This window comes from Lepidochelys kempii, chromosome 7 (genome assembly GCF_965140265.1).
Source record: "Lepidochelys kempii isolate rLepKem1 chromosome 7, rLepKem1.hap2, whole genome shotgun sequence".
Lineage (NCBI taxonomy): Eukaryota > Metazoa > Chordata > Testudines > Cheloniidae > Lepidochelys > Lepidochelys kempii.
Window position 1 is genome coordinate 35823740 of NC_133262.1, and position 144179 is coordinate 35967918.

Here is a 144179-nt window from a genome sequence, read left to right on the forward strand (position 1 = left end):
ACCTATTCTCTTTTCTCAGGGTTGTGTCTCTGACTCCCAGGTACTTTGTTTGCATTCCCACACAAGTCATAGCATAGACATGAGTGAGACAAAACCAAGAAGGTGGTGTAAATATGAGGGTCGTAACAGACACAAAAATGAAGGGGTTGAAGTGATAATTGCTCAGCACAGGAGTTTGGGGATCCGGCAGCAGTTACTGCAACCTTGTTGTGATGAAAACCATAATTTCCCCCCGCCACAGTGAAGTGCTTTCTGACCCAGGCTGGGGTTTAGTTTCTGGACTCAAAGAGAGAAATATAATAAATATTATGATATACCCCCACAAAAACAAAAACAAAAACACGCTGATAAAAGGCCAATTTCACTTCTGATAGAGCTAAAAGGAGAAATGGAACATTGTTAGATTTCTATTGTAGTTGGCATGACCACAATTACTTGAAAATTAATCCACTACAGTTTCTGTGGGCATTTAAAATAAACGTAACTTTGAAATGAGTCATGAAAAACGTCTCCCTTGCTAAAAAGACAGCTATATTGTTGTGTAATGAAGAGCAGATGGCAAAGTGTATTTCAAAAGACTTTTTTTAAAGATAGCAAAATAGCATACATGCCACACTCCATAACTTTGTCTGAGTTGCCATAGTATCAGTTACAAACACTTCCTGCTACATGTGTTGGCACTTTGGGTTAAGTTAAGCGCAAGGCCCTAGGAGTTAAGGCCTGTACAACATACGTATAAACTTACCTCTTTTGTATCGTGTGCACGTCAGGAAGGGTTAGACTTTTCAGAATCTTAGGGAATTCCTTTTCGTGCCCCTAACAATATAAAGCATGGCCTTCTTGAGAGGAAATTAAAAGTCAGCTGTGATGTGAATCTTGTCTTTAGAAAGATAAACAGAAAGGGTGAAACTTGCAGCCCAGGGTGGTGGTGGGGAAAGGCAGCTTTAAGGTACCTGTCCACCCTCTCTATCTTGAGCCCTTCTGGAGATAGGTACTGCTCAGGCAGTCTCCTGGGGAGCCCTGTCAGGCACAGCATTGCCTGGAATGTCCTACAGGACTGTGCTGTGACCAGGGGTGAAAGTAACTTAAAGGATTTACCAGTACTCCAGAGTCCTTGGGAGGGGGAGGGGCCTCAACCAGAAGAGGCGTGGCCTCTACTGGAAGAGGCAGGACCTTTACAGCCCTGGGCCCTTTAAATCAAGGTTTAAAGGGCCCCGGGATGGGACTGTGGTAGCAGCAGCTGGGAGCCCTGGACCCTTTAAATCACCCCGGAGCTACCAGCTGCAGAGGCGGCTGGGAGCCCCAGGGCTCGGGGGTTATTTAAAGGGTCCGGGCCTCCAACTGCCACTACGGCAGCTGAGCCCCAGGCCCTTTAAATCACCATCGGAGCCCCAGGGGCTCCTGGCTGCCACTGCTACCCCGGGGTCTCGGGCTCTGGTGGAGCTTTAAAGGGCCTGGGGCTCCGCTGCAGTAGCAGCAGCCAGGAGCCCCCTGGCCATTTAAATCGCCACCGGAGCCCCTCTGCCGCTACCCCAGGGCTCCAGCAGCAGGGCTCGCGTGGTGATTTAAAGGGCTCCGGAGGGGAGCAGCAGTGGGAGCCCCGGGCCCTTTAAATCGCCACCCGAGCCCCGCTGCTGGAGCCCCGGGGTAGCAGTGGCAGCTGGGGGCTCCAGCAGTGATTTAAAGGGCCCTGGGCTCCCAGCCGCCACTACCCCCGGGGCTGGAGCCCTGGGCCCTTTAAATTGCCGCCGCTACCCCAGGGCTCCAGCAGCAGGGCTCAGGCGGCGATTTAAAGGGTCTGGGGCTCCGGTTGCCGCTACCACCGCGGGTCCTTTAAATTATCCCCGGAGCCTGCTGGAGCCCTGGGGTAGTGGTGGAGGGGCTCTGGTGGCTATTTAAAGGGCCTAGGGTGGTAATGGTGGCTGGAGCCCCGGGCCCTTTAAATCATCCCCAGAGCCCTGCTGCCAGAGCCCTGCGGAGGCAGTGGTGGGGCTCGAGGGGTGATTTAAAGGACCCGGGGCTCAGGCCATGGTTACTGCCCCGGGCCCTTTAAATAGCCGCCAGAGCCCCGCCGCTGCTACCCCTGGCCTCTGGCAGGCTTTGGGGACAATGCGAAGGACCCGGGGCAGTAGCGGCTACCGGAGCCCCGGACTCTTTAAATCATCCCGGGAGCCCTGCTGCCGCTCCGGCGGCTATTTAAAGGGCCTGGGTCGGTAGCTGCGGCAGGAGACCAGGGCCCTTTAAATCGCCGTCTGAGCCCCCCGCTGCTTCCCCAGGGCTCTGGCAGCAATTTAAAGGGCCCAGGGCACTGCTGGGAGCCCCAGGCCCTTTAAATTGCCACCTGGGGAAGCTGATCCACCCCGGTATGGCACATGGGCTCTTGCCGGTACGCTGTACCGGGGCGTACTGGCTTACTTTCACCTCTGGCTGTGACTCCACCCCATGTGTCCCTCCAGCCTCACCCCTGGCAGTCTCCCTATGGCAGGGCTTGGGAAGGGAACCTCAGAAGGCAGCCTTATGGCTTCCTTCCATAGTTCCTGGCTGGGGAGAATCCTGTCCCAGTCAGAACAAAGGGTAGGTCCTTTTATGTCGTGTAAAAGGACCAGAGTGGGGGGTAAAGCTCTTGCCACTAATGCTCCTTAAGAAAACAATGCCATGTCCTGAGCTGATATAAATCAATGTTGCTCCATTGACTTTATCAACGGAGTGCTGCCAGTTTTCTGTAGCTCAACGTAGTTTAAATACACATTTCACTGCAAAATTAAATTCACATTTCACATAAAACTTTTACTAGAGGCCAGAAGTATGGTCAACGTTTTGTCTGGAGTCTGGCAGGAGAGCTGATAACGATTTGGCTCAACTGTTATGATCTGTCATTAATAAACATAACTTAACATAGTCTCTCAAAAGATAGATCATCACTTCTGGCTCTCTTGTTGGAATTCTCAGCAGAAGCCAAGGACTTAGTATGTATGGCGAGGAGGCTTAGCCCTCCTCTTATCGTGACATGTTTACCTCCAGGTCAGGCCTGAGGCAAAAGCATACATAAATCCAAAAAACACTCAGGGCTCCATGATAACATTGCCGGGATTTTTCAATATGAGGTAGTGTATTTAAAATAAAAGGGTGTGAGCTAACTATCCAACCACTTACCATCCACCATAACATCAACTATCTACAACAGCATCAACCTAGAGAAAAACTAGTAGCTCTAATATATAAGCTTGTATCCAGTTAGTCACAGGCCCCAGTTCTGCATAGATGTATGCAACTGATTAACTTTACACACTGTAAATTGCTGCATTGTAGCCAAAGGAGACAAGTCACAGTTCATAAAGTTAGGTCTGTGCCTAAGTCTTTGCAGGACTGGGAGTCATAGACATTAGAGATTGATCTACTAGATATTTTCTCTTTATCTATTCCCTGCCAGTGCAGGATTATTCCTTACAGCGTATATTCTTATTCTAGTGCCTTTTCAAGTTGAGTGTAAGATTTTTGGAGCAGGGATTGGCTTTTTGTTAGACATTTGTACAGTGCCTAACGCAGTGGGGCCACGGTCCCTGACTAAGGCTCCTTGGAGCTACTATAATACAAATAATAAATGTCAAACACTGTGGGGAAAACACATGTAAGATGACAAAAATCTGACTCCTGTATCCTGAAAAGACATTGCCTGCTATTCATGAACTTTGAAGATGGGGAGAAATAATCCAAGCCAGTGGCTTTCAACCTTTCTGGACTACTGTACCCCTTTCAGGAGTCTGATTTGTCTTGCCTACCCCCAAATTTCACTTCACTTGAAAACAACTTGCTTACAAAATCAGATATAAAAATACAAATGGTGTTACAACACACTATTGCTGAAAAATTGCTTATTTTCACATTTTACCATATAATTATAAAATAAATCCATTGGAATATAAATATTGTACTTACATTTCAGTGTATAGTATATAGAGCAGTATAAATAAGCCAATGTCTGTATGGAATTTTAGTTTGTACTGATTTTGCTAGTGCTTTTTATGTAGCCTGTTGTAAAACTAGGCAAATATCTAGATGAGCTGTACCCCCTGGAAGACCTCTGCATACCCCCAGGGGTACATATACCCCTGGTTGAGAACCACTGAGCCAAGGAAACCAAAAACTTTGACTTTATTCAGTGACTGTCTTGTATAAACCCAATCAAATGTAAAGCAGAGGTACATGCTACAGTGTCTTTAATACATTCAAATTAACACTTTTCAGTAAAAAAGGCATGTAAATCTGATATTATAAGATTTTTGTATGTTTTATTTAAGGTTATATAATGTGCATATTCCTTATAGGTTTAATTTTATTAAAAAATCCATCACAACCTCCAAAAGATTAAATGAATATTTTTCTTGAATGTCCTTGATGAGTGAGCTCCAGATACAGGATAATTTCAAATAAATTATTGTCAGTGCCAAAATCTTCATCCAAAGAAAAATTCCAAGAACAGTTAGGAAGATCTTAATAGCAAATGCCAACTTCTTCTGTATTTAAAGTATTCCAAGCTTAAAAAAAAATCCACATGTATATTGATAAATCACTCAAAAGTTCATGTCAGGCATACTAATAGGGCATGCCTAAAAAAAGCCTTAGTTTTAAAACTACCCAATAGATAACTGTGGGATTGCTTTTCTTCAGTGTCTGATACAACATGACTGTGATTTAGAACTAGATCCCTACCTTTTACTCACTTTATTAGTGTACTATTTAATACTCAGTTTGTAATGCCTGTAGAAGTTTTTGCTGCACATATGCATATGAGTCAAAGTAAGGATGTCTGCTATGCAGATAGATATTAAAATGATGGAAAATTTCAGTGAGTTGAGGTCGAATTTAGCAGCGTTAAATCGATTTAACCCTGCACCCGTCCACACGACAAAGCCTTTTTTTTTTTGACTTAAAGGGCTCTTAAAATCGATTTCCTTACTCCACCCCCGACGAGGGGATTAGCGCTGAAATCAGCCTTGCCGGGTCAACTTTGGGGTACTGTGGATGCAATTAGACGGTATTGGCCTCCAGGAGCTATCCCAGAGTGCTCCATTGTGACCGCTCTGGACAGCACTCTCAACTCAGATGCACTGGCCAGATAGACAGGAAAAGGCCCGCAAACTTTTGAATTTCATTTCCTGTTTGGCCAGCGTGGCAAGCTGCATGTGAGTGCAGAGCTCATCAGCAGAGGTGATCATGATGGAGTCCCAGAATCGCAAAAGAGCTCCAGCATGGACCAAACGGGAGGTACGGGATCTGATCGCTGTATGGGGAGAGGAATCCGTGCTATCAGAACTACATTCCAGTTTTCGAAATGCCAAAACATTTGTCAAAATCTCCCAGGGCATGAAGGACAGAGGCCATAACAGGGACCTGAAGCAGTGCTGTGTGAAACTTAAGGAGCTGAGGCAAGCCTACCAGAAAACCAGAGAGGCGAACAGCCGCTCTGGGTCAGAGCCCAAAACATGCTGCTTCTATGATGAGCTGCATGCCATTTTAGGGGGTTCAGCCACCACTACCCCAACCGTGTTTTTTGACTCCTTCAATGGAAGGCAACACGGAAGCAGGTTTTGGGGATGAGGAAGATGATAATGATGAAGTTGTAGCTAGCTCACAGCAAGCAAGAGGAGAAACTGGTTTTCCCAATAGCCAGGAACTGTTTCTCACCCTGGACCTGGAGCCAGTACCTCCCGAACCCACCCAAGGCTGCTTCCCGGACCCGCCATGCGGAGAAGGGACCTCTGGTGAGTATATCTTTTAAAATAGTATACATGGTTTAAAAGCAAGCATGTTTAATGATTAATTTGCTCTGGCATTTGCAGCTCTCCTGGATGTACTCCCAAAGCCTTTGCAAAAGGTTTCTGGGGAGGGCAGCCTTATTCCATCCACCCTGGTAGGACATTTTACCACTCCAGGCCAGTAGCATGTACTCAAGGATCATTGTAGAACAAAGCATTGCAGTGTATGTTTGCTGGCGTTCAAACAATGTCCGTTCTTTATCTCTCTGTGTTATCCTCAGGAGAGTGATATCATTCATGGTCACCTGGTTGAAATAGGGTGCTTTTCTTAAGGGGACACAACTCAGAGGTGCCCGTTCCTGCTGGGCTGTTTGCCCGCTGTTCCCCGCTGTTAGCCACAGGGAGGGGGGAGGGGGAGGGGCTAGCCACACGGTGCGGGGAGGCAAAATGCGACCTTGGAACGAAAGCACATGTGCTATGTATGTAATGTTAACAGCAAGGTTTACCATGAAAGAGTGTACCCATTGTTCTATAAAATGTGTCTTTTTAAGTACCACTGTCCCTTTTTTTTTCTCCACCAGCTGCATGTGTTTCAAGGATCACAGGATCTTCTCCTTCCCAGAGGCTAGTGAAGATTAGAAGGCAAAAAAACCACACTCACGATGAAATGTTCTCTGAGCTCATGCTGTCCTCCCACACTGACAGAGCACAGACGAATGTGTGGAGGCAGACAATGTCAGAGTGCAGGAAAGCACAAAATGACCAGGAGGGGAGGTGGCGGGCTGAGGAGAGTAAGTGGTGGGCTGAAGAGAGGGCTGAAGCTGAAAGGTGGCTGCAGCATGATGAGAGGAGGCAGGATTCAATGCCGAGGCTACTGGGGGATCAAACTAATACGCTCCAGTGTATGGTTTTGCTGCAGGAAAGGCAGCTGGAGCACAGACCACCGCTACAGCCCCTGTGTAACCAACCGCCCTCCTCCCCAAGTTCCATAGCCTCCTCACCCAGATGCCCAAGAACAGGGTGGGGGGCCTCCGGCCACCCAGCCACTCCACCCCAGAGGATTGCCCAAGCAACAGAAGGCTGGCATTCAATAAGTTTTAAAGTTTTAAACTTTTAAAGTGCTGTGTGGCCTTGTCCTTCCCTCCTCCACCACCCCTCCTGGTGCTTTTTCTCCTCCACCACCCCTCCCGGGCTACCTTGGCAGTTATCCCCCTATTTGTGTGATGAATTAATAAAGAATGCATGAATGTGAAGCTACAATGACTTTATTGCCTCTGCAAGCGGTGACTGAAGGGAGGAGGGGAGGGTGGTTAGCTTACAGGGAAGTAGAGTGAACCAAGGGGCGGGGAGTTTCATCAAAGAGAAACAAACAGAACTTTCACACCGTAGCCTGGCCAGTCATGAAACTGGTTTTCAAAGCTTCTCTGATGCGCACCGTGCCCTCCTGTGCTCTTTTAACCACCCTGGTGTCTGGTTGCGCATAACCAGCGGCCAGGCAATTTGCCTCAACCTCCCACCCCGCCCACCCCGCCATAAACTTCTCCCCCTTACTCTCACAGAGATTGTGGAGCGCACAGCAAGCAGTAATAACAGTGGGAATATTGATTTCGCTGAGGTCTAACCGAGTCAGTAAACTGTGCCAGTGCGCTTTTAAACATACAAATGTACATTCTACCACCATTCTGCACTTGCTCAGCCTGTATTTGAACAGCTCCTGACTACTGTCCAGGCTGCCTGTGTATGGCTTCATGAGCCATGGCATTAAAGGGTAGGCTGGGTCCCCAAGGATAACTAGAGGCATTTCAACATCCCCAATGGTTATTTTCTGGTCTGGGAATAAAGTCCCTTCCTGCAGCTTTTGAAACAGACCAGAGTTCCTGAAGATGCGAGCGTCATGTACCTTTCCTGGCCATCCCACGTTGATGTTGGTGAAACATCCCTTGTGATCCACCAGAGCTTGCAGTACTATTGAAAAGTACCCCTTGCGGTTTATGTACTCGCCGGCTTGGTGCTCCGGTGCCAAGATAGGGATATGGGTTCCATCTATGGCCCCACCACAGTCAGGGAATCCCATTGCAGCAAAGCCATCCATTATGACCTGCACATTTCCCAGGGTCACTACCCTTGATATCAGCAGATCTTTGATTGCGTTGGCTACTTGCATCACAGCAGCCCCCACACTAGATTTGCCCACTCCAAATTGATTCCCAACTGACCAGTACCTGTCTGGCGTTGCAAGCTTCCAGAGGGCTATTGCCACTTGCTTCTCAACTGTGAGGGCTGCTCTTATCTTGTGCCTCAGGGCAGGGGAAAGCAAGTCACAAAGTTCCATGAAAGTGCCCTTACGCATGCGAAAGTTTCGCAGCCACTGGGAATTGTCCCAGACCTGCAACACTATGCGGTCCAACCAGTCTGTGCTTGTTTCCTAGGCTCAGAATCGGTATTCCATCGCATGAACCTGCCTCATGAGCACCACATTGCCAAGGGCCGTGCTTTGAGAGAAGTCTGTGTCCATGTCCTCATCACTCTCGTCATCGCACTGACGTCACCTACTTGTCTGGTTTTGCTTTGCCAGGTTCTGGTGCTGCATATACTGCTGGATAATGTATGTGGTGTTTAATGTGCTCCTAATTACCAAAATGATCTGAGCAGGCTCCATGCTTGCCGTGGTATGGCGTCTGCACAGAAAAAAGGTGCAGAACGATTGTCTGCCATTGCTCTGACGGAGGGAGGGGTGACTGACGACATGGCTTATCGGGTTGGCTTACAGGGAATTAAAATCAACAAAGGGGATGGCTTTACATCAAGGAGAAACAAAAACAACTGTCACACAGAATGGCCCCCTCAAGGATTGAACTCAAAACCGTGGGTTTAGCAGGCCAATGCTCAACCCACTAAGCTATCCCTCCCTCTGCTATTTCAGGCAGGAAAATCTTTAATCTCCATTAAAGTTTTCAAGGTGCCCCTGACAGACTCCACCAAAACAATTGTCGGCCGTTGATTTCATGGAGGGAGGGAGAAAGGGAGGGGGGAGCAAATTAATACAAAACAAATCTGGTCTATTTCTTCTTTTGATCCACTCCATCTATCTTTTACATCTTTGGCTGGCAGCAGATGGTGCAGTAGGACTGCAAGCTATCCACATCTCCTGCCTACCCGGCAGAAGATAGTGCAATAGGACTGCTTGCCATCCTTGTCTCCTGCCTGCTCACCATAAGATGGTACAATAGGACTGCCTGCAGGACTAAAGAGAATGACCTGGTTGAGTCACTCCTAATTTAGTCCCTGCGCCCATGTCTGCCTATGCACTCCTGACCAACCTTACCGAGGCGGTCAGGAGCACCTCGGACATGATGACAATGGTTTTCAGGCCTATTACACCGTCTGCTGCCACAAGGCAATGGGTTGCTGCTGCTGTGTAGCAATGCAGTACTGCATCTGCCAGCACCCAGGAGACATACGGTGACAGTGAGCTGAGCGGGCTCCATGCTTGCCATGGTATGGCATCTGCACAGGTAACTCAGGAAAAAAGGTGCAAAATGATTGTCTGCTGTTGCTTTCACGGAGGGAGGGCCTGACGACATGTACCGAGAACCACCCACGACAATGTTTTTTGCCCCATCAGGCATTGGGATCTCAACCCAGAATTCCAATGGGCAGTGGAGACTGCGGGAACTGTGGGATAGCCACCCACAGTGCAACACTCCAGAAGTCAACGCTAGCCTCAGTACTGTGGAAGCACTTCGCCGAGTTAATGCACTTAGAGCATTTTGTGTGTGGACACACACACGCGAATATATAAAAATGATTTCTAAAAAACTGACTTCTATAAATTTGACCTAATTTTGTAGTGTAGACATACCCTGAGATATAAACTTGTATTACTGATGTAAACAGTGGAAACCATTAAGGGTACTTCAGAATCAATGAACTGTAAATGGCTCTGGTTAATTGCAAACCTTCCTGTGTACCTGTGAGCCAGCCCAGGAAGAATGGAGGCTGGGGTCACCTCATGTCACCTCATACTGGACTCCATCTTAATCCTTGTACTTTTCCATTCAGAAGGATGGGTGGGGGCCAAGCACAGACAAAGGACTCCCACCTTGTGCAAAAGCTATAAAAAGGGGCTGCCACTCATGAGAAAGCCCCTGCTTACCACCTAAGATTTCTGCTGGAACTAACAAGGACTGTACCAGGGGAAAGGATTGGGCCCAGACTAGGAAGGAGTCTAGTCTGAGGGTAAGATATTACCTGTAATCAGTTTCTTAATGTATTAGGCTTAGACTTCCATGTTTTTGCTTTATTTTGCTTGGTGACTTACTTTGTTCTGTCTGTTATTACTTGAAACCACTTAAATCCTACTTTTTATACTTAATACAACCACTTTTGTTTATTAATGAACCCAGAGTAAGTGATTAATACCTGGGGGAGCAAATAACTGTGCATATCTCTCTATCAGTGTCATAGAGGGCCAACAATTTATGAGTTTACCCTGTGTAAGCTTTATACAGAGTAAAATGGATTTATTTGGGATTTGGACCCCATTGGGAGCTGGGTGCTGAAGAGGTAACCAGCTGAGCTGTTTTTGGTTAAAGTCTGCAGCTTTGGGGGCATGGCCCAGACCCTGGGTCTGTGTTGCAGCAGGCTAGCGTGTGTGGCTCAACAAGGCAGGGTTCTGGAGTCCCAAGCTGGCAGGGAAAATGGGCTCAGAGGCAATTTCAGCACATCAGGTGACAGTCCCAAGGCGGTCTCTGTGACCGAACCAGTCACACTCTTAATGCAGGAGAATCTCTGGGTGTCATGGAGCGCATACAGTCTGTAGGATTTCCCCTCACAGTACCTACCATGGGGACATCTTGGGTGTGTAGCCTGGGTAAAAGGCAAGGCTGGAATATTCTTTGGTTTCCCTGACTGCATGAATGGTCCCTTATGGTCACTGCAGCCAGACAAGTTGAGGCAATGCATTGGCCTCCACGAGCCCCAAGATCCCACTAAAAGAGGACCAAGGAAGTGGTACACAGAAGATGATTCATATTATGTTTACACTATGTTTCAGGATCAAGGCTAAAGCAGCGCTGGAGTTTGGGTTCAGCTCCGAAGCCAACAGCAACACACTCCTGCTATTCTCATGACAGTTCTGGACAAAAAGGCCCAATGTCAGGATAGTACTCACCCCTGTAATCCCCAAGTACTGTAGGGTGGGAGTCCTGGTAGGTCAGCTGGCCTGAGAGCTTTTTGGTTCAAATCTGGAGACTTGAATCTGAAACCACCAATCCACCCCACTCTGAAACTGAAAGTGTTTGACCGGAGGTTCTGTTTTGTGATCATTTTACTGATAGCAAAACAGAACAAATATTTTCAAAAGGGTACAAACAAGCAGTAGGGAGGGAGTAGGGAGCAGTGGAATTTGGTGCATATTGCCTCTGAGCCTGCGTGGCCCAAGCTCTGTAAGAGCCTTGACAGGCCTGCACATTAGAAAGAATTACTAGGTCTGGTTTCAACACAAGCTTTAATTCAAGCATTTTCTCTCTCACAAACAGTGCTGGCAGCTGTTCTCCCTTCCTTGCAGCTCCTTGGGGTAAAGTGGCCAATTTTGGGTTTGCTGCTCACTTATTTCCCTTCCTAAATCGTCAAACCATTGTGGAGCAGCAACACAAACCTTAGTGTGTCATACTCTGATCCACTTCATGCCTATAATCCTGACCACAATCGTGCAAATTACCACACTCTCCACCACAAATACAGCATGCCTGCTGGTCAATGCTGCTTGTCCATGTCAGACATCATGTCGTAAACCAGTGGAGCAATGCTGATAGCACTGGAGCATAGCAAAGGGGCTTACAAAGTGATTTAAAATGTAGCAATAACGGATAAAATCTATGTGTATTTATTGTTTTAAAAACATAGCTGGGTGCTTGTGGTCTAGTTGTAAAAATTGCTCTGCCCTGAATACAGGGACTGCAATTAATAATAATCCCTAACTCGCATGTGGCAATTTCCTCAGTGCATCTCAAAGCTGTTTAGTATCATTACCACCATTATACAGATGGGGAAACAAAGGCAGAGAGGGGGAAATGACTTCCCCAGGAGCAGAGCTGGGAATAGAAATAATGTGTCCTGAGCCCCAGTCCAGAGCGCTCACCACTAGCCCATAGCGCATGCGTGGGAAGTAGAACATAGAATCATAGAATCATAGAATATCAGGGTTGGAAGGGACCTCAGGAGGTCATCTAGTCCAACCCCCTGCTCAAAGCAGGACCAATCCCCAATTAAATCATCCCAGCCAGGGCTTTGTCAAGCCTGACCTTAAAAACTTCTAAGGAAGGAGATTCTACCACCTCCCTAGGTAACGCATTCCAGTGTTTCACCACCCTCCTAGTGAAAAAGTTTTTCCTAATATCCAACCTAAACCTCCCCCACTGCAACTTGAGACCATTACTCCTTGTCCTGTCTTGTGTTTTGTTTTGTTTTATTTTGCTTGGTAACTTACTTTGTTCTCTCTGTTATTACTTGGAACCACCTAAATCCTACTTTTTACATTTAATAAAATAATGTTTTACTTATTAATTAACCCAGAGCAAGCAATTAACTCCTGGGGGAGCAAACAGCTGTGTATATCTCTGTATCAGTGTTATAGAGGGCAAACAATTTATGAGTTTATCCTGTATAAGCTTTATATAGAGTAAAACAGATTTATTTGGGGTTTGGATCCCATTGGGAACTAGGTATCTGGGTGTTGGAGACAGGAGTGCTTCTTAAGCTGTTTTCATCTAGTGTCTCACACAATGGGGCCTGATGTAGCTGGGGCCTCTAGGCAATATTGGAATATAATTAACAAAGGGTTTGAGGGAAAAGTTCCTCTTGCTCCATCTGCTTAAAAGTGTATGGACAAGTTGGCCGTTGGAATAGTGGCACATCACTTCCTAATACACAGTATTTCAGCACATGAGGTTTCAGTACTGGCTGCTTTGTCAATAAAATGGTGTTGACTCATCTAGGACTGACACTTGTCCAAATGGCAGGGCAGCAGGCAGAGGCTGAGAAGGTAGGGTACTGGCATTTTACCACTGGCGCACTCCAATTTGATTTGCCAGAGAAACGTTGCTGTTCTTGCGGAGTCCCATAGTCAATTGCATACACAAACCTTCATTTCTCTCTTATGCCTTCCACCCCATTCCTATACTCAATATGCTGCCACTTTGTTGTTGATGCAGTTCAGGAGAATGAACTCTAAGGAAATGGGTCAGAGTTAAGCAATGTCATAGTGTATAGCCTGTCAACAAAATTTAATGGGTCCAGAGGGAGATGAGAGGTAGTGAAGAACTAGAGCGAAGAAAATGTAACTGTAATCTCCAAGAAAAGGAGTCCATGAGGCACGTTCCTAAAATATTAATAGGAGATGAAATAAAACATCTGGAAAAACAGAAGTATATAAACACTTTGGGCCAGATTCTGATCTATTTGCACCAGTGTAAATCCAGAGTAACTCCAGTGAGTCAATGCCTCCTGTTAAGCCAGTTTTTCCATCTGTTAACAGAGATCAGCATCTGGCCCTTTGTTGGCTCAATCTGGGGGAAATAAATGAACATACAGAGGGGGTCAGTAGTGGATATTCAGATTTTTAAAAGGCATTTGACAGTACCATTGTAATGGAGTCCTCTGCCACATACCTCAAAGCCTCTCGTCTGGCTAGCACTCTCCCATATGACACAGCCTCAGACCTTAAAGGAAAGTCACGGTTATACCACTGCACTGAAAAAAAACCCCTTAGACTTGACTTGAACTTAATACAACAGGACAGGTGAGGCCCTGGGGGTGTAAGGGAAACATTCCTCTCATTGTCCTAGCTAGAACTACACAACTAGCGAGACAAAACTATTCCTGAACATTTCAGACACTAATATGTATACCCATTTGTACTAGCTTTTTTGGAAAAACTCACGAGGATACTTTTTGTTCAGAGGATGAAGAGCAGTGCTTAGGCATTAGCTTGGTGAATGGGCAAATAGTTTGCCCTTAGCTAAAATCTGTTTAATCAAGACATGCAGGGCCGGCTCTACCCTTTTTGCCACCCCAAGCAGCACGCCGAATTGCCGCCGCCGCGAGCGGCTGAAGAGATAGAAGCTGCCACCGATTTGCTGCCGCCGTGGAAACACCCTCATGGCACACGGACTGCTGCCCCTTGCAGATTGCCGCCCCAAGCACCTGCTTGGAATGCTTCTGCCTGGAGCCGGCCCTGAAGACATGGAATTCATTTCGAGTGGAAGCAAATGTTCATAAAGATTACACATGACATCTATTCAGGGAACAGGAAACAATACCATGTGATTGGTGTGACCAATAATGCTCAGATATCAAATTACAAAAATCTAGCACTTAGTGAACTAGTCACAACTGATCCAGAGCTTGAAATTTAGTTTGCACAAAACGTTCATTAAACAATTCTGAACAGTGAGTTCATTCAGAAAATTATTTGTAGGCAAAAAGGCCATTCATTTACTCAATAAATTATGAGCTGTTCACCCAACTCCGCTCCATAAATGAAGACCAAACCAATCTGCCTATAGTAGACATTTCTTTGGTAATGTGCCTTGGATAACCAGAAGAGCACTCCCAGTGCAGTCATAAAGAATTATTGATCTAACACTTATTCACACATTTTACAATGCCGAAGATTCAGAGGGAACATGAACATAATAACGTAAATTATACATACATTACTGCAAACAAGCAAAAATGTTTTGGCAGTGCAGGCAGGAAACATAGCTACAAAGGAAAAGATGTTTAATAAAACTTACAGCGTATTCTCTTCCATATCTCATCAGAACTGCATTGTCTCTAGAGAGGGTAGCAGCTGGGGGATGGAAGAAATGCAGGCAAGGTGCACTTACTGATGTTCCATATTTATAGCTAGTAGGCCCACTCCCCCTAGTTGGTGAGGTAATGGCTAGCTGTGCTTCCTTAATTTAGCCAGGGGAATAGTTGAGAGATGATATCCCTTATTAAATTTTCTACCTTAGAGGTTGCATTTCAGTGTCTTACAACTCATGAAATTGTGCTGATTTGGTAACTTGCCCATTAATGATTGTTTTTAGTCATTTTTTGTCAAGGTTCACAGAATTTATTGAGCATAAGGCAGTGTTAACTCACGTTCAAGTTATCTACACTCAAGTTAAATCCTCTTGAGTGAATTTAGTTTGAGAGCAGCTATGCTGCTAAATAACACTCAAACTTCACAATGTGATTGGATTAGCAGCTGATGACTTGTGCTAACTCCAGCTGTACCCTATACCCCCACTCTCCAACCCCACCAGGCCAGCCAACTTGAGTCAAAAGCACAATGAAGAGTGTTTGTGTATGGATGGGAATTTAGTTAACTCTGCAGTTAATATAAATCCAGCAAAAATTGTCACTATTGGGACTGGACACAGAAGAGAGTTTAACAAAATGTTACACTAAATTTTAAACATACAAATGTTCTTGTAAAAAAAAAGAACACTTAAACAATGTACATTTGTTACTACGTATGTAATGAGTTTCAGTCTCTAGTTGCATTAACATGATCATTTCATAAGTACTTGTTTTCATTTCTGAAAAATGATTGGCTAACTGGACTAATATCATGGTATCACTACTTTCTTTTGTTGCCTCATTCCTTTAAAAGAAATTCAGAGATAGTTAAACTCCATCAATCTGAAAAGTTTATGGACTAATAAATAATACTACAGAAAACCTGTAAAATGTCTTTACAAAACATGAAGAAAACTTTTCTGTTAAAATCTTCACCACACTTCTCTAGACATTGGCTGTGACTTTAAGAAAACACAGTCTTCATTAATCAGTCACTGAATCAGTATTTTTAAAAATAAGCCTTTGATCATGTCCCTTGACAGAACCTTGGTGGTTTTTCTCATATTAGAAATTCATTTTTTCCAAACAAGATTGTGTTTTTCTTCCATTGTTTTGACCTCAGATGCTTTAGGGCTGCAAATCTCAGGCATCTGTCTGTCAAAAATATGTTTCCCATCTGGATGCCTTTCAGTCAAATGAAAACCTCAAGAGGCTTTTGCACCAAAATGATTCTCAATCAACAGTAAAACTTCTTCAGTCGATGTAGGAACAGATTTGACTACTATTGCAGCAATGGAAATTGGTAAAATTAACATGTAGCTGTAATTGAAATGGTGTTACTTTCAGCATTAAGCAGAGGAAACATAGATGGAAGCTTTCTGAGGTATACATGAAGATGCTTCTAATAAAATGGAAAAAATGTACCTTCAAGACATAGTTCCTCTTCACCATTTTCCATAGAGATCATACCTCAGCACTATACATCCACTTCAGGATTATTTTATTATTTTTCCGTGTTCATTTAATCTCCATGAGGTTATTTGGCTGTATATTAATATAACAATACCAGATTTTCCATATAGAATGTTTTTTATTCAGACAGCATATATTTATGAAGAATAGGTATTCATAGAGGAAGCTGCTGCATATCAGCAATGTGAAGTGTGTTATAGATAAACACCAAAGTACACTAATTTATGCAATCTATTGGGTATCCAAATGTCACCACTGCATATGAACTGATTGCGCATTCTAACGTATCATATTTCCGAAGGGTTATCATATCACTTTATCAGGACTAGATTCAAGCGTAGACAGCTCTCAACAACTTATACGAACTGAACAAAGCCAGCTCTGTAACTCACGCCAGCAAATTCCCTCTTTCCAATCAACGAGGTATTTTGGTGCTCAGTATACAGGAGAATTTCCATAGCTTGGAGGAGATACATTTAACTGATTCACAAAGAAAGGCTTCCAAATGCTTCTGGAGTAAGCTCATGGCAGAATATAAATAAGTTTTAGGATTTAGCTGAAAACATTCAGTTGTTCAGGTGTGTCTGATATGTCAAGGTACATGTGATATTTACATGTTAACTCTGTTCCTGTTATTAACAATAGGGCAGACTGTAACTCTGTATAGCGTCATCAATAGGAGGGGCATCGGATGGCCATGAAGTTACCCTGACTCACCTCTGTATTCTTCTGTAGGGTTGACCACCCCAAGCAGGAAAGTGAGGGTCTGGCATACAAACCTGCAGATCTCAGGCTTCCCCCAAAGCATAGAACCATCCTTGTGGAAGCTTTGTGCCTCCACAGCAGCACTAACTATGTACCCATCATGGGGTGGTGGAGCACGGAAATGTGTACAGACGCTGCCAAAATACTGTCTTCTGTCTGCGTTATGTGTGTGGAGGCATCCCTGCTTGGAGCCAGGGGAAGAGAAAGATAAGGATCTTTCCCCAGCACCACTCCTGGCCTATCCACTGCCCCCTCAGCCCACCGACTGCCTCTCACACAATGGAACCCCGGGCCTATGAAGCGGGTACTAGTCCTGCTTTACGTTGCTGGATGACAGTCCCTCTGCCCCCTTTCTGGGCTTTCTGACCTCAAGTTTGATGTTTTTTTCCCCATGTCCTGCATCCGATAGACCTGTTGCTCAGCAACTTCCACCTCCATTCTCAGAAAAATAAAAGGAACAGCTCATTGTGTGCCTGTGGATGAATAAAAAATGGATCCATCTTCTCAGACACTTCTTTTTATGGATGCGTAAAAGCAAAGGGAAAAGCATATGCAGCCTGAGAACTTGTAACATTGTGTGAGTCCTATTGAGTGATTGCTCATAGATGAGCCTGACATCCAACCTAACTGCTGCACTTAATATTGCAGGCTGTTTTTAGTGCTGCTCTGTTTTCTTTAAAACATTGCACAATAAGATCTAGGACCTACTTTCATTTAAGAGAAACACAGCTCAGCTATCTTTCTTTAGGCATTTATAAAGCACTCATCTCCTTAGTAGACTCTAAACATATGACAGTATACGCTGGATATATACAGTGAGAAGTAAAAGCCAACTTATCTAAGAACAAATTAAATGAACAGAAAAGCCCACTTGATTTGGCAGGTCTAAATTAAGAGTGCTGGGTAGATCAACCCACCTCTAGTAAAATTATTATTTGTTTTCCAAAGAGTAATGAGGCAATATTCTCTACAAGCTAAAGTTTTGGATTGGGAGCTAGGAGCCCTGAGTGCTATTGTCAGCTCTGCAACTAACTTGCTGTCTGATCTTGGGCAAATCACTTAGCCCTAAATGTTAAAGTGTTTACTAATTTTGAGTGTCTCAGATTCTGGGTGCCTAACTTGCAACATCAAAGACCAGATATTTTTTCAGAGGTGTTGAGTCCCAACAGCTCCCCATCAACTTTAGAATCATAGAATCATAGAATATCAGGGTTGGAAGGGACCTCAGGAGGTCATCTAGTCCAACCCCCTGCTCAAAAGCAGGACCAATCCCCAATTAAATCATCCCAGCCAGGGCTTTGTCAAGTCTGACCTTAAAAACTTCTAAGGAAGGAGATTCTACCACCTCCCTAGGTAACACATTCCAGTGTTTCACCACCCTCCTAGTGAAAAAGTTTTTCCTAATATCCAACCTAAACCTCCCCCACTGCAACTTGAGACCATTACTCCTTGTCCTGTCCTCTTCTACCACTGAGAATAGTCTAGAACCATCCTCTCTGGAACCACCTCTCAGGTAGTTGAAAGCAGCTATCAAATCCCCCCTCATTCTTCTCTTCCGCAGACTAAACAATCCCAGTTCCCTCAGCCTCTCCTCATAAGTCATGTGTTCCAGACCCCGAATCATTTTTGTTGCCCTTCGCTGGACTCTTTCCAATTTATCCACATCCTTCTTGTAGTGTGGGGCCCAAAACTGGACACAGTACTCCAGATGAGGCCTCACCAATGTCGAATAGAGGGGGACGATCACGTCCCTCGATCTGCTCGCTATGCCCCTACTTATACATCCCATGGACGTACATTAGATGGACTTGTGGATGCACATCACATCTAGAAGGGCAGAATACAGGGGGACACACTGGAGGGGGCATAGCATTAATACTTCTGCAGGTCTGTGGGACCACACAGTGGAGTTGCTGGGGAGGGCCTCTGAGAAACACTGTGTCTCCTCTCATGGCAGCCCAAGATTTCCATCTTCATCCTCATCTACAAATCATGATCATGAAACTTCGCATAAACAAAAACAGGAGTCAGACCACCTGCTATAAAGATTAGGCAGGCCAATGTGAAGCTGCCATATGCTAGGATAAGGTGTCTGTGTCGCCCCCCATCCCATTTCTCTTGTATATCGTGAGGTCAGTATTCAACCCAGTGGAAATCTATGTCATCATATTTTGATACATATTTTTCAGGAGAATACATTAGACAGCAGAAGTTAAATTCTCTATCCAAATCCTGTTAGTTTTTCCAAGGAACAGCAAGTAGAACAGGAATAAATACCCGCAAAATAGTCTCAGAATAAAAAAAAAAAGCCAGTTCACAGGGTCTAGTTTCTAAATCATTGCTGTATCACTTCCATTATCCCAAGTTCCTGTGGAAAGGTTCGTCCATCTTTAGATCAGAGAACCTATCTCTAACAGGTGCACTCCAGAGCCTGCATTTGATTAAATGAAACGTCAATTTTTAAATATTTCCATCTGGAAAAATAACATTCATAACATAAAAAGACCAGCAAGAAAGAGTTCCTGTAAAGGTCAGATATACTGGAGGTGACATAAATCACAAAGCCCACAATTGTATCAGCTAGAAACCTCTGAGAAGCTAAAGGTTTCTATGCTCCTCTGTAAATGAAGTTTTTGTTTTGTATTGGGTCAGCTCTATAGCTCAAAGAAAAGTTTCCCTTTTTGGCCCAGATTTAAATGGCTGGATCCTTATTTGATTACACCAGTGTAATTCTGAAATCATCTATTCTAGTTAATGATGTTACACTAGATTTACTCTGGTTTAAGAAAATTCAGTACTTAATGTACAGTAAAAACATTAAAAAGACAAGGTGGGTGCGGTAATAACTTTTATTGGTCTGCCTCACCCACGTTGTGTCTTTAATATCCTGGAACCAATATGGCTACAACAACACTGCATAGAGTAAAATCACTGACATCCAATCTGTAAGAGGTTCACAGCCTATAACTAGAGAGGGTGATATACTTCTAAACAAATATCTCCACAAAAAGAATACCACATAGCGTATATAATAAATATCCTAGCTCATTGTAAAGTTGGTGGCCTTCCAAATTCTAACGATTGTGATGCACTGAGACATATTAATGGGGCACTTGATGAAATGCTACAGTCTAGAGAATTTTTTTTGACCTAGTGGGAGTGCTGGAATTTCTCATACCAAAGCACATTTCTCTCCATCTTTATTTCAGCCAAAATCAGCAGGCCAGCCTTCAACATGAAATGTTTCTCCAGAGCTCCTACAATGGAGACAGAAGGCCTAATCACATTTTAATTGAGCCAAATCAGACTTCCAAATTCAACACAGATTCAAGATATATTTCCTCTGGTTAAAATCTAAAAACATTGGGCCCTCCTCTGACAAGTGACTAATTCAGAAAGGACAGCCTTGAGGATTTAAGGATGACGGTGTGCCAGAATGAAAACATATCTTCTGACAGGGGTATCCTGAAAAGGAACAATGCAATATTTTATCTTTCTGACATCGTAGGTCCCCCACAAAAAAATACAAACCCATTTAAATTGGTTGGGTTCATCACTGGCTCATTGGGAAAGTTGGTCATTTTCCCCAGTCAACTGGTTTGTCAGGCTTTTCCTGTGGGGAAATGATTAGCTAAAAAATGGAGGTGAGATTGCAATGGGGCCATAGAGATGATTTACAGGAAGCAAGATGGGCTATGCAATTATGATCCATAATGAGGCCTATGCTGTGAAGGAGATTATGCTCATCCCAAGAATGTTTTCAGGTGATTGTAGCTTGTTAAACTCTACTCTTTTAGAAATTGCAGTGTACTTAGCTTGTTATAAATATAATAAAAGTGTAAATATACATTAAATAGTGAGTCGCTTGACTTTATCTGATACCTAACACAGCCTGGCTGAGCAATCTATTGTGAAATTATACTAACAAACTAACAAACCCACACAGGGCTCTGTCCTGTGACATGATGAGCATGCTGTCCCAGATCCAACAAAGCACTTGCTTAACTTTAAGCCCATGAGTAGTCCCACTGACTTCAGGATTGAGAGTATTTTTTTTTCCAGGAAGAATATTTTCATCTAGTTATTGGCTTCAACACCTTTATTTTTTAAATCCAAAGTGTCTTGGGATGATATGCCCAGGCAATTGAAAGTGGTACATTGGCTCCTAGTTGATGCAAGTAATTGAGCTTGGAATGCTTCTGTGCTCAGAATTAAAACAGGGCCAAATTTCTTCCTGACGTAAGGACATAGGAGCCATCTTACAACTGGCCAAATTCACCCCCTGCAGAATTACTCTAGGGATGGATTGAGAATTCACTGCCTTCCATTTAAAAGACACCAATATAACAGATGTTGCTACTGCCTGATATCCTACAACTCAAGAATCAGGGAAACAATTTAGCAGCTTACAAATATTTTCATCTTAGACAAATGTTCTAAAAGCATCTTGATTGTCTCTGATTTTAACACATTCAGAATTCTTCTGCCTGTATCTATAAATGAAGGCATGGTAGTGAATGAATCTATCATAGGAATCTACAGAGAAAAATCTCTCCAAGATTAGGTTTGAGCTAAAATTTCTTGTAGTCCTTTTATTTTTTGGGATTTATTTTAGAAGGTTGTGAAACCATAAGTTTATCCTTCAAGTGACACACCAAATAGGCTGTCATACTTTAAGGATGATAGTCCAGAATTCAGTTAGTCTTTGGACCCAATCTCACTCAGACCTCAGGTCTAAAGGTTAGGAATAGCAGTTTCATAAGGGCTCAGCATTGGCTTAAGTTAATGGGAAATCTTCCATTGACATCAGTGGGAGGAGAGCAAGACTGACATAGAGCACTTTTGAAAAGACAGCCTAAAATTTCTCTACATACATTAAGATTTCCATTTACAAATATTCATCACAAATATTTACTAAGCAAAAAAGGAAAGTGAGGCTACCTGTAATAAAAATTTGTAATTCTCCATTTTCTGGGCATGACCAGTAGAATACCAATCAAAGAACTATAAAGGTTAACCAACACTGATTGCTTACCACATGTTTACACTTATATATTATAAATCATTATCAGATCTAGTTCTTGTGGCTCTTAGTGCTTCCCAGTTATATACATAGGTCTTGTTCATATCCATATTTTAATCTATCAGAACAAACCACAGATACATTTTGCTAAAATAAAATTACCAGAATTTTCAGTATGATACAGAGATGGGGAAGCAACTGCTGTATAACAGGCTGGAGAGCATACACTTCAAAGACAATATGTTGTTAACGGGCAGCAAGACATTAGTCAAGCACTAAAGGCATTCTGCTTGCTAACTTCCTGTAAGTCTCAAAGTTGCAGGTGTATCTTTGCATAAGGATACAGAATGCTAACTGTTGATTCAATAGTATAGTGCAAATGTGTTTTCAAATTCTGTTAGACTTTCCTTTTTTTAAGGAATTTTTTTTTATCAAACAGTTAAGTCTCTAAAGAAGGAATAAAATAAAATCTGATCCTATGCCTAACTGAGCAGGTTATTTTAATACATTTGATTTTTCCCTCAACTGCTTCGCATCCTGGAGGAGTAAATCATATGACAAAGTTTAAAGGGAATTTATTATATGGGTCAAGCAAAGTATTGCTATTTCCTCTGTGCAAATGGAAACACTAAATCATACATTTTTCTCACAGACAATATTTTGAAAGGCTTGTGTTTTTTTACATTTCAGTTTCAACTCTTCCCACAACTAAAGTTTATTAAGAAGGAATTCATGTTCTTAGGGCATTACCCTTCCAAATAACCAATTATCCCAAGCACACCCCTGTTGAACAATGCAGATTTGTTCATCCAAAATAAATAACTGTCTTTTAATTAGAGATTTATTATCTTAACGTGCTTAGTTTCATTGCTGGCTTTGGCATAGATGTCCAGGTTTCACAATGAAGGACAGCGAAAACAGACAAACCTTAAACCCCAAGAGTTACAAAATCCTATTAGATGGCAGATGGGAAAGATAATTAGCCTACAACTCAACCATCTCATGCTTAATTAGGGATCCCTTCATATCACATACATAGAACTCTATTTCTCTGCTTCATAATGTGACTAACTCTTCATCTTAAGTATTGTAAACTGGCAGGAAACAATGTGGTCAGGGATTAAACGAGTGCTCTTGAAATCTAGAGATGATAATGGCCCATATTCTTCTCTATATTCCAGGTGCTTTGTTCCACGCCAACAACATAAAGCAGTCCTAAGAGTGGTGCAGCAGGCCATGGAAGGATAATTCCAGTATAGGAGAATGCTTTGATGGCAAAGAGCCAGCATAATGGCTCCTACACCAACCTCCTTCCTTGTAGCTGGCAAAAGGGCTTACATGGGAGAGAAAAAAAGGCCTGGCTAGGACTTACCTGCCCAAGTGTTCCCTGACTGCTACAGCAGCTAGCTGGGGCCATTGGCATCCGGTGTTACTTTAGAGTTTGTACATTTATGAATTCTACCTTCACATTGGGAACATGAGTCAAAGAACTATACTCAGCCAATAAGCAAATAAAAACATAAGAGGTGTCTTGTGTAGCCAATGAAAACAGCTCAAATGCCAAATACTATATGCCAAAGGCAAAATTGCCATTGATTTCAGTGCAAGAGTGGACCAGAAGCCTGTAGCCTGTGCTGGGTAGTAGGAAAAGCTATGTAAAAAACTTGTGCGCTATGGCCTATGGCTAAGATGGCATATTAATACAATTGTGATAAAAGATTCTTGCTCCTTTAAGATGGCGTAATGAGCTCAGATGGGGTACTTGAGAGGACATTCAGAAATGGTTTGCAGGTGGAATTTTTTAATAATAATTTTGAATAATTTTGTACATATTTATTTAAAAACAGAGCTTGCAGCAAACTCTGATTCCAGGGATACAAGTTACTACTACCCAAAGGGAAAATCCTTCCAGCCTTCATGTTCTGAAACCTCAGCTACTGCAGCTCCATATTTTGTTGTTGATATGCTTAGCTTCTAATAGTATTTCCACTGTATTTCCACATGGTTACTTCTTTAATAATTATATTTTTTAAAAGGAAAAGAGATTGTTTCAGAAGATTCCATGATGATGGGTGCAGTGTAGGAACCTAAACAGAGTAAAACAGAACACCATGTTGCTATCTTATGGCAGGAGGGAGCTTTTAACAAGCCATTTTAGATGCAATGCTCACTTATTAATCTGGCTACTAAGCAGAAATGATTTGACCTTCTGCAGGATCATGAGAAACATTAAGCATATTGTCTCCCAGCAAAGCAGTCTGAACAATGCCATGGACAAGTGCAGAAGAAAATCAAACTACTGTTGTGGGAGCATAGGAAGCAGTACTCAATTGATATCATGCAAAGTAGCAAATTTTGTTTTTGATTTTTTTTTGTCTAATGGATTTTTTCTAAGCAATGAGAGGAACAGAGCCAGCTCTTTGAATCTGCCAGTCTTTTCAGGCTCTCCCTCTAACCTCGGTCATCAGAAACATGAAAAAATCTTAAAAGTTATAATCAGCCAATAGAAGGCCACTCAAACAGCTGAATTGTTTCTCCCAAGCCTCACTAAAACCTTTGTTAGCCTTTATTCCCCACAAGTCAGTGGATTTTCTCTTTTCTTGTGCAGAAGACTGGCAGGTTCCTGGTCATATCTGTGGTAAAAGACAAACATTTGTTTTCCATCTATAGAAAGAACGGATTTACAGTTTCCAGGTCAAGGACTCAGAGGATTCTATCTCAGAATGATTTAGTCTGTCTATAATGCTATAATGACAGCATTCATCTCTCCAAGATGAACTGCAGAAGAAAATAAAAGTCTAAGTGGATATTACTCCAATTTCAAACTTAGAAATTTAGCTGCTATGAGAAGAATGACCCCATCTTCCCTCGTCTGTTGATTTAAAACATCACTGTCTGATTACTTGCACTAAAACAACATTGTGGAACTGCACGTTTCTGAAGGGAAGGTCTCCCAAACATTGACAATTTCCCTCTTACAGGGTGGTTGAAATGTATCCTGGATGCCTTATGAGACCTCGTTCTGGGTCTGAAACCCATGTAGATGAGCTTCCTAACACTGTGTGTTACAACATGAATAGAACTGTGTGGCAACGTACAATTTGGAGGGACAATCATATTTCCCAGGATCAGTGCCTCTTGAAGATAATTTGTTTACCGAAACGCATGCTGAAAGACTGCACTGCCTATAGTCAATAAATACCATGAATAAAAACTCCAAGAAGTGTAGCCATTGCCATATCTACTATTGTTTTGTCATGTCCATGGTATGGTAATTTTTATTTTTTACTAGAAATCTCTCAGTGGTGAAAATGAAATCAAATCCAACCTTCTGAACATCATCCTTGTGAGGGAAATATATAATAAATCAAGCCCAACACCGCTGACATCGTCCTTAGCACTACTTCATAGATTTATATTGTCCATACCTAGGCTGAAGTTTTCCCTGCCCTGATCTGAGAAAGAAAGGACTTTCATTTAAACTAAGCCTTCTGACAAAGCACCCCAGTGATAATGGATTATGATCTCTCAACCCTTTTTTTTAACTGAGCCGCACTGAATCAGCTAATGATTCAGATAGTGTAGAACAGAATCACATGTAGTCATATCTGCCTGTTTGCTCCCAGGTAGTGCAGGTATATCAAAATAGCATAAGACGATAGGGGCTACTAAAGATGCACTGCAAACACAAGCCTAACAAGATGTGAAAGATTCTTCTTTGTATTATCGTACATTAAATGGGCCTGAAGAGTAGTGAATGGTAATCCTTGGGGAAGGCCAAAGGGTTGGCATCTTGATTTTACCTGTAATCTGAAAAATTTCAGTAAAGAGTATGAGGAAATTAAGCCTAGAAAGGATACTGTATGCATAGCTCTCTATTTGTGAACAACCTGCAAATTGCTTCATTGAAACCTAAAAAACCTTGACTTTTCTTACATTACAGAATACAGCTTCTCAATTTTTAATTGATAAGAGTACAAGAAATGGAGGTGGTAATTATTTCAGGTGCTTTTTTCTGCACTCCTTATCCAGTGACTCAGCTTTGTTTTCCAAGCTAATCATTTTTTCAGACCAGTAGGCAAGGGCCTCGAGTATTTAAAAGTAAGACAGAGCTAATATAACCATATTTGTGAAGGGCTGACATCTATTGTGGCCTGATACCTGATTTAGACACTTACATAGTTTAATGGAGTCAGACTATGATGGTGAATTGTTTTTTTTTTAAATCACTTACTATCAGATTTGCCTGCAAATATTTCTATAATCCATCATCAGCGTAGCCATGCAATACTAATCCCTGTAATCAGAGCCTCTTGGCTCAGTAGGTTGTGTGTAAAATGCAACCTCTACCTTTGAACATGCTTATTTTGCGCATACCTTTTGCCTGTACAAACAACATTTGCGTGAGCAAACAAAGCAAACAAAAATGTGCACGTATAAAGTAATATGCACCCAAATTAGAGGCTTGGCAACCTTTTATTTCCCATTAGCTGTTCCCCTGTAAAGCAACAATTTCAGAAAAATTGGACATGTATATTATCTATTTGAAAATCCAGTAAAACCTTTTAATGAAAAACCTGAGCAGGTCACTTCATTTCTAAAAGCACAGTTATAGCAGTGTGTATGTGCAGCACCTTTCCCCCCAAATATTTCATAAGGATTTTTAAGACAGAGACCGATCTGTATTCCCTTTGTAACTTTTAGGTACAATGAGATTGCACCCTTTATTGAGTCTGTTCAGTAGCCCCAAGAGACAAGGACCCACAACATTTCAAAATGATAGTCGCAGCTCTCACACTGTTGTATGAGCAATTTTTCTTTGTCTACAAACCCCGTGAGAAATTAAATTAATAGGAAAACCCCCACATTTACGGTAAGTAATTACATAGTTGTGAGAAGCCAATACAAGCAAGGAGATTCATAGTTAAGGCTGACACTCCAACCTTAACTACTGTATTCAAACAGATATTACAAGCAGTCCAATACCATGCATAGTGTGACATGTGCAGTTCCAAGGCAGAACAGGATAAACTGAGGGCAGAAACTCAGCCTTCCTTTCGAATTAGCTTCCTTTTGCTACTGTAAGTCACAGTCCAAGCAGAGAACAACAAATATTTTTGTTAATAGGGCATAAATACTTGTAGGGTAAAATGGTCCAAAGTGCCTATGTGATTTAGGAGTCTAAATCCCACTGATTTTAATAGGGCTTAGGCACCTATATCACTTAGGTGCTTTGAAAATGTTACCCATGACTTATTACTGGCTTATGTTAGACACTTTTGGGAATGAGTTAAAAGAGCACAGGCTGATCAATGGGATTAGTCACATTCCTAAAGTTAGGTATGAGCTCAATTACCTTGTTGAATTTGTGCGTAATAATTTAGACCATCTTCACTTAAATCAATGGAGCTACATAAGTATTACTGAGAAGAACTGGGCCCTCCATATTGCCTTGGAAAGCTATAATAAAAGGCATCTTTCATAACACTAATTCAGTTACTATGAACTTCTAACAAACAGCAAATCTCTGCATGTATATGTACTTATTCCCAACACTTACAAACCAAAGTGCATATGTCAGAACACCATCAAATAAGAATAAAACCCTTAGATGGCACTAAATCACACTTTCCTAATTATTTCAACTTTGCCATTTAATGAATGATAAATTCAGAAAACCAGGAGACCTTTCTATGATAACCACTTATCTTGTTTGTACTTAACCAGTGATGGTCACACAGTTTTATTTCTTTTAAATAAATCAAGCAAGAAATGAGCAAAGCAACATGGGAAATCTATACAGAAAACAGTTGCTTCATGGATGTATATATAGATAAACACAAAGCATTACACGACAGCATATAAATCTGGTCAATTAAATGGTGTTTTGTGGTCATGGTCACAGTGATGATATGGTTAATCTGAAAAACTCTAATTCCAGTATCTAGATACAAGACCACGAGTTGATAATCACAATAAGCTACATGAAATCTTCTTGATGGACTGAGAAAACTGTGTAATATCTTCTCATAATGTTATCATTAATCAACTCCTATTTTAATATTCTGCTCCCTAAAGAGGAAGTGAATATAGGCCAGAAAAAATATAAAGAAGATTCTTGTCTTTTATCATATACATTGCACATTTTAGTATATTCTTTTTTTATCATAGAGTTTGTTACTAAATACTATTAATACCTGTTCCGGCTGTTAATTAAGATTGGTTTGAGTAGATTATATATCAGTTCTACAGACAAATAAACTAGACTAAATTAATTTCTGTTCAGGGTTACCAGCCCTCCAGGATTGTCCTGGAGTCTCCAGGAACTAAAGATTAATTTTTAATTAAAGATTATATCATGTGATGAAAACTCCAGGAATAAGTCCAACCAAAATTGGCAACCCTACTTCTGCTGTTTTCCATTTTGTCAATAAAGTGTCCTTAACAAGCAAGTTTTAATATTAAGAACTCTTCTAATTCTTGCAGCATCAATAACTTTCTAAGTAAAGAATTAAAAAATGTATCAATAGCAAGGAAATTTAAAATTACTCATAATAAAAGTCCAGTGGAGGAAATGCATTGCTTTATTTATCTTTTGCGTGTCTATCACCTTTACAACGCATAGGGAGAAATGTTTTTATTAGCTAATAATCTACTTGATGCACATATACATCAATAAATAAGTAGTTTTATGCAAAGGTTGTGCGGTAAGGAATTAATTGTGAACCAAACTTGTGGGATGTATAGCTACCTCTCCAATAATCAGAACAAGGCTGTGTTCTCCCTATGGCATCATAACTTGAAAACTGTAAGCCTCCAACTTAATGTTTAAATCTAGAAAAAAATAAAAAATAAGGGTCATAAGATTATTATAATCCAATATATTTATTTACAAGGTACAGAGAGCATGCATGGGACTGGGTAAGGGAAGTAGAATGAATGCCAAAAATTTGGTTTTTCTCCTTTTAGTATAAGAACAGCTAAAACTTGTTGCTTCGTTTACTTTTCTACCATTTTAAAACATTCTTTTGACTTTCAGTATTTATAGCTGTCAACGCCATTCAATAGATTTATATTTGCAGATTCTACGGTCAGAAGGGACCACTGGATCATCTAAGCTGGCCTTCAGTATAGCACAGGCCACTCCCCAAAATAATTCCTAGAACAGATCTTTTAGAAAATCATCCAATCTTAATTTAAAAAGGATTAGACATGAATTTTTTTTCTGGTTTTATGTACCTCAACATGATCTTCACGGCACTGATATAGTTCTTACAGCTGAGAATACCATCATGCACATTTGTTTGCAGGACTTCATCCTCTGCTCCCACCAGGTTATCTACAGTTTAAATTCCCTCTCCTTTCCCAAAGCATTTCTCCGTAATCTCTAAACTATATTTAGTATTGCTAAAACAAACAATCAACAGTTTAACACAACAAATCTATCTGATGAAAGAGGGACTCAGGAAATGATCAAAATTAAGAAAATAAACCTCGGAGAGAATGTCAGAGATGGTGTTCCCTGAAGCTAACATAATTTGTCCAAGAGAGGCTCAATTTCATCCACATTTCATTTAGCAACTTCCAATAGCACCTCCCCCAAATATTACATTAGGAACTTGTTACAGATAACATTTAAAGATAGGGATGATGACGGCTGATGTACATAGATGAAAATCAGGCTCTTGATGTCTTTTTCACCACAATAACTTTTCAGTTTTTCACCACAATAACTTCACTGACTTTATCATTGTTAACTCCTGATTTATACTGATGAGATCAGAATATCAGGTGCCTGAATCTCAGAGGAGCTGGCCACCTGCCTCTCCTATTGACTTCACTTGGAATTGTGGGTTCACAGCTCCTCTAAAGTCAGGACACATTCAATAAGACTACTCCCATGCTTCAACTTAAGCTAAGGCTTAAGTGTTTTGCTGCTTTGGGGCCTGAGTTAAGACTGCAGCTGACAGTCAGTTTAAGCACTATCTTGTAAACTTTATACTAGAAATCGTTGGAATCAGCAACTAATATTTGAAATACATTATCGCTCAAATCTCATGATGTTCAAATAATTAACTAACTATGGCTGCTTTGAAAAAAGACAACAATTCTAACTGATACTATCCAGTGTTTTAGAACCTATTATAGTATTTGCTTCTGAACCTTTCTCTTTCACTTATCCCCATGTAGAAGGGAGCAGCTCTGCATCTTTTTACATCATCATTTCTTAAAAGCAGCCAAAATGAAGCTAGAATATCACAGAAAAATAAGAACTATGGTAGTCATGTCACCTGTAGTAACACTTCGTTAAACCTGGTTTTTATTCGTCTGCACTTCCATGTTTACCACAGGATATGGTCTCAGCAAAGAGACTTGTAAAGTGACTCTGGCATAATTTATGGTAACAGTCTGAGACAAGTATAACATTTTCAAGCCAAGAACTGTCAAATATACTAGTTTCCAAAACACCCACAAAAATAGCTCTGTCTGCTTCAGATAATTTGTTGAAGTTGATTTTTATTTGAAAGGAACACCAACTTAAAATCTAAGCAGTTTAAAAACATGGTTATTGTTGCTAAACATTATATCAAAGCAGTGCCCAAAGGCCCCATCTGGATTGGGAACCCATGGTGCTGGGCCTTGTACAAACATAAAGAAGAGCCACCACGAGCGGCTGGGTGCTCTCAGGTAAAATCAGGCCAACTTTTTAAGCACCTTTTTAAGCACCAACTTTTTAAGTACTTTTTAAGTACGGATTGAAGATCCTGGCTTTAAGCCCCCATTCTTAAAAACCTTACCCATTAGCTGTATGCAGAAGGAGACAGGAAGTTAGAGAAGGGAAGAAGTTAAGGTCACAACCACAGAAAAGGAAAATTATTTTGGTGGCAATATCCTCTGATGGACTGTGGTGGTGAAAGGTGGGAAAGAGGGAGGCCAGGGAAGAATAGTCATCACATGAATTAACTAGGCTATGGACTCATGTCTTGGCAGCTGGGGGAGTGAGCATAGTGTGAATGCTATGGAGAGATCCTGCCTTATTTCTTTCCTGGGGGCAAAGAAAGGCTTCCTGCACCATCTGCACTCATCCCTGTGCACTACGGCAGTAGAGGGCAAGCCGCAGCCTTTTATTTGTAATGAGCTTTTCATCGCCCTCTATTTTAATGACCCAGCAATTACTTTTTCTTCAATTCAAATTGCTCTCTCTCCTCTGCCTGCGATGCAAATCAAGGCAAAGTCATGGAACAACTGGCAAATTTTTATCACTGAGGGTTTCACCTTTTGGTTATAGGTTTTGTTGCAAACTTCTTTAGATCTCAAAATAGACAGAAAATGGACAGATTCCTCAGCACTTACAGTGTACTGTATCTGCACATGATTTGATATATTTAATGCTTAATTATAAGACGTTAAAAAGAAGGCAGAAATTTCCACCATATGTTTTAAAAATGCCGTATTTGGTTTATGTCACAGAAAGACTTGTAAACTTGAAAAAATGACTATATATTCATTACTCACCTAAAACAGTCAAATCTCTTGAGGTTTCAGTAAAAAGAATTACATCAGAATTGGAAAGATATACAGAATTGATCCAAAGATTGGCTCTTATTGGTGGAAAAAATTAACTACCTTTATATCTTAGAATATGCAATTTAACAAATTATCTGTAACACTAGGATTCCGTGTGGAAGGAAAAAGTAACAGATGAAGAGTGTTGTGGTTCCACATACCATTGAGTTGGCAAAACGTAAGTGCTGTATTTGTAACGTGTTCAATATCTCCTCCAACGGGCTGTCTTTCCGCGACTGCTGTACCTAATTCAACTCCAGGCAAAATGATGGTCTCGGGTAAAACCAATGCAATGAGAATCGGAATTGGACCCATCATGCCCATTCAGATCCACAGCCCCACCACATTTATTTCCTATGCCTATTCAATTTTTCCCATGAAAGGAGCTTTGCCTTTTCCCACAATATTTTGAATTTGGTTTCAGAAAAAAATTACAGTATTATACTCAGCACACTCAGATTGTATATGTACAAAGTGCTGTATTAAAATAAGGGCTAAATTGTGGCTTTGCTACAAGCCCCATGCAAAGGGCAGCAGCATTGCTGCAGTGATCTGGGAGCAGGAAGGAATCAGATTGTCACTCAGCCCACCACTTGATTTCCAGTTTTGCCCCTTGCTCTGGTGTAAAGGGGCCTTAATGAGAACCAGGCCCAATATGCTCAGTTTCCAATAGAAACTAATACTTCATGTAGCTCTCCAAGATCATTAGCAGGCTCTGGAGGGAGCCTCCTCCATCCCTATGAGTAGAGAGTATGGTCTGAATAAAGAAAGGGGCGGGGGAGGAGGAGGGAAGTAGGGGTATGGAAGAGGAAATCCAGTAGGCCTTCAAAAAAACAACTTGCCCCCTCAAAGCCCCACAGGACTAGCAGCATGAGCTGAACTATGTCACATACATTGAAAGCACTGGACATTCTGGAGGGTGTGAGTCTGGGACGACACAGTTTGCAAGCTCTGGGCCTGATTGTGAGAGTTGCTGAGCACCTGCAACTCCCACTGAGTTCAATGCAAGTTACAAGTGTCCAGCACCTCTCAGGATCAGCCCCTCTGTTACTGCTTCTGATCTGCTGGGCCCTGCAGAGCCATCTAGTTGATGTTAAAGAAAATTATCATCCTTAGGAGAAAAATATCAAAAGAAGAAAGAATATGTTTGCAATTATACAACAATAACTGGCATAACACATCAGCAGCAAGCTCCTAAATCTTAGATCTATCTGAACTCAGCAAATGCCGTCAGTTCCTGGCAGCAGTACCAGACTGGTCAAAGATTGAATCCAGAATTATCATTTTATTAGTTTCTGGATCACAGCAAGAAGAGGAAAGTTATCCCCAAGGTAGCTGCTTCAAGAGAGGGCAACCAGAGTAAATTTCTCTCACTTGGCACATTGTACTGGGGTCATTTCACTGACTAGGGGAAGATGACCTAAGCTACAATGTGTGGGGCTAGTGATTAAAACAAGATAGAGTTGCATGTGAGAGAGAATAAATAGCTGGCTGTCTGTGTGTGTGAAAGAAAGAAAGAAAGAAAGAAAGAAAGAAAGAAAGAAAGAAAGAAAGAAAGAAAGAAAGAAAGAAAGAAAGAAAGAAAGAAAGAATAAATAGCTGGCCATGGCAAAAGATTCAAAAGTGACTTCAGAACTCCAAGATCCAGGAACCTGTGCGGGGAGTAGTAAAAAGAAGAGTCTTAAAATGAAGTACAATGTACAGGCTTCAGTCTGGATTTCATCTCCCAAAGAATGGAAGAAGACATGGCCCACACCACTTCTCTTGTAGCCTCTCTTTGCTAAGCAACATCTGACATATCTCAGGCAAACAAGTGTTGCAATTACATTTGGCAACTAAGGGGAAAAGGAGGTTGGGGAAAAGAGGCGGTGATAGAAGAGATAACTGGAATATGCTGGTTACTGGTATGTCACCTCCTGCACCACCTGCAAACTAAGCAATTGTGGGCGGGCGGGGAGGGGCAGGAAGGGAACCTATAACGTGAAAGCAGCAATGGAACAAAACTAAGTCTGACAAAGAGCTTCTTAAAAAGTGAACATTTGACCTGTTTGCCACTTTCATCCTTAGTCGATACAGATGTCTAAGTCAAGACACTCATAATGTTATGAGGCACTGGGCAGGCAAAGCACATTAGCTTTTTTCTAACACAAGCCCTGCTTCAGTTAACATGATTTCTAAATTAAGAACAGACAGGGCCTAAGAACTAAAACATCCTCATACCCAAGTGGGAAAAAATTATGTAGGCTGATAGGTTTGGCAAATGGGGAGGAATACCAAGGAAGACAGTGGACAGAACACTTTGTTCTGTGGAATGTGCCAGTTTGTTAGTTACTGCAATTATTTGCCTCTGTGCTAAAATAAAAGTTTGAGTAATTATGATTTTAGTAGTTTAACTAACTTAGTGACTTTACTACTAAGAAGTTTGTATTGGGGCAAGTCCCACAGCTGGCATCTAGCCAGTGTGTTGACTTGCCAACAGTCAAATTTATTGCTATTTCACTTTACTAGAATTCCTTTCACTGGACTCTTTGGAACGTTAAAACAACTAAAATGTCGGGACAATTTGGTGAAATAATGGCACACCTGGCATTATGGTGGAAGTTTACTGTGGGAAACTTCACGTTGAAAAACATTTTGGTCAAATGAATCCTTTTCTTTGCAAATATGTAAAATACAGCAAACTTCTAGTGTCCTTCCACCAACACTTTCAAAAATGTACAGGGAGGATTGTTGAACTATGTCCTGGTTGTCTGTAGTAATTTGCAGTAAATCAACAATCTGCCTTACAATGTATTTTCCTATAATCCAAAGCAATAAAGCATACCAGAGATCTGTCATATTATTTCCACAATATTTCTATCTAGTATCTTTTGTTCCTTTTATCTAAAAAAGAAAAGGAGTACTTGTGGCACCTTAGAGACTAACCAATTTATTTGAGCATGAGCTTTCGTGAGCTACAGCTCACTTTATCGGATGCATACCATGGAAACACGGTATGCATCCGATGAAGTGAGCTGTAGCTCACGAAAGCTCATGCTCAAATAAATTGGTTAGTCTCTAAGGTGCCACAAGTACTCCTTTTCTTTTTGCGAATACAGACTAACATGGCTGTTACTCTGAAACCTATCCTTTTATCTAGTATCTTGCTTCTATCTTGCATCTTTGGTATGGTGACACAAATTCTGATCGGACGTTACTTTAGCATAACTAAGATCAATATCTGGCTAATATCAGTATCTCAAGCCTCTGCACAATACTGTATTTTCATGTACTACATTTTTCCTTTCCACAAAGACGTACATATGCTCTTCCTTGCAAGCTCCTCCTGACAATTCACTTTGTTCAGTTAACTTTCCACCTTTAACCAGACTCTCTTGCCTACAATATAAAACATCATAAAAATTACAACGCAACCAAACTAATTCCTTCCCACTCTCCTGTAACTATAAAATGCGTGTCAAACATAAGCAATCCAAATCACATGAGCTTGTTGCATCTCCTGCCTCGCCACCTTCTGTCTGTACATTGTCTAACTTAGGACCTAACCACACATCCTTTACCCATTAAACTAGCCCCAGTGAAGACAATAAAGAGTCCCTAGAACCTGAGCCTGTAATCATTACCAGATATAGCGCTACACGGGGTAGTAAGCACTATGTCCATTAGTATTTCCACAATCAGGTCCTTGTATAATAAGTTCTTCAGAGGAGGGCCTTTGGGTCAGTCTGCTCTCATTTATGTCAGTGTGAATGCAATTCCACTGACTTCAAGGATGTTACTTTAATCAGATTTTATAATAGTGTAACAGATCAAAAATTGGTTCTTTGTCTTGCGTGTGTCTGTAAAGGTCCATATGTACCAATGATGCTATAAAATAGTTTCCAGAGCTGTGTTTGGATGGGGCTTGCAATAGGCTGCCACTCTCATATGATACTGACTATACAATCATATACTGACTGTACAATTATATACATGGCCTGTCTTCCCCATGCATATTCATCTTGCTATCAATTCCTTTGCTTAAGCTCCAGATTTTAATCAATTTTCAGATGGCAAAAATCCAGCTGTAGCAATTTTCAAATTTCTTTGTGGGGTGTTTCTTATAATCAGTTCTGCTATAAACCTGAGACTCTGCTTTGTGGATATCTTTTACGAGTTAAACCCTGAAGTTCAAAAATGGATTGTGTAAGAACTTGAAACCAGTGAAATTTGGCCAGTATGAGGGTATTTTCATGAACCACAGGCTTTAGATAATTCTTAGCTGAATTCATTTCCAGCTGTAGACTAGAAATGGAACAAACCTAATGGGTTACAACTGTTATACAATCCATAAAATATCAAAATATGAAATCTCCTATTGACATATAATTTGAAACATTGTGTGTGTAGATTGCTAGCAACAAACTTATGTTTGTGTTGTAGCTAACAAAGCCATCGAAGTATCCACATTCTTATACCCTATGAAAAATATGTTTTCAATAGAATACTCTCAGCCTATAAAATCAAACATCCTTTATTCTGAAATAAAAGTTCTATTAAATATTTTGTATTGCTCTTTTCTTCTGTTCTACCTTATGGGCCCAATCCTACAATGATATGCATAATGAGATAAGGAATTCTGTTACTAGTGCAATGCAAACCTTTCACAACAAAATCTGTAACCAGGTGGCATCCTGCTAGCTCTGTCTTCTAACATGGATCAGAATTCAGACGTATGTAGCTCTTTATGGATATGTCTAAACTGCAGTGTAAAATCACACTAACCCAGGACTTGTACCCAGGGTCCCACGGGGGTGCAGGGTCTGAGCCTGAGTCAAGCTGCGACCCAGGGTTCAAGCCCTATTGCTTTGCAGTGTAGATGCAGCCCCACTGAACTTGTGCTCTGGGAGTCCACCAAAAGTATCCCACAATCCTATGGGCGGACTTTCTTTGTCCTCTGGACAGTCAAGTTTGGTGGACTGTCAAGTTTTCCCACACTACACCACAAACAAACGACTAAAGTGGCCACATTTTTGGAGGGCGCTAGGAAGTCTGGGATATGGGTGGTTGGACTCCTGTCTGCATAATGCAGCATATATACCGGAACCCCAAGGTTCAACAATTCCTAACCTGGGATTACAAGTGAGGGTAGATAGTCAAGCCCTAGGTTAACAAACCCAGGGACTGGTAACTTGAGTTCTACTAATCCTAGGCTTACATTGCACTGTAGACATACCCTATGAGTCCCACAAACCTTTTGTCAAAGCAAAACTTTGTGATGCTTCTAGCTAGGTACAAGATTTTTTGAGATGCAGTTTTATGGCTTGGAAATTAAACTTCTAACCCTTGATCACAGAGTTGGGCCTTCTGGATAAGTGAAACTTCACAAATTATGAGCCCTATAATGCCAGGAGTTTAAACTCAATTTATCAGTTAATTTTGCATTTCACCTTTGCCATTCAAATGAGCCAAAACCAAAGCTAAACACAAGGGGTGCAAGACAATGCAAAAATAAAGGAACAAAAAAAGTTCAGTGAAACCCATGCTAATTTAAAACCAGCAAGTTTAGCAGCGGTTTAATTAATACTTACCAGCAATGACAGAGAACAAACCATCAACTTACATGTCTCTTACTGAGATCAGATGATCACATGAAACTACCAGAGATACTTGGCCTGATAGGTCAAAGGATTTCTTTGCATATGAAGGATGATGAAAATCAGCAGAAGTTTAGGAAAACTTTAGGTAGCCACCATTTTGATTCAGGTGGTTAGGCTTTATTTGAGGTGGGGAGAGGAGTTGTTTTTAAATGAGACTGGCTCAAATATTAATTTACATTAAAAATTCTGAACATTTTGAGCAGGAGTTGTTGTTTTCTACAAAACTGTTGTTTTATAGCGTTATTCCCAAATAGCTATTCCTGATTTACTTTGTGGTTGATCCACACATGGAGTTAATCAGGAATAGTTAATCTACTTTAAATTTGCACCCTACCTTTCATGTGTAAACAAGTCCGTATTTCAAAATTATGGTCAATATTGAATGTTCAATCCAAACTGAACGTAATTACAGTGAAATGAACTCTAAGGGAAATGATGAGAACTGGGAAAGGTAGGACAGGATTAATGCTTTTTTGTGTTTGTTGGCACAAAAAGGAGAACTTCTAGGTAGCCCATAGTCTGTTTCTGTAGTAAGAACAGTGAAACATCTGTCAGTCTTCCTGTGAATTGCAGGCTGGTTCAGGTTGTTCAGGATTTCCAGAAGGTTGTTTTTTTTAATCAGACAGCACCTTTTTGGATCCTACATACTTGCTTTATAGCATTATTTTAATATTTTTAAAGAGAACAAGAATATCCACAGATAATAGTAAAGATTAAGGCAGGGATTGGCAACCTTTGGCACACGACCCTCCAGGGTAAGCCCCCTGGTGGGCCAGGCTGGTTTGTTTATCTGCCGCGTCTGCAGGTTCGGCCGATCGCTGCTCCCACTGACTGCAGTTTGCCGCTCCAGGCCAAAGGGGGCTGTGGGAAGCGGTGCCGGGTGAGGGACGTGCTGGCCGCCGCTTCCCACAGCCCCCATTGGCCTGGAGCGATGAACCGCAGCCAGTGGAAGCTGTGATCGGCTGAACCTGCGGATGTTGCAGGTAAACAAACTGGCCCGGCCCGCCAGGGAGCTTACCCTGGTGGGCCATGTGCCAAAGGTTGCCGATTCCTGGATTAAGGCTTTATGTTATCATTAGAAACACTGGAGCTGAGCTGCTGCAGTGCTTCAGTGCAGATACTCACTACAATGATGGGAGGGGTTCTTCTGTTGCTGTACTTAATCCACCTCCCCAAGAGGTGGTAGCTAGGTCGATGGAAGAATTCTTCCATTGACCAAGCGCTGTGGAGACTGTGGGTTAGGTCACCTTAACTACATCGCTCAGGGGGTGTGGATTTTTCACACCTCAGCGTGACATAGCTGGGTCAACCTAACTTTAAACCTGGCCTAAAACCCCCCAAGAATTGGGAAAAAAGATGCTTTGGGACCTATGTGGAAGGTTTCCTGCTCTTTCCTCTGAAGTGTTATTTGCTAGGGAAACAGGAATCTGAGCTAGCTGGACCATTGGTCTGCTCCAGTGTGGTTGTTTCTATTACATAAATTTAACAGTGATCAAAATGAGGACATCATCCAAACTGGAGGAATAGTGAACACACAGGGGGAGAAAACCGAACTACAAAAAACTTAGAGCAGCAGGGACTGCTCATGGGGGCTGGAAGGTGGGATGGAATTTGCTACAAATAAATCTCTAAATTCCACACCTTTAGGAAGAGAAAATAAAAAGCAGAGATAAAACGTATGGGATGTAAAGAAGCAACAACAATTGCCACATTAAAGAAAATATATTCTCCTCGTCTTTCCTGAATACTGTCTTACTTTTACTTTTTCATGTAACCAGACATTATAATTGCCTCGGAGAGGGTATGGGAATGGGAGGTGATCCCCTTGCATCTTAACTTCAATGGTCCAGAATGTAGAATTATGGGAACTACCAAGGCAAAGTTTAAAAAATAATTAGGGCCAGATAGGCAACTGATCATTGGCGGTCATCACTGGAAAAATTAGGTGAGTACAAGAATATTGAGAAGATGCATCTACGCCAAACAATATTTTTGTCCCATCACATTAGTTTCATTTCCTTGTAATACATTCTTCATTATAAAAGGTATTTTGGCTTTTTTTTTAGTAATTACACGAGCAGCACTGGAAGGCAAGTATAAATTTAAGGGAGCAGCATGCGTGTACGGCACAAACTGCTCCCCATACATGGAGCCACTTTAGGGTACTACAGAAAGATCAATAGACCTTAATTCATCTTTTTAAATGAAAAATTGATTTTTGTTGATAATGAACCATTTTTCACACTTTGCAGGTGATGTCTCTGTGTGAATCACTGTTAAATTTCAAAACTTTAAACTTTTTTCTTTTCAGTAAAAGAACATTGGTACTTACTGTATGGGAAGAAACCAACCAACCAACCAAGAAAAATAGGACAGAAATGGCAATATTAATTGCTCCAGGTTGACTTTTTGGGCCAACCTCAAATCTAAGTTTGTCCCTGTGTACTTAGACAGATACACACTGTTGCATAAAAAAAGTCCTTTCATGCAGCATGAGAGGTACTTCAGAGGAAAGTTGCCTGTATGACCGCACACTGTTATTCTACACTATGGAAGTATTCTACATACTTCCTGCCACTGCTATCATCAGTTAAGCTTGAACTGGTGCAGCATGTAATGAAATTTACAAAGTTCAACACATAATGCAAAATTGACATCTACATACCAAACAGCAGCTTCCAGCTGCACAGCAGACACAAAAGACTAGCTAGTTCCATAGGAATGGATAAGAGAACAGGTCCTATATATGTTAACTGTTCTTGACATGGACACTTCTTGGATCTGAAAGGTTATATATAGTATTATGTCCTCATATGAGTACTAATCAATAATTTTGGGCAACTGACCAGAGATACATACTTTAATACACCAAGAAGAATTCTAGTCCTGGCCCCAGACTACAATTATTGGGTAGCATTGGGCTGTGACTGGGTAGTTGACAGAGTGAAATTCAATTATAACTAAATTTGAACCCCAGCATAAGACCAACTAAATTAAACCTCTAATGGCTTAGACAAGTGGGAAAGTGGCCTAAAGTCTTCCTGTCATACCTGGTTGTTAGTAGTTAGTACCACAAGAAACGGGTCTATTTTAATGAATACTTCAGATATTAATCAGGATAGAACTCATTGCTATATACATTATTGAGATTCGTATAATCTCCCAATACATCTGCAGGGAGAAAGTGAGGACTAAATTCCAATAAATACATGAACTTTGATTTTTCCAGTGCTTATGAAAAGTGCCAGCTTGACATCTCGTATGTAGGCCATAATTACCAGATGGGGGACTCTACCCTGGGAAGCAGTGACTTTGAAAAAGATTTGCAGGTGCAGGTGGATAATCAGCTGAACATGAGCTCCCAGTGCAATACTGTGGCCAAAAGAGCTAATGTGAGCCTTGGAAACATAAGCAGAAGACTCTCGAGTAGGCAAAGAGAAGTTATTATACCTATATATTTGGCACTGGTGTGACAACTGCTGGAATAGTGTGTCCAGTTCTGGTGTCCACAGGTCTAGAAGGATATTGATAAGTTGGAGAGGGTTCAGAGAAGAGCCACGAGAATGCTTAAATTATTAGAAAATAGGCCTCCTTATAGTGATAAACTAAATAGGTTGAGCTCGAATCTAACAAAGAGAAGGTTAAGAGGTACCTTGATTACAGTCTATAAGTATCTACATTGTGAATGAATATTTGATAATGGGTTCTTCAAGCTAGCGGAAAAAAGGTATAACATGATCCAATGGCTGGAAGTTGAAGCTAGACAAATTCAGACTGGAAATATGGCATACATCTTTGACAGTGAGGGTAATTAACTATTGGAACAACATACTAAGGGTTGTGATGAATTCTCCATCACTGGCCATTTTAAAATCAAAACTGGATATTGTTCTAAAAGATCTGCTCTAGGAATGATTTTGGGGAAGTTCTGTGACCTGGATCACACAGGTCAGACCAGATTATCACAGTGGTCCTGTCTGGCCCTGGAATCTCAATCTCTGAACAGTGAAGTCCTCTCTCTGCAAAGAAGGTACAGCATACAAACAATTCTAACTCCCCTGATGCAGCCCTGCCACTGAGCTTCAACCTTGATTTGGATAAAATACATTTAGGAGCAAAAAGAATAGCTCATTTTTCATGTCCATTCAAACCTTGGCTTCTCTGACTTCTCTTGAATGCTAATGAAGGTGCCAATGGCTGCCATTACGTAAAACTAAGAAAATTTTTCAGCCAAAATTTTTCATCAAAAAGTGCAGATTTGGTGATGATTAAATGTTTTGAGAATTCATGTCAGTTTCATCTAAATGTTAATGTAGGGAAAAAGGCAAAAAATGTGAAAAAAATTAAGGTTTGGTTTTGACATTTTCAAAACAAAAGTGTTTGCTTTTTGATTAAAAAAACTTGTAATTACAAAATTTCCTTCAATTTTATTAAAAATTAAAAACTGTTAAAATTTCTGACAATCTAAACAAAATGTTTCATTCAATTCTAAATGAATTCTTTAAAAACTTTTTTTGTGCCTGAAATATTGAAAAAAAAATTCATTTCAGATCTACCCCAAGCAACTTTTTATTCTGATTTTTCAGAACTGCCAGTTGAACCAAAAAGTTGGTTATTTGCACAGTTCTACAACTATGGTGGTGGTTTTGTGTGATGTGGAAACGCTCCTTGGAAGTGACCTGAGACCTGTACATTTGACACAGGCTGAACAGCCATTAAATGTTTCTTTTGGTTACTATCAAGGGGCTGATCCTGTAAGCACTCAGATCTGGGACATGGAGCATGGAATTATTGCAGAATTGGGCTTCCAGACTGGATCTGAATCATCATAGAAGTTAAATGTTTTTATATAACATTACCAATCCCTCTTATAGTAATAATCTACAGATTTCTGGTGATCAATATTCTGATTGGTGGGAAATATTTTAAGTTCTTATGGTGGGGAAGTTATAATTAAATATTATAAAGTTACAGCCAAAATTAAGTAGATTAATATTTGACTAATAAATTTCAGAGAATCACTGGAAGTTTTACAAGAAAGTAGCCCAGTAACTCATCACCTAAAGACAATAGTGGTACAATCTACAGGGAATATGAGTTGTAAAATACAAAAGAAAACACTAAAAACTGAATGTTAAATACTGAAACAAGTAGGGAGGATATTCAGGGGTGTATGTGTGTGTGGGGGAGTGTTCATATAAAATTAATGTTACAATTAATAAAGAAGACATAAAAAATGAAGACATTACTAACTAATCTAGCCTGGCACCAGAAAATCTGAATGGAATTTAAAACAAATATTGCTTATTATCTGTATCTATGTAACATGTCACAGAACTGGTGAATTTTCCACAAAAACTAAACTGGGAAAACCAAAGATAATAAAATGTGTAGAAAACTGTAAATAATGAAACTGAAAATAATTAAGAGGAAATACATGTCATGACAGATTGCTTAAAGTGGCAACTTGCCAGGGTTATATGTGTGCTCATATAAATTCTACAAGACAGATAGTCTTGGGAACATTTGGAGAATCATTTTGGCAAGTGTTGAGTTATCAGTTTGGAAGGATAATTCTAACAGAAAAGCTGTAATGGAGATCTCTGTAATTTGAGTAAAACATTGGTTTGCAATTAAATACCTATACTGCTATCACAGTTTAACACAGGAGTTATGGTATGAACTAAGAATATAATTTAGAAATTAGAAGAAAATTTGGGATCTCCATAAGATACAGACTTAAACAGGATTTGGAGATGGTTTATAATGCTAAAAAATTTGTTCCCTAATGTTTTAAACTAATATTTCCAGTAATGTTGGGCCAAATTTATACAGGGAATCAAGTTTCTTTATATTTGCAAAGTATGATAATGAGAAAATCCAGATTGCAAATTTACTTTAAGAGGCTGAGGTGATACCTCAATTAATTTGAGCTTGCAACAGAAGTCCAGTTAATAAACTTTTAAATGGTTTAAAGGTTAATTACTAATTTATATTTTAATATATTAATCACAGGATTTCATTTCACATAAATCTTTCTAAAACACACCAGTGACTAAGTAATCCAGGAGGCTACTGTCCTGCTGAATGTATTCTTTTGGCAATGAGTACATGAACCAGTCAGCTCATCTCTTACACCCAATTTATTTTATAAGTAATCTGTATTATCTGGAGATTCCTACAATAATAATACATGCAGCTGAGAATTCAAGAGTTATAGTTTAAATTCAGAATTCATCTATTTCTCTAAGGTTAATAATCTAAACCTAAGAGTGCACTTCTACAGTGCCTGCCAGGAGGGAATCTCCAAGTGCTTTATGTATGTTTAGAGTCCAGATCACCACCTCCTGCAGTAAAACCAATAGGGGAGGGAATCTCCATGATATCCTGCTTGTGAAGTTTTCTCCATATTATTCCACTGGGAGAGGCATGGGTTCCCCTGATCCTAATCATGTATGTTGCAGGGCCTCTCACAAACCCAGCAGATCCTCCAAAAGCCAGCAGCACCAACCTTACTGAGGCTCTGTATCTCTGGCTCTGCCCCCAGAGACCCACCCTTCTGGTCCCTGACAGCATGATGACTCTGTTGGAGCTGCAGAACCAGACTCCCCCAGGATGTAGTAGACCCCTGGGGGAAGGGGCACACGATAAAGGATAACAGAATCTTGGGCTGTATCATCTTTAATGACTCAACTCCAAAGTACCAAACAGAGGAATAGTTGTGTGACAATCCTCCAGCTTGCCCCGTTTTCTCCCCCTCCTACTGTGTGGCTGTTGGACCCATGAAGCTAACTTCAGTTCCCCATTTTGCACAAGCTGAGGGAGACCATCCTTCCAGCACAGATATAGAAAAGTTATGAGCCAGTTCTTTTACCCTCCCCGCACACCTTTGATGTAAATAAAATGTCCACTTTGTGGACAGGAAAACAGATACATAGGCTCAGATCCTCAAAAGATATTTAGATTCCTAACTACCACTGAAATCAATGGGAGTTATGTGCCTAAATACCTCTGGGTCATAACAATTAAGTTTGTTTAGGTCACACAGAAAGTCAGTGGTGGACTGTGCCCCAGAACCAACTAAATTTCATCCTGTGGCTTAGTCACAAGACCATTTAACATAATTTCCTTCCACATTAATGAAAAAATGCCTTTAAATCTTGACATCAGTCACAGCAGTTCGGTGGTTCTACCAAATACGTTCCATTGGGGGTTTTCTAAGACATGAGAGAGAAAACATACTGCTTTCATTTTTGAAAGCTAGTAGTAAAAATGCCAAAATGCCAATGAGTGCATGTACAGTGTTTGCTGTGGGCTAACTATGGGACCAATCCTGCAAACACTTGGGCAGAGTATAATGGGATGTGTCACTTATGTAAAGTGAAGCACAAGCGTTAGTGTTTGCAGGATCAGGTATATGATTCTCGGACTAGAATATTCTATTTCAGAAGTCAATATTTATGCATGTGAGAATGTTACGCTTGTCAGTAGTTCCACTGTGATCAAAGGGACTGCTTATGGGGAAAAAGGTTATTTGAAATGTTTGAAAAAGTTGTTTACATGAAAGGTAAGTACCCGAAGATTTGGATAGATTAAGAGTGTTCAATGTGTCTAAGATCTAAGTGATTTAGGTACACTGAATGGGACTTGTGATCCTACATCAAAATGGGTATGGATTCCCTGCAGGCTCACCTGTAACTGTTTTGAAAGTCTCACCCTAAACTATTTCATTTTCATTTTTAAAGCAACGTGATGAAATTAACTTCCAAACTTCCTTAAAGCTGATACTGAGTGTATTTTGCTGAGATTTCCGTTATATACTAAATGTGAAAAGGGGAAGGGAAAAGAAAGACGAATACAGGAGGAAAAGTCAGTCAACATTATCCAACATCATTTTAATTTCCACCAAGAGAGTAATATAAACATATTAAACACAAACAGAACACGTTTTTGAAAAGACCATATGGCACTATTACAGTGTTTTAGCTTGATACAAATGTAATTTTATAAAAATTATAAAAAAGTATAGGAACATTTTTAAGTAATATATCAGTAAAAACAACAAGGAGTCCGGTGGCACCTTTAAGGTTTTTGTTTTTGTGGATTCAGACTAACACGGCTACCCCCTGATACTTGACATCAGTAAAAATAAATCTCAACATTTTAATAGTACTTTGAATATTCTTACAGTAAGAATTTTAAAAGTGCTTTTTAATAACAGTGTTGTAACTCAGCATTAGTGCAGTGTGCCACATAGATTTTAAAGCAAATATTTATAGCGAGTTGTACAATTTTCTAAAACTAGTAGACTCAAGAGTCTGAGAAGTAGTGTTAATTGAGGTAAGTATTTCGATTACAACTAAACATTACTTAAGTACTTTACATGCTGATTCTATCACTAAGAGAAAAAAGTTGATATCCTTCATATGAAGACAGAAACCCTACTCATGTCATGAAACCAGCACTGTATAAAGAGAACATTAAGAAGGCAAAGAAAAATGGCTTCTCCAAAATATTTATACTACTTAGAAAACTATGATCCTATGCCACAGACAGTATTTAATACAAAAATCAAATTCTTTACATTTAATAGGTGCACCTAATTCTCCACTGAATAAATTATTTTGTTGACAATTCATGGCATTCCAAGAAAGCCTGATTTCAAGATTTTGTAGTTAATATATCTCAGTAATTAAGTAAGCCTTATTTAGATATTTCACAGTATATTTATGTCTGAATTAGTATGTGATTTTGTTTACTATCAGTGACAGCATCTTACTGCTATGTCTACTGCCAAATCTTTGAGCAAGTGAAAAGTGCAAAACTGTAATAGAACAAAAACCCACTGCCTGCTGTTACACTATACAATAATAATGGTAAGAGGGCCACTATACTTCTGAAAACCATGGTGTAACTTAGAGGTGCCTCAGAGGTTACCTTTTCAAATTACATCACTTTTTAAAATTAAAGTTCTTTATTGACTGTCTAAGGATGCAAAAATGTTGAATATTCACCACTCTATTGTTAAAGCCCTTATTTTTAAAGGGACAAGAAACTTAGTTTAAGAACCAATCCCTTGGCCCTCATTTGCATATTATAGGACCTGAACATTTCTTACCCAAATTTTTAGTTTGTTTAGAGAGGAAGATTTTAGTCAGTATGAGAAAAGGGAATAAAATATAAACTAATTCATTTACTCTGTAAGATGGTATGGTTTAAGAAGTGAAACAATTGACCATTTTTCTCAGTATTACACATAAGAACGTTTATACAAACATTAGCACTGAATTGATAACTAGAGGTGAATTGCACAACTATCTTCATTTTAAAAAGTAAAATATCATTCCTTTATTTCCAATAATTTGGAACATCCAGTAATGTTTCATCTAATTTGCATCTCTGTTTTTACAAATGCATTAGGAATGGTTTAATGGACATACGAATAGATATATTTTTGTTAACCACTTCCCAGTACCAAACTTAAACATGGGCTAGAAAATGATAAAATATAATGCAGAATTATTTTTATCTTTTCTTGACAGGAAAAGTTGACAGCAGTGTCCATAATAATTGCAAAGAATGTAGCTAAACAATTTATTAATAAAATTGGACTCTAATATCTACAGTTAGAGAGGAAACTCAATAGTTTATAATTAATTCAAATGATCACCCCTGGTTTTCAGATGATCACTCGGTAATTTTTATTTTTGGATAATAAATTCTTGATCACTAGTGTACTGAATTCTAAATTCACTTATTTTTTGGAAAGATTTCCAGTGCATGTAAATGTGAGAGGTTGTGATTCTTTAACATTTTGAATGATGTGCTGTTGTCGGATTAACCAGAGGTGCTGAATTTAGAGCAGAACATTTACCAAATAGTGATGCACAATCCTCATTATTATTACAGGAATAATAAATATACAGAGAATGGGGGAAGGATTTCCGACAATTGTTTGGATCAACATGGTTCTCTAATGTTACAATAAAATATGCCAAAGTGCACAATTAGTGGTACTAGAGTATTGTGGAAAATTCCGCCAAAACTACATGCACATTGTCACAACTGTCACATTACCCTTCACACCTCTCTTGTCTGTTCCTCTCTGTCTCTTGATTTCTCAACACCACTCCTTTTTCTGCTAGTCTTTATCTCATCTACTTATGTACATTTCCAAAATGTACTATCAAAATCAAGAAAATGTAGGTACAGCACAAAAACAATTCAATTTGCATTTTTATTGTCCTTGCAATTATTGAAAAGCCCTCTCATTCAAATGGTTCTGCTCAGGGCTTAAAATTTCCCTCCTCCCATCTACTGAAAGAACTGCACCATTACTAAGTGGCCTGGGACCATCTTCAGAGCCTACCCCTAGAATCCTTTCAAGAACACAGTAGACTTTCCATAAAAATAAGAGAAACAATTAAAGCTAGTTATACTATATATTACAAACAGAAATACACTGCCCTTGAGTATATCTCTAAATTAATTCTCAAAGATCTGCCGCCTTTCATACCATAGCTACTCCAGAGTGCATCAGAAGCAAGTTAGATACTTGCAATCATTCTGGGACTAGCTAGTATCTCTACTTTGTTAATGTTTTATAAGCAAATAAATCTCTCTCTCTCATGTTATATTATATTAACTCTGACAGAGCAGGGGAGACTTTTTGTTCCTATGTATAAACACTATACAATTAGTGAATTTTCTTTCTAAAACATAGTACTGTCTCACTGTAATGACAGGTTAGTTAAATCTAAAATGGATTCTCTAATCATCAGTTCTACCTTGGGGTTTTTAGCTTCACTGGTTGCTAGCTCCTTGTCAATAAGCCCCAGGTTGTGCAAATTAAGAATAGAATCAGCAATTATCCGTGCTGTCCTCTTCTGATAGCCTCCAGATGTCACCATCAAGATAGGAATTCTGTGGCTTCTGGCAGCCCTGAATACCGCTTCATCTCTTTTAACAATTCCCTGCATATTTACAAAAATGAAAAACAAAGTGAAATTATATGAATGTCACTTACTTTATATTTTTACTGGTATGGATTTGTAGCTTGTAGCTTATGCTTTTATGGCTTTATATACATGAGAAATTACCATTATGTGATCTACATGCTTGATTTTCTAAACAGGAATACAATGAAAATCTGTTAAACAATTATTTAAATTATTTAAATATCCCTCTAGTAGTGTATCAAACAGTATGCTTTGGCTTTCTATACATGAACTTTTCAAAGACTATTTATTATTTGTATTACAGTGGTGAGTAGAGGTCACAACAGATTGGGGCCCCATTGTGCTAGGTACTGTACAGACTCATAGTAAGATAGTTCTTGCACAGAAAACCTAGACACCACAGAAAAGGGGTGGGAAAATGAAGCATTATCCCCATTTTACAGATAGAGAACTATAAGACATCATAGCCCTGATTCAGAAAGGCATACAAGCACATACTTAACCACAGGAGGACTACTCGCATGCTTAGGATCAAGCGACTTGCCCATGATCATATAAGACATTCCTAGCAGAACCAGGAACTCAACCCGGATCTCCAGTCCAAGTCCTGTGTCTTAATCACAAGATCATCTTTCCTCACCCTTCAAAAAGGGTACAATATGACTACTATAAGAACCTATCTACGTACTGTACAGTTGAATGGGGTCCTTCATGATCCTGACAGTAGAGAATCCAACAAGAGCACCAATCCCAATCTATTTCTTACTAACAGAGGGGAACATTCTAAAACATGAGAATAATAGGACAGACTAGGGATCAAGAGCTTCTATACTGTCACTGAACTCATTCTTTACTGCATGCAACAGAGAAGCAAAGTTTACTAGGTTCAAGAAACCACCTTTGAGGAAAAGGGAAATTCAGAATTACTTAATGAGAAAACATATTAAAATCCACAAGTATGGACAAAGTAAGGATAATCCTAAAAGACGCATAATAAAAGGTGCAACCAACCTACTACAACTCCTCTCCAAGACAATAATAAAAGTAAGAAATGTTGCTTCACAATGGACTGTTCAGAAATCAAAAGGTTAAAAAATTACTATAAATAGAGAAGGGGGAAAGGAACTAAACAAGAATATTGAAAATCACAACTGTGGGGAAAGAAGCGGCCAAAACAGGTATAAAATGAGTCTGTGCTAGACAAAGGGCTTAAGAAAAATAAGATCATCCCTTATAAATGCATCAGGGAAAAATACTGGAACAAAATTAGAAAAATGAAAAAAGGGTGAAAATGAATATTTAAATTTGGCTATTTTAACTGTTTTTTAAAATCTATCTAAAGATTTTTTGTTTGTTTAAATGTACTGTACAAGGACAAAGGGTTTAACTAGGAATAGCAAGATGAAATTAAGATTAAAAATTTAGGCTGAACATCAGCAACAACTCCGGTGTAGCAGATTCTTAAGTGAAATATTAGAAGCTTCAGCAAATGGTACATTTTAGAACAGACTAGACTCAGATGTAGAAAAATATACTATAAGGAAAAATTCTGAACTTGCAGAAGGATAAGCTAGATAACCCAGTAGCTATGATTCTGTGATTCACAGAAATCTAAAAAGGGACAACAATCATTGCATGGCTAGAGCACTTTCTATCCAAGGATGTCAAAGTGCTTTACTAACATGAATGAATTAAACCTAATCGATTAGGGGTATGGAACGGCTGCCATATGAGGAGAGATTAATAAGACTGGACTTTTCAGCTTGGAAAAGAGACAACTAAGGGGGGATATGCTAGAGGTCTATAAAATCATGACTGGTGTGGAAAAAGTAAATAAGTGTTATTTTCTCCTTCTCAGAACACAAGAACTAGGGGCCACCAAATGAAATTAACAGACAGCAGATTTAAAACAAACAAAAGGAAGTATTTTTTCACACAATGCACAGTCAGTCTGTGGAACTCCTTGCCAGAGGATGTTGTGAAGGCCAAGAGTATAACAGGGTTCAAAAAAGAACTAGATAAATTCATGGAGGATAGGTCCATCAAGGGCTATTAGCCAGGATGGGCAGAGATGGTGTCCCTAGCCTCTGTTTGCCAGAAGTTGGGAATGGGCGACAGGGGATGGAGCACTTGATGATTACCTGTTCTGTTCATTCCCTCTGGGGCACCTGGCATTGGCCACTGTCGGAAGACAGGATACTGGGCTAGATAGACCTTTGGTCTGACCCAGTATGGCCATTCTTATGTTCTCACACAAAGGAATAATCCGTATCTTAAATACGGGGAAACTGAGGCACAGAAAGACAATTCAATAACTTGTCCAGTATCACACAATTTAGAGAGCCAAAAATATAACCTAGATCTCCAGATACTCATTTATGTGCTTTAAGCATAATATTATCTTTATTTTGTTTACAACTGGGAGTTTAATTCAAACATTCTGAGAGTAGAAAATATTTGTACGGGAGTCCAAACACTTTGAGCTAAAATAGTCCTTTGCTAATCTTGGTTCCCATTTCAAGAAGAATAGTTTTAAATGAAATATATATATTTCAGTACAGCACATAGTATATCCTGACAGAGCAGAAGTTGCATTCCAAGACCATTAAAAAAAATACCAACAGTGCAACTAATTTCTCAATAGGTTCTTTTCAGCCTGCTTAAATATTTACATCAGAGAATACTTAATAATAAGAACTATTCTGATGACTCTTTGCTTGCTTAACACTTTGCAATTTACAAATTCAGCATTAAATACTGAGCTTCTCTTCTATCATCAATGACAATGGAAAATGAGCATCATCACTCAGACACTAAACACCAATCCCATCGCATGCAATGTCATTATTAAAGCTTCTTCTGAAATGTCTGTATCCCAAAATATTTTAGCTGATTTCTCAGAGCTCAGGATCGGATTCATTAGAAAATTTCCTAAGACAAACATGTATATAAAGCAGTATTTGTTGCATGTTATCAGCAAGCATGTATTGAGAGCAGATCTACGGACACTTAGAACTGCCTCAGCCCACACAGGACAAAGCGTGGATCCCTGAATCCAAAGGGGAACTGTGCCAGAAGCTAAGCCACAGCATTGCTAGTAGCACTTAGTTGATTGCCCGGCCCCATCTTCTTCCACCAGCTTCTGCACGCTCTTTACTTGCCGACTGTGGCAGCCCTGGCAGAGAGGGATGAAGACTGCTATGGGCTGTTACAAAGTGGCCTGTGATCAACTGTTCTCCATGTCCCCTGAGGCTAGGACAAGTAGTAATTGGCTTAATTTGCAGCAAGGGAGGTTTAGGTTAAATATTAGGAAAAGCTTGCCAGTTCTAAAGGTAGTTAAGCTCTGGAATAGGCTTCCAAGGAAGGCTGAGGAATCCCCAGCATTGGAGGTTTTTATGAACAGGTTGGACAAACACCTGTCAGGGATGGCCTACGTTTGCTTAGTGCTGACTCAAAGTAGGGGGCTGAACTTGATGACTTCTCAAGGTCCCATCCAGCCCTACATTTCTATGAAATTTGAAAACATTCAGCAGGAAGGACTGATTCACATATCAACTTATTCTTTTTTCCTTCCCTGGTGCCTGCACTTAAGGTTTTGCAAGCTCTGGGCCAAGAACAAGGACAGCTAATGAATTAAATGCTAGAAAATGATAACTTACAAAACTGCAGTTGCTATGTCTGTCCTTTCCTGGGGACTAAGAGAGGAAAGACAAGACAAGAGGGAGGGGAAGCTCAAGATCTGGGAATAGGGTGATAAGTTTCAGCAGAAAAGAACCATCAACTGGAAGGATGCGACTAGATTCTGGGGAGGTTCCAAAGCTTCAGAGCTAAGGGGGCAAAGTTGTGGTGAATCCAGCCATTGATACCGGTATTCACTGGGGAAAACCGCCCCCAGTAAAGTCTGTAGATATTGTATTGTTATACAAACCTGAGGTGAAATAGCAAGACCTCCCAGTGGATCACCATCCAAGATATCAGTTCCAGCGTTATAAATGATGATGTCTGGCCTCAATTCATTTAATGCCCCTTCCACATGTGTTTGTACCTTCTGAAGATATTCTGTGTCCTCTGTACCCCAGTCCAATTCAACCTTCCGCTTTATGGCTCCTAAAAAAATATTGGTTTAATGATACTGAATCAAAGAAACAAAAGAACATGCTGTGAAGGAAAAAGCAAGATTCAGAGAGAAGCAAGATGAAAAGCATAAAGATTACAATTTATGAACATTTTGAAAATATACAGAATTTCATAAGATTTTAACTTAAAAACATTCTAGCAACCTTTCTCCCTCTCCCCTCCCCGCCCCCCAAAAAGCTGCAGCTAAATTAAACACTACAACCTGGGAACATTTTACATTTAAAAGAAAAAAAACAAGCATAATGAATAAAAGAAATCATAATACAGAGGGACTATTATTGAATAAAAGTAATCTCCATTTATATTTATCCCATAAATATTCAACAACTGGGAAGGAAATCAGTAAGAATATCATCAAACTGACAAAAGACACAAAGGCCTGAAAGTAGTAAAATAAAGATGTAAAGAAAATTTAATTGCAGTGCAGGACAAATGCTGGCATGAAAGGCTGGTAAAACAAAGACCATTAAGATAAATTATTAATATTCATTTATATTACAGCAGCACCCAGAGGCTACAATCAGAATCAAGAGTCCCTCTGTGCAAAGTGCTGTATGGATGCCCAAAACTGCTTACCATCAAATATCCTTATCAGGTGTGTTGGCAAACACTAATTCATGCTAATTGATTATTTTGATGTCAGCAGGGTTCTGTATGAATCTGCCCCCACAGAACTGATTGTGGAAGTGGGGCCTAATTTAAGTTAAATAACTACAAATGGGTGAAGAGAGACATCGGATGGTGGATAAGGGTAAGAGAAAGGACACACAAGATTCTATAGCCTAGCTATGTGCACAGAGAATTTTGAAAAACTTACAAATACATTAAAATACAAATTGACAAATCAAATCCATTTCAGACTTTCTTCAAGGTAGGGACTGTGGCTCATTATCCTGTAGGTGCTGTACAAAACAAACTGGTGCTCTAGATCCACTGAATATAAACAAAAATTATAATGATCAATAATAATTTGTCCTAATAATCTTTATGAGGCTCATTGTTGTATTCCAGTCCTCATCCAGCTTTGCAGTTGTTCTGTCCTTCCATCTTTCTTTTATTCCTTTCATACTCTGCTTCCTTTGTTTGATATTATTTTTCATGATTTCTGTGCTTGTTGTTACATGAATATTCATAAAATTATGCACAGCTGTACTCCTGCATACAACTGTGACAGTATCCCCCATAAGGCTTTTTGGAAATATGCTTATGAATGTGTGTGTATATATATATATGTCATAACTGGAATATGTTTTATGATACATATGCCATGTAACATATCTCTGTAGAGGTTATGATATACTGAATCTCTTAATCCTATTTGTATGCATGTATCATTTTTGTATTTGAAGTTATGAATATTGGCTGTATACTTGTCTGATTCTAAGTAGGTTTTAGTGAAGCAGTTGGTCAGCTTCCTGAGAAAAGACTATTCTCAGTAAGTGCCCAATCAAGAAGCCCTTAACCCAACAATGAACTTGGAGACGCCAATCCACATCTGAGCTTTCCCAGGGATGTGGCTTGGTTGGTAAGGAACTCAGTCATGCATGGACGTGTGACTTGCCCAGGTGACTCCAAAACTCCATTTTGTAGCTGGACTTTGCATAGGAGAGAGGAGGGGGTCTCCACCCATAAGAGAAAGTCTATTTAAACCCCAGGGAGACCTCTCCATTTTGTCTTCAGCTGGCTAAAGAGAGATCCTTTCCACCCCCAAAGACACCTGAAAGAAACTGGAACAAAGGACAGTAACTACAGGGGTGTGAGTGACTGCTGGACGCAGACTAGAAGGAAACTAGTCTGTAAAGGAAAGCTTACTGGAACTGGTGAGGTTTTATCTGTATCCAGTTTGATTAGACATAGACTTGTGTGTTTTATTTTATTTTGCTTGGTAATTCACTTTGTTCTGTCTGTTACTACTTGTGATTTTATTAAATACAGAAAGTAGGATTTAAGTGGTTCCAAGTTTTATTTATTAATAAATAATTTTTTTTATTTATTAATTAACCCAGAGTATGTATTAATACTTAGGGGGCAAACAGCTGTGCATATCTCTCTGTCAGTGTTATAGAGGGTGAACAATTTATGACTTTACCCTGTATAAGCTTTATACAGGGTAAAACAGATTTATTTAGGGTTTGGACCCCATTGGGAATTGGGCATCTGAGTGTTAAAGGCAGGAACACTTCTTAACTTGCTTTCAGTTAAATCTGCAGATTTGGGGTACGTGGTTCAGACCCCGGGTGCTGGCGTCCTAAGCTGGCAGGGAAAGCAGGGGTAGAAATAGTCTTGGCACATCAGGTGGCAGTTCCCAGGGGGTTTCTGTGATCCAACCCATCACAACAACTATGGACAATACTTAGCACGTTCAGGGGAAACAATGTGATAGCTGGATGGAGTTTAAAAAGAGGAGGGAAACAATTAGTAGAGAAAGAAAGGTAAGTGTTGTTCTGATTAAACCATTAAATGTCAGTTCTGACAATCATGGACCGATATCCCACAGCTCTCAGGTACCATGTCCTCATCTTCAGCAAACACAACCTAAGATTACAATGTTTAATTGCTTACTATGTATTGTTGCCAAGTTCAAAGTAGCTCAAGTGACATTTTTGGGAGTGTGAACACACAAGATTTTTCTGGTTCAGACTCTCTCTCTCTCTCTCTAAAAAGAAATTAATGCTAATACTTCTGTGGATATTAAGGAAGGCTGCTATCAATATTCCCATTTTACAAAAGGGAAATGGAGGCAAAAAGAGGTGGCATGTCTGTTTTGAAGTCACACATTGACTTAATACCAGAATTGAGAATGGAACCCAGTCAGGCGTGCTGGAACAATTTGTATAGTGGTAGTGCGGAGAGCCATTGAACCAAACTGTAAACTTTGTACATGATAGAAACCACTTCAAGCCAGGGAGAGCGGCAGCAACCCCCAGCATCCTTAGTTCCAGTGCCAATTAACCCAGTGGTCCTGACCTAGAGTCTTCTGCATCAGCATAAGACTATCTTTTCCTTATCTGTTCCTGAAGTGTTTCCTTTCCCTCTTTTCTCTCTCACACCTGCTTTCTCTCTCCCCTGTCCCTTCCTCACTGTCTCTCTCTGACTTTCCTCCCTCAATCTTTCACACTGGCCCTCTTCTCACAACAATCCAATTCCTCCCCACTCCTTTCCCTCAACACTTTCTCTCCCAAATTTGTTAGTAATTTCACTGATCCTGGTTTCCTCATATCATGGCTGCTCCCTTGGGATGTGTTGCTGCTTAGAGCAAAGTAGTAGCAGTTCTGACCTCCTATTCCTACCCACTTGACCACACCAGAATCACAGTGATGTTAGGGAGCTTGCAAAGAGATCAGTGAGTAAAAGAGGGAGGAGTCACCAGGACAAAGAAGGATGGTCAGGGCATGAGTCTAGGGCAGGGGTGAACAAACTTTTTGGCCCAAGGGACACAGCGGGGTGCAAAACTGTATGGAGGGCCAGGTAGGGAAGGCTGTGCCCCCCAAACAGCCTGGCCCCTGCCCCCTATCTGCCCCCTCTCACTTCCCACCCCCTGACTGTCCCCCTCAGAACCCCCAACCTATCCAACCCCCCCCTGCTTCTTGTCCCCTGACTGCCCCCTCCTAGGACCCCCTGCCCCAAACTGCCCCCCAGAACCCCACCCCCTATCCAAGCCCCCTTCTCCCTGTCCCCTGACTGCCCAAACGTATCCACACCCCCACCCCCTGACTGGCCCCCTGGGACTCCCACGCCCTATCCAATCCCCCCTGTTCCCCGACCCCTGACAGCCCCAGAACCTCTGCTCCATCCAACCGCCCCCTGCTCCCTGTCCCCTGACTGCCCACCAGGACCCCCTACCCAAACCCTCCACCACCCGCTTCCCATGCCACTCGGAGTGGCAGGAGCTTGCAGCCCCGCTGCCCGCACAGTGGCATAGCTGCATGGGGGGGCATGACAGCGGGGGAGGGGCCGGGGTGAGCCTCCCGGGCCAGGAGCTCAGGGGCTGGGCAGGACGGTCTTGAGGGCTCGATGTGGCCCACGGGCCGTAGTTTGCCCACCTCTGGTCTAGAGCTTGGAGGAGCCAGGTTCAAGTCCCTGTTCCTCCATAGGCTTCTTGTGTGACCTTGGGCAAATCACTTAGCATCTTGGTGACTTGGTTCCCCAACTGTACAACTGGGATAATAGCTCTTTCCAGCCTCACAGGGGTGTTGTGAAGATAAATACAATCAAGACTTTAAGGCACTCAGATACTACAATAACAGGAACCATACAAGTATGATATATTTCTGGGGGGATGCTGCATGACTGTGCGCCCACAGAAAATTCCCCCGCCCCGATTTCCTGCGTTTCCCTGCAGAAAACGGCAGGGAAGCCGCACAAGCATAGGGGGCAACCATGAGTAAAGTCTTTTGGCGGGGATTGCCCCCCTCCAAACAGAAGCAAGGCAGGGGGGCACATAGGGTTACATACCACTGCCCACCCCCATTCTGCCAGCACAGAGCTGCCCACTGATGGAGGCTGTGTCTCGGCTCTGCTGTTTCTGTAGCTGAATGCCTCCTCCTGGGTCCTAGTGCCACTCGTGCTCCCCCTCTGCGTGCTAGGAGCCTTCCTGTTTTCTGTGCAATACTGAGTGCCCATGATGAGGCTGGGTAAGGTGGAATGGGGGAAATGAGGGAAAGGGGGGTGAGGAGGTGGGGGTGAAGAGGCAGTGGGGAAGGGAAAGGGGAATGGGGGAGTTAGGGGAGGGGGATGGAGAAGAAAAGGGGATAGGGGAATCGTGAGGGGAAGCAGAAACCTGGCATGCGGCATCCCCTTGGCAGCAGCTGGGGCTCCCCCATTAAGCAAGCCCATCAAATCCTCACCCTGAGAAGCCCTACTCCCCTACACATGGACCCTGCCAACGAGCCCCCCACACCTGACCCCCACCCCACTGAGCCCCAACCAGCTGCACTGGGACCCTCACCCCATCAAGCCCCACTCCCCCAGCACCCAGGCCCCCCCAATGAACAGCCCACACCCAGACACCCTCCCCGCCAACGCCCATCTCCCCACACCCAGAGGCCCCCCACCCACGAGCCCCAACCACCTTTACCTAGATCTCCTGCAGAATCCCATTGCCCCTGCACCAAGAACCCCACAACGAGCCTTCGTGCACCCAGATCTCCCACTGAGCCTCCCGCACCCAGATTGTCCCACACAGAAACCTCTCACCCCACACCTGGATCCCCCCACATTAAGCCCCTCCACACTTGTATCCTGCTGGACTGAGCCTGCCCACCCACAACTGCTGCAGCTGTTGCAGAGGGGCAGGGCCCCGGGGTTTTTCTGGGGCAGGCCCAGCCCTTGCACTGTTATCAGGGTCAGGTGCAGCTTCACTGCCGAGTCTCTGTACCGGGGGAGGTCGGGGCTTCTGGGTGATCTCCTACCTCAATGCCGCCAGCGGCCTGTCCTCCCCACTGTCATGCTGGAGCCACAGTTATTTATTGACAAATAAAATTTGCAGAATTTTAAAATATCATGTGCATAATATTGTGGTGCAGAATTTTAATTTTTTTGGTACAAAATTCCCTCAGGAGTAATGATAGATAGAGGAGGAAAACTTAGCTGACTGCTCAGAAGCCCCAGGAGTAGTTTCTAGTAGTGAAGAAGAGGAGCTGAAGGGGAAACTTCGCTCATCTTGATTATGAGTCACATTTCAATTGGCATGAGTGAGAGTGCTACACGCAGGGGGAAAGCATCTGATTGGATATGTATGGCTGGTATGACTAGGAGTCTTTGTGTTTTCCATCTTAGCAAGAAAATACCAAGTCTGTTGGAAACAGAACTGTGACAACTTTAGCAATTGTCTTTATTTTCAGAGGCTTTGGGGTGAAACTCACCCCAGTGCAGAGAGAGCCTATGCCTTCCAAATGGTTTAAGGCATATATTCATGGCCTAAAAATAACTGAACTTGTATGTAGATGATTAAATGGACCATCTATACTAGGACGAATGTCACCTTTTAGGTACTGTACACACACTTATTTAATAAAAGTCTTACAATTAAGCAACATGCAAAATGTTAACAGGATACTAACATAAATTTGATATGCTTAGTTAATAAATTGAAGAGGCAGCATGAATTGAACAAAGGACCACACAGCAGGAAATGTAGAGTAGCAAACAACAATTCACACCATTTTTTCTAAATACAGCTACAGAAGAGTTGCCATTTAAAATCAACACACGTGCTCCATTTTTTTGGAAAAGTTATAAATGAATTACACTCCATATCTTAGAAAACATTGTTATTTGATAAATAAGTATAGGAATGCACTGACCAATTTTGTTTTAACTTCATCTGTTAGTAATTTTTCTGTTGGTAGACATGATGTACCCTTGACAAACATTTTTGATGTAATACTTTGAAATGAGTATGCTATTGTGTAAACACTGGAGTTAAGTATTTGAAAAATAAAGAAAGATGTACTGCATTGCATGTGTTCCTTGTCAATCATCCAAATTAAGCAAGTATGCTATTTATCAGAGTGACAGTTATATTAAAAAAAAGTAAGCAGAAAGAAAAAATTACACACTGCACTCTGACACTGTAAACAAATCAAGCCTGCCACAGACATTTGCATCTTATCAAACTGAATCAAAAGATCAATCCAAATTTAGGCTTTTTCCTTTTAATTTAAAAAGCCAATTAATTAATTATGAGAGGCCACTATACCTAAGGGATACACCATGGTGAAACACCAAATACCCAGAATTGTGAGAGTATTCTATTTCTTTTCACAATGCTTACAGGGTATTCAGAGGTTTCTCATTTTCTAAAGGTTATATAAATAACAATTCTGCAGGCAACATGATCCCTAGTTACACAGAGTTAGCTAATCCTGAATGAACCATTTGTTAAAAAATGTTTAGTCTAACAAAAACATACATAAAATTCTAAGTAGTGACAGTTGTCCTTAAATCAATAGCACGTCCAGCCTATTCTGATGTTTTGCATGGTCTCTTGAATGGCTTACTAACAAGACCAGCTAATGTTGGCACCTTACATTTCAGAGGTTCATCCACTACTGAGAATACCTAAAATACAGCTAAAGATTTTTTTCTTGATGATCAATGAACTCTTAATGAATTTTCAGGTACCATTAGAGGAAGGACTCTATTGCTTTTTGGTGAACTTGTCATTTTAAAAATCAACGTGTCAGTTAATTATAAATGTAGTGAAATTCTCAATAAAACCAAAACAAAACCACTGCTTTGCACAGCGAGTTATATACAGTTGAATTCCTCTAATAACATCTGGAAGAAACATTACTTCTCATTAGAGGTCATGATACGCTGTTCTTCATAGGAGTTTCAACTAGTGCTTCAACTGCCTCATCTGAATGGTTCTGTTATGGGGTATGCCTGACCCACACTGGGCCGGAAGGGGTTAACCCGACGCTATGGGCTGAGGAAGCCACGGCCCCTCACACCAGCTGGGCATGCTCCGACTGGAACCACAGTATAGCGGAAGCAGCTCAGGTCAGTCTGGGCTGACCTTTGATGAGAGCAGATGTGTGCTGCAGGATCCAGCTGGGAGAGTGCCGGAGCCACCAGAGGCCAGCCAGGACTGTGCCTCTACCGAACCTCAGGCCAACGGAGACAAGGCAGAGATTGCCGAGGGACTCCCTGCGTTGGAAGAAGGTGTAGGAAGTGAACCTGGGAATGGTACAGTAGTGACTGTTGACCAAGACTGAGCAGCTAGATGTCAGTTCCCTGGGGCCTTGGATCAGGACCTGGTGGGCCCCTACCCCATTCGACCCACCATGGACACTGCCAATATGTGGGGAGGTGAATTGGGCCACCGGAGGCCACTACATAGACTTTGGCCACTAGGCCTTACTGTCCTGAACTGCTGGACAGCCCTATTGACTCTAGCCATGGACCATACTGCCCTGGGAAGAAGGGCAGCTACCTTGACTTTGAACACTGGGCCTTAACAGTCCTGAATCATAGAATATCAGGGTTGGAAGGGACCCCAGAAGGTCATCTAGTCCAACCCCCTGCTCGAAGCAGGACCAATTCCCAGTTAAATCATCCCAGCCAGGGCTTTGTCAAGCCTGACCTTAAAAACCTCTAAGGAAGGAGATTCTACCACCTCCCTAGGTAACGCATTCCAGTGTTTCACCACCCTCTTAGTGAAAAAGTTTTTCCTAATATCCAATCTAAACCTCCCGCACTGCAATTTGAGACCATTACTCCTCGTTCTGTCATCTGCTACCATTGAGAACAGTCTAGAGCCATCCTCTTTGGAACCCCCTTTCAGGTAGTTGAAAGCAGCTATCAAATCCCCCCTCATTCTTCTCTTCTGCAGGCTAAACAATCCCAGCTCCCTCAGCCTCTCCTCATAACTCATGTGTTCCAGTCCCCTAATCATTTTTGTTGCCCTTCGCTGGACTCTCTCCAATTTATCCACATCCTTCTTGAAGTGTGGGGCCCAAAACTGGACACAGTACTCCAGATGAGGCCTCACCAATGTCGAATAGAGGGGAACGATCACGTCCCTCAATCTGCTCGCTATGCCCCTACTTATACATCCCAAAATGCCATTGGCCTTCTTGGCAACAAGGGCACACTGCTGACTCATATCCAGCTTCTCGTCCACTGTCACCCCTAGGTCCTTTTCCGCAGAACTGCTGCCTAGACATTCGGTCCCTAGTCTGTAGCTGTGCATTGGGTTCTTCCGTCCTAAGTGCAGGACCCTGCACTTATCCTTATTGAACCTCATCAGATTTCTTTTGGCCCAATCCTCCAATTTGTCTAGGTCCTTCTGTATCCTATCCCTCCCCTCCAGCGTATCTACCACTCCTCCCAGTTTAGTATCATCCGCAAATTTGTTGAGAGTGCAATCCACACCATCCTCCAGATCATTTATGAAGATATTGAACAAAACCGGCCCCAGGACCGGTCGACCCTTGGGACACTCCACTTGATACCGGCTGCCAACTAGACATGGAGCCATTGATCACTACCCGTTGAGCCCGACAATCTAGCCAGCTTTCTACCCACCTTATAGTGCATTCATCCAGCCCATACTTCCTTAACTTGCTGACAAGAATACTGTGGGAGACCGTGTCAAAAGCTTTGCTAAAGTCAAGAAACAATACATCCACTGCTTTCCCTTCATCCATAGAACCAGTAATCTCATCATAAAAGGCGATTAGATTAGTCAGGCATGACCTTCCCTTGGTGAATCCATGCTGGCTGTTCCTGATCACTTTCCTCTCATGCAAGTGCTTCAGGATTGATTCTTTGAGGACCTGCTCCATGATTTTTCCAGGGACTGAGGTGAGGCTGACTGGCCTGTAGTTCCCAGGATCCTCCTTCTTCCCTTTTTTAAAGATTGGCACTACATTAGCCTTTTTCCAGTCATCCGGGACTTCCCCGGTTCGCCACGAGTTTTCAAAGATAATGGCCAATGGCTCTGCAATCACAGCCGCCAATTCCTTCAGCACTCTCGGATGCAACTCGTCCGGCCCCATGGATTTGTGCACGTCCAGCTTTTCTAAATAGTCCCTAACCACCTCTATCTCCACAGAGGGCTGGCCATCTCTTCCTCATTTTGTGATGCCCAGTGCAGCAGTCTGGGAGCTGACCTTGTTAGTGAAAACAGAGGCAAAAAAAGCATTGAGTACATTAGCTTTTTCCACATCCTCTGTCACTAGGTTGCCTCCCTCATTCAGTAAGGGGCCCACACATTCCTTGGCTTTCTTCTTGTTGCCAACATACCTGAAGAAACCCTTCTTGTTACTCTTGACATCTCTGGCTAGCTGCAGCTCCAAGTGCAATTTGGCCCTCCTGATATCATTCCTACATGCCCGAGCAATATTTTTATACTCTTCCCTGGTCATATGTCCAACCTTCCACTTCTTGTAAGCTTCTTTTTTATGTTTAAGATCCGCTAGGATTTCACCATTAAGCCAAGCTGGTCGCCTGCCATATTTACTATTCTTTCGACTCATTGGGATGGTTTGTCCCTGTAACCTCAACAGGGATTCCTTGAAATACAGCCAGCTCTCCTGGACTCCTTTCCCCTTCAAGTTAGTCCCCCAGGGGATCCTGGCCATCCGTTCCCTGAGGGAGTCGAAGTCTGCTTTCCTGAAGTCCAGGGTCCGTATCCTGCTGCTTACCTTTCTTCCCTGCGTCAGGATCCTGAACTCAACCAACTCATGGTCACTGCCTCCCAGATTCCCATCCACTTTTGCTTCCCCCACTAATTCTACCCGGTTTGTGAGCCCAGGTCTGCCTCAGTGACTCAGGTCCTGGGGCCATACCACTCTTAGGGGCTGACAGGGTGTATCTGCCTTATGATAGGTCCAAACTTATGTCATATAGACCTGTTAAGTAGAGTTAACAAAAAGTAACATGAATAATTTCACTTATTTCTCCCAATTGGTTTTGTGCATTTTTGTGCCCTCAATATGTTGCCCATCCAGCTTTTCCTGTATATTAGACTGCTGGCATGGCATGAAACTTCTCATCTGCAAAATGTTTGCCCTTGTGAGATTTCATAGACAAATGCCAGGGTGGCATCATCTATGTTAGAACAACCATGAAATAATGTTTTATCCCTAGATTCTACAGCATCTAGCATCAGCATCAGCCGAAGCCTATTTGGACAGGTGCCTCACCTATGGCCTCAAAAGACGTGTGCCTAGTGCCTACATGTTTAGGTTAAATTATATATTTTAATTAAATACCTCTGCAGCAGCTTTCTGTGGTAACAAACCCATGATGCTAATGGTAAACCTGTCTCTTCACATCTAGTTGCTGCCACTTTACAAGTATGGCTGAAATATCACTCTGTTTTGCCAATGTCTAATGATTATTGTTATTGTTTCTCTTCAGTGTATGCACATGCCTCAATCCAGTGGAACATATGTCAAAAAGCAGATGCCCTTAGGACACTGAATAATGACCCAGGCAGAAGAAATCTCAAATCAGTGGCAGTACAACGTACTTCCTTTCAGACTGAAATTAGGGCAGATGCCCTTAAGACAAGAACACACCCATGGATAGTATACTTGGTAAATAGGATGAAAAATAAAGTCTGCAGATGTAGGCATCTAAGATAGGCACACTGACCTAAACTTATTACTTTGAGGTAAGCCTCACACAAGAAAGGCCAGAAGGCCAGCAGTGATAATGTAGGAAGGAACACACAAAAATAGCGCACTATGTATATGTGATGGGAAAAATACATGGAACAAATCAAACTGTTCCTGTTACTGTTTTAACTCTAAAAAGCAGCCAAATTTTGAAAAAATAAAATGTACCTCAACAGCCAAGTCTACACTCGAAACTTTTGCCAATATAGTAATGTTGCTTAGGGGTGTGATTTTACCAGCAAAAGCACTAGTGCAGACATAGTTATTCTGCTACGAGTGCTTTTGCCGGTACAGATTATTATGCTCATGGAACTAGTAAAAGCTGTATCAGCAAAGGCACTTTTGCCAATATAAACTGCATCTACACTAGAAGGATTTGCTGGTATAGCTAGACCCATAAATAATTTTTAGCACAGACTGGCCAAAAGAAAGAAGTGTAACTACAACTTCTCCTTTAAAAAAACATAAAACAAACTAAGCCCTGGTCTACACTATGGAGTTAGATCGAATTTAGCCATGTTAGGTTGATTTTATAAGCAATGCATCTACACAACCAACCCCATTCTGTCGACCTAAAGGGCACTTAAAATCGACTGCTGTACTCCTCCCTGACGAGGGTAGTAGTGCTAAAATCGACCATGCTGGGTCGAATTTGGGGTAGTGCGGACACAGTTTGATGGTATTGGCCTCTGGGAGCTATTCCACAGGGCTCCAATGTGACTGCTCTGGACAGCACTTTCAACTCCAATGCACTAGCCAGGTACACAGGCAAAGCCCCAGGAAATTTTGAATTTCATTTCCTGTTTGGTCAGCGTGGCGAGCTCAGCACCACAGGTAACCCTGCAGTCCCAGAATTGGAAATGAGCTCCAGCATGGAGCGAATGGGAGACACTGGATGTGATTGCTGTATGGGGAGAAGAATCTATGCAGGCCGAACTCCGATCAAAAAGAAGAAATGCTAATATATATGCCAAAATCGCACAGGGCATGGTGGAGAGAGGCTACAACAGGGACACACAGCAGTGCCGTGTGAAAATTAAGGAGCTCAGGCAAGCCTACCAAAAGACAAAGGAGTAAAACAGTCTCTTCGGGTCAGAGGCCCAGACATGCTGCTTCTATGATCAGCTGCATGGCATTCTAGGGGGGACCCTACCACTACCCCACCACTGTCCATGGACACCTGCAAGTGGGGAGTCTCACACAACAGGGAGGAGGATTTTGTGGATGAGGAGGAGGAGAATGCACAGCAGGCAAGTGGTGAATCCGTGCTCCCTGGCAGCCAGGACCTTTTCATCACCCTGGAGCCAATACCCTCCCAGGGCAGGTTCCCGGACTCTGAAGCCAGAGAAGGCACCTCTGGAGAGTGCACATTTGTAACTACAGTACAGGGTTTAAAAGCAATTTTGTTTAATGTTTGATTTGCCTTGAAGACTTGGGATGCATTTGCGGCCAGCACAGCTACTGGAAAAGTCTGTTAACGTGTCTGGGGATGGAGCGGGAATCCTCCAGGGACATCTCCATGAAGCTCTCCTGGAGGTACTCTGAAAGCCTTTGCAGAAGGTTTCTGGGGAGGGCTGCCTTATTACATCCTCCACGGTAGGACACTTTACCACGCCAAGCCAGTAGCAAGTAGTCTGGAACCATTGCAACACAAAGCATGACAGCGAATGGTCCTGGGTTTTGGTCGCATTCAAGCGACAGTCCGACTTTATCTTTCTGTGTTAGCCTCAGGAGAGTGATATCATTCATGGTCACCTGGTTGAAATAGGTGAATTTTTGTCAGGCAACAGTAAAAGGACCCCATTCATGCTGGGCTGTTTGTGCTTGGCTAAAAGGGATCATCCCTGAGAATAGCCACGCGGTGGGGGGAGGAGTGAAGGGATCATCCCAGAGAATAGCCATGCGCTGGAGTGGGGGGAGGGTGTGCTGCACATCCACCCGAAAACCACAGCCCCTCCTTTTAAATGGCAAACCCAACCAGCATTGTTTGCTATGGGAAAGGAGGGTGCTGCAGCTTGAAACCATTCCCACACGTTATGAAAGCGGAAGAAGCCAACCCCACGTACCCTTTGGCCTACCATGGCTGCCTGGAAACTGAATTCTGTTGCCCAGCTATGTGTGATGCGTCACCATACCGGAAGGCACTCAATATAAAAGGCAAAATGCGACCCTGTACCTAAAGCACACGTGCTCTCTGCTGTGAATTGATAGATTCTTTCACAGTGAATCACGCTTTTTTTCTCAGAAACGTATCATCTTAAATTTTACTCTCCCTTTTTATCTCCCCTGCAGGTGCAAATGTTTCTTTGCTCCCCCTATCATCTCCGTCCCTGAGGTTATCGCAGTTTAGAAGGCGAAAAAAACCACACTCACGATAACATGTTTTCCGAGCTCATGCAGTCCTCCCGCACTGATAGGGCACAGCTGAATGCATGGAGGTACTCAGTGTCAGAGGCCAGGAAAGCATTAGGTGAGCGTGATGAGAAGAGGCAAGAGGCAATGCTGAGGCTAATGCGGGAGCAAATGGACATGCTCAGGCGTCTGGTGGAGCTGCAGGAAAGGCAACAGAGCACAGACCGCCACTGTATCCATTCTATGGCCACCTGACCTCCTCCCCAAGTTCCATATCCTCCTCACCCAGATGCCCAAGAACGTGCGGGGGGAGGCTCCAGGCACCCAGCAACTCCACTCCAGAGGATGGCCCAAGCAACAGAAGGCTGTCATTCAAACAGCTTTGATTTGCAGTGTGGCTACAATGAGCAATGTGGCCTTGTCCTTCCCTCCTCCCACACCCCACCCGGGCTACCTTGTCAGTTATCTCACTTTTTTTTTTTAATTAAGAAAGAAAGAAAGAATGCATGGTTTCAAAACAATAATGACTTTGACCACAGCTGGCAAAGGAAATAAAGGGGGGAAGGTGGTTGGCTTACAGGGAATTAAAGTCAACAAAGGAGGCAGGTTTGCATCAAGGAGAGAAACACACAACTGTCACACCGTAGCCTGGCCTGTCATGAAACTGGTTTTCAATGCCTCTGTGATGTGCAGCACGCCTAGCTGTGCTCTTCTAATCGCCATGGTGTCTGGCTGCTCAAAATCAGCCACCAGGCGATTTGCCTCAACCTCCCACCCCGCCATAAACGTCTCCCCCTTACCCTCACAGATATTATGGAGCACACAGCAAGCAGTACTAACAATGGGAATATTGGTTGCACTGAGGTCTAACCTAATCAGCAAACACCGCCAGCGAGCTTTTAAACATCCAAAGGCACATTCTGCCACCATTCTGAACTTGCTCAGCCTATAGTTGAACTGCTCCTTACTGCTGTCCAGGCTACCTGTGTATGGCTTCATGAGCCATGGGAGCAAAGGGTAGGCTGGGTCCCCAAGGATAACTATTGGCATTTCAACATCCTCAATGGTAATTTTATGGTCTGGGAATAAAGTCCCTTCTTGCAGCTGTTCGAACAGCCCAGAGTTCCTAAAGATGCGAGCGTCCTGCACCTTTCCCGGCCATCCCACATTGATGTCGGTGAAACGTCCCTTGTGATCCACCAATGCCTGCAGGACCATTGAGAAGTACCCCTTGCGATTTATGTACTGGTTGGCACGGTGGTCCGGTGCCAAGATAGGGATATGTGTTCCGTCTATCGCCCCACCACAGTTAGGGAACCCCATTGCAGCAAAGCCATCCACTATGACCTGTACATTTCCCAGAGTCACTACCCTTGATAACAGAACGTCAGTGATTGCATTGGCTACTTGGATCACAGCAGCCCCCATAGTAGATTTGCCCACTCCAAATTGATTCCTGACTGACCAGTAGCAGTCAGACATTGCAAGCTCCCGCAGGCTACCGCCACTTGGTTCTCAACTGTCAGGGCAGCTCTCATCCTGGTATTCCTGCGCTTCAGGGCTGGGGGAAAGCAACTCACAAAGTTCCAGGAAAGTAGCCTTATGCATGCAAAAGTTTTGCAGCCACTGGGAATCATCCCATACCTGTAATATTATGCGGTCCCACCAGTCTGTGCTTGTTTGCCGGGCCCAGAATCGGCGTTCCACTGTATTAACCTGCCCCAATCCCGCCATGACGTCCCAATTGCCACATCCCATGCTTTCAGGAATGTCTGTGTCCACGTCCTCCTCACAATCATCCTCGTGCTGGCATCTCCTAACCAGGTTCTGCACATACTGCAGGATAATGTGCGAGGTGTTTACAATGCTCACAACAGCAGCGGTGAGCTGAGCGGGCTCCATGCTTGCCATGCTATGGCATCTGCACAGGTAACCCAGGAAAAAAGGCGCAAAACGATTGTCTGCCAAGTTGCTTTCACTGAGGGAGGAGGGAGGGGAGAATGACGACAACAAAACCACCCGCAACAATGTTTTTGCCCCCATCAGGCATTGGGAGCTTAACCCAGAATTCCAATGGGCAGTGGAGACTGCGGGGACTGTGGGATAGCTACCCACAGTGCACCGCTCCGTGAGTTGATGCTAGCCACAGTATTGAGGATGCACTCCGCCGACTTAATGCACTTTGTGGGGACATACACAATCGACTGTATAAAATAGCTTTCTAAAGATCGACTTCTATAAAATTGACCTTATTTCGTAGTGTAGACATACCTTAAATGACTTCTAACCCTCCGTCTTGACCACTAGGGGTCCAATCTCAGCCAGCCAATGAACCAGAACCAATAACATGTGACTCATGGCTAATCAGAACCATGATAGATTGAAGTTCAAATACTTGCTGCAAGTTTTTGCAAACATCCTCAAAGGGAATTTTCTTACATTAAGTTCATGAATATTTTTGTGTTGCTGTATTTCACATCAGAGTGAGCAGCATTTCAGTGGTGAATGGAGCAACTGTTCTGTGGTAAATACATTTTAAATACTTTAAGATCATGTCAGTTTGAAAAGTACTTACGTTTAGCAAATCCATCCCCCGGATAAATATATCTATTGTACACATCCATAATATAAACCCTATGATCATCCATGAAGTCTCTCTCATGGCCATTTCCCTATAAGAAAATTTCAATAGGTTGATCTTAGCAAGCAAACACAGTATTAAAGAATCTATGAGCATTAAGGAAATTAAGAATACAATGATACAGTGTTTAATGTCTTAGGTACTTTTTCTTGTTTATATCCTTAAAGGTTATTCTGATGTTGTGAATAATAATACTTGCATCTTTATCTGAGGCTCCCCAAGTGCTTCACAAATATTACTGAAATTAGCATTACAATACTCCTTTGCAGATACAGAAGTATTTTCATCTCCACTGTGCAGACAAGAAAACTAAGGAACGGAGCAGCCAATTTGCTCAGTGTCACAAGGAAGTCTGTACCCAAGCCAAGAATAGAAATCAGACCAAGCTCTAGGCTTTAACCACACTATATTCCAGAAGCTTGTCAGCTACTGAGAATATGTAAAATGAGACCAGAGGTTTTTCTGATAATCAATGAAATGTTGAAAAAGTTAATTAACCTTCACGAAAGATTGCAAAAGTAAAATATCAATAAAATGTAATGAGAAACATATTACATTCTACCTTCTACCATTGTAAAGCCAGGAATCTCTCTTGAAATATTGGACTTTGGGGTAGGGGAGAGGAATGGTTAAAGGGAAAATCAGATTCTGATCATCATCTCCTTTTTCCACACCCTTGAATTCATCTGCACTCCTATCAGACAGCATAAAACAATCTCTAATTAGTGGTTCTCAAGATAAAATAGGTTAAATTTTCTCAGAGTCTATGTAAGGAATGAAAGCAAGACGGTAATCAGAATTATTTGATTTCAAAGTATAGGAGTAAATCCATGAAAATAATATTTTCAGTATTTTTGTTGTGTAATTTAACGTTAACTTGATAAAATTCAGTTGCAAAGTTGTATCTCTGCTGTGGTTCCCAGTCCTGAAGACACCCAAGAGAAAAAAAGCCATTACAATGCTAAAACTGGCTAGTACATGTGAAAGGGTGGTGGGGAGTACACGAATGCTCCACTGCATGTTTTTGTGCCACCAATATGGCCTGTTAGAGGTGGCTGAGCATGAACTCTTACTCACTACTTTGCTACTCCCAGGCCCCAAAGAAGAGGGTAGTACAAAGATGGGGCACTAATGACAGTAATGTGCTGGAGTGAGTCAAGTTCCCAAGGCTGATGGGCTCAGTGGGTTCCCTGAGATCTATGGAACTTCCTCATGACACTGGCAGATCTGCACAGTTAGAGGACTCTTGTCTAGTCTGCTACCTCACATACTCCTTCTGCTAAAGAAAGGAAAACTGTGGGAGGGACTGATGTAGCCTGTAATCTACAGATCACTGGCACAACAGCTATAAGGTCAGAGATTTCTTGAGAAGCATTTTAACAAGGAGCCTTGATACCCTTTCAAAGATCCCTTCAGAAATACAAAGTAACTACATTACATAATCTTTGGTCTTGTTTCATGGCCAATTTTAGCATGCAGATAAGAGACATGATGGAAGATAACATTCTTCTAGATCATTACGTTTCATCATAGCAATGAAACTGCCTCAAAAGTGGATTAACACCACATTAAAATATGGTATACATTTCTGATTAAAAGCAGTTTTAGTACATTACCAGCTTTTCTAAAATAAATAATTTTTATTGCTGAACAGTAAAGGTAATCAATCTACAGTATGGACTAATCAGGTTTATAAAACAAATCCACACAAAAAACTTTTTAGCCCTTATTAGGATTTTGCTGAAAATCCTACTACCAGAGATGAGAGCTGCTCTCAGTACACACAGTAAATCATTCCTTCTATAGAAGGGGTGTATGTGTGTGTGTATATAGTGTACTCCATTATCCTGAAGTCAGTCTTCCTATTACAAGCACTGAAGGTCAAACTCATCTCCTGTAAAAGTTGCTGCAATGATTATGAATGCTGAATTAATTATAATTATCTTTAAGAGTCTCTTGTTTCTTATGGGATGCTGAACAATTCTCAACGATTGTTAGGCTGCATCACCGTAGGTAGACGAGAAAATATTTCTACATTCTAGCCACATGATGGAGCTACAACTCAGCTTAAATTTGCAACAGCGAACATTTTATTAAGACACCTTTATCACCACAGTTAAGGAGCATAAAATATAATCAAACACCAGGGTTGTGTAGAGTAATTAATAATCAAACACAGTAAGTGATGATCCCATGATTTTCTATAACCAGTTATTCGGACCACATCTATCTTAATTTTTACTGACTAAATCTGTGGGGAGGTAAATTAGTAGCAATACATGGCACTGCTTTATTGAGGTATCTTTCTAAAGAGTAAGTTAATTACCTCTGGAGGGTTACCCTGGCTGCTGACTGATAGAGTAGGCAATGGTTTTCTTCATTCATCCTTTTTAATTTGGCTTGTCAGATTTCTTATTTTTTTGGCCAGGTCTGTGTTGTCAGCTTCATTCTGAGTTCACAGTACAGTATTTTTAGATTACACTGCATTCCAGGGCCAAGAGTGTCTGCTTTAAAAAGTGAGGCTTTATTTTTCCACATAAAATGAAAACTTATCTTTATCCAAATAGGTGAAGCAAGTGAGAAGATGATGAAGGTTTACTGAGTATTTGGGGGCCAGGAAAAGGGGAAAGGGGAGAGATGCCATTAATCGGGATTATTTTTTTTTAAATCGCTTGACACCCCTAGTTTTAAGTCCAATTGCAGTCAAGGGCCTTAAGCACATACTCAAGAGCATTAATGACTAGGGATGGACTACTGAATTTGGCCTCAAAGAGCATGGAACCACTCCCTGGCTTACCTGAAATAATAATTCTAGAAAAATTGTTTAAAATACAACTGATTTGCAGTGAAAATTCCATTTAAGTTACCACATACAGGGAAAGTGACAGAGTTAGATTTTCAGTATTGCCAACTCTCATGATTTTATTGAAAGTCTTGTGATATTTGGTGTTTTTCTTAAAGGCCCCTAATGATATTTTGAGGCCGGACTCATGTTTTCAAACTCCTGGCAATGGCAACACTGGTATAATTTTCTGAATCCTACTCACTGTACAAAAATACAACTCTCTGGTTTCCCAGTCCTAAGGTTTAGTATGTACTGCTAAACTGATCCTCCAAAGCCAAATCCTGAGTTAATCAATAATTATGGTCTGAAGAAACCTGATCTGTTGGTGGCTGCAGCAGGACACTTAGCTTGGGGTGCAACAAAAAGAACCCCTACTATGGATCTTAACTCAATGGGCTCAAAAGGATTTCTTATTAAAGTTTTGATTTAATGCACTGTAATACAAGAAAGCTAAATGATACATGAAGCTTGAGGAGCAAAAAGAAAAATAAAAAATCTTAGACGCTAATCACAGAGGAACATATTTAGGTAAACAAATTTTTAGAACTAGATAGATGAGGATTAAAAATAGTTTATGCATGAAGAAAAAGCTATAAAACAATCAGAAAACCCGACTGATTTAATTACTAAATATAACCTAGAGAAGATGCACAGTAATCAGCACTGAAGGAATCATCAACCAAACCTGAATCCCAATGGCACTTTGTCAGAAACCAGCACCCTATTGATTAGCAGACAAATGAATAGATAAGAGCAGGCTCTCCAATAACTTACTAAAAAAATTGGGACTATATTTATGTGTCAGTGAACTAAGAAACTATTTCTGTAATTATATAATAATATCAACTTAAGAAATTAAAGGTCAGGTAATTAATTGAGTTATGGTGGGGTGCTTTGCGCCTACTATGCTACACATTTATTTCCTAAATCCTTTCCAATAGAGGTTACCTTTGCATTCTGTAACTTACATTTTTACCATAATACAGTTGTTAGAAAAATTGTATTTTTGAGGATTTCTGCTTTTTGGTAAAACTTTTTTTTTTTTTTTTTTAACAGCTTCGAACATGTGAATCACTCACCTGATGAGCATCCAGATCTATAATAGTGGCCTTAGACACTCCTTCTACTCTTTCAAATAAAAACTGGAATCATGGGTAAGTACAGAGGAAAGAGAAAAAAAAACTACAGTTAGGAATGTAGATGAGAGATTAGAATGGAAGCTTGATACTTGCATGGTACATTTTATTTTTGAACAGAATGTAGTGTATATATTTGTATTCAAATCCGAATGCCCCCTTGAAAGATTTTGGGGGAAGGGATAGCTCAGTGGTTTGAGCATTGGCCTGCTAAACCCAGGATTGTGAGTTCAATCCTTGAGGGGACCATTCAGGGATCGGGGCAAAAATTGGAGATTGGTCCTGCTCTGAGCAGGGGGTTGGACTAGATGACCTCCTGAGGTCCCTTCCAAACCTGATATTCTATGATTCTATTTCTTATTTGATAAAAATTAAGGGCTAGATATTTTTAAAACACTTTATTATGGAAACTTAACAATATGTAAAGGAATAATTACATAAAACACACAGAGGTTTTTTTATGGTTTGAAAACCATTATCTTGAGAAGCTTATGGACTCAATACACAAAGAGAATCCATGCATTTGCATCACATTATATACATGAACTACATTTGTAGTGGGTATTCACCCATGAAAGCTTATGCTCCAATACGTCTGTTAGTCTTTAAGGGGCCACAGGACCCTTTGCCTCTTTTACATTTATAGGCTAGCTTTCAGATTCAAATCTTATAACTGAAAAAAACAAAGTTCCCTCTACTTGTGTTCAGAGCTGAAAGAGGTGGTGCAGGTTATCACATCATCAATGGCTTACATTTCTAAAGGATTGTGTAGGATAAATATATTACCTGGTTTGTGATAATGATGCAGACTGAATGTGCATAAAGAGCATTCCTCTCTCTTTCTAAAAAGTTGGAGAACGTTGTAGTAGGGATCCAACTTTATTTTACAAAGTCACTTTATATACTAGTAGTGGAATTCATTAATTGCTATTCCATATGGCTGAGAAAGCACATTAACGTTTTTAAAAAATTCTTTGAGTCATAATAGTAACTACTGTTAACTACTGGATAGTAAAAAATGTCTTTAGTACTTGTACAAATTATGGAAGAGTTATAATTTCCAATTTGCATTGGAATAGTTGGGAGCCCCAGGGCAGATTAAGGGATTTTGCAAATCAGTAAACTAACATACAAAAAAAGTTAGGGCACTTCACCATATAGTGTACTATATTTGTTTATATCTTAACATTTTAATTATTTCGGGTAGTATTTTATAGCATGCTATCAAATATATTGTGATATACTTTGTTTATAGAACATACCATACTAAATATAATCAAGTATTTCAAACTCTTTCCCCTCCCTTGTAAGATCATTTTCGAAGACTTAACATTTTTTATCTAGGAAGACAAAATGCATTAAGGGTAAGATCCTGAGGGCGGATACCTGTGCCCGTGCAAACTTAGGTAGAAATCAGTGGAGCCCCACGTGGGTGTCAAGTTTGCCAACTGCAGAACCAGGACAGTTCCCACTGAACATTTAAAGACAATTAATCTATGATACTTTTAAAAGTATTTTTATTTTAAAGAAAGAATTGTAACAAAATGGTATTAAGTCATATTTACCTGCAGTAATCTGATTCTGCAGCCTTCTCCACACAATTATTGCCCCCATCAGTGACAGTTATGCATGCATAAATGCTGCAGCATCAGTCCCTAGACTACTTTAATACTGATCCCTGTCTACAGACTGTTTTGTTTACTCCTGTTTATTAAGATGTAAGTTAGACTACTGATTTAAGAAATTTATGTTGATAATATTTTCATTTGTACAAACAGTAAGAGAAAATTATTTTTAAATGTTCTACCTTAATAGCCAGTGTGATATCAGCATATGCACAAAATCCTCCACCTTTATCACTTGAACAGTGATGGAAGCCACCACCTAAATGTAAAAATGTAACTTTAAAGAAATACTAGGCTAAAAAGCTAGATACTATGGAAAACACTGTCACTGCAAAATGTAAGGTCAGTGTTTGTTTACTTAAGCAATGACCATCACGTTTTTAAATTGAAAAAAGCATCGAAAACCCCTAACCCATTGTCCTGGTAGCATATCACATTCAGTGTCACCCCTTCATGTTTTATATATTTGGCCTATCAGGTCCCAAGAGAAAGAAGCACTATGTGTCCCAATCTGAAGTGATCTGGCCCGAGAACCTGGAAATCTTGCAACCATATGAAGAACTAGGCTCAAAGGAGATTATACACTACATTAGAACCCATGACTTTGTGGTAAGGCACTTTGCATCCATGGCCCACCCACCCGGAGCCATGTGCTCTAGTTTAGAGTAAAGCAGGAGGCCAATTCAACTCATCAAATTGCAAAGGGTAAACCTACTTGAAGCAGCAACCAGGGCAACAGGCATGCTAGAATACTACCTTCTTCTACCACAGTAATAACCTAATGAATTATCTACGGGGGGGGAGGGGGAATGAAAACCCCCACAATGTACCCAATTAACTTGTGCGGTTGTGCGATGGGATGGGCAAGTCCTTCTCAATCTGAAAGTCATGGGTCAGCAACAGCCTAAAACAAGAACTGTCACTGACTGTCAGTCAGCGCAGTCAATGTACCCATGTACTTCCTTCATCCATGGGACATTAAATTGTAGGATAGATACAAAATATTGTGTTGAATCAACACTAAGATCAGGAATGGATCTTAAGAGTTACTCTTTAAAATCATATATACCAAACATTCACCATATAGCACTAATTATTTTTAATCACAAATACAATGCATTTTATGTAAAAATCCTTAACACTTTACTGATAAACATGCTACATATATCTGACCCATATAACTGACAAACATAATTTCATTTGAATTTCCACAGAGCATGTCTGCCTTTGTTTTTTTCATACTGGATGTTTACTCTGTAGACTAGAGGATTATACTAAGAAACAATAGAAAGATGTGTCCAGAAGAATGAAAGAGGTAATATTTTATATTTGCACATAACAAATTTGTTTTTTTTTCTCTCTCTCTCTGGAAGTATAAATTTGCTCAGATTCTTCTTTTTATATGACATGATGGCTGCCCAAACACTCACTACGTGGGAGTCACCATCTTTAGAAATGTCACAGAAATGTAAAAAAAGGTGGGGAAAAATCTAACATCTGTGACCCCTGTGAAATCCAAAAGCTAATTATAACCCTGACTATTCCTTCTACAGTCACTGACCTTCCTCCTTTTGCCCTATTATTGGGAAAGGTTAGAAAGAAGGCCAGATTTATTTCCACTATACCCTTTATAATTTATTATTACTACAATTAAGTCTCTTTTTAAATGAAGTAATCTCAGTCATTCCACTTGACCTACTAGAAAACACCAAACAAATGGTTAAAAATACAACAAATTCAAACCTACTGTAACTAAGCTCTCACTACAACATGATACGTTTCAAAGATTTCTGTGGCTGGGAGAGACCAAAGATTCTTTGATTAAAGAAATGGATATTTCTGACTTCAGTGTAGTGCATCTCTTTCTGGAGTGCTCTTTTTTCTTCTGTGACAAAATTATTGCACATCTATTTAGCAAAATAGTGTAGTTAGGGTACCCTTGCTATTTATTTACCTCATGATAGGATTTGCATGCAAATGTGCTGATAATTGATGGTTAGCAATGTAATGTATGTGCCCATAAAAAACATGTTGCATTTCTCAAATCATTAACTTTTATTTTTTCACATTGTAGATTCACCAAATGCATTAAATATTTCAGTTTTGTAGTGAAACAGAAATGGACATTGACAAAACAGAACAATGAAGTCCTGCAGTTGAGTTAAATGCGATATGGTCTCTGTTTATTTGGGATGCTGAAGGGAAACTGCATTGCGGCAAGTTATGGAAATAAAAGAACTTTGAATCATGCTACAGTCAGAACGAATCTCTCAACAATTCTAATCTAGCATCATTTAAGTGTATATTAAATGTCAATAATTTATAGGTTGGAACACTGAACTTCTGTACAGGAATCTCTATATGTGAGTAAAAGGAATTTTCCTACAGCCCAGTAAGATTCCTCCAAAAAACCTGTGTTCTCCAAATGAGATGGGAAGAAACATTAAGGTAAAGTGAAAACTCTGAATTTATTCTTCAAGAGATTAAGTTTTAAATGTTTTTCCACTTTATTTTTGTCTTCTTCTGAAGCCTTCTTTACTGGCTACTGCTGGAGGCAGGATGCCAAACTAGACTGTCAGTGGTCTCTATGTTCCTCTAAAATTTACAGATACTGTACATTAGTTGTACAACAAGGGTACAGTGAAATTGCTAACTTGGTTATTCAGAAGTGCCATATTGTATTGTTGTTCTTAATTTGGCAAGTATGGATACAAACTATGTCTACAATGATTATCTTGCAATATAGGATGAGGAACAGAGCACTAGAAGCAAATAACATTTTCTTATTCATAGCGTTTATGCCCATAATTAAGATCCTCTATGTTCCCAGCAAATATTTCATCTGAGTAAGTTTCAAACAATTTTATTTTCTCACAAAAAGTACCGTATCTTTTAAATCTTACTTTTTTGGGGAAAATTAATATATAATTTAAGTAATTAACAACAAATCATTTGTGAAACTTCTATTAAAATTTTATTACCTGAACATATCTTTTTAAAATCACAGTCATCTTTGTCTGTAAACTAGGGATGGAATTTGCCTATGTGCAGAGGGCCAGATTGCCTATGCATGACTTAAGTCCCTATCTACCTATCTTAGGTACTTATATGTCCCCCATTACTGTAGTATCTGAATGCCTTACAGTCTTTAATAAGATTATCTCCTCACAAAACCCCTGTGAGGTTGGAGAATGCTATTATCTCCATTTGCAGAGGGGAAATGGAGGCACAGAGAAACTAAGTGCCCAAGGTTTTACACAATGTCATCAGTGGCCCAAGGTCTTCTATGACCCCAGTCAGTACTAATACTACTGGACCATCCTTCCTCTCCAAAATAGTGACTTAAGAGGTGCACAGGCCATGTGTTGACCTTGGAGTGAATTTCACACTAGGTGTTTATTTAATAAGCAACTGTAAAACTTCCATGGTGCGCTTAACACAGGATAATGATGACAGTGAATGATATAAAACCAAATTCAAGGTAATTAGAGATTTGATTATTATATGGCATTTGAAAAATTATTCTGGTAATAAATATGGATTTTCTTTAGGTTTTGAATTTTGTTATGATTTCAGTTGATAACATATACATAAAACATACTATATTTCATTGTATATTGCTATTGAGGCCGTATTTGATGTTACATGTCTGATATTTTAAAAATACGATTTAATGAAAATTTAAAAACCGATTGCAATAAATCATGTAATTTTTCTTCCAAATCCCATTTTTTCCTCCCTAATTTCCTAGATGTCTCATTCCAAGAGCTTCTGTTGCTTCAATCACTGTATCCTAGAGTTGAAAACTTACTGATATTGTCTACCTTTATTTAGTTAATAACAAAACTATTAGGATTTATGCCCACAAATTAGCGTTCCATTGTTTGTTCTCTTTTCTTAGAAGAATCTGATTGTTTTGTTTAATCACAAAACAGCAATATGGATTATAGTAGACTACAAAACTAAGATTCTCTTCTCTAAAATTAATTTTCTTCTCAAATTCATCTCTAAAAGTTATTCTTCTCTTCTCTGAAATTCTAAAATTAACATAACCTCTCTAAAATTAACTTTGGACATTTACATTTGAGGTAGGTTTGGCTGTTATAAACAGTATACAGGTCACGTTGAGAGGAAATAAATTATTTTTAGAGTAGTTGGTAAAACTTCATTTGCTTAATTACATTTGTACTTACCCACATTGATTGCCCAGCCTCTGTCAACAGCAAGCTTTCCTGCCTTTAAGAAAAAAGCAATAAGAATTTCAGGAATGTGTAAACTATGGCATTTAGGTTTTGATCCTGTACCCCCCCCCTTAGGCATTTCTAAGGTCTCTAGAGATGTTCATTAAAGTCAATGGAAGTTTTACCCGAGCAAGGCATGCTGGAAGAGACCCTTTAACATGACGTCTATATTTCATTTTCTTGAGATTGTGCATCTAAAATTAACTTTGCTATGCAGAGATGAACACGGACCACTAGTAGCCAAACTGAAAAAGTGCAGAAAAAATTGTTCAAATTGGTAAAACTTCCAACGTAACAGTAGGAGTAAGAATAAATAGTGTTCAATCCTTTTTGTATCATTCCAGTTTATATAACAATCCTCCCAACAACACATGTAGAAGCTCTAAATAACTACAAACATATTGATACACTTAAGGTTTCCAGTGAGAAAACCTGCAATATGCAAAGCGTCCTGGGATTTTTTACAAAGTAACATTTACAATGTTGAGCGTCATCAATCCTTTTCCTCAGATACCTGGGAAATGGTGACCATTGCTCTTTTGCATACCCAAATGTCATTCAAAGAAGGGGAAGAATCAACAAAGAAAGGGCACACTATGCTGGAATTAGGAAATTTGAACTTTTAAAAGAAAAATGTGAAATATTATGAGCAAGGAGCAGACAGTCTTAAAGGAGCATTTCTGCTTCTGAAGGCAGACATTATTTTCTTTCACTACACTGATGAGTGATAAATTATAGGTACTTCAAGTGTCAAATATTTTTAAAGGGCATATTACAATTTCTAATAAAATAAAATTATTTCCCCAAAATGATGGAATGAAAATTGCATTTGCAAGGGGAACTGGAAAGCTTCAAAGTGAGACAAGGAACTCTTCCATCAGTAAAATTGGTCCTTGGATACCTCCAGAAAATTACTTAATATTTAAGAAATCAGTGGGCGGGGGGGCCATTTTACTACCCAAACACTGCCAATTTATCCAGATTAGATCTTGAGGAGGAATTACTGAAGGGAAGGACCCACAAGTCACAGTGCTTCTCCACTACCTCCTCATTCAGTGCATTTCCCAGGTATTTCTCAAGAAAAAAAAAAGATCCCTACAAAGTCAAAAACCATCACAGACTGCAAGAAGGACTAATGAAGGAGTAGTAACCCTGATGATAACACTAGTGACCGCACTGGTAGCAACAGAAGGCACATATTTTCTATTTCTGAATTCTTAAGAGCATATGTATCAGAGGGGTATCCGTGTTAGTCTGGATCTGTAAAAGCGGCAAAGAGTCCTGTGGCATCTTATAGACTAACAGACGCATTGGAGCATAAGCTTTCATGGGTGAATACCCACTTCGACAGATGCATGGACAGAGCACATGGACAGTTGAGGCCTTTATTTAGTGCTCGACGCAGGCAGACACTATGCTTTTTAGAATTGGAATGATATTTCTATGATGAGAGCTAGAGAAGGCTTGGAACATAGTGTAATGGAAATCATGACCAAAAATGGCCACTATTGTTATTTATTATTTGTATTACAGTAGCAGTAAGAGCCCCACTATGCTAGGCATTATACAAACACAACAGTCCCAGCCCCAAGAGCTTGCAAAGAGAGCAAAGCTCTTCCAGATAGCCATATTTATGAATACCGAATAGACCATTTATGAAATGACATCAGAACTGTCTATCGTGATTCACATCACACAGCAGAGATCAGTGCAAGGTTCCCAGGTAGTGCTGCAGGACTAGCCAGAGGCAGTGACAGAGAGCCACTATAGCACTCAGAGGAAACCCATTACTAGGGAAATAAAAAGAGTTTTAAGCAGCATGGCAAGGGCCCTCTGACACTCCTGGGCCAAGATAATTATTTTTCTTTCCCTCCTCCCCACTGTAACACAAATGCTGAAAAACTACAGGTCAAATTCTATCCTCAACTATCCCTATGCCTTCCCATTGTAACCAACAAGGTTGCATGGATGTACCTGAGGCAGAATTTCACCCTATTTGTCACTGACCAATTTGCAGGTCACTATATTCAAGTTGCTTATTTTAGACTTGAATGGCATCGTATAAAGAGGAAACTAAAGTCCACATACAGTTAAGTCTTCACTTTCACACACTGGTCTACATTTGCCTTTTCCACTTTGGGCACTGGAAATAAATACTAAAGAAGTTACACTTGTTTCTACCTCAGCTGCTTTTATCCATATTAATAAAAGGACACATCTCATCAGGATCCCAAAATTTGGACAATGACTTTATCACTTTCCCTCTGCACTCCTTGTTAAGCAATCTTTTATGAATAATGTAAGTAAGGATAATATTCCAGATAGTATGCCTACTTTTTCCACTTTTCAAGGCAGCTTTGGGCTGTCCAACAGCATTAGAAACTGTTACACCAATACATTTAAGCTCAAATTTATTCTTCTTCAATCTTTAAGAAAAACACAGTGAAAGTAGGATATAGTTAAAGTGTAATGGAAAAAGGAAATAGAAGTTGAAGACCAGAGAGGAGAAGGAAAGTTATTGGGAGAACACGGTCAAAAAAGGTCAAGATATTTTTTGATGTTAAAAAGAAAGGCAGACCTCACACCCTATGATATCAAAACTAGGGCTGCTGATTAATCGCAGTTAACTCACACGATTAAATCAAAAAAATTAATTGCAATTAATCGCACTGTTAAACCATAGAATACCAATTGAAATGTATTAAATATTTTTAGATGTTTTTCTACATTTTCAAATATATTGATTTCTATTACAACACTGAATACAAAGGTACAGTGATCATTTTATATTATTTTTATTACAAATATTAGCACTGTAAAATGATAAACAAAAGAAATAGTATTTTCTAGTTCAACTAATACAAGTACTGTAATGCAATCTCTTTATCGTGAAAGCGTAACTTAGAAATGTAGATTTTTTTTGTTACATACTACACTCAAAAACAAAACAATGTAAAACTTTAGCACCTAACAAGTCACTCAGTCCTACTTCTTGTTCAGCCAATCGCTAAGACAAACAACTTTGATTACATTTACAGGAGATACTGCTGCCTGCTTCTTATTTACAATGTCACCTGAAAGTGAGAATAGGCGTTCACATGGCACATTTGTAGCCGGAGTTGCAAGGTATTTACGTGCCAGATATGTTAAACATTCGTATGCCCCTTCATGCTTCGGCCACCATTCCAGAGGACATGCTTCCACGCTGATGATGCTCGTTAAAAAAATAATGTGTTAATTAAATTTGTGACTGAACTCCTTGGGGGAGAATTGCATGTCTCCTGTTCTGTTTTACCCGCATTCTGCCATATATTTCATGTTATAGCAGTCTCGAATGATGACCCAGCACATGTTCATTTTAAGAACACTTTCACAGCAGATTTGACAAAACACAAAGAAGGTACCAATGTGATATTTCTACAAATAACTACAGCGCTCGACCCAAGGTTTAAGAATCTGAAGTGCCTTCCAAAATCTGATAGTTATCAAGCAGAACCCATCATTAGTAGGACATATGTTCTCTGGAATGGTGGTTGAAGCATGAAGGGACATATGAATCTTTAGCCCATCTGGCACGTAAATAACTTGTGACACCAGCTACAACAGTGCCATGCGAACGCCTGTTCTCACTTTCAGGTGACATTGAAAACAAGAAACGGGCAGTTTTATCTCCCGCACACTGTAACCAACTTGTTTGCCTGAGTGACTGGCTGAAGTAGGACTGAGTGGACTTGTAGGCTCTAAAGTTTTACATTGTTTTATTTTTTTGTACATAATTCTACATTTGTAAGTTCAACTTTCATGATAAAGAGATTTCACTACAGTACTTGCATTAGGTGATTTGAAAAATACTATTTTTTTCTTTTTACAGGGCAAATATATATAAAGTGAGCACTATACACTTTGTATTCTGGGTTGTAACTGAAATTAATATATTTGAAAATGAGAAAACATCCAAAAACATTTAAATAAATGGTATTCTATTATTGTTTAACAGCACGATTAATCATGTAATTAATTGCGATTAATTTTTTTAATAGCTTGACAGCCCTAATCAAAACCCAACAACTTGTAGCAGTACAAAAGTGTGGAGAGTACCACTGGCCCCAGCACTGCCTAGGTGACTTGGTAGTAGAAGCTGTCCATCCTATTCCACAACCCACAGCAGAGAGCAGAGGGAAATGGGACCTTTATTTTCAGGATGGGTGTAATCTCCACAGGAGAATCAGGACCTCTTCTGCCACTTTTTCACCTCTGTTAGAAATTTATGTAAAATCTTTCTCCTTTGCTAAATTTCCCAGTTTGCTACTTGATTTCATGATCTATTAATGTTATTTAATTCTCATCTTCACCACCACGTTAGCAACGCTGCTGCCAAATGTATGTGTACGTATATAGGTACCTATTTTAAACTGGTCAGAGTATTTTGTGTCATTATGAAAATGTAAGTCACATCAGAAAGGCTAAGCAATTATGCTGTTTAACTTGAAGTCTTGAAAATCATCAAACAGTTTTTGCAACACATTTGAGCATGATTATGTAGAGAACAGATTCAAACTTTACAAAATGCTTTAGATGGTTAATACCAATGACTGTAAGCAAATGAATCTTTCACAAAGACAATTAATTAAGATGCCATTCTGTGCTTAAAATTAATTAAGTCATATTGTCAAAAGTGATTTCTGAATGTTCACAGTAGACAATCATTCACGTTAAATTGTTGTCTGAGCCCACCCACCAGCTATCCATTCTACTTCTTTCCTGAATACCTCTAGATGACTGATTCCAACAACTGGCAGGAAACTGGAGATTCTTGACAAACAAAGGTGATATTTCATTTGCAGAATTAGGGAAAGCAATTTATACAGTTTACAGCACTAGTGAGCAGAAATTTTAACAAGGGAAGGCAATTAATTTTTTTCATGTTTATAGAGTGCTTGAAAAGATAGCGTTATATAAGTGCCAAATAGTATTATCATTAGTCCCTGTACTGGACATAACATTTTGAGCATTAACCTGGGAAGAAAAACATGAAAATTTTGTGAATAAATGCTAAACAATACTGAAAATAAGAATTCAAACACTATTTAGATTTATCTTATTAAATAAGCATGTGTGTAGAAAATTATAGTGCTTCCCCCCAATCATCTATACTTCATCTAAATAATAGGGTAGTTATAATGTCACTAGTTCTGCCTTCCTGTGATGGAATTTTTACAAAAAGGATACTGGCAACTACCCTAAAAATTAAAAACGGGAATAATTCTGATTATAATATTATTTGTATTGCAGTCGCATCTAGGGGCCACAACCAAGATCAGAGCCCCATTGTGCAAGACACTCTTACAAACATAACGAGATACTGTCTCTGCCCTGAAGATTTTACAAATCCATGGCCCCAATCCTGCAATAATTTACACACATGCTTAACTTTAAGTACTGTCAGCAGGCCTGCTGAGCTCAACAAGTATAAAGTTAAAGCATGTGTGTACGTTTTGGCAGGATTGGGAGTAAACTGGAAAGACAAAGAAAGGATGGGAGTAGAAGCAGAGGCACAGAGAGGTAAAGCGACTTACCCAAACAGACAGCAGGTCACTGGCAGAACAGTGCCATGGGTAATATTGCTTACATTTTTTTTTAAACTTAAATTGGCTAAAAAAAAAGAAGTTAAGTGTAAGGCAGTTCAAAGTCTACCTTGACTTGACAGGGAAAGCATTCTGACTTCAATGTGAGAACTCTTGGATGAGGCTGAGTGGATCAAAAGACAGGTAATGGGGATATAGAGTTTCCCATCTCTAGGCCGCTGGGTCAAATCCAGCCCAGGTTAGAAACCAAAAAAGGTAAATACCCATCTTGAGGCTGTTTATCATTAGAATACGTAATTTTATCATTTTCTGAAATTCCTTCAGTTACAGTTACTGCATTTGCAATGCAGACTCTAAAAATACATGGTGCCCTGTGCAGCCTGAACACTATGTCGTTATCGAATTCTAAGAACACTACAGATTTTTCCCTCTGGCAAATGCTAATTTGAAGTATTTTTTCAACAGTAATTAATTAATAATACATTCACAATTAAATATTAATGACAAACTCCTCTGGGAACCTAACCAGGTTCATTAACATCAAAGAGAGCTTTCCCTGCGACAGCTGTGGTAATTTCTTCTTGAGTATCTATTAATGACACAAACATTTCTTTAGAGCTATGAGCCAAATTTTGCCCTAGGTTACATGTGCACAGGTCCCACTCACGTTCATTGGCACTATGTACATGCCTTTCAGGGATGTAAAGGGAGAATTTGGCCTTGTGTCCCATATTACGTCAAAAAGTCCAGTCTAAAGACACCACACTCTAGAAAACCAAGCAAGTCCTTTCCACAGCGCTAGTAGTTATGTTCCTTCACACCAGGAATGCTTCTTGACATACAACAATATGCTGCTATTCTTAAAACATGCATAAATCTGAACAAACACTTAATATAGCTTACTGCAAGCCCACTGTTTGCTGTAAGCCTTGACAGACAATTGTGCCACATAAACAAAAAACACATGGGACAAGATACATTACTCTATGAATTTTAAATTTTAGCGGACACACAATTTTTATAGTGCAGTCTCCTTTCTTATGGTACTATCAACCCTTCTTTTGGGTATACAGCATCTTCCAAAGCTAGTAATTTTAATTAATTTTAAAGTTTTTAATTTTATTTACTTCTTGAACAAAGTGTGAAATTAATTTCCTATTTTGCTTTAAATAATACCCTCTTACCGCTTTTAGCAGGGGAGAACCATGACTGGATAGTGGGGAATGGGAGAAGCCCAAAATGCATGCCTGGCAGGAAGAGAAGCTCTGCCACCCCCCAAATGGCAGTTCTCTGCTTAGCTGTTGGCTTGGCAAATGGGTATGGAGGCAGCTGATTGGCTGCTGGGTGCCCCCTCCTATTTAAACTACACTAGGATTTTCAAAAGCCTCTACTCTCTGGTCAGTTATCCCGCCCTCTGTCCACTTAGTTGTAGATAAGGAGTTGTCCTGCTTATGATGTTACGGGTCAGACGGATTGCCTGTTTTTATGGATCAGAAAGGAATTTTTCCCATTGGGCCAGAGTGGCTTGGGGTCTGGTGACTTTTTTGCCTTCCTTGCAGCCTCTCGGAGGCTCAGTTGGGATAGAAACGACAGGATTTGAGGTTCATATAATGCTGTTAAGATTACTGATTCATCACCTCTTGCAGCCAGTGTCCAGCATGGGTAAAGGCTAAAAGGGCCAGCTTTCAGTTGTAAACAAGACCCAGGATTGCACACTTGGACCATGCGCCCACTGGGGTAAGGAGGAAGGACGACCTTGGGATCTAGGCAGACTGAGGTTCCCCCTGCCCAGTCTTGGGGCCTCTGTTACTCCACCCCTCCTTAAGCTTTTATGTGTTATTTGCTTCTTCAATTAATCTTTTATATGATTCACCAACGGAAGAATTTGAAAAAAAATGTATCTTGCTTTTAGTGTACAGCCTGATTGCTGCGAAGTGCCTTTTATCCCACTGATAGACAATTAACATAGATAACCTCTCAGTTTTGTGAAAATACTGCTGCTGCCTTACACTTCCCCTAAAGCTTCCCAGCCTCCTCCACCTTTCATATCAGCTAGTGAGTTGCAATAGATCTTTTATTCTAATTTCTAGTGCTGAAAGAAAAAGAAGTACACTGCTGAACCTCAAGACAATGCACTTCTATAGCTAACCCTAACATAATTCAGGAATGGCAATGTGGGATTCTGTACCATTCTGTGGATCTTCATTGTAACAGCTAGTTTGGGAAAGGCAGGGGAGGGTGAAAATGCAGGAGATGCAGTGAAAATCTGCTACCACATCAACTGTAAACTTAGATAAAATCATTTATGGTCAACTTATAAACTCGCTGCTACAGTCTGTTCCTGCGAAAAGAGATAGGGAACACCACTATGGTCTTGAAGCACTGTGGCTTGCTTTCTGAAATGTGCTTCTACTCTGACAAATATCATAGGAGTTCGATGGTTGTTGCCTCTCTGATTTCAGTATCAAAATGTGTTCAGTTTTCAATGAAAAAGATGGTTTTTCCCAACTACTAGCCCTGCAAACTCAGCCTTAGCTCAGAGTCTCAAGTGGGTTTTTTCCATCTGGCATATCACCATCTGTAATAAAGGTTCTGTAGGACAAATTAAGCCCTCAGTGACACCTGTGCAACTCCACTGCCTGCAGTGAGGAAGAACAGATGTAACTAATTGGAACTTGGAAAACAATTCTCTTATGATTAAACAGAATACAGCTCACTCCATTTTAGCTGTGCACCCACTATAGTGCTCACAGCAGTAAAACCTTATTTTAATCATTAAAATGAGCAGGTATGAATTTCTGAATACACAAAATGAACTGTAAGAAGCTGTCACTTCCTCACTAGTTATATTTCAGACTAGAAACTCATTTTAAGCAGCACATCCTTTTTCTTATGGTACCAGAAAAAAAGAATTGTGAGAGCAGATGACATCCTGAGTAGGGTCAAAAATCTCTCTCTTCTTAGCGGTTGTTTCTCTTTTCATGCCCTCTCGTCTTGATACAGCTGCTAGGTATTGCAATGTCATGCTGGATTTAGCCACTGTCTCTAGGTCAGATCCTTAACCCTCCTCCTGCCCTGGTCCAGTGTAGGATTAATAAACCCACCCAATCACAGATCCATTGGTACACAAGCACAGACGGCTCTGAATTATAAAATCTATGACAAAAGGGCAATGGTTAAATTTTTAAAAATATAGTTCATTAATTCAAATTGATGAAAGACAGTAGGAAAAAAGCATCAATAGCTTACCATTATTGTTCCTCCTGTTTGGGTTCTTAGAGGCTTCAGCACCTTTCTCTGAACAAGGAAATTGGGAAGAAAGAGAACTGGTGGAATTTCTGTAATTGTAGCCACTACAAATGACCACTACAGAAAAAAAATAAAGAATAATTACAAATTAGTTTCTGAATAATTTACCTTATCTCCAAACTACTACTTTAATGTTCTGTCACAGTTACTATATACTGAACAAAAGCATGTGGCTTTAACATACAACATTTTCTTTCCACAAAAACAGCAATGTCTATAATAGCAATGATTTATATTGGAATCTGAACAGCTTCCTTTCTTTTAGACACCAGCAAGTCTCAAACTGCAATTTATGAGAAACATAATGTTTCAAAAGTCAGATTTTGGATTCTTCTGCCAAAGTTTGACAAAATAATTATTTTTTCAGTGATGTCCAAATTTTAAATAGGCTAATAAATGTTACAAAAACAACATTTGTTCATGGTATTAATAGTTAGCTGTGCTTACCACATTGCTCAACCCTAAGGGTCAAGAGAATACGTCAAACAGATTTGAACTAAGAAGTTCAACACTTATTAATGAACATTTTATGCATTTCTTAGCTTAAACAATCCATAATAATTTGATTATTTTCATGCAAGATCAGGTAACATTTATTTTGCATATTAAACACTCCTGGAATATGTTTTAAGGCAAATGCTGTATTAAATAATTAAGAAAATGATTTGAAGAATTATTTCCAAAATATTTATAATACTTGATCTATTCTATTGAAGAACTTGCTGATATTACTTCTAAGAATCCATACTAACAGTGTGAGGAGCTATACCACATCTAAATATATTTCAAAACCTAAATCGAAGTTAAGAATATATAACATCTACATTTCAAGTTATTACTCAATATTTCATAAAGGTATTCAGGTCAATAAATTGGAAACCTTTGCACAAGGATTTTGAGTGGATCCCACACTCTTCAGCATAGTGAAATTTCAAGAGATTCTGTACACCTCTGTGATTCTCTTATTTCACCAGTTGTGTGATTGCAACTGGTGGGTGAATTTTAACAAAAGAATAAAACCTATATGCTTATTTAGTCTCCTTTGGTATTCAACTTATGACCGCTTACGGCCAAAAACAGTTTAAAGGAAGACTGTAAGTATCATTTATTGGAGCGGCTATGCATTAAGGTGTTTAAAACATAAAAAGCATATAGATTCAGCATTGCTTACTTTGACAGCAGTTCACTTAAATGTCTGTTATACTTTTATATTGAAATAAATTTCAAAGATAACATATGGCATACACCATGTCGGAAACTGTTAATAACTGCTGTCCATCATTAATACAATTACCTTCACTATCATCTTTTAATGTGGCAAGACTTGCTAAAATCTATTTAAAAACTGTTTTAACTTCTGGTTGGTACTATAAATATAAAGAGCCAATTTCACCCATAGTGCATCTTAAATAGAGTTGCACTAGGCTGAATTTGGCCAAGTATAAAATCTGGTGTCAAGCATTACAGACAGTTGGAAAACGTTAAGAACATTTCACAAAAAATGTTTGCCTCCCTTTAATTTATGTTGACGTTTTCTGGCCAGCTCTGTAAACACACTGTAACCCATGTGTAATAATACAATATGTAATCTCCTCCACAATGTAATTTGGCCAAGGAAAAGTATAGCCTTACTATACCACCCCTTTCATTTGCACAGTGCCAGCTAAGGAGAAAAGCATGAAAGAGACCACAGCTACAACACTGCAAACAGTTATTTACATGAACATTTAAAAAAGAAAAGGGAAAATGGGGTCAGAAAAAGAAGAAATGGGGCACCGAAAGAGAGTCATATCAATGTATTATATAACAACAACAAATTTGGAATCATGATGCAATCATTCCATCTTGGCATTCTTATGACTACACAGATGACTCAAAGCTTTGCATTCATAGTTAAGGGCAGTTATAGAATGCTTTCAGGTAATTAAAGCCCAAGAACTCTCAATGTTCGTATATGCTATATATGTTCATTTTATTCTAATTAACAGAATACTTGACTAGATATTTAGCATAAGATAAACATAAATCATGAGGAAAGTCTTCAGTCCTGAAAGATACAGCTAAAACTGGGAAAATATACATTTTATTGAAATTGTTCCTCACAAAGATTATAAGAGTCAGGAAATTAGTGTCCTTGATCATATTTTGACACAGTTCTGCTCACATCCCCCCCCACCCCCAATACACACAGCAAGACTTTTAATTACTATTTTAATGTCCCCATCACCCCCCACCCTTTGGAGTATAGTAATATTTGAAAGGAATAAAATACATTCGAAGTTCGGGGTTGGACTAGATGACCTCCTGAGGTCCCTTCCAACGCTGATATTCTATGATTCTATGCTCAGATGCTTTTCTTGTTACTTCCAAAATTTATTATCCTGCCCTTCACCCACCCCTCATTCTCACAGTTATTAGCTGTGTGCAATAGAAACTGAAAAAAAGAATATACCACTTCATAATTGTGTTTTACAGTACATGTTCATCATACTGAATGACTATCAGGTTAATAACCCTAAATATGAAACAATAAAACACGTATAAATGGGAATGTTACCAACCCAACCATCTGCCCACCAGGTTTTGACCTGCCAAGGTACCTGTGGGTCATCCCTGAACCAGCTGCAAACAAGACAGTGTAATTGTTTGGCCATTCTTTTGAAATGGGGTTTTTCTAACGACCCATGATGTAGATGCCATCAAATTCAGGCTATGTCGCATAGCCTTAACAAGCACCCATTGACTTAGTCGAAGTCAGGCTCTTCACCTGGCTGATGACGATGCTATCAAACGGTTGGGCACATTGTCCATATGCTGATGAATGGGAATGTAAAGGTTTATGATACATGATATGCTTTAAATGTTCACAGGAACATGTCTGATAACAAATAAGTAAGTTGTTTTGGATGATTTGTCCGCAGAATCCTATTTGTAAAGCCAAAAATGGCATTTTTACAAAACGTATTTTCATTTGTTTAGGATTAAATGGTTTTCACGTATGACAGGATTTATCATTATAAGGCGAAGATATCTGTATGGGCTGGGCTCAAAAAACCCACTAATCTTGGGCACGTGGAACGTTTGCCCTGGTGAACGAACGTACCTGTACCAGCAACTTCAGCTGAACTGAAGCTTACATTAAAAAAAAAAGGAGGGGGGGAGACTTTTAGACCAATATGTAATTAAAAAGCTGACTTTCTGAATGCATGCCAAGGCAATGTTAGCTTCCTGAGTCTGCACACAGTTCCAGTACCTCTGCTGATGTAGCTGTTCCCCAAGTCTTTCATATCTACTAGGTACATTTAATTCTCCAGTAGGTGACCAGGAAGTGTTTGAAGCACTGTGTATTGGTTCAATGTACACCACCCACCACAGAATGGGCAGTATTTTATCATGTTTATCCGCCATGCAAGGCTTCCCACTGCAACTACACATAGGAATGAAAAGGAGATAAATTCTGCTTTCCTATGTGCTTTCTATAGGAGCTGAGCAGTAGAATGACGGATTTCTTGTCAGACTTGTTTGTGGCTGCTACGCACAAATCTAACAAAAGAATTTGCTTCATAGCAAACAGCCCTTGTTACTGTAATTCCAGATAACTATGTTTAATAAGCCTCCTTCTAAAAGCAAATGGCTAACACAGGCATATATGTTTGTTTTAAGGGTAAAGGAGAGCTGTGAAACTTATTTTTCAATTTTATCCTACCCAAATGGTTCTCGTGTTAAATATTTAATTGGACCTTGATCTTCCATACGGTCTGAAAAGGAGCAGTAACTATTATTCTTTGTATAAATTCAACACAGAGATTTTTACCCCCTGATTTTTGTAGACTTTTCTCACAAACCTTTGGGACAATAGGGGGACCACATTTTCTATAGGCTAAGCTTTATGTGTTTTAAAATAATTATTCTCATTACGTTTCGAGCACTTCTGGTTGTAAATATAACAAGTGTAAATGCTGCTCTTATAGTGCCGACTAAATATATATCACTGGGTAATCTGAAATTTTCCATACACACATACATAATATTTTTAATATATGAAAATATCAAATGAATCATGTCCTGAATGTAAGCACTGGCTCTGGTCATAATTGGCAGAATAGTTAACACTTTTTATAAATATATTAATTTCATAAAATTAATAAATTATTATGTATTTCACTGCAATGGAGGGGCTGACTAAAACAACACAAAGGATATTGGGATATAAGATACAAAATATTCTGAGATATTTGATCATTGTCTGCAGCTTCAGGCCAGCCCTGCCCTCAGAACTTCCAAGCTCTCTGCTGTAGAACTGGGAGCCTGGAAGTCCTAGGACAGGCTCCCAGGGCTGTGGCTCAAGGGCAGTCTGCAAGGGCTGCCCCAGCCCAGGAACGTGAGAGCATCCAGATTCCCAGGCCAGCCAGCTCACTATGATTCTAGCTGGCCCAGAAGTCTGAAAGCCCTGGAGTCCCCAGCCTGGAACTGCAGATTTTAGGAGCAGAGCTAGGCAAATAGTTGATTTTTCAGTTCAGCCAGCAAACCAAAAAAATCAGAGGCAATATTCAGTTTGGTTCCAAAAAATGTTGGGAATTTGTCAGCAAATTGGAAATTAATCTAGAGCCTCGTGATTAAGGCACTCCTGTGTGAGGAAGGATTCAAATGTTCCCTCAAAGGGTTCAAATGTTCCCTCGGCCTGATTCAGAGGATTAACTTGAATCCACATCTCCTACCTTCCAAGTGAATGCTTTATTCTCACATTCTCTCTGTGGCCCAATTAATTTTTAAGTATCTATGCACAGCAGAACAGTTTCAATAGGAGAGACTGAGACACACTCACCTTAGAAGAGAAAATAGCTTGGTGGTTAGGGCCCTCACCTAGAAAAGGGGGAGATTTGAGTTCAAGTCCCTGCTCCAGAGTGGGCAGTCAAACTAAACCTGGCTTCTCCCACATCCTAGGCAAGTACCTTAGCCAGCGAGCTAAAGTTTATGAAGAGAACAGAAAGACATGCATTCAGTTCGCTGATCCTGAAAAATTTTTCCTCAGCCAAAACTACTGGGTCAAATGTGCAATAGTTCTGAGTTGACCGAAACTGCATTTTCCAGTGAATAAACTACTTCGTCCAAAAAATGTCACCCAGCTACACATGGGAGCCCCAGCAGCTGCTATTAGCAGCCATGAAACTGATGAGAATGTCAATTTCACTCAGCAGCTGTTCTGGCTAGGGAGCAGATTTCATTATATAAACACTGTGTTAGTATTTCCAAAACGTGTGGGTTTTAGGCAGGGAGGGGAAGGATTGCTGGTTCACAGAATTTTTAAAAAAAATTAGATTCATTCTGATTTGGAACTAAATCAAATTTCAAAAATGCAAAATTTCCTGCAAATTGGAAATCATATGTTTTGGCCAGCTCTACTTGACAGAGATGTCTTTTTACTCAGGGCCTCAGTCTTTTATTGAGGGGTGGACATTTCTATTAATTGGCACTATCAACTTGCTTATATTTATTGTTCATGTGTTCCATATAAACTGAAAAATAATATTAAGATTAGAGGACTTCTTAGTGAAAGTTACACCTTTATGAAATACAACTTTACTGAGCCACAATTTTCAATTCATAGCGTTTTTCAGCTCAAGGTTCATCATTTCAAAGTGGCCCAGCTAGAATGAATGCTAATCACACAATGCTACTTTACTTGTGTGGCAATATTTGTAGTTACACCCACTCGGCATCAATTTCTAAGTGTGGCATATTTACACACACACACACACACAACTTGAAAGTGTCATACTCATCACATACTGCATATGTACTTGCAAGCATAATTCCTGCTTTTTAGAAGTGCAAAAGCATGCCACAATTTGAAAGTCTAACTCCATAATCAACACTGGAGTAAGCACAGTAAACTTTCAATACCAATAAATTAAACCTAATTTAGATTGTTTCCATGTACTTATGGGGCAAGCTGTCTAATACTACTTTGAAGCCACAATTCTATCACGAAGAGACTTCCTATTATAAAAATAACTTAGTACCACATCAACATTACAAACAAAAGCACTAAGTGTACAGAAAAAATCAAAATGTAATTACAAAGGAAAAGTACAGAGTAATAACGGATAATGATAATGATTTGCATACAACATGTAGCCAATGTAGTCACTCTAGCAAGACATCACAATTCAATGACTAAATAATGAATATTTTATATTCATAGTACTTTATGTGCATAGCAGAAGCGCAAAATGATTTACTGGATACCTCTTGAAAGCCCTCCAAGATATGGTTCTGTATGCGTATAAAAAAATTAAAGAGAAATATATTCAAACATTTGGAATAGATGGTAACTCGAGGTAATTTAATTTTCCGAACTGTCAACCGGTCAGAAATATCTGTCTTCATGACAACGCTCTTTATTAATTTCTTCTGATATGGAACAAAAGGACAGACATTATATAGTAATCTTAGAAGCCACTGTACTTTCTGCATTAAGCTTATCTAGATAACATATTATAAATCAATACATGTAACTATTTCTTTGGTAGACATTTATTCTCATTCAGTCATCATCAACTTTTAAATCCTATTTCCATTCCTTTATACACTATACTTGTTGCATGTAACTATGGAACTTGCCTCCAGTCAAAATGGGTCCTGTGTCCATAAGAGTAACAAACTGCAAGTTTCCTACAGACAGCAAACACTGCACTCGATGTGTCTTCATTTTTCTCTTATGTGCTCTTCTGTGGTTACAAAGCGTACCTAACCCATTTTTCTTTGTGCTGATAATGCTACAGGAATTTTTAAAAGGATTCACCATATTCTGCTCAGAAGTGGGAGTAAGTAATTTTCTGAGAGTAAGAATCCAGTTGATGTTTTATTTTTAAATATTTCACTCCCTTGCTGTTTAAGAGAGGTAAAATAAAAGCATGTATTAGACAGACCCAGTACACCATTCACCATTTGAGCTTTTCTTTTGCTGCGAAGACACACAAATGAAACTACTTGACAGTATTAAGTTTGACTCACTAAATAGTATGCACCACCATTTCAGGATGTTAGCTTTTAAGAGTTCTTCACTTAAGCCTAGATCCTGCAAAGACTTGACTTATTCATTTGCTTAACTTTAAACAGTATGAATCATCTCATTTACTCATTCACTGAGATGTGTATAAAGTTAAGCACATGCACAGAGGCGTCCATCTTTAGCAGGATCAGTTCCTTAACCTATATAAAACACCAATTTATTATAATGGAAAAGGTTAAAATATTTCCAAAATTTCCATCTACAGCAAGCGGTACCTAAGACTTTGGAGATCAAAGTTAAATCTAAACAACAGAAACAGAAAAACAACTTCAATGGAGAGATGTTACATTAAAGCAGACAGCATGAGAGTGATCAAAAGCAAACTTTGGTATACCATCTTTCATGTTATGCATTCAAGTACTACAAACCAGTATTTTTAACAGCACATTAATTAAAATAAGCCAATTAAAATAATATCTTAGATGTTAAAAATAAAATGGTATTCATATCTTGAGTGGATTTCTGAAGAGAGTACCAAGTTCAAGGAAACAGCAGATAAAGGTTTTACACCCAAAGGTCTGAAGCCAATCAACCACACATTTAGAATCTTATTAGGAACCAGACACTAAGGCCTTGTCTTCACTTGAGGAAAAAAGCTGTGTTTTAACTCGAGTTAACTAACACATCATAAAATCCTAGTGAAGATAAGGAAGTTTGCTTTTGTCATGACTTAGGTTGAGGTTAACCGTACGCTTCCATAGTCTTTACCTTGCATATTACCTTGTGTGACAACTACAAACTGCCTTGTCTTCATTAGGGTTTTATTTTGTGTTAGCTAACTCGCATTATTTAAGACAAGTTTTTTTCCTAGTGAAGACACAGCTAAAGGCCCAATTTATTTTCATTAGTGCTGAGAACCTTTAATTCCAAGTGAAATCAACAAGAAGTGTGAGCACTCAGCTCCTCTGAAAATCAAGCACTAAAGTAATATTATACCTTTTTCTGGGGGGAAAAAGTGCTTCAGCAAAAAAACTTCTGCAGAACTACTTGCTTTATAAGGGCTACAGACCTACCACCAGATCTTGCCGTTTCATAGTTGCACCTCTCATTTTGCAGGTTAGGCTGCAGGAGAGATCTGCATAGGTAGGATGGTAGCAATAGTTTTAGTTAAGGTTGCCTAAGTATTTACATTACATTACCATTTTCATTCCATCATAACATACCATTTTTGACTCTTTCAACTATTATTCTTCAATTTTTTGTGAGGTAAATATTGTAAATTTCCTGGGATTTACATATGAATTTTTCAACCTTTTAAAGCGGTTATTCTATGCATCTCAAATATAAGCTTAATAAAGAGAAAATTTATATACAATTCTTGTGATTTTTTTGGACAGTTTTAGCACTGAAACAGAACAAATTTGAAAACTGAATGTGAAATTGCCTTCATTGATGTGAAATGCCTTTTGAGTCTTCCAGTGAAAATTGCTTTTGATTTAAGTGTGTTATGCGGGCAATTCATGCAAGCTTTTTTATACTTTGAACACAGCTTTTTTTAAATCTTTAAAACACCTTTTACCTATATTCTATGCAAAAGAAAGTTATGCTGGGCATGAGTTCACTGCAGACTCTTCCATACGACCCATTTCTCATTAAAATGGGTAAAGATTTCCCAACAGTGGTCCAACTGGTTTGCTGCACAGCCCTTGCTGGTGGCTTACACAGAAGTCACTGGTCACAAGACACAGGCTCTCCTTATTTCCAGCTGCTTAAATAGTGTTAAAGACAGATAAAAATATATAAATATTTTTCAAATATTATTTTTCTATGTAGATGGTTGTTGTCATTGCTACAGTACTGTTAAATAATCGCAAATGAGAGGGGTGATGTCCATGAGACACTCTCTTATGATATGTTCCACTATGAAAATATACGAAAAACCTTGTTTTTAGGATAAGACTTAAGAGCATAATGGCACGAGGTACTGCACTCTATTTCCACGGCCTGCTATAGGAACTGAGGTTGCAAATAATCTCCCAATATCTTCTCAACACCTGACTGGATTAGGCCCAGCATGAAGCCATAAAACCCCTGCCACAGTTGCTGTGCAGTAAACAATGAATCACAGAAAGCTCAATAAGCGGGTCTCCATGATAAGCATCGGAGCTTGTCAAAATTTCTCAAAATTCTACATTTTGACAAAAAATTTCATTCATTCGGCATTTTGACAAAAAAGGGGGAACATATGAAATGGTTATGAATTCTTCCTCTCTGTTATTAACAAGCTTAATTCAGCATGAACTTTGCGCAAGACGAGTGTTAGGGTGTCGTCTAATAAAGCAGTTTCAGGTAATGGAATTTCTTTTTTTCTATTTACGAAACCTAGGAAATGCCATTAAAAAAGCATGTGAAGAGAAGATTAAGATAGCATATGTAAGCGTTCAAAAGTCAAGATGTGGTAAAGTTAAAGTTAGCAGCTTAACTCTACCCTCTTGTACTTCTACTTTACAGTATACTCTAATTCAGTGGTTCCCAAACTTGTTCTGCTGCTTGTGCAGGGAAAGCCACTGGCGGGCCAGGCTGGTTTGATTACCTGCTGCGTCCGCAGGTTCGGCCAATTGCGGGTCCCACTGGCCGCGGTTCGCTGCTCCAGGCCAATGGGAGCTGCAGGAAGCGGCGGCCAGTATGTCCCTCAGCCCACGCCACTTCCAGCAGTTCCCATTGGCCTGGAGCAGCGAACTGCAGCCAGTGGGAGCCGCGATCAGCTGAAACTGCGGACGCAGCAGGTAAACAAACTGGCCTGGCCCACCAGGGGCTTTCCCTGCACAAGCGGCGGAACAAGTTTGGGAACCACAGCTCTAATTGCATGATTACAGCCCATTTCTCACATAATACAATGTCATCTTATGCAATATTTTCTACATTCATCTAAGGTGTGCAGTAAATGAGACAGGGTTGTCCAGAAGCCCTTCTTGCATCTTTCATGTAGACAGCTTGAATTCTGGCATACACAAAGTAATGCCCAGCACTATAAAATGTTGCACATTTATCTGAAGTTATAGAGAAAAAATGTATATATTTATTGCATTTGTGAAATGGTATCTGCTCGTGTAAATAAGACCACCGTAATGTACATGTACAAGAGACAGTTAAAACTGTGCATCGAACTTTAATCTTGACATTTCTTGTCTTGAGTGATTAACCATTCACCCTTAATGTTCTCTTACTTCTTAAAAATGGAATTTTATTAATATTCTTAAGATAGAGAACAGTTTTTCTCAGTGATTCTTATGGCGCCAGATGCCAGTTACTTGACAAAGGTATCTTATGTACTGATCAGTAAAGCAAGTATCCAAGCGACTAATGCCAGATGCCCAAAATTACAAAGCAAAAGCCTGAGTAGTAAAGCACACTAGACTGAACTAATGACAACCCCAGCCAATGCCAAATGTGAGAGAATACTTCTACCACCTTTCAGCGTACATGTTTTACTTATCTATAATTGAGCCTTCTTCCTTAATTGAATTTCCATATATATATAGTCACACTTCATTACCCTACAAACGATATTTTCTGCAGGAATTCCTACCGATCTTAATATGATAGCTATTTGCCCAAGAGTCTAGGTAACAGTCAAAATCAATTAACTGATTTCAAGAACTTTTTATAAAAGTTAAGAAAAGTAAATAACCAATGCCCATTACAAAAAGTTTGTCAGTTAACATCAAAAACCAATGTAAAAAAGTCAAGGTGAGAAAAAAAAACATGATATATCAACCATGCTTATTAAAAAGAGAGAGTGTGAGCATCATAATGACACAGCTGCATGATCTGAGGGATTTTCAGACAAAAATCTGTAGGAATTTGGAGCCACAGAGAAATAACTCAAAAAGAAAAGGAGTACTTGTGGCACCTTAGAGACTAACAAATTTGTTTGAGCATAAGCTTTCGTGAGCTACAGCTCACTTCATCAGATGCATATATACCATGTGCAAATTACCCACAGAAAAGTTTCTGAAAGATTGTCATAATTTCATAGCAACAAAACAATGTGTGTTTGTACAACAAACACAGACAATGGAATTTTTATACTGAATTGTATAATTGATTGCTCTCCATTTCCTGTTGTAAATAACATGTGTTTCATAAAAGACATACATCAAACTAGAAATCAGAGCTTCTGGGACTTGGTGGGGTTTTTTGGCTAAGAATGACCAATTTGGGTTTCTACATACAGAAAGTTAATAAGTTTTTTGATAAACTTAACTTAATTTGTAATTATATAAATTGATCAATTGCTCTTACAGCCTAAGGTGTGGAAAAGTCTATGTGTCATAACACTCCCAGAAGAACAACACCTTGCATTCCACTGACACACAAGCAGAAGAGTGATCCATTTTGTACAGGTAATTTCTATTACAGTATTCACTCATACATTTACAGATCCAGACTAACACGGCTACCCCTCTGGTACTTGACACTCACACATGTTATTGTAAAACAGTAAATTGTTTCTATTTTGTGCATCCCAGAAGTGTAAGATTTATAGGGTGCCAAATATTTCTTAGGCTTACTGTTGCTTATTTCCTTTTGAAATTTCAGAGTGCTGATTTGAAGTAAATGGATAAAGTATTTCTTTATATAACACAAATATTGGAGCAAGATGGATACAAATATCAAAGCTACATTTTTCATAATTCATTTATTGCTTCAGGGTCCGAAAGCCTTCCATGAAGCGTCTGAAAATCTCCAGGGTCATGTTTTGCAACTAGAACTGTGCTTTTACTAAAGGATGTGAAGGCAAACCCATACATCTCTGGAAAACTTTTCAGTTAAAGATATACAGATACTAACAAGCATAAATTATTCCACTTAAAAATTCAATTTACAAGAGTTCTTCCTGATCTGTCTCCTCAGTCCTAGCTTATCTCCCCTCCAACTGCCCTTCAGCCTGTTTTCTCCCCATCAAAAGATCTTAGGTCAGCCTCTTTGGCTGCTACTAACACAGTGAATGTCTACCTGTCTCCCCACAACAGTTGGGAATTTTCCAGGGGCTCTCTATCTCACCTTCAATTTTGCTACAGCATTCTCATGACTGACACTCCACTCTTCATTCCCAGAAATATAAGCAGCTCTCATTGCTCATCAGAGCATGGGCTTAGATCTGCTATTTGTAGATCTGTCTTTCACTTGTCTGAGTTAAAAGGCAGTTAAGCAGACTTTGTGTGGGCCTTTTCACACCAGATCTTAACACTTTTACACTTTCAAACTGTAAGTCCTTCTAGCAAACTCCTTCCAAGCAACAAAGAGAACTCGGGATAGTTCACAAGTCACGCCTCTTGATTTCTATAGCTGCAGGAGCCATACAGACAGGAAGAGATGCCATTATCCTGTGCATTCAGATGTGACTAGACTATTAGCCTAATGGAACTAGCCTTCTTTGTTCAAGACATGTTTGAAAACCATATTTGTTTTAGGCAGTAGGGGGCTATGAAGATAAATGAATCTTTGTTTATCCTGAGCCTGGTCAGGGCCATTGTTATCAGAAGTATTAACAGGAATTCATATGCAACCTTCCCTCACAAATAGATAAAGAACCTGTCTCTGTAATAATGTAACCTCTTTCCACAGCTTTGTGTTGAACACCACTACCTTTTGTTCAGGGGCATTGTGTACGGATATCTAGTATCTTGAGAAAGATACAGTCCACAACCTCCTGGCTCAGGGACAATTCATCTGACTCCACTACCAAACAGTTTACCTAATCTGTAACTAATTTTTCCTTTCTTGCTAGTTAGGGGACAAGGAGCACTCACTCCCAACACCAGCAGGGCTTCCCAGCACAGAAGGAATGTTCTGATACCCTCTGATTGTTTGTAAATAGGGTGACTTGCTTATCCATTTCCATCATAATTACCCTTTGGGCTACTAGGCTTCCGAATGTCCTTAGTATATTTAGGACTGCACTTTCTCTCAGAACATTTATATGTAGCTATGGTTCCTAGACAAAGTACTCTGAGTGTGTAGTCTCACAAGTAGGTTTTCAGACCCAAAACAGGAGTGACCCTGATCACTACAGTTTTGAAGTCCATTCATAATTGCAATTTCTCCGTGGATTGCCACCATCCCAGAGAGGTAAGGAGGTCAATTGTTAATCATGTATAAAGTGAGAATCTGTAGCTTATGACTAAGGCTACATGTCTGTCACAGAGGTCATGGAAGTCACGAATTCTGTGACTTCCCGTGATCTCTGTGACTTCTGCAGTGGCCAGCAGCAACAGTTTGGGTGTGTGGGAGGGGGATCAGGGCTGGGGCAGGGAGTTGGGGTGCGGGGCAGCGCTTATTGGTGTGGGGAGCTCCCCAGCTCCCACTGGCATGTACCTGCAGCTCCTAGGTGGAGGGGCCAGGGGGCTCCACGTGCTGCCCACGCTCGCATGCGCCGCTCCTGCAGCACACACTGGCTGTGGTTCCCCGCCAGTAGGAACTGCGGAGCCAATGTTTGTGGCGTGAGCAGTACGTGGAGTCCCGCTGGCCGCCCCTCCCCCGAGAAGCTGCTGGGACATGCCTGTCGGAGCTGGGTAGGGAGCCTGCCAGCCCTGCCAACCCTCTCACCCCCCAGCACCAGCAGGGGCCCCGGGTCGTGCGCTACCACCCGCCCTGCTCCAGCATCAGCGGGGGTCCTGGGTCGCCGCCCGCCTCCAGCACGGGTCCCAGGCTATACGCCACCGCCTGCCTCCCCCCAAGCACCGCTGAAAGTCCTGGGCCACACCCCGCCCCAGGACCCGCAACACCGCAGCCCAAGTTTTAGTTAGGGGTATATAGTAAAAGTTATGGACAGGTCAAGGTCATGGGCTGTGAATTTTTGTTTACTGCCCATGACCTGTCCCTGACTTTTACTAAAAATACCCATGACTAAAACATATCCTTACCTATGACCACTGAGACCTCAGAGTCCACTGAGATCGATGACTGTAGAGCTGTCCTCTGCATATATATTAGAAACACCTCTATGGCATTTAGAACCATGCTATGCACGTGGTGCCTCCTTCCTTGCCTCAAGAAATTATTTAATAAATGTATGCTGGGTGGTCCTATGGAACCAAGGCTCAATATTGAGAGAAGCTCTGGTAAGAACAGAATCAATAAGGCATGAAGCCCCAAGTGAAACTATAACAGGTGAGTCAAGAGGTTTAAAGATCAGTAGGAAGCAACATGAGCGACCAACACCACATGAGGAAGGGAGCCACTAGGCAGATGAACACAGGGCTCAAAAAATGAGATTTCAAGCCTGCTTTTATTGTCCAAAAGCAATGACGGCAAACTCAGAGCAGCTCCTTCTGAATTACAGCATATAAGATCATTATTTTCTACTTACAAATACCGTTGGAGAATTTCTAAATTCACATTCTATCTCATTCTGTCCACAGCATCTGATCTAGTACATTTTCAAAGAAAGGTATGTCAACAAAAATAACCTTTTTACAATTAGAATAGTCAGTGAACACTCTCTATTCAGTATTAATATGTAGAGATATCAACTGGCATTGTAAGCCTTCAAATACAGATGGCAAGCAAGATTGTAATTAAGGTCTCTCTCACCCTTGAGCACACTTGTGTCTTTCTATTCTTTTGTATTCCAGTGCCACATACGTATCTTGAAGTATGAAGTCTCTTTTTTCAACAGACTGGCACAAAGAAATCCCTAAACAAAGCCTTCCTAAAATTACATAAAACCTGAACCCATTAAGCAATTATTATTTGTAGAAGAACATCTAGTATAGTATATTCTATTTTAATGCTCTATTCTACATTTACTCTAACTACTATAGCACTTTAAAATAAAATAGAATTTACCCTTGTAAAGACTAGAACCCTAGAGCTATGGAGGAAATTAATTGGGTTTCAAATGTTACTAATTTCCTTATGCTCACTTAAATTTGCCAAAAAGTCATTTTGCCTGGAGCAAAAGAAAAAACAAAAATGAGTACAATTAGTAGGATGACTTCAACATGTTAAGTACATTGCAGAAGAGAATAAGACACAACCAACTAGTTACATTAAGTCCATTCCAAGTGATAGAAGTATTCATGGTAAATTCTACATTTGAGCCCTCTCCTTTGAGAGCAGCCCACCAAAAGTCTTCACTCCTGCTATCAAACTACAAGAGCAAAACTCACTTTGTTTAAGTGACTGGAAAACCTAACATGAAAGTATTGCTTTTGATTCTGTACATTTTAGGGGGACATGGCTGTAAAGGAAAACCAAGTCCTGTAATCTATGTAGCACCACAGTCTCTCTCATCTTCCCTTCTATATTTTGAGTCTTTCATCAGAGCCTTTAATCCTCTTCCCACACTTTCCATGACTAGGGTAAATTTGTTTACCATGCTGAGGGGTAGTCTACATTCTACACAAGATTATTCTATAATGCGGCTGGTAGTAGCCTGATTACCAATTGCTTTTAGGCTTATGAATTTTTCTGATATACTGAAAATACAACTCTATTTTGTCCATTGTCTTTCATAAAAGTATATTCCAAAATGCTTTACAGAGAAAATATAGTTACTAAGTTAAAACAAAAAATTCTAGCAGATGGATAAGGGGATTTAAAAGGCATTTGCAAGTGGATTTTGAAAAATAAATGGAAAGTCTAAGTTCAGAGCCAAAGAAAAGCTGTCCCAAATGCCAGGAACTATGCATAAGAAACATCTTGTACCAACAGTGGCAAGACAATACGATGGGACAAACAGCAGGCTGGTGCTAAGCAAGCACACTGAACAGTGAGGTAAGCAGACATGTATACTGTCTACAAGGTAAAGCTAGGACAAATCCAGGGAGAGTTTTAGGGCTTGATCCTGCACCACTGTTGTCAATGGAAGCTTTGCCACAGACTTCAATGGGTGCAGTATTAGGCAGTTAAAAAACAAGGGCAATTTTGAGCTGAATCCAAAGGGCTAACGCATTTGTTTAAGGACAGGGTGGGTTGGTCATGTCTTAATATTTTTAAAAAATTAAATCCAACTCTGATTCCAAAACCACCAAGCAATTAAATATTAAAAAACACAAGAGTGATCCTACAGGACAACTACACAGAAAAAAACAAGCAACCCTATGATCATTCTTCCCTCCCCTTATTTCCCCTATGTCTGTTATCAATTGTGGTGTTACTCTAAACCCTTTGGAAGAGAGGGACCCTGTCACGCTCCTAGTCCTTTATGTCGTATAATAAACAATGACAGGTCAAGTGAGAAAGGAGGAAGCGACATATTGGACATGCTTGAATTTGAAGAGCTCGCGGGAAGCCAAAGGGAGAGGCTATGCTCATGGCAAGAGGGGAGGAAGGCACAGAGGAAGATTTTAACCATGAAGCTAAGGGAATGGAATACATGGGCAACATTGTACAGGTAGCAAAAGCAGATTTTCAAAGGAGATGAGGGAAGAGAATATAACTTCAGAATCAGAAAAGCTAAATGGAAGGATTTATGTTAGCGGATGCTTCTGTCTCAGAGGCTTTTATCTACATTTCAAATAAGCCTAACAGAGAAGTTATAGGAAAACTTCATTAAGTTTTGCTTTGTTAGTAGATATATATATAAATAAATAATTACAGTGTATAGCTGTCTTCCGTATATTTCAATTTTAGACTGACCACAGCTGGGAAAGATATTGAAGGGAACCTGAGAACAACTAAAAAAAATACATAGTACTCATTCTGGTGATCTGTATTTGTAGTATTATATAAATATTTGTATATACCTTAACATGCTTATATTGCTTAATTATTTAACAAATTTCAAATAACCTGGTTCAGTTGATTTTTTTTCTCTAGATGATTACGTTAGCTCTTCTAGCCACAGCATCACCCTGGGAGCTCATGTTCAGCTGATTATCTACTATGACCCCCAAATCTTTTTCAGAGTCCGTGCTTCTCAGATGCATACATTTAGCCATATTAAAACGCATAGTATGCTTGCGCCCAGTTTACCAAGTGACCCAGATCACTCTGAATCAGTGTCTTGTCCTCTTCATTACTTACCACTCACCCAATTTTTGTATCATCTGCAAACTTTATCAGTGACAATTTTGGTTTTTTTAGGTCAATGATAAAAAAATGCAATCTCTGTGGGACCCCAGTGGAAACAGAGCTGCTTCACGATGATTCCCTGTTTGCAATTATATTTTGAGACTTCGCCAGTTTTTAATCCATTTAATGTGAGCCATGTTAATTTTATATTGTTCTCGATTTTTAATCAAAATGTTGTGCAGTACCAAAGTCAAACACCTTAGAGAAGTCTAAGTATATTATATCAACACTATTACCTTTATCAACCAAATGTGTAATCTTCTCAGAAAAAACATCAATTTAGCTTGACAGGATCTAATTAATATTGATTTGCACTAATCATGGTGGTCCTCCTTTCATCCTTTATTATCAAGTCCTGTATCAGCCGCTCCATTATTTAGACAGGGATTGATGTCAGGTTGATAAGCCTATAACTATCCTTTTTAAAAACTGGTACAAGATAGGCTTTTTTCCAGTCTTCTGAAACTTCCCCATTGCTCCAAGACTTATTGAAGGTCAACAATAATGGTTCAGTGAGCTCCTATGCCAACTCTTTTCAAACTCTTGGATGCAAATTATCTGGACCTGCTGATTTAAAAATGTCTAGCTTTAATAGATTGTGTTTAGCATCCTCCAGAGTTAAAAGTGGAATAGAAAGAGTGTTATCATCACTATATGATGAGACTATACATATAATCAGTTTTTTCCCCAAATACAGAACAGAAATATTCTAGTCTAGATTATGTTTAGATCTCATTTATGCTGTCACTTACTTCTAGGAAAGAAAGTAAAATATTGTAGGATACAGTTAATAGCAGTCTTAGTGATACCATTGCTCAGTTGCCCTTCACCTCAAGGTATAGGCACAACCCTAGTCTGTATCCAACATAATCTCAAGATTACTGACAGCTTGTCAACTCTGCTGATGTAGAGACTTGACTTCCAACACCAATTTCAACAATTATCACTGAACTTTTAAATGCTGTGTACTATGACAAATAGAGGTCTCACTTTGAAACAGTAACTCTGAAAAAAGAGTTAAAAAGTTAGAGGGCAAATCCAGAATATAGCCCGGGTAAACTGCTGAACTGGAATTTGCTGGTTCATTAATGACAGGCACTGACCAGGAAGAAGGAAGCAACATTATGCCAGTGGCAGGACATCTACTGCTTGAAATAAATTCCAAAAAGCTTATTTCAAAGATAACCAGTAAGTACAGCACCTTTAATTTATTCAGGTAGCGTCTTGTGTGGACAACCAACAGGTCTTCTTCAGTAGCTTCTCGTGCCTGTACAATCAAGTCATCTGCAATTAGTTTTTCTTCTGAAACAGCAGAAAAAAAAGGAGGCAGAAAAATTGTTATTCAGCATTGTTGAACTTTCTAATTTTTTTCCCTACAATTTTAGAATCTGGCTTGTAGGTGTTGGAGTTCCTACTTTGCATTACATGGACTTTTAATTCAAAGTGCTAGTAAATGCTTCAAACACACACTCTACACAAGTTATTAATCACATATAAATAATATAACAAAATTGTTTATGGACAAAACTAAAATAATTATAAGAATTTAATAATGCTCATAGACCACTTTATAATTTCAAAGTGCTAATTTCTTTGTTTAAACTGGAAAGGAAAGGTAGGCAGTGAAGGTTTTAAAATAGAAGACAGATGAGGCTAAACAAAAAAACAAATATCCAAAGGGCACTGATAGTTTAAACATGTATAGAATTTGAAAACTCTGGTCCTAGTATCAGCAATTATTCACCTTGATTCTTTAATATATTTTACTGCAAATTCCAGTCAAGCACTGACATTTAATTCACTGAATCATCAGAGCAGGAAATGCCAAAATTCGAAGAAGAATTACTTAGGGAGTTCTGATAAGAAGTGAACATTTAGGCTTAATTGGTACATTTAACATTGTCAAACCCCTATTGATATTTAATTTGCAGAAGCCTGGAAGCAATTACTTGCTCTCCATATTTGGTGACCTATAGGTAGCTTACATAAAATTAAGTTTTACCAGTACAAACTACTGCTTTCCTAAATATCACCCCAAGATATCTGTACATGGATATATATTATATATGAATGAGATATTTTTAACACAAGCAGGAACATATGTGGATACATTTTCTGGACGGTATACCAAACTTCATTTCAGTGCATCGGGGATGGCTAAGCAACGCACATGGTGGAAAACAGTTATGCATACTTTATCTATGGTGATCAACTGTTAGAAGTATAACACCAGTGATCATCACATAATTGTTTATGCAGTGTTGCTGTAGCCATGTTGGTCCCAGGATATTAGAGAAACATGGTGGGCGAGGTAATATCGTTTATTGGACCAACTTTTGTTGGTGAGAGAGACAAGCCTTCGAGCTTACACTGAGCTCTTCCCAGACCTGAAGAACTCTGCGTAAGCTCGAAAGCTTGTCTCTCTCACCAACAAAAGTTGGTCCAATAAAAGATATCACCTCACCCACCTTGTCTCTATAATTGTTTATATTATATAGTACTAGAGTATGTCTGCTGAGCAGCTACACTTTGTGAAAAGCCTTCTTAATGCAGCTGCAGAAAGACTACAATCTGACTGATTTTGTTTCCACTGGCATGATATAAAACAAACAAGTCTGTACTGGTAGAACTTTTGTGTTCCTACTGACCAAGGCTTGAAAAACCCACCTTGCCCATTCACCCAGCTCATGTAGAAATTTTTCCTAGATGAGCAGGGCCAAGGAGGCAACAACTTCTTTCCTGAAGAAGGGAGAAGTAAGTATAAGAATAGAGTAGCCAAAATGCCTCTAGCAGTTTTCCAGTCAGGGGATGCAGAGAACAGAGTGCCTCTTCTCTTCTACGAAATGGGAGAGGGGAGCAAAGTGTCTGGGGCCATCAGTTTTTCCTTGAGGAACTGGAAAGTGAAGAGCAGACGTGTCCACATGGAGCAGAGGAGCTGAAAGAAACACCAGCATGTCCAGAAGGGCATCCACCTCAGAGGAGCCCAACAAAGGTAGAAGGACCGAGTGTTCATTCATTGGTGGACGGAGGGGATGGAAGTCAGGATTCATTGATTGAAGAGGGGGACTGGGAAAGATCCCAGAATTCATTAACTGGGGTGAATATCAGAATGCATTTAATGTGCATGCATGTGTGTGCCCCTGAGGGGAAGAATTTAATTCATGTGCAGAGACAGAGTTGCTTTATTGACGGAGGAGTGAATATGTGGCAATGTCAATGGAATAGGCCTGGCTCTGGGTGGGCCACTGGTTTGGGCATGGTGTGTTTGACAGGTGTTTTTGACCTGGCCAAGTAAGATCACTCCTCGGGTGAAAAGGTGTTGAGGTTTTACAGGCTCTGACCTTAATTCTTATATTTGAAATTCCCAACAGCATTTCTGCACCGAACTTTTCATCTGTGTAAACAGTAATATTAGTGCTTCTCAGCACACTAATCTTTATGCCTCTATCAGATGGTCTCAATGCACTTTTCAAACATTAATTATCACAACAATATTATGAGATAGTAAGGGATGGATATATGCAAGCCACAGCTAGTCTCCTTCTTCCTGAAATGTCATTTGCTACTTAATTTGTAATATATTAGGTTCCATCAGCAATCTCAAGAGTAAGTCAGATTCACACCATATATAATTTAATGCAGCAAGACAGTCATTAAAACTCTTTTTAGTGGTAAGAGTCAGGGTGGAATGTTCTCTCTTCTGCTTTTGCATTCCAAAGAGAGATTGAAGCAACCAAAATGCTCCAGTTACAGTTAGTCATACTCAGTGCTTCCCCTTGGAAGTCATGTATTTTACATGTTTACAAGGATCACAATGCATAAGAAGGATTTTTTCATTCATTTCAGTAGAATTGGAGCCATCGTGCAGTTTTAGTTTCAGGGTTAGCTTTAAAATAAATAGTAACTGGAACTGCAAAACAGCATCTGCTTCCATTGTATAAAGACAACCTTTTATTAATTTATGTTCCCCTCTTATCACCTTGTAATTTAGTACTGAAAGAAAACATTTAGTAACCAATTTGTAACCACAATGAACACTAAGTACATTAAATGTCAAAATGTTCATTACATCATTATGATTTGAAAAACAGAACAGAGTCTGTTGCTAAAGTGGTCTATTGTGGATAGGGGTCATCTGTGTCTGACAAGTGTTTGATAGTATATGTCAAAAGGGAGTCTCTCAGAATATGTATGTCAACTGGCATTAATTTGGCCTTCTTTATGATAGTCTCAGAGAGACTAAAAATTAAATGGGTACTCGGATTGAACTCTAACAAATGTGGATGGAGCAGATCTGGTATACTTGCACTTTTTCATCCTGCATTGCACCTGTTCTGAGGATAAATAATTTACCGAGTACCACCAGGATGCTTTGTACTCTAAAAACATAGGGCATTTGCCTTCTACACCTGAATCAGCACAAGCACAAGAGTCCCCTGTTAGAGTCCAACAGAACAGACAAACATGTTTAAGATTCTCAAACAATTTTATGATAATTTCTCTTTAAAATATGTAGCACAAACAGAATAGCTATATGGTTTTTATAAATGTTTTATGGGTATGCATTTGGGATCTTCTCTACCATATACAGTTTGTGAAGTACTTTGGCAGTTTGAAAAATTCACTTGATCCTCTGTTATTGAAAAGTTGGGAACTTTCTGCAGTGATTGGAATTTTGCATGCTAAGCAACCATTAAAGATATTTCTAGCTTTTCCAATTTGAAAATAACCTACTAATGCATTGCTGCCTTCATGAGTCTTTATACAGGCAGCTCCTGTACTTTTGCTGTTGCTCATAGTTTTGCCAAGCAGTGGGTCAGAATGAAATTAACCAACTAGTTACTTTTCCTGCTGTTTTTCAAACCAAATGGCAGAGTGAAACTGACAACCATTATGTGAGTTTCACTCTACACACACACAGCACCACAGAAATGCAGCCACAACTGGGGTGGAAAGTTCTTTGCAAAATATTGGTGGGGAAGAAAGTGCCAAGGACAGTGGAGTAAACCCATGCTTTAAAGAAAACTGCTACAGTTTCTTTAATGTCGAAGCAGAGCAGATAGAATCTCAGTTTTTAAATTCTCACTTGCAAGAGCCTCAGCAGTATAAAGTGCTTGGACCTCAATTTACATAAGAAACATTACGGGTAAGTTAAACTTGCTGAGATTTAAGCTTGTGATTTCACATACATTAAAGTATTACAAAGGTGATACATTTAAAAAGAAAAAAGCTAGGTTTGCCCAGAAAGTAAAAGCAAGACAGACAGTAATGCAGATCAACTATTGTCTATATTAGCAATAACTATAGTTAATGTGTACAGAGCCTGCATGCAATTACTTCTTCTGTTCCATTTTCTTTGCACAAGTGTCAGTTTAACACCACTTAAACAAAAGTTGGATAGTAAGTGTAACCTTGTCGTTATGTTACCTTTCAAGAAATTGATTACTTTCCCCCATTTCCCTGCATCAAACGGATGTAGCTTCTCCAATCCCATAAATGTGATGTTGTAGTCCGGAGAATATACAATAGGCCAGCATGTTGGTGGGACTTCATGATACAGCTCAGTTCTGTGAGGCCTTAAGGGAAAAAAAATAGAACCATCACTGTTCCTAATGATTGGTAAAGGAAAATCTAATCACCTCACCCGACGTTAAGCAGTGGCGCCATTGTCTGGCTTGTTGAGAATATAAGAATAGCCACACTGGGTCAGACCAACGGTCCATCTAGTCCAGTGTCTTGTATTCTAACAGTGGCCAATGCCAGATGCTTTAAAGGGAATGAACAGAACAGGGCAATTATCAACTGATCCATCCCATCATCCAGTCCCAACATCTGGCAGTCAGAGACATAGGGACACCCAGAGCATGCGGTCGCAACCATGGCCATCTTGGCTAATAGTCATTGATGGACCTATCCTCCAGGAACTTATTTAATTCATTTTTGAATCCAGTTATAGCTTTTGCCTTCATCACTGGCCAAGTTCCACAGGTTGACTGCGTTGTGTGAAGAAGTACTTCCTTTTGTTTTAAACCTGCTGCCTATTAATTTCTTTGGGTGACCCCTGGTTCTTGTGTTATGTGAAGGAGTAAAAATTCCTTATTCACTTTCTCCATCCCATTCATGATTTTATAGGCTAACATATCCCCCCCATTGCCTCTTTTATAAGATGAACAGTCCCAGTCTTTTTAATCTCTCCACATATGAAAGCTGTTCCATACCCTTGTTTTTGTTACCCTTTGCTATACCGTTTTCCTTTTCTAGTATATCTTTTTTTGAGATAGGGTGATCAGAAATGCATGCAGTATTCTAGGTTTGGGCATACCATGAACTTATATAGCAGCATTATGATATTTACTGTCTTATTAGCTATCCCTTTCCCAATGGTTCCTAACATTCCATTAGTTTTTTCTGTCATAGCACATTAAGCAGATGTTTTCATAGAACTATCCACAGTGACTCACAGATTCTTTTTCTGAGTGTTAATAGCTAATTTGGACGGCATCATTCTGTATGTATAGTTGGAATTATGTTTTCCAATATGTATTACTTTGTATTTATCAACATTGACTTTCACCTGCCATTTTCTCGCACAGTTACCCAGTTTTGTGAGATCCCTGTGTAACTCTCTGAAGTCAGCTCTGGACTTAACTCTCTTGGGTAATTTTGCATCTGCAGACTTTGCCACCTCACTGTTTCCCTCCTTTTCCAGATCATTTATGAATATGTTGAACCGCACTGGTCCCAGTACAGATCCCTGGAGGACACCACTATTTACCTCTCTCCATTCTAAAAACTGACCATTTATTCCTACTTGTTATTTCCTGTCTTTTAAAGAATTACTGATCCATGAGAGGACCTTCCCGCTTATCTCATGGCTCCTTAACTCTGCTTAAGAGCCTTTCATGATAGACCTTGTCAAAGGCTTTCTGAAAGTCCAAGTACATTATATCCACTGGATCACCCTTGTCTACATGTTTATTGACCCCTCAAAGAATTCTAATAGATTGCTGTTCCATGATTACCTTTTACAAAAGCCGTGTTGACTCCTCCCCAACAAATTGTGTTCATCTATGTGTCTGATAATTCTGTTCTCTACTATAGTTTCAACGAATTTGCCTGGTACTGAAGTTAGGCTTACTGGCCTGTAATTGCCAGGATCGCCTCCGGAGCCTTTATTAAAAATTGGCATCACATTAGCTATCCTCCAGTCATCTGGTACTGAAGCTGATTTAAAGTGATAGGTCACATACCACAGTTAATAGTTCTGCAATTTCACATTTGAATTCCTTCAGAACTCTCAGATGAATACCATCTGTTCCTAGTGACGTATTACTGTTTAATGTATTAATTAGTTCCAAAACCTTGTCTCAGAGGCGATGCATAGAGGGGTATGGGGGGTGTCAACTGCCCCCCAAATTGGCCTGCTGGGGGCAGGGAGGGACAGGGGGCTCTGTCCTTCTCTCCCTGTGCCTCCCCTCCAGCATGTTTGGCTGCTGTCCCTGGCAGCCGGGCAGGGAGCGGGATGGAGCCGCTTCTGCCTGAAAGAGCAGTGGGGGAGGCTGCGGCTCCAGCTGTCATCTCCTCCACTCGGATGGGAGACTGCTGGAAAAACCAAACATATGGTAACCCACCCCACCAAACTTTGCCACCCTCACTTTCGCATTGCTGCTGGCCAGGACGCTGGCTTTAGAGCTGAGTGCCTGGCTAGCAGGCTTCCCTCTCTGGCTGCCCAGCTCTGAAGGCAACAGACCTGCCAGCAGCAGGGCAGAAGTCAGGGTGGCAATCCTATGACTCTCCTACAACTGCCTTGCAACCGCACATATTACAGCACCGTGAAATTTCACATGTAAACATCTGAAAATGTGATATTGACTAATTTTAAAACCCCCTGGCCATGGAATTGACCAAAATGGACTGTGAATTTGGTAGGGCCCTACTCATGTCCAAGCACCTGACTGAAGCAATATGTCAAAACACACAAAGAAGATGCAAATGATTATGTACATTAACTCATTCCAACACTAAATTCAATTATTGGCAAAACTGAGTTCCATTTCTACCTGTTCCACCGTTCTCCAAGTTGATTAAACACTAACCCATTTTAAATTTTAAAACGTAGGTCCAATTTTTCACTTGACATAATCTAAAGTTTATTTTGATGTACTGGGCTCAAGTTTCAAAGTTTTGTTTCTAAATACAAATCAAAATGTACTGTCCCTACACATTAGGCATATAAGTAAGGAAAGATGCTCAACCAAACCTAAAACTCTATGGAAATACAAAACACACTGGAAATTTAGGGTCCAAACTGTAGTCTTGATTCACACAAAACTTCCACAGAGATTGTAAGAAATTCTTCCTGAGTCAGAACTATAGAATCATGTGATTGTTCTATTGTCTTTCATACAAACTATACCTCTTACAGAATTAAAAGAACATTTTTTTTAAAATCATACCTCAGTCTACAAATATTTTACCTACTATAGTTAAAATTAATATCTACAATTCCTGGAGATAACAGGAAAAATATTGGGGGAAAGGGTTCTTTCCAGAATCGGACACCACTTTTTTATAATCAGTTCTCCCTTTTGTCTGTGTGGGTTATTTTTCACATAACAATGGAGAGAAATTAAACACACACAAAAACCTCAAGAAAATATGGCTGTAATTTAGGATGGATGAAAAATCATTTTTTAAAAAATGGATTTTTTTATTTAAATTAACTGTTTATTTTTAAAAGAAAAGTATTTAAATTTGAAGTTATGGAAAACTAATGTTAAGGCTAAACTTACTATATTCTATTAAAATCATGTACATTAAATAATGAAAATATTAAACAATACATTTGCTGCCAAAATTTAAAAGAAAGTCAAATCCCTGAACTGGTGAAAGTCACTAAGCTAAGCACGTGGAACCAAAGTTTGTTGAAGTGCTACAACCAGCTTTTGACAGTAGTAGAGAGAATACATTTTTCTTTTCAGTTTATTCAACTCGTTTAGTTCAAAGATTAATTCATACAGAGTTAAAAAACCAATTGGGAGCTTAAAGAGAACAAAAGCTTGTTTCCTCTTCCAATCTATGAATAAAAACAAGCTGTGAGAGGATGAGATCTACTCATTCTAAAGTCTTGAAGGACACGGTGACCAGAAACAATCAGTTCAATTCACTAACTACGATAATACCTGTAATTAATAAATTATTTATTTTCAATGCAAAACATATTTTGCTAACTTACTTTTTGTTCTTATGTATCCAAAACATTTAAGGCAGTTTGGTTTACTTAATAAAAATAATTTTAAAATGCTGGTTTTGTGCTTTTTTAATTGTATTCCAATTTCCATCCAATTGCAGGTTGGCACAAATCACAAATAACAAATTAATCTAGTAAATAATAAATGCATCATTTCTCATTTTCTAACATAATAAAATGGTAAAAATTAAGAATCTGAATAAATATATGTTAAGCTATATATATTGCTTAAATAAATGTGTATAGATATGGTGTATCCTCCTACTTAGCAAAATGAAGCACCAAATTTAGTGTAAAAGCTATATTTAGCTGCACATCAACTTGTTTTAAGGGTTATTGGCCAATGAGATTCAACCTTTCTTCAGGAAAACGAGAAGTACAAATGGAAAAACGAATTAAAATCAATTATTTAAATCAAAGTTTCCTGTTTCTTGATTTCAAATCATAATTAAAAATGGTGATTGATATCAGTCCATCCTGCTGTAAAACCACAAAAATTGGTAAGGGTACTCTTGGGTTCTCCATAAATTACTTAAAGCTTTAGGAGTGGGTGGGTCCTTAAGTTTGCATGTTTATTTCCAGTGTTACGAAGTATTATAAATGGTCTTGAAAATCACCAAAAATGTATTACTTAATTTATGAACAGCTCCTCAGGAGCAGCTGTAGTATCTGAAACTACTTTTAACTCATTTTTAAAACTGAGTGGATTTCACGTTGACTACATCTATTAAAATAATGTCAAGAATAACAGCTAAGGGAAAAAGAGATTATGAGATGGGGGGAAAGCTGGATGGTCAGATGAGCTACAATAATAGATAGCCCATGGATAAAAGCAGAGCAACACAAAAAGGCTGTTCCCCCAGGAGCTGTGCTAGAGACTGTGGTACAAAACCGTGAAGCAGGTCAGAGAAAAGAAGCGGATGTTGGACAAGTGGAGGAAACTGACTTGGGAGGGGAAAGAGAGAGACTCTGGAGCGACGGGTGCTGCAGAAACAAGATGCCTGGAGTGGTCCAGGGGTGAAAGGCGGGTGCAGAGGAAGCTGGGAGGGGAGCAGCAAGGGAGCGTCTCCCTAGGGCGGGGCAGGTAAGAGGGCTGTTGGGAGTGGGGGCCTACGGCAGGAAGCCGGCGCTTGGCGTCTCCTGGGCTGGTTCAAATCCCGCTGCCGTCACCTGCAAGGACGGTCCCCGCCAGGCTCCGCCCCCCGGGGCGATGCAGGCCGGTGCCCGCCAGCCCGGCCAGGACCGGCTCTGAGTCAACCGCACCTGCCTACGGGGCGGAGACCGCGACCATGGGGGGCCCTGATGGAGCCCGCAGCGGGCCTCGGCCGGGCTGCCAGGCCTGGGGCACGGCAGCCCTGGGGCACGGCAGCCCCGGGCCCGCGCCCTCCCTCCCGGCAGCGCGGTGGGGGCGCCACAACCGCTGTCCCCGACTCAGGGTGCGAGGCCCGCGCCACGCCGGGAGGGGCCGGCCCTGGCCCCGCCTGCCGAACAAGGCCCGGGCCGGCCTGGATCGCGTCAGCTACTCACATCCCCCCGGCCGCCTTCAGCCAGCCAGCGCTCCGCCGCGGGAGGGGCCGGGCCGCGCCGCGCCGCGCCGCCCCGCCTCACACCGCGGGCGGGAGGAGGAGGAGACACGAGAGGCCCCGCCCAGCCCAGCCCAGCCCAGGACGGAGCGCGCGGCACTGGCTGGGCAAGGAGCGGGAGGGCTTGGGGGTGGAGCCCCGGGCTGGGGGGCAGGAGCTAGGAAGGGGGCCCTGGGCTGGGAGGAGGAGAGAGGCGGGGCCCTAGGAAGGGGGCCCTGGGGTGGGCTGGGGGGAGGAGGAGGAAGGTGTGAGGTGTAAGAGTGTCTTGCCCCAGGAGCACCGACGAGTTCGCACAGGCATCATCTCCTCCCATCTCCCTGGCCCTTCCCCTTCCTTTGCAGGACACCTCAGCTCGGAGCAAAGGGCAGCACCTGGACACACACACACACACACACACCGTTTTCCTTTTCCTTACTGTGGGTGACACTTTGCCAATTTCATCTCTGCTGCTTAGGCTGCTGTCTTTGCAGGACAGCAAGCAACACCCACTTCGCTCACCTTTTCCAGCTCTGTCTCGGAGCACAGGCTGAGTGTAAAAGAGCTGAAAGAGGCCTGTACACAGGTACAGGAGGAAAGGGTCACACAGAGATCACAGCCCCACTCAGGCTGCCAGCAGAAGTTTTACTGCCCCTGCCTGTCACTCTACACAGTAAGGCTGGATTTGCTCTGTACTTGGATGGGTGACTTTCCAAGCCATACTTTAAATGCTTCCTGTTGGCAATTCAGTGGCTGTCACCCTGAGTTACTACAGGTTTCAGAGTAGCAGCCATGTTAGTCTGTATCTGCAAAAAGAAAAGGAGTACTTGTGGCACCTTAGAGACTAACAGATTTATTAGAGCATCACACGCAGGGCAGGCCCGTCTCTCCTCGGGACCCAGGAGCCGGCACCCACAGCCGACCTGCTTTCCTGATCCCAACGCAATGTTCCCCAAAAACTCCACCCTGTCCTGCCACACGAGCGGGGCACGAGGGGGGGCAACGGGAGAGTGGATGGGGCAACGGGGCGCATGGGACCGGCTGCCGTGACACTGCTCCTCCACGAACAGGACGAGCTCACAGTACTTGTGGCACCTTAGAGACTAACAAATTTATTAGAGCATAAGCTTTCGTGGGCTACAGCCCACTTCATTGGATGCATAGAATGGAACATATAGTAAAAAGATTATATATATATATATATATATATATATATATACAGACAACACTGGAAGTAGCCATACCAACTGTAAGAGGCTAATTAATTAAGATGAGCTATTATCAGCAGGAGATAAAAACTTTTGTAGTGATAATCAAGATGGCCCATTTAGACAGTTGACAAGAAGATGTGAAGATACTTAACATGGGGAAATAGATTCAATATGTGTAATGACACAGCCACTCCCAGTCTCTATTCAAACCCAAGTTAATGGTATCTAGTTTGCATATTAATTCAAGCTCAGCAGTTTCTCGTTGGAGTCTGTTTTGAAGCTTTTCTGTTGCAAAATTGCCACCTTTAAGTCTGTTACTGAGTGACAAGAGAGGTTGAAGTTTTCTCCTACCAGTTTTTGAATGTTATAGTTCCTGATGTCAGATTTGTGTCCATTTGTTCTTTTGCACAGAGACTGTCCGATTTGGCCAGCGTACATGGCAGAGGGGCATTGCTGGCATATGATGGCATATATCACATTGGTAGATGTGCAGGTGAATGAGCCCCTGATGGCATGGCTAATGGGATTATGTCCTATGATGGTGTCACTTGAATAAATAAGTGGACAGAGTTGGCATCGGGCTTTGTTGCAAGGATAGGTTCCTGGGTTAGTGTTTTTGGTGTGTGGTTACTGGCGAGTATTTGCTTCAGGTTGGGGGGCTGTCTGTACGCGAGGACTGATCTGTCTCCCAAGATCTGTAAGAGTGAGGGGTCATTTTTCAGGATAGGTTGTAGATCTTTGATGATGCTCTGGAGAGGTTTTAGTTGGGGGCTGAAGGTGACAGCTAGTGGCGTTCTGTTATTTTCTTTGTTGGGCCTGTCCTTTAGTAGGTGACTTCTGGGTACCCTGCTGGCTCTGTCAATCTGTTTTTTTCACTTCAGCAGGTGGGTATTGTAGTTGTAAGAATGCTTGATAGAGATCTTGTAAGTGTTTGTCTCTGTCTGAAGCCCTGCATGAGGTTAGAAGGCACTGTGCTGTCTTTTACATGAGATGTAACACAGAGGTCCTCACTACTTGTGGGTATTACAATTCTTGGCCAAATTGCAAGATAGATTATTACACTCGGCTACCTAAATTCTCCCTTCTTTTTTCTGTGCTAAGTTGTGTGGGTTTCTTGAGATGTTAGAGAGCTGCCATTTCACTGGTAGGTCAAATAATTGCTAGACAGCATCTATGGAGGGTGAAGTGCTTTAGAACAAGAGGTGCAGAGGAGCAACTACAAATTGAACTCCAGAGTTAGCACCCACCAGCACAGGCTATTGCACGTTGCATTACTGGCAATTGCTGGAGGCAGGGGACTTGATCTGCTTTGCCAATCGGTAAGTGCAGCATAACAAATGCTACATATTCCTAAACGCATCATGATATTGTAATACATCTCTGGCTGCACTCTCAACAATAGGGATAGATCTCAGGCCTCTATTGTTAGATATGCTTTGCAGTGAGTCATTCCAGTAGCAAACAGGTTAGTTATCACAATGTATACAAGTGGGATGAGAGAGACTCTAGCTTTATTATTTTAATAAAGATTAAGTATTTTGTGAATGACTTCCACTTGGGTGTTCTGTGATTCATGTTTTATTGCTTAAATTAAAGGAAAATAGGGGCTATATTGGCCCTTACCCATTGTGATCCAGATAGTCAAAGGAGAAGCAATCATGTATATGAATGCAAACAGCTACAATTCAGCCAGCAGAGAGCAGTAGTGCTTTTGTCCACTAGCCAGTATAAAATTATAGGCTATAGACAGTATCAAGGCTGTCACCCAATGGGACTTCAATGATGAATATGTTTGGTTAGTTTTTTGTTTGTTTGTTTGTTTGTTTGTTTGTTTGTTTTTAAAGGATCTCTTACATTTGGGACTCGGTACTGGACTTTTAGTGGCACACAAGAATTATGAAAGATCAATTGAAGATGAAAGGTTACACTGTGGACTGGATTAAGGAAACTATAAAAGATCACAGAATAAAAGTAATTGATTTAATGTGATGAGAAGTAAAACCATATTAGGATTTTCGTAAGTATGTAAATTACCCACTGTGCATTTCTGATGTTGAATAAAGGCTTTATCCTTCCCAGATTTTCAATGATAGCTTTATAGCACTCTTCATCTGAGGATCTCAAAGTGCTTCACAATTTATAAATTGTGAAGGCAGATAAAGTTAATGACTTGCCAAAGGTCACACAACATGTCAGTAGCAGATCCAGGGATAGAAACCAGGGGGAAAATCCTGATCCCATTGAAATCAATGGCAAAACTCCCATTTAATTCAGTGGGTCCAGGATTTCATCCCATGAGCCTGAAGACCAATTGCCTGCTCTTGCCACCAGACCAACATTATTAATTTGCGTGCATGCATGAGGTGCACATTTAATTGTTAAGTTGAGGCCCCTTGGAAATTCAAGCCATTGCTAATTTCAGAGTTACCTGATACATGAGAGGGAAACAATAACTTAATTTAATGTAAAAAAACAAATTCTAACATGCACATAACAAATTTGTTCTGTACAAACACAGCTAATTAATAATACAGCCATGAACAACAGTCCAACTATGGCAACAATATCCATCAAACCAAATGATTAAAGTACAGATTTATCATTTTCTCGGTGGAAGAGAAATAATGTGCTTCCATGAGAGTACTGGAAAATGTCTCCGATTTAAAATATCTTGGCTGTAACTTGACATTTAGTTTTCACAGATGCCTGGATTTCACCTTGGTATTTATTTAGCACCAGGAAACCATTATCCTATGAAAACATTTTATCCCTTTAACATTATCTTTTAATTATAATTTGTTTTCATGTTGACTTTTTATGCACATGCCTCAGAACATTAGTTCATTCATATCTACCTTTTATTTCTTATTAATGACTTTAATGTTTAGCGCTAATTAGGATTTGAGTGTTATTTGTTTTATTGGCTACATATATAATTAGTATTTAACTGTTCTATTTTCATATAAATTAGCTTTCAAAATTAAATTAAGAACAAATTTACACTCAGGCTGATTTCTTTATTTATTGAATTCTGTATGTGTTTTCCCCATATACTATTTGCCGTTAATCATGCTCATCTGAACTACATCTTTACACAGACACCTTCCACACTTCTCAAAGATGAGAGTTTTACTTAGTTCCCAGCTTTTTCCAAAAAGTTACCCGGTGAAGGAATATCTCCCACAACTTCTGTTTAGCTCTGAAATTCATTGGTTTTGTTTTAATTTTTCCTTCTGCTCTGCTCCACTCCACAGTGGTTTGCATAGTTTTTTGTTTTGTTTTTTTTTAAATCCCTAGGATTATCCACCAGCAGAACTGATAGCATAGAGAGGTCCTGCCAACGGTTCCGTCTTCTTTTGGTCTATCATTTGTGGCTATAACAGTGGCATTTCTAACACTACATAGAGATGGTGGGGGAGGGGGCTCTTTTGAACCACTCTAAGAACAGAACCCTCCATGAAGATGCAGTTTCATAACTGGTCTTACTTGCTGGAAGTTGGTGCTTTTTAGCATCAGCCAGGGTATGAGAGGTGGTCAATAAATACATTTAACTTAAAAAAGACATACACTGTTTAACAAACTCCTCGATTAGGAAGTTTTGCAATGACGTTAATAATTCTCTACATTTCAGTATGTATTTATACCTTAGGAATTTTGTGATTATGTATTATTTGTATTGCAGTTGTGCCTAGGAGTCCCATTCATGGACCAGGCCCCATTGTGCTAGGCACTGTACAAGCCCACACTGCACAAAATATGGTCCCCTGCTCTAAAGAGCTTACATACAATCTAAAGCCTCAAACACTTATGCACATGTCAACTTTACTACCATGAGTAGCCCCGTTGAAGTCAATGAGACTACTCATGGTAGTATAATAATCACATGTAAGTGTTTGCAGGATTGGGGCCAAAACTGTAATCTGTTCTTTTCATGTATAAAGAGTAAGCTATTCCCTTTAAGTAGCCCAAAAATATATCCATAGGAAATGGACTATGCAAGGATCACAGACAATGGACTTTTGGATTTCCTCCATGCTTCAGTATTCCTCTCTAAATAGAATTTTCAAGACAAGAGAATTGGGAAACTACAAAGGAAGATAAGTATAATCCCTGTTTACAAATAAGGAAAGTGAGCCACAAATAAATTAAACTAATAAGTAAATCAGAGACAGAGCTGGGACATAATCTAGGTCTCAGGTTTCAGAGTAACAGCCGTGTTAGTCTGTATTCGCAAAAAGAAAAGGAGAGAAAACCTTTTGTAGTGGTAAACACCCATTTTTTCATGTTTTGTGTGTATACAAAGATCTTCTATACTTTCCACAGTATGCATCCGATGAAGTGAGCTGTAGCTCACGAAAGCTTATGCTCAAATAAATTGGTTAGTCTCTAAGGTGCCACAAGTACTCCTTTACTTTTTGCAATCTATGTCTCCTGTCTATAGGAGAACTGTATATACTTAGAAATAGAAACATCACGAATAACAGCACTGTCTGTAAAGCACTTTGGGATCCTTCAGGAAGGAGGGTGCCAGATACATGCTAAAAATAAGCAAATAGGTGGATTGCAACCCAACTTGCACCGTATTCTGATGTAATCTGTGAAACTGATGTCTCTACCATCCATTCAGTTCTGCTTCTCTTGAGACAGTGCAAGTTGAATAGTTTTGGATCACACAAGTAAAACATGGTAAAGGACTTCATTAATTACAATGTACTTGAAGGCACAGGCATATATCATGGTTGTCATCAATAACCATCAGCCTGTCGACTCTCAAGGTTTGGTCAGGTAAACATGCTTTCAAGTCAGTCATCTAGGAAATCACTAATTTCATACTGTAAATCACAAAAGGCACATTAGAAGGAACATCTGGGGGGGAAGGATAGCTCAGTGGTTTGAGCATTGGCCTGCTAAACCCAGGGTTGTGAGTTCAATCCTTTGAGGGGGCCATTTAGGGATCTGGGGCAAAAATTGGGGATTGGTCCTGCTTTGAGCAGGGGGTTGGACTAGATGACCTCCTGAGGTCCCTTCCAACTCTGATATTCTATGATTCTATGATCTCACTTCCAGAGAGAAATTATTTTGCTCACTTATGAGCCCAACATTGCCAATGTAGGCATACTCCTGTGTTTGCATGGAACCCCATCAAAGCCATTTCAGATTATATGTCTTGACTTCATCTATTGACTTCAAGGGGGCTTTGTATAAGCACAGGGTTCTATTTGCACAGATTCACTTGCATGATGTGAAATACCATTGTGATAGTATGACTACCCCCACACTGGGCTCTAAGGGTTTAATAGAGCCCTTGGGAGACTGAGCAGGAGGTGGCCAATCAGAGAGGGGCTGTGAGGAGCAGCCAATCAGGGCTGGGCTGGCCCATATAAGAAGGGCTGGAGACTCAGAGCAGAGCAGTCTCAGTTATTCCCTGGAGCCTGTGGAGGGAGGTGGACTAGTTCTCTTGCAGGCTTAAGGTAGCAAGCACCCTGGACAGAGCAGTTCTGCAGGGAGAGACCCAGGGACCTAAAGGCAGCTCCTGGTGGGCTGCAGGGATTTGCAGGCTGAGGCCCTGAGGCAAGGACAAAGAGGATTCTGGGGCTGTGAGGAAGTGGCCCAGGGAAATCTACTGAGGAGTCAGAGGGGGTGCTGCAAGCAGCGGCCATCTACAGGGTCCCTGGGCCCAGATTAGTAGATGGGCCTGGGTACCCCCACTCGCCACTGAGGAAATGGCTGGATTAAGGGACTGTGACATTCTCTTGGAAGCGGGGAGCCCAGAGTGCAGTACAGGCAGAGGGCTGTGTCATGAAGAGGACACCGCGGTCCTGGGAGTGATGTGGGTCCCTGGAGCAGAAGTGGTGGTGGCAAGATGCCACCAGAAGAGGGCACACTGGCTAGCAAAGATGATCCCTGGGACATCCAGCAGGGGGTGCTGCAATGGTGAGTCCCACCCCATCACAACCATCAAAAACAATCTTCTTGCTCCTGCAGATAGAGAAAATATGACTAAAACTATGCATTGTACACGATAGCATAAGTTATGACCTCCCAAAAATATAAGGATGGCTCTGCCAATATCAAATCCATTCACTCTATCTATCCAACCTCCAAATTATAATAGGATATAATAATATCAGTACTACTTTAATAACAATAGTGTTGGAAGACCAAAATCTTCCTTGGGAGACAACATGCTTTTGAAAGCATAATGAGTTCTATGAGAAACCTTCATCAGCCTCTCAAACTCTCATAGTTTTGAAGTGTGGATCCCTGGATTTTCAGTTTTCAGGTAGGTGCATTAAGAGGAGTTTCAACTTCATCTGAAATATCCAGGTGACTGTCTGAGACAGTGGTTGATCTGTTATGGCAAATTCCATAGCCTTCTGACATTTGGAACTATGTATCTCATAAGCACTAACCCCTGCTAAAAACTATTCTTCTGTGTCACCTTCCCAACAGCCCACAAATGTATTTTGAAGCAACTGGGCAATCTCATAGCAGTGCCAAATTAAGAATTGTTGCAATTGTGTAATTATTTTCACCCATTATCTCTTTTCGAGCTGGAATTTGCCTAAATTCTGTTACTTTGAATGTCTCCCAAATGTATACAAAACACAAAAAACTTCCTGCATCTGCCCTGATTTCTTTAGATTTTTTTCTCACCTTTGCTTTCCAAGTTTTTTTTTTTTTTTTTGCCCCCTTCCCCTCATTCATACCATAGCCTCCCATCAGTCCAACCTTCAGTTTAGTGACAGTATGAAAATATGAAACTGTTCTTGGTGGTTAGGCCTTCTAGAATTAGAGTAAATGGTTTACCTGTCAGCCTCCAAGTAACATGCTTGCATTAGGAATCCACTGTCAGAAATGACCGTTGGATTAATCAGCACTTACTGGATACAGCACCTTATATTCATGCATCAAAATTCCATAGCAGAGCTGGGAGGTACACTCGGTAAGCACTGAAACACTCATTTTACATGAGAGAACCAAGTGAGAGAGCAGTCAAGTGTGTTATCGAAGTCACACAGCAAGCAAGTCTGTGGCAGATCCAGGAACAGAACCTAGGAGTCACGGTTTCCAATTTCATTCTTTAAACACTAAATAACACTGTCACAGTTCAGAGTAACTGCACCTGTACATCCCCTCCATGGTCCAGCAAGGGCATCTACTGTGAGGCTTCCACCTCCCCAGCTGTAACTCCCCCCACCATGTTTTAAACAGATATTTTATTGGAAACTTTAAATATACCCTGCAGACACGACATGACTTCCAGCTCAGGCCCTGGGGAGCTGGGTGGGGATGTGATGGGGGAGAGGCATGACGGAGCCAGTTGCTCACGAGTGCTCTTCGGCCAGCTTGTCTGCCTTCGCCACAGCCTCCTTGATGGGGCCCACCATGTAGAAGGCCTGTTCCGGCAGGTGGTTGTAGGCATCTGCCAGGATCTCCTGGAAGCCCTTGATGGTTTCCTTCAGTGGGATCAGTTTGCCCAAGTGGGCAGAGACACTCATCTCTCTTCCTCCTGACCTAGGTAATTCCAGGCTGCACAATTCCCTGACAACACTGAATTCCCCAGCAAGTCAGACTGCCTAAGCAGGCCTGCTTTGCCTTCTCCTCAGCGGCTATAAACAGTATAATTACCCATAGTTAAGTTACAACACAGCCCTTTCTGGGCAAGCATATTTATTCTAAAGGTAAATACATTACAGAGAAAACATACTGTAAACAATAAAAGAACCTACAAACGTGCTAATTAGTTTACCAGAGAGATCACCCTAACTCTAACGAGCTCTGGCCTGTGAATAGTCCTTCAAACCACATGTAGGTGTTTTTCTTGGTTACAAGTTCATAACACCTTTTGCTCAGAACAAGAATGCTCATGAGAAGTTTAGTCCCTCTTTTATGCAGGCTAGATCTTTGATCATAGAATCATAGAATATCAGGGTTGGAAGGGACCCCTGAAGGTCATCTAGTCCAACCCCCTGCTCGAAGCAGGACCAATTCCCAGTTAAATCATCCCAGCCAGGGCTTTGTCAAGCCTGACCTTAAAAACCTCTAAGGAAGGAGATTCTACCACCTCCCTAGGTAACGCATTCCAGTGTTTCACCACCCTCTTAGTGAAAAAGTTTTTCCTAATATCCAATCTAAACCTCCCCCACTGCAACTTGAGACCATTTTAATACATGATCTGGGAATAGGTAATTCATAGATCAGCAGTTCTCAAACTGTGGGTCGGGACCCCACAGGGGGTTGAGACCCCATTTTAATAGGGTCACCAAGGATGGCATTAGACTTGCTAGGGCCCAGGGCCAAAGCCTGAGCCCAGAGCCAGAGCCCAAGCCCGACGGCTTAAGCCCTGTGTAGCGGGGCTCAGGTTACAAGCCCCCCACTTGGGGCCAAAGCCCTTGGGCTTTGCCCCTCCCGCCCCACTCAGGGCAGCAGGGCTTGGCCTTTGACCCCCGCACCCCAGGCGGTGGGGCTTGGCAGGCTCAGGCTTCGGCCCCCTCCACCCAGGGTAGTGGGGCTTGGGCGGGCTTAGGCTTCAGTTCACACTCCTGCAGTTGTGTAGTAATTTTTATTGTCAGAAGCGGGTCACAGAGCAATGAAGTTTGAGAACCCCCATCATAGACAGTGGGTTTCTCCTCAGGGCGTGGTTTCAAAAGGTTGGGTCTAGAAGTGGAAATTTGCATTCCCTAGGAAATCCACTCAACCAAAAGTTCATTCTTGTCTAGCCCATTGTTTAAAAAAGTCCTAACATAACATTTAAAAAGTGTTATTAAAGAGTTCATAGCATTTCATGGGGTTTACACTAGCCATGTCTTCCCCTTAAATAAGTTACATACAATTCCACATAAAACATAAACATTTCCCTTTTTAATACATGAACTCCTAAGATACTTAAACATAATTCAGTAAGGTTTGTCCAGGATATTGCAGGAAATTGCCATATATGTCACAAACACTACCAGATTGCAGTACAAAAAATGGAAATGGAGTGACTTCAATAGACTTTATCATGCCCCTGAAACAGGTGCAGATCTCCTCTATATAGGAAGGGGACCTAGTTCGCTGCAAAGCCTCATTCCTTTTCCTATGGACACAGAGGAAGGTGCTCTTCAGATCTTTGCGTGGAATATTTGGGAATGGCCCCCTTTTTTTTAAATTATGACATGTAAGAAACTTTCACAGGCTCATGAGTTATGTCCTTGAGCTCTATCAAAGGGAATTTATTGTAAAATTATCATAAATCTAGATTCTGGTATCAGATTTTTCATAGGTAGATCTACGTATAAAACAGATGAAACATCTGTAGAGTAAAGAAATATGCTATAAGTAATATGAGGGATAAAATACATTTTAAGGAAATATGAAGAAAGCAATGGATTTTTAGATTACAATAGAATCATAGAAGATTAGCGTTGGAAGAGACCTCAGGAGCTCATCGAGTCCAACCCCCTGCTCAAAGCAGGTCCAACATCAACTAAATCATCCCAGCCAGGGCTTTGTCAAGCCGGGCCTTAAAAACCTCTAAGGATGGAGATTCCACCACCCTCCCAGTGAAACAGTGTTTCCTAATATTCCAACCTAGAGCTCCCGCACTGCAACTTGAGACCATTGCTCCTTGTTCTGTCATCTGCCACCACTGAGAGCAGCCGAGCTCCATCCTCTTTGGAATCCCCCTTCAGGTAGTTGAAGGCTGCTATCAAATCCCCCCTCGCTCTTCTCTTCTGCAGACTAAACAAGCCCAGTTCCCTCAGCCTCTCCTCGTAAGTCATGTTCCCCAGCTCCCTGATCATTTTCATTGCTCTCCACTGGACTCTCTCCAATTTGTCCACATCTTTTCTGTAGTGGGGGGCCCAAAACTGGACACAATACTCCAGATGTAGTCTCACCAGTGCTGAATAGAGGGGAATAATCACTTCCCTCTATCTGCTGGCAATGCTCCTACTAATGCAGCCCAATATGCTGTTAGCCTCCTTGGTAACAAAGGCACACTGCTGACGCATATCCAGCTTCTCATCCACTGTAATCCCCAGGTCCTTTTCTGCAGAACTGCTGCTTAGCCAGTCGATCCCCAGCCTGTAGCGGTGCATGGGATTCTTCCGTCCTAAGTGCAGGACTCTGCACTTGTCCTTGTTGAACCTCATCAGATTTCTTTTGGCCCAATCCTCCAATTTGTCTAAATCACTCTGGACCCTATCCCTACTCTCCAGTATATCTACCGCTCCCTCCAGCTTAGTGTCATCTGCAAATTTGCTGAGGGTACAATCCATCCCATCATCCAGATCATTAATAAAGAAAACATAAACATAAGACAAAGTATAGGATATTTTTTCTGTAAACTTTTTCATAGCACATCATTACATGAATTTCCAAAGAAGCTTTAATTAAGCTTTTAGTGAGCAACATCTTGGAAAACCATGCTACTTTAATCTCTTTGATCCTGAAAGCTTTTATCTATTATGTGGTGACATGATTGAGATCAGAAATCTATTTCCATGGTGTGTAGAAAATGTAAAATTATTGATTTCTATAATCCAGCAGGGCAGAAAAAGATCTGTTTTATATAGCTCAGAAGCTGCTCTAGATTTCATACCTTAGTATTGCACACAGCTGCTGGAAATGCATAGTTTGGATGCTTCTCAAAGACATCATTACTCTTCTCATAGTCTCATCTTTACTTACAAGTACCCTATATCTGCCTCCCTTGTTGACATTCATCTAGTCTGAAATTCTCTATTTTTAAAACAATACAGCCTGATAGCACTAACTACCATTTTATGGCTTCAGGTTAGACCTCATTCTTCTTTTGAAAACTACACTATTTCAACAAATTTTAGAATATACAAATTTCAGCTATGGTTTATCTAAAATAGAACTATAGCCATTTTAGATTCCCTAAGATTAAGTCTCTGCTAAAGGCCCTAAGGAGACCATCTCATGAAGACAGAGTCATAAGATTTGATTCACTGCTTTACACTGTAAATCTCTGTTGAAAGTGAGACAGCTAAAATTGCTTCTAGTGGAATGAAATTCTTTCCAAATGAGCACAAGTTTTCAAATCAAGTGTTAATTTGCAAGTCACTTTACAAGCATGACTAGCTAGTTAATGGGGCAGTGGTATGCAAAGAAGGGAAATGAAATGAGTTTAATAAGACAAAATAAGTACACACAAGTACACACACATATGTGTAACCTCTGATTTATCTGTCTTCACATAGATATACACGGTCAAACCTATTTAGAAATTTATATATGTTTCTTAGGGAAAACCAGTATCAGTCACAGTGGGATACTGCAGTATATGAAGCACTTTGGTATTCATCAGAATGAAAGACATCATATACAGTGTGTACGTTTTTTTAAATTTTCAGACATGAGAAAATGCAAACAATAATACACAGTCAGATAAACTCAGTTACACTGAAATTTTCTCCACTCTTACCTCATAGTGCCTTTGCTAATGGTGAGCTATGTAATTCTTTTGTTATGCATACAGAATAGGAAAAAGCTGATGAATTAAGTAAAATACAACTTCTGTCTCCTATGTAAAATAGCTTCCTATAACTTCCAACTCTATATATTAAAACTCAGGTGATTGGTATACAGCAGGTATCGAAAATGTGGTAAAATTTTGGTAAAATATTCAAAAAGGACTACCCTTTCTTAATCTAAAAGATAAGGATTAAATTCCATATTCCAAAATTCCCTTTTTCCGTATAGCTTCAGATGCATTTCTTATTCAGAAGGAATTAACATACATCATTCCCTTTGATCAAATCTTTGAAAAAATAAAAGGAAGTGAACTTTTACAGTGCACTTCCAGCACCACCAAGAAGTGGTTTAGTAGAACCCCAGTTGTATCAAACTGTGGGGAAAGAGATATTCAAATGTTTAACCCAAAAGTTTTCTGAGAAAAGATTAACATGAACCACTGGAAAGATGTCTATGTACACATAACACATTTCTATGCAGTACAACATTCTCTAGAAGGGATACTACATCCCTTAAAAGATTACTGTCAGTGGTCTGAGGACACTCAAGCTTATGTTGGGGAGGACATGGCTCATACATTTCAAACCAATGTAAGAATCCTACCTGAAATGTAGATGTAACATATTAAGCCTATATGGTTGTAAAGTATAAGGCAGAATTATACATACCAATTACTTTATTGATTTAATAGATCAAAACCCAATACAAAAAGAACATTGAGGTGCATGAATTTTCTACTACCAGCGTCTCAGATAACATTTGCAACTGAAATAAGAAAAATAACTGATTCAGGAAAGAATATGAAGTGCTGATGAAAGCGAACACAACCACTCAAAGTACACACATGAAATATTTGCAAATCCATTCACCATTTATTGAATATTTTGTTATGAACTTATTTTTAGATTTATAAAAATGCACCCTTCAGAATAACTCAGGGAGATGTACAGCTATTTATGCAGAAACAATATCAACATTTAGTTGAGCAGTCAACATAAATAAAGAAACTAGCCCATGATTTTACAGCAATATATCACATTCCATTTGGCAAAAGCCTGTGTAAACAGATGGGGTTCACGCCATGTGCTAAAAGTCACCACTCTTGAGTGTTTCAGACCAGTAAAGGAAATTAATTCCAGAATCAAGAGCATTCCAGTTGAATTTCCCTATCAGCAGCCCACACACATTTTAATCTAGGCATTGTTAGCTTGAACATCTCAGCTGATCTCAGCTGTCATGGAACAGCTTGGGAAGAGGTCAGCTCTCAGGTAACTGGAATTTAATTCATATGAGGCATTATAGATTAATATCAATACTTTGAATTGAACCTCAAAACAACTAGGTAGCCAGTGTAGTCAGTGGCTCCCTACAACCAGTTCTGCTAAGTAAATGCACCAATTATAGCTTCAGAGGTTAGCCCATTAAACTATAGAGGTGACAAAAGTATGATTGAGAGAGTCAACTATGCTAACATGGTTGCAGCTGTTACACCAAACTTTCTAGGATATGCAATATCTTGTATAGAGTTTCTTTCATGGGGCCTGCTTTTGTACGAGAATACTACAGAGTTTCAGTACTTAAAGAGCCTGAGGACCACGCCCATTGTGGTGAAAAAAGTGGAACACCTTAAGAATATTTCAGAATTGCATTCTTGAATCGTACTTGGCAGCCTTTTTATAAGTGTACTTTGATACTACTGACCATGAGGTTTCGGCATCCTGCTTGCAGTCTTTGGCTGGAGTAGACAGGACAATTCTTGAGTGATAGCTACAAGTTACATGAGATGCACCCAAGAGGCTGTTAGGGAAGCTAGGGATCAGAAATGCATACAGAAACCACAGTAATAGGGAGGGGTGCTGGTGTAGTAGCTACTATATCCCTGTACACTGCTTTAATTCCAGAATCAACCCACACTACAGAACAAACTGTTCATACTACACACCAGGATCTGGGCTGTGATCTCTATGCCTCTGTTCCTCAGGGGGGAGGGATGGCTCAGTGGTTTGAGCATTGGCCTGCTAAACCCAGGGTTGTGAGTTCAATCCTTGAGGGGGCCATTTAGGGATCTGGGGCAAAATTTGGGGATTGGTCCTGCATTGAGCAGGGGGTTGGACTAGATGACCTCCTGAGGTCCCTTCCAACCCTGATATTCTATGATCAGTAAAATGAAACCTCATAGGGGCACTGTGAGGATAAATGTGTTAATGTTTGTAAAGGACTCAAATACTACAGTGATGAGAGTCTCATGAAGACTTAGATTTGGTGCATTCTCATGCAATCCAAAGTCAAAATATATGCAGTGGAGGCTTTTGCACTGCCCAGGCAGGGGAATGGAAATTTACTAGAGACAGGGAAATTCCCCCTCTCCACATTATGATCAATCTGAACATCATTAAATAAATAAATAAAAACCCACACGTTTTCCAAATATCCCAGCAAAATCTTTCTTATTGCTCAGAGGAAGGAACTGCTCATTTCATCTTCATTTTTATTCCACAGGAAATTATTTTAACAAAGACACGTGCTGATCACAGAACATGAAAGTAATACACATTCTGCATTTCTGAGGTTAATAGGCTGCTCATCATCTGAAGTACGTCAATGACCAGCAATTAGCACCCACACATTTAGTTACAGTGATTACAGCAATTCTTGTATTAACACTGGTTTAATTGCAGCTTACATCATCTTGATTGGTGGCCTGTGGTGTTTTAAGGTATCAGCAGGGGATTGATGACTTAGCTCTGTCACCTACAGGAAAGCTGAAACCGCATTTGCTCCAACCCCTCAGACAGAGACAAACACCTACAAGATCTCTGTCAAGCTTTCTTACAACTACAATACCCACCTGCAGAAGTAAAGAAACAGATTGATAGAGCCAGAAGAGTTCCCAGAAGTTACCTACTACAGGACAGGCCTAACAAAGAAAATAACAGAACGCCACTAGCCGTCACCTTCAGCCCCCAACTAAAACCCCTCCAACGCATTATTAAGGATCTACAACCTATCCTAAAGGATGACCCAACACTCTCACAAGTCTTGGGAGACAGGCCAGTCCTTGCCTACAGACAGCCCCGCAACCTGAAGCAAATACTCACCAACAACCACATACCACACAACAGAACCACTAACCCAGGAACTTATCCTTGCAACAAAGCCCGTTGCCAATTGTGCCCACATATCTATTCAGGGGACACCATCACAGGGCCTAATAACATCAGCCACACTATCAGAGGCTCGTTCACCTGCACATCCACCAATGTGATCTATGCCATCATGTGCCAGCAATGCCCCTCTGCCATGTACATTGGTCAAACTGGACAGTCTCTACGTAAAAGAATAAATGGACACAAATCAGATGTCAAGAATTATAACATTCATAAACCAGTCGGAGAACACTTCAATCTCTCTGGTCACGCAATCACAGACATGAAGGTCGCTATCTTAAAACAAAAAAACTTCAAATCCAGACTCCAGCGAGAAACTGCTGAATTGGAATTCATTTGCAAATTGGATACTATTAATTTAGGCTTAAATAGAGACTGGGAGTGGCTAAGTCATTATGCAAGGTAGCCTGTTTCCTCTTGTTTTTTCCTACCCCCCCCCCCCCAGATGTTCTGGTTTAACTTGGATTTAAACCTGGAGAATGGTCAGTTTAGATGAGCTATTACCAGCAGGAGAGTGAGTTTGTGTGTGTATGGGGGTGGGGGTGATGTGAGAAAACCTTCATCTATGCAGGAAATAGCCCGACTTGATTATGTAAAGAGTTGTCACTTTGGATGGGCTAGCACCAGCAGGAGAGTGAATTTGTGGGGGGGGGTGGAGGGTGAGAAAACCTGGATTTGTGCTGGAAATGGCCCACCTGTTGATCACTTTAGATAAGCTATTACCAGCAGGACAGTGGGGTGGGAGGAGGTATTGTTTCATGATTTCTGTGTGTATATAAAGTCTGCTGCAGTTTCCACGGTAAACATCTGATGAAGTGAGCTGTAGCTCACGAAAGCTCATGCTCAAATAAATTGGTTAGTCTCTAAGGTGCCACAAGTACTCCTTTTCTTTTTTTGAAAAATACCAGTTGGTAATAAAGTTCAGCTCCTTGCCTGCGACCCTCTGTGTAGCATAGGCTTCCGTTTCTCTTCCCCACCTGGCTTCTTCTCTCTGATCCGCACGGCAGTGATGACAGTATCTACTTCTGTCTCAGAGTTAACCATTAATTTGTTCTTACCCTATAAAGGATTAATTTCACTGTGACAAAGGGCTGCCAAATCAGACTGGAATATACACTTTATTCTCCTCCGGTGCTACTGTCACAGTGGTTCTTAGACACAGTAGAATCAACTCATCCTTTGGCTGTGCTAGCTGGTGGCACAGAAACCTAGGATGCAGAATGCAGAAACCCAGGATGCTGCTAAGAAGTCCAGCAGGTGGGAAGGCTGCAGTGACACCAAGTGTCTACAACCCCAACCTTGCTATGTGAACTGGGGCAGGCCAGGACCATACCAAATGTGGTATACCCAGACATATGCTGATGCAGAGCATTTTCCAGGCAGTTTCCACCAATGGGCTCCTATGGGTGCTCAACAGCAAGCTGCCTATGCAGATACTGCCTACTCTCTCCCTAGCCTAATTCTCTTCCATGCAGCTTCTTCCACTAATGCAGCTTACGCTGTCTGTGACAGTGGAGATGGATCAAGCCCAGTTGCCGGGTGGCCCATGAGATTGACTCAGTCTGCACAAGACCCCTAGACTTGTTCCAAATCAATCAGACTTAGTGCCACTCCCTCCCACATCCCATGCTCAGGTTCACCCCATGGGTTAGTCACCCACTTATTCTATCTGCACTGGATGCCAGACACAAACTGAGACAAAGGTTTTGAGAAGTATATTGGTTTGTTTGTTCCTTTTAGCAATCCTAAATAACCAACCAGGCCTCCGGGCTGCTGTGTGGAAGGTATAAAACACAACCTAACATGGGCCTCTCTTGTCCAGAGGTAAATTCCCTTCTCACCCCCTAAAAAAGGCACTCTGGCTAAGCCCATAGCATATCTGGAGATCCACCCAGGGAACTATCCACAGTAAGAGCAAGATGGGTGGGTGCAACTCTGTGGGAGCCAAACAGCCTCCTGGTCTCAGAAGGGACCCTTTATCTTCAGAGGGGACTGATACAGGCACCAATCATCTCCCAAGGACACCCCCCCAACCTCATACTGGCCAATCACACACTTACTCAGGGAGACACAGACCTAAATAACCCCCCTCCCATGCATATGAGGATGAAAGGAAAGGGGGGCAGCGGGTGACCTCCCTGCTGGCCAGCATAAAGGAAACAATGTAGAAATCTCCCATCCTCAACTACCCATCAGGACCCCAGGGACTGTCTATCCCCTACCAATCTGACCAACTCAGCCGCTCCACTGTGATGGGGGAAGGATACGGCAACTTATTGATTTTGGCACTTTAAATATTATTTGCTCACTTCGCAGGCTTTGCTTGAGGACCTTGGAAGACCTGTACCATGACTAAGGCCATGAGTAAATCACAATTTCACAGACTGAAATAAGAAATAAGCACAACACTGTTTTTTCTGACAGCGGAGAGGAAGAAGCACAAATGCCCACTTCTGCCCTCTTACACACACTGTTGGAAAAATTGATTTATTGAGCTAATTTGGCAGCTTGCAAGGAGTGAGGGATGGCATCTCACCACATGGTGCTAGCCATCTGGCCCAGCCCGCTACTATTGCTTCCTGTCTGGCCGGCCAGCTGCGAGAGGGGCAGCATTGACAATGCATAGCAATTAGGAAACCTGCCCCAGTCCACCCCACAGCAGACCCTGGCAGGTCCAGGGAAGACACCTCAGGAACTGAGTGTGGGATCCACTGCTTGGAGCACGAGCATGTCTGCAAGGGGACCCTGCCCAGCAGAGGGTCAGGAGGGTGAAGGGGGCCCTGCCCAGTAGGGGGCTGGATCCTGGTCTCACCCTGATCCCCCTGCCAGGGCAGGGCCCCCTCATACACCTGCTCATGTTCCAAACAGCAGATTACAGTCTCAGCTTCTGGGGTGTCTCCCCTGGGCCTGCCTGGAGAAGCTGCGGGTGGGCCAGCCTGGGGCTCCTAATTGCTGTATATTGTTAGTGCCACCCCACTCTCCCTACGGGCTGGCCAGTCAGGAAGCAGGAGTGGTAGCCAGACCCCACGTGGTGAGACACCCCGACACGCTCCTGCCTTCAGTCACCTCCTACTCCCCGAGATGGGACTGGCTCACCACCTATCCACCCCGCACTCAGATATGTGACTGGCTCACTACAACCCCATGAGCAGCCACAACCGCAGCAGGGCGGTGGAAACTGGGATACCAGCTTTCACCTCCCCGCTGCAGGGAAAAATCACAGGAGTTCAGGGAGTGGACTCGGGGGCTGGGCAGATCCTGTGAAGTTCCAACACCTGCTAGGGTGACCAGATGTCCCGATTTTACAGGGACAGTCCCGATTTTACAGGGACAGTCCCGATTTTTCGCACTTGCTGTCTGGTCACCCTAACACCTACCCTTGACACTTCCATGATTTTGTTAAAAAAAACCCCAACCAACCAACCAAAACATGAGACCCACGGGGCCTTACCAATAACACCACACAATTGTGTAACCTGAGCTGCAGCTCTCCCGCCTCCCAAGTGAGGCAGCAGAGAACACTGAGCCTAGATTTTCAGTTGTAAAAACAACAACACCCTCCCCCCTGAGCTTTTTACGTTCAAATATCTGAGGCTGTATTTGTACATTGTAGGTTGCGGGCAGTGTGTGAGAAACAGCAACTTAGGAGTTTTCTGCTTTACAATTCACCTTCCATATTTTTAACAATGCTGAGAAGCGAACAGATAATGTTCTCACTATCTTATATGTATTTTAGGCAGAGCTGGTAGCACCACCTATTATTAAGATTGCCCGACACTTCCCATTGTAAGACTCTGTTTTCAGTTGCTTATAACTCTGCCAAACTAACCATTTGGGATTAAATTTTCCATGACAGATGTTTGCCTCAGGCAGAAGAATTTTCTAAATCTATATCTCTGTATATTTAATGCCAGCCAAAACAGGTCAGCTGCTTCTAGGAATGACACTTATGAAAAATGTCATTTTGCCCATGTTACAAAATTCTGGCCCTCTTTCCTTTGAAAAGCTCTACTGCCCCCCCATGCTTTGGAGCACTGACTTGAAATGCCCTCCCTGTGAAAATCCACCAAAATTTGACCGAGTTATAAACCTTTGAAAAATTGCAGCTCACAAATGCTGAGCAGAGAGTTGCTAGAACTTTACAGTTTAATTCCCCAGAGGCACAGGTAATCTTAATGCTGGCAGATGTGTGTGTGTGGTTTTTTTAAGGGGTTGAAGTTTTGGTGGCTGTCATGGGGTAAGATGCTATTTATTTATTATTTAGACACCAGTTCAAAACGAGAGCAGTTTCCATTCAGCAGCCTAACCCCCTTACGAAACATAAAAAAAACCAAATTCCCCCTCCCACCAAACAAAGCTGACCCACACCAAAGCCTACCTTCCACAACAGCCCAGGCAAACAGATGCACCTTGCAATATATTTTGTTCTTGTGAAGAGGTGACTGAGGTTTTGGATAAGCACCCACTTTAATTTTTTAATAAATCTAAATAAATAAATAAATAAATATAACCTGAATGACATTGGAGCAAGACTGTGTCACAGATTATTTTTATCTCATCGTAAAGAATCATTCATTTGTGACAAGCCCAGCATCCTCCTGAGGACATCACAAATCCGTATGCTGTATTTTGTATTTAAATTTCTGATTTAGCTGACAAATGTAAATCACAAGTAACTACAAACAAACTCCCTAGTGTTTACAAAACTGCAGCGTCTGAAGAGAACAAGTTATTCTAGCTGCTTCAGCCTTAAGTTATGTTTAATGTTTTCTCAGATCTATGTCCTTTCCGGATGGTACAATATGTTTTGGATTTGTTTTGTGCTAATTCTTTCACTTATCTTGGCATGCTCACGCTGAGCTGGTGTTGGGTGGAGGGAGGTGGTTCTTTCAATACAAATATGAGACTTTGGAGATGCCTCCCTTTGTTGAGTATCCAGTTCAATAGATCCAGAGACTGCTCCTTATATACATACAGCCAGATTTCAGAGGTTTGCAATTCAGATTGGCCTGCTGAACTGTGAGAGGTCTGCAGCTGGATTTTCTATTAAATTTACAGACTTTATGCAATCATCAAACACTTTACCGATAAATCAGCCTCTCTATGTTAAAGTAGATATTACAGGTGGGAATTAAACTCTTAGAAACTTTGATTCGAGTTTTACCGGAGTAAGGTCGATAGGACTAGGCCCTTTAGGCCCAAATTCATCCCTGTGCTGGTGACTTCTGAAGGCCAAATTTGCAAAGGTATTTAGGTGCTTAAAGATGCAGATAGGTGCCTAGTGGGATTTACAAAGGTGCCAATTAGGCACTTAATTCCCATTGAAGTCAATGGAAGTTAGGCGCTTAACCCAGGTGCTTTTCAAAATCCCACTAGGTGCAGGGCTGGATTAAGGCAGGGGCTTTAGGGGCTGCAGCCCAGGGTCCTGGCTCAAGGGAGGCCCCGCAAAATTAAATCACAGGCAGCCATCTCTGAGCTGCTAAAAGGAGTGTTCAGGCAGGCTGCCTGCATGCCGTGGCCACATGCCACTCCCGGAAGCGGCTGGCTGCTGGCACCTCTCTGGGGCCCCTGGCAGGGGTGGGGGAGGTGGCTCACTGCGCTGCCCCCACCCCCAGCATTGTCCCCGCAGCTCCCATTGGTTGGGAGCCGGCCAACGGGAGCTATGGGGTGGCATTGGTGGGCGTAGGCATCGCACAGAGACCTGCTGCCCCCCTCCCCTCAGGGGCTGCAGATACATGCTAGCAGCCAGCCGCTTCCAGGAGCGGCGTGGGGCCATGGCATGCAGACAGGCAGCCTGACCCCTGCTGCGCCACCGGCCAGGAGCCACCTGTGGTAAGCACCTCCTGGCTGGAGCCTGCATCTCCACTCCAACCCCCTGATCAGAATCCCCCTCCTGCAGCCCAACCCCCTACCCCAGGTCAGAATCCCCTCCTGCACCCAAACTCCCTCCCAGACCCCACACCCCCTCCTGCACCCCACTCCTCTGCCCCAGCCCCCTCCTGCACCAAACACCCTCCCAGGAAAAAGGCTTGTATACAGGGGCCCGACAACATCTAATAGCACCGGGCCCACAGGAGAGTTAATCTGGCCCTGACTAGGTCCTTATCTGCATCTTTAGCTACCTAAATCCCTTTGTAAATCTGTCAGTGCAGCTCCAGTGCATATTAATAAAGCCCTAAGGACATCCCTAGCTTGTGTCTCAGCTGCACTGGCTCCTATCAGCTGGAGAAACCCAAAGCACAGGAATGCATCAACCGTGTCCCTCCTTACCTTAGGCTGCCCCTAGAATCCCTCCTGTGCCAGTGGCTCTTGCAAGGGGTGGTCTCAAGCTGTCTGTCCTGGCTCTGTGTTCACAGGGGAAGCTCTCTGAATTCGGAGTATTTCCCTGATGGGGCTTGGCAGCCACTTTTCCTTGGCATAACCAGTGCAAAGTGGCCACAGCACAGGTCCCCCCTTCAGTCTTTCATCTATTTTGTAGTGTCCTCTTGAATAGTGGAACCTAGAGGGTTAACCCACAATGTAAAAAGAAAAGAACTTTACCCGTCCCTTAAAGGAGAGTTACAAAGGATTTTTTTTTAATTTGGGTTTATGATCCTTTTGATTGTAGCCCTTTTTACTTTGGGCTTTTGATCCTATTTCTGATTCATAATGAAGGCCTGAGCTTATTTCTGCTTGTGTTTTGTTTTTGGTCAAGAAAAATATTATACAAAAATTAAAGCTATTCTTTTTTAAATTTAAAAAAGGGAAACATTAAAAAAAAATAAAGTTGTACGTTTGTTTCAGATACCATCTTCGAAAAGGTGACTTGCTTGGCTAAAAGATGCCTTGCTTGGCTCTTGCAGCATTGTTTTTTTCATTAGCCTGTGCAACCCTGATTCTGCAATGAGCTACGTGCAGGCGTCTGCCCAGGCAGACCTCAGCATAGGATTGAAGCTTGTATTGCAAACTGACAGTATTTACATATTCCTTCTAATAACAAGCTATATCTCCGGCTCCCAAGGGTGCTTCACTTTACAATCTTAGCTCTGCTTCTAGTAAAGGATATGATGTGGAATGCAGCAATTCACTGAGCTACTCACAATGTGTAAAGTTAGTCATGTACATAAATCTTTGCAGGATCAGTGCCTCGAATTTTAATTATATGATTTTTTTAAAAAGAATTTGGAAAATTATTGGAAAAATGTTAATAAAGGGTTTTTTGCAGCATTGATGTAGCCATGTTGGTCCTAGGATATGAGAGACACAAGATGGGTAAGGTAATATCTTTTATTGGACCAACTTCTGTTGGTGAAAGAGACAGCTTTCAAGCTCCATAGTGCTGAAGAAGAGCTGTGATGCTCAAAAGCTTATCTCTTTCACCAACAGAAGTTAAAAGATTCACCCAATTTACCTCTCTAGTAAAGAATTTTGTTATTTTAAAGACTGTTTTTAAGTTGTAGGGAAATCTTATCCGTTACTGAGTTGTTTTATTTAAAATATATCCTTTACTAGAAATAGATCTAGAATTGTGGAGTGGGAGACTGAGCTATAGCATGGTATTCAAATTCTTATGCAAATTTTACCAATTTTAAAATACAGGCCTGGAACCTGCACTGAGCTCTGCATCCCAGCTAATTCCTGAAGTTGCACATAGCTCAGTGCAAGATTGGGTTCACACATGCTAATGGGGAGAAAAAAAATCTACAAGGAGCCAAACAACATATCTTTTTAACAAAAGCCACTCAATTTAATGAGACTGCTCACAGTGTATAAAGTTAAATATGTGTAGGATCTGTGCTGGAAAAAACCACACAAAGTCAAAAAGAATGTGTTCAGAAATGGATCAAATAAAGCAAATTTCAAGCTATGCAGACTACAATATGGATATTTTAGTCTTTGTTTTTTAAATGGTGGAATTTTAAAGTTAAAACACTGATGAATATTCAATTATTTATAAAGAAAAATCTCATTTGTGTTCCACTTTTAACCAAGTACTTTTTCAATTTGAAAGGGTTGTTTGATTGTAATTAAGCCAAATGTTACTGAATAATTCACTCCTTTTTTTTCTTCCTTCAGCCTGTTACGTCAATTAATTTGGGCCCAGAGGCTCATACATTCAAATAAATAACAAATCTTTATTCAAATAACAGTTAACAATCAAAGGCTGGGAGCTGTTAGAACAGTGAATTATAAGCAAAGAGACTATATTTGTCAAATAAAAACTAATAACTGAAAAACAAATTTTTCGTCAACCTAAAAATTTCCACAAAACCAGGCCTATGTACAACATAGTTTCCACTGAGATTCTGTGTGAGATTTCATTTTATTGTTACAGAACTAAGATTGGCATTCTTGTAATTAATTTACAACGTTAATGCACATAAGACATGGACAAAGTAATTCACGAAGAGATTCCACGTGCTATACAGTAGCTTTGAAATCATCTTTTATTTCTCAATGAATTGTCAGATACTCACTTAAATAAGGCAACTTTGCACTTCTAGGGCTCCTTTAAATTGAAGAAGTCAAAGAGCTTTCCAGACATTGGGTGGAACATTAAAGCTGTAAGCTATGCTAATATTGGGCCAATTCATGAGGTTAGTCCCACCAAAGTCAAAATCATTGCAACTTGCATGAGAAAGTCAACGACAGAATTTGGTCTATTGTTATTAGAGATAGGCCAAAATTAGAAACTTAAGTGCAAATCCCTTTGAAAAAAAGTTGTTTAGGGGTATGAAAACAAAAGGCTTCATCTTAGATTCAGCCATTATTCCAGATTCCTTTTAATAGCTCAGTTTCTTGTTAGCCAGTGATACTTTCTTTGGGTAGAAATTACATCAAAACTAAATTTAAAATCAAACTCAGTTTATTCATTGTAAACACATTTTTTTCTTTATAACATTTCAGGTATAATTTCAGGTCTGTATGGTCACTTGCTTTTGCATTTGGTAATCAGTATTATCAGGATTGCCAAAGTATTCAAAAATGAACATATATACTATCTCTTCTCATACAGAAGTCTTCCCATGCCGCTAATTATTTCCATTGCCCATCTCTAGACCATGTTCCATTTCTGTTCTTTCTCATGAGAGATGGGATGACCAGAACTAAGACACAGAATTCCAGAGGTGGGTACACCATTAACTTTTCTTTAATGGTATTATAATATTCTAAGCATTTTCTATCCCGTTCTTTATGTATGATAACAGTTTCTATGTTGATTTCTGCTAGGCACTGAACAGACTTTTTCATTGAACTGACTACAGTGATGGTCTTTTTCCTAATTACATGTAATTTAGAACATAGCATTGTGTGGGAGAAGTTTAGATGTTTCCTTCTAATATGCACTATTTTGCATTTGTCAAACACTAAATTTCAGAAACCATCATGATGCCCATTTGCTTAGTTTTGTTTCTCTGAAGTTCTCACAGTCTCCCCTCATACTGATGTACCCAAAATAATTTTGTCATCTGCAGATGTTGCCAAACTCATTGTTCTATCCCTTCCCCATGCCTCCTCTCTTCCAGATAATAACGAATACATTCAATACCAAGCATAATACAGATCCTTGGGACAACCCAACATTAACCTCCTGCTATGCTGAAAACTGACAGCCTGTTGATTTAGGCCTGGTCTACACTACAAAGTTAGAGCAATTTAAGTTGCCTTGCATCGACCAATTTATGCATGTGCCTACACTCAGATTTGTCTCCTACCACGCCATTACGGTGATGCAGTAAAACCACCTCCCCAAATGGCATTGAGCCATGGCTGATGCAGTGTGAGTCTAGACATTCTGTGACCTATGTTGGCCCTAACAGTCCTCCAGCAGCTGTCTCACAATGCCCAAAACTGACCGCTTTAGTCGTAACTGTGAACTCCACTGCCCGAGGTCACAGAGACCCCAAACTCCTTAAAATACAGCATATATTTTTAAAATGCTTTTTGCTGACTTCCCAGCTTGGAGACCACATCTAGCAGCTCTCCCTTATTTTGTGCAGCTGCCCGAATGACCATGATGGCAACACTTTCCAGACACACTCCTGCCTGGAAGAGACAGGAGGTACTGGATCTCCTGGGCCTGTGGGAGAAGATGCTGTTCAGGCCCAGCTGTGGAGCAGATGTAGAAGAATGGACATCTACAAAAAGATTTCAGAGTAACAGCCGTGTTAGTCTGTATTCGCAAAAAGAAAAGGAGTACTTGTGGCACCTTAGAGACTAACCAATTTATTTGAGCATGAGCTTTCGTGAGCTACAGCTCACTTCATCGGATGCATACCGTGGATACTGCAGCAGACTTTATATACACACAGAGATCATGAAACAATACCTCCTCCCACCCCACTGTCCTGCTGGTAATAGCTTATCTAAAGTGATCATCAAGTTGGGCCATTTCCAGCACAAATCCAGGTTTTCTCACCCTCCACCCCTGGATTTGTGCTGGAAATGGCCCAACTTGATGATCACTTTAGATAAGCTATTACCAGCAGGACAGTGGGGTGGGAGGAGGTATTGTTTCATGATCTCTGTGTGTATATAAAGTCTGCTGCAGTATCCACGGTATGCATCCGATGAAGTGAGCTGTAGCTCACGAAAGCTCATGCTCAAATAAATTGGTTAGTCTCTAAGGTGCCACAAGTACTCCTTTTCTTTTTACAAAAAGATTGTACAGGGGATGCAGGCAAAGGGGTATGACAGGGAGCAGCAGCAGTACTGGGTGAAAGTGAAGGAACTGCAACAAGCATAACGCTATGCCAGGGAGACCAACAGTTGATCTGATGCTGAGCCACAGGCCTGCTGCTTTTCTGATGAGCTGAATGTCATATTTGGCAGAGACCCCACCTGCACCCTGCAGGTCACCCTGGATACCTTGGTGGAGCCAGAGTCACAGACCCCTGCTGTGAATAGCGAGGAAGAGGAGGGACATGCAGCACAGGGTCCAGCTATGCCCTGAGTCAGGATACATTCAAGATTCTGCCACTCTAACCAGTCCTGCTAGTCAAGCCTGGGCGAGCCTGATTCAGGGGAAAGAACCTTGGGTATAATGAATAGTTTCAGTGAAAGATAGTGGAATGGTTATAAACGTACAGCAAAACACAATAATTCTTTGGTTCATTGTATTATATGTCTAAATGCACACCAGGCACGACACAGCTCCTACCAGCCCACAAACCTTCAGGGCCAAAGCACAGCCAAGCACAGTACATTAATATGGCTGACCATTAAAGTGCCCTTTCAAAGCCTCCCACAAATGCATCACTCCATGCTGGGCTCTTGTCATTGCCCTTGTGTCTGACTGTTCAAATTTAGCAGCGAGCCACTCTGCCTCCATCATCCTCCCTAGTGGCAACTTTTCTCCCTTTGCCTCATGTACATTACGCAGCACATAATAGGCAGCTATAACCACTGGGATAGTTTTCTGACTGAGATGCAATCTTGTAGTAAACACCATCAGCTTCCCTTCAATCTACCAAAAGCACATTCAACCATCATTCTGCACCTGTTGAGTCTGTAGCTGAATCTTTCCTTAGTGCGGTCCAAGTGGCCAGTGTATGGCTTCATGAGCCAGGGGAGCACGAGGTAGGCTGGGTCTCCCAGGATCTCTCTTGGCATTTCAACATTGCCAATGGTAATCTGCTGGTCATGAAAATAGGTCCCTGTTTCCAGCTTTCTGACCAGCCCTGTGTTCTTAAAGAAGTGAGCATCATGCACATTCCCTGACCAGCCCACACTGATACTGGTGAAGTGTTCCTGGTGATCCACCCACACTTGCATAATCATAGGAAAACAGCCCTTGTGGCAAAGTGGGCTGGTGCAAAATTAGAGATACGCATGCCAGTGTCATCTATCACCCCACTCACTTCAGGAACCTCCTGGCTGCAAATCCACTCACTATGTCCTGCACATTGCTGAGAGTCACAGTCTTGCGTAACAGGACACGATTAATGGCCCTACGCGCTTACATGATAATGGCCCACACTGTGGATTTTCCAACTCCAAAATAATTTCCTACTGACTGATAACAATTCAGCAAACTTCCAGCACATGATCACCATTCACTTCTCAACTAACAATGTAGCTGTCATTCTGCTATGTGTGCGCTGGAGGGCTGGGGTGAGCTTGGCACACAGACCCAGGAATGTGGCCTTTCACTTCCGAAAGTTCTGCAACCACTACTGCTAGACCCAAACCTGCATTATGATGCAATCTCTCCAGTCTGTGCTCATTTCTCTGGCCCAGACGTGGTACTCCACCATTTGACGCTGCTCGGTGAACACCACCACTGACTATGAACTGTTTTTTCCTCTGTCCCTCAGCAATATGTCCTCAGACAAATCATCATGTCTCCCACTGTTGTGGTTCTTCCTGTGGCTCTAATAATACTGGAGAATCAGGCATCCTGTATTTTCAACATTCAAGAAAACCATACAGAATTGTGCGGGCTCCAGGCTTCTGTCGGAGACGGTGGACACTGAACTGTGCTGCATGGAATCTTTAAAAAAAAAAAAAAAAAGGCAACAAATCATGGGATAGGGATGGCATTATGGGATGGAGCAAGTTGCTTGAAGAGCACTTGACTCCTAGCTCCCAGTGTTCCCTATACAGCTCATATCTATGCCACAACTGCAAAAACATCCCTGAATGCACTGTGCTGTTTGGCAGCTCATGGTACCCTGGAATATCTATTCACTGTGCACCACACTTTGCATCAACACAAGCACTCCTGGTGACCATGTGAAGAGCTGGCGCAAGCAATCAAGTATGTACACACACGAGCGATATACTAACTGTGTCAGTATATGCCAACATAACTCGCGTCAACCACAGTTTGTAGTGTAGAGATGGTCTCACTGGTCTTCTACCTGTATGACAGTGGCAGTGTTGGCAGGGGAAATGCAAGAATGACTAGTTTCAGCTCTAACCCAGAAAGACCAACTCTGTGGGTGATCTGACTTTTCAGTGGGGCCAAGCACCGGCAGTTCTCACTGACTTCTGTGGGAATTGTGAAAACCAGGCCACTGATTTTATGTAATTTTAGGCAATTTAGTTTGGAAATTATAGCCTATACGTAAAGATGCTGAAAATACCTTAACACAAAAAAGATGAAATTATCTCCGGATCTCTCTACTTACTGCTCTGTAGGCTATTTTTGGAATCAGTGAACTATTTAAAGACTCTTAAGCAGATTTCCTCTGAAGTTGTTATTAAAGGCTCCTGGTTAGGTAGCTGGGTGACCTTTGGAGCCTCAAAAGCCCTTTAAGGTATTTAATTTTGACAGGCCTGCGTACAGAATTTAGAGCCAATCAAGCTTGAAAGTAGAAGCTGACCTAGGTGAAATAAACTTGTAAATGCATTTCATTCATATTGTTTACTGTAGCTATTATCAGAACTGG

At 40.8% G+C, this 144179-nt stretch overlaps 1 protein-coding gene across 4 annotated transcripts; it reads right to left on the minus strand.

The window, feature by feature from the left end:
• Positions 1 to 44943: 44943 nt before the first annotated feature.
• Positions 44944 to 114976, minus strand: HDAC11 (histone deacetylase 11). Of its 4 annotated transcripts, none has more exons than XM_073352186.1 (11): positions 114910 to 114976; positions 109560 to 109708; positions 105334 to 105434; positions 93284 to 93310; positions 86975 to 87091; positions 78093 to 78135; positions 74082 to 74158; positions 72218 to 72280; positions 68228 to 68324; positions 51960 to 52138; positions 44944 to 48046 (listed from the first exon to the last, which is right to left on the minus strand). In XM_073352186.1, coding segments are annotated over exons 1-11 (1098 nt in total). In that variant the 5' UTR covers positions 114912 to 114976; the 3' UTR covers positions 44944 to 47803. The 4 variants fall into 4 exon arrangements, with proteins under 4 accessions (XP_073208287.1, XP_073208290.1, XP_073208288.1 ...); XM_073352189.1 differs by lacking the exon at positions 114910 to 114976 and adding an exon at positions 114646 to 114901; XM_073352187.1 differs by lacking the exon at positions 93284 to 93310.
• Positions 114977 to 144179: the final 29203 nt, after the last annotated feature.

Coding starts and splice junctions, on each gene's coding strand:
- HDAC11 (XM_073352186.1), bottom strand. Junction 93,311..105,333: donor GCTACCTGAATAAATTAAAG/GTGCTGTACTTA, acceptor ATACGCATACAG/AACCATATCTTGGAGGGCTT. Junction 68,325..72,217: donor TAGATCTGGATGCTCATCAG/GTGAGTGATTCA, acceptor ATTTTCTTATAG/GGAAATGGCCATGAGAGAGA.